Source organism: Hydra vulgaris, chromosome 02, assembly GCF_038396675.1.
Source record: "Hydra vulgaris chromosome 02, alternate assembly HydraT2T_AEP".
Taxonomy (NCBI): domain Eukaryota; kingdom Metazoa; phylum Cnidaria; class Hydrozoa; order Anthoathecata; family Hydridae; genus Hydra; species Hydra vulgaris.
Window position 1 is genome coordinate 32,635,001 of NC_088921.1, and position 115,000 is coordinate 32,750,000.

Sequence of the window (115,000 nt, forward strand, 5' to 3'; positions counted from 1 at the left end):
CAAACTCTATCTTTTTCAGACACTCGAGTATGCTCATTTTTTATATTCCTGCCAAATTCAGAGGCGGTGATATTCTATTTGGGCGCACAATTTTGGTACCTAATTTCCTTTTTTCTATAATCTTGTGCAGACTTATGTTGATTTATTTTTCGGAATTTCATACCAACATAGATATTTTTAAAAACTTGAATGAATAAACTTTAATAATATGTGTTTTCTGAATAAAATAATGAACTTTATAAGTAGCTATATTGATATTCAAAAGTTTTGGCAAAACGGTTTTTTACTTTCTGCATCAAGGAATTATTGAAGATAAAGCCTGACAAACTCTCAATTTTTCTGACACTTGAGTTAGCACATTTTTTATGATCCTGCTAAATTTCGTTGCCAGATTCAGAGGCGGTGATACCCTATTTAGGTGCACAATTTTGGTACCTAATTTCCTTTTTATTTAATCATTTGCGGGGGGGGGGGGGGGGGCGGGGGGTAAGGGGGCGTACGAGATAAAATTCTTTGCAGGTTAAATTTTATTATTATTGATAATCACATTGTTATATTTTAAAAACAATAACAATAAATTAATATTAAATAACAATAATATAAACCTTTTTAACTTAAAAAGGTTTATATTTTTGTTTGTTTATATTATTACTGTCATAATAATTTTATAATGTTGCTTTATTTAGATAAAATGAGTGAAAAGTTAAATTGTAAGAATTTTAATAATTTCATTTTGAAATTTATTTGTTGATTTTTGAATGGAAACAGTAAAACTAATAGTAATACTATTACTATTAGTAATAATATTACTATTAGTGTAAAATTATAAAGGTGTAAGACCCCTCAAAAAATTGTTTATTGAAAAAATCTCTCTAATAAAAAACCAAGTATTTTCTGAGAAACAACTATATAACAAGATTTTAAATAATCTAAAATAAATTTATTAGTTGCCATGGTTACGAAGTAAAATGGCAACTAATAAAATTAGTTTAAAACACCCAAAAATGTTGAGACCACCCCAGCCATTCTATCTCAGTAACCGAAAGCATATAGAATATGACTTTTCGGTAATGATTAACAACATAGTAATCTACAAACTGAACTAAAATTGTTCTAAAAACCAAAGTATTTAAGCTATGCTGAGTTTTTCAAAATGGCGTATTTAAAAAAATGCATTCTTGTAAACTAAATCTTTTATAAATCAAAAACTCCTAACAGTATTGTAAAATTTTTAGTTCCAATTGTAAAACTAGATGCAATAAACATTTGGTGAAAATTTCATGCAAATCTGACATACGGTTAATGAGATAAGATGGCCAGGAGGTTAGAAATTGATAATTTGAGAAAAAAGCATTTTAATATTACATTAACAACTTTACCAAATAAAAATGTCAAATACTCAATTTAAAATCTGTTGTTCATAAGAACAAGAACCAGAATCATATAGATAACCATCTTGGTCATTCTCTGAGTCATCTTCTTTTTTTTTTGCATCCACGAATAACTTGTTTTCGCTTTTTAAATGTTGGTCGATTTTAATACTCTATGAAAATTAAACGCTTTTTGTTTATGGTTGAACAGCCTTGAAGAGTATATATACCAGGAATAAAGAGTAGGCTTTTACAATCGCCATCACCATAATAGTTAACATACCTTAGTTTACTTTGTGAAATAGAACGACCAAATATTCTTTGTGCACCAATTACTTCCATGCCAGAAGCAGAGCCACGATAATTTTATTTACAAACATGTGATAACTTTCAAGCCTCAAATCCAAAAGTATTATTTTCTTTAAATTTTAATTTTAGACTACGTGCTTTGCATGACCGACTCATTGGCTCGTAATCAAGAATTTTACCTGTGGCCATTGATATTGCTGTAATAACTCCATTTAATGAAGAAAACCCACTATGTTGCCAGCTACCATCAGCTGATAATGCAGTGTCAACAATATTTGAAGAAGATTGACAAATTTCTTTAACAGCGTCAATTATTGTTTCTTTTGCAAAAATTTTAGCACAATCAGAGACAGATTTATTTATTTTGTTGTAATCATTTTTCATCATAGGTTTAGGAATGTTCATTTAAGATGTAAGCTTTTCTAATCCTGAAATAACTTGACCACATGACGCATTGAATAAACTATTATATTATTTACATTCAAAATTTTTTCCCAGAATATTTCTTTGAAGTACAAAATTCAGTTTTTTCATCGCAGTTAGAGCAGCAAATATTAAACATTGAGTCCTTTTTTTGAGGAAACATTCTGAAAGATTGAATTCTGATTGTCTACAACATAGTTGATTAATTACACCAGACAAAATTTTAGACAAAAAAATAAATAGCTTGCAATTCTGATTAAAAACCTGTTGCTATGTGTGTTGCTAGGCAGATCAAATTTACCCAGTCGAAGGAATAGATTTATATCTCAAGAACTAAATCTTACTTGAAGAAATGGTTTTCAAATTCGAGTTCAGCGATAAATTTCGTGTCAGAATTACACAAAAGATTTTTTTTGATTCTTTAATGATTTTTGAGGGGTCTTACACCTTAATAGGGTGTTTTCAATAATACGCTGCTTCCCCCAACCCCACATACACCCTGACTTAAAAATCAACCTCTCGTATTTGTTCTAGAAAGAAATAAAAACAACTACTTGCATATAAAAACTAGCAGTAAAAAAAAAAAAATACTTTTAAAGATGAATTATTGATATTATGACAGTGAAGGTGGAGGTTGGGTGGCCCCTCTAGCCTACCAGATACACCCTAAGGGTGTATGACAGTGTTAATGTGTAGGCTATTCTTATATCTATCTATTGAAACTAAGTTTTAGGCATATATATATGAGTTGACAAAGTTATAACAATTTTAGTTAAAAAAAACTTTATTTTGACCACAGTTTTATCAACAAATCCATATATCTAAAAATCGGTACTTAAAACGTCATAACTTTTTGTGGAATCGTTTAATTTTAATAATTTTTTCACTTTTAAAATATTCAATAGAAGCTCTTTCTAATGATATATAACAACCTAGAATTTATTCAATAAAAAAATTTCATGTAGCATACCTATTTTTATACATAATATTAAGGCTTGTCAAAAATAAACAGTTATAAAGTAACTTTATTCAACGCTCACTAAATATTTATATATTATATATTTTGATATATATAATACTAAATATATTTTAAAAAAATTTTAAAATAGAATACTTACAAAATTTTGTAGATATAATTATAAGTTTAAAAATTATTTAAAACGCGTATTATAGGGGGTTAATTTATTTCAGTGGGGGTTAGAAATACTTAAGCCCCCGGTTAACCATTTCGCTGTATTTTAAAATAATTTAACTCCCGGGGTTAATTTATTTCGAAATAGATTAACCGGGGAGTTAAAATGTTTTAACCGGGAGTTAACTTTTTGGGGAGTTAATCTATTTCGCGTCACCGGCAACCACTATTAGAGTTCGAAGTTGTTACAAGAAACAGGATAAAGTTTATAGAAAAAGATAATGAATAACATAATTTAAAAGATTGAAAATTATATAAATCAGGAAACCAAGATAAAGGGAGTGAATTCCAAAGAACTGATGTTCGAGGAAAAAAACTAGACTAATAAGAATTTTAAGGGCGCTTAGGAACAGTTACAGTAAAAGGATGAGACTTAAATGACGGTTAATATGAGAATGAATTTTAGTAGATGGTACAAGAGACGCTAGCTCTTTAGAGCAGTGCCAATTATAGTATCTATAGAAAGAAGAAAGGAAGCAGCATTACAACTACGTGATAATAGTTAGAGGTTGGCTGCAAGAGCAGGTCCATATATGTTTACAATACGTTTTTGCACCTTGTCTAAAGAGAAAAGACATCATTCAAAGGTTCGCTCCAGATATGGCATCAGTATTCCATACAAGTACGGATTTGAGATTTATAGAGTTAAAGAATAGAATCCTGATTAAGAAAGTGGCAAGCACAATAAAGAGATGCAACCTTAGCAGATGCTAATTTTGCAACGGATTTGATATATGGTTTCTACGAAAGATTGGAAGTGAGAGTTAATTCTAGAAGATGAAGAGTAGACTACTCATCTAGTACATTACCGTTCATAAATATGTGAAGATTAGTTAAAATGCAGATATTTAAGCAATTAAGCTGATCATTATTATTTTGGTGTATTGAAATAGCTTTTTCTTGAGAATTTAAAGTTGATTCAAAAGTTGGAAAAGTGTGGGTGGCTGTTATCATCATATCGTTTAAAGGTTATAGGTACAACATTAAAGGTTAATGCTTGTTAATTTCATTATTTTTAATATGTTGTAAGTAAGCTTCTGAAATTACTATCAAATATGAATAATCCAATCGGAGCAGAGGTTTTAGATATAAAGTTTATTTTCCAATATAAAAAAGTATTTAGCATCAGAAGAATACTGTTGTACATTTTTTTTTTGTCAATTTATTAATTTATGAAGTGTTTCGTTAAATAAGACAAAGAAGCTATTTCGTATGAACTTTTGAAACTAGGAAACTTTGGTAGCGTCTTTATTCTGTCATAATAATTCAGCTGTTTCCATGTTAATTTTTACTCTAAATTAAAAGAACATTCTTCTATTGACGTTACTAGGGTTTGGGAAAACCCGGCATTTTTAGACCCGACGAGTCCGAGTCGAGTCTAAGAATGTTTATCGGGTCCGGGTCCATAACGCCTTTTTAATTAGCAATTTTAACAATAGCATGAAATGATTTTTTCTTCTCACGCCGATTTTTAAAAATGGATTTGGTATGCGTTAAGGTAAATAAAACAACTTTTAGCCAGTTCAACGTCTAACGTAAATATATTATTCTATAGATTTATTATAATCTTAAACTACCAAATAAACTTAACATTACCTTTTTAAAAATATCGCATTTTATAAAATGCATGTAAATATACTAGCAAAAATAAACTTAACTTAATTAAAATACTTGCAAGTGTTTAATACAAAACAGAGCAATTAGTTTTACTTAAAAAATAAAACTTTAAAAAAAACTTATGCGCTAAATGAATTGTCCGATAATCTAGAATGAATTCTTGTACAGAAGTTGGATGCTACAGAAAATGATTGTTCGGAATATGTTGATCTTGGTTTTATCTTTTTTTAGTTTTTGAAAATAATAAAAATTATTTTTTAATATTAGCTAATTTATCTCTGCAACTTGGCATAATTGGACATTTCGCACTTTCTAATATTTTATGTCGTTCTTCCTCCAGTGTTAATGGTACTGTGTTTCCTGAAGTACTTTCTTTATTTTCAGCTGAATGCTTCTGTTCATGTTTGTTTTGCTGTTCTTCATCCACACCAAATAATCTCTTCAGTAAATCTGTCGTAAATAATTGTATTTTCTTTGAAGGCATAGTACCATTTACAAGAGAATCTAATAGCTCTTCTATTTCTTGGTTTTTACGGCTATTTATTCGAGTTTTCATCGTCATTAATAGCTCTCTACTTAAATTACCATTGGATTCTTTTAATTTTCTTAATATAAAATTAATTGCCAATCAGGCTGTTGCAAGATTAGCATCGTCTCTGCTAAGAGCTTTAACAGTTAATTTAAAAGGCTTTAGAGTATACTCCAATTCATTTAATAATTCAATATTAATATCTTTTATTAAATGTACACTTCCAATATGTTGCAGAACTTCTTTAATGATATAAAATAGTTTTAAAAATCTAGATATCATTTCGATCATTGAGTTCCTACGAGTTTTTACGTCTAACACCAGCTGAAGTTCATTTCCTAAAACTATTTTTAATCTTTTCTTGCAAAATATTTATTTCTCACAGAAGAACTTTTAAAAAATTTGACAATTATACGAACACTTTTTATATTTTCTTCTACATTGCCTAAATTTGTTAATTCAACTTGTCCATACTCTTCGACGTCACCGTCGCCCTCGTCAGAATAATAATTTTCATCTTGATCATCATTAATATCATCTTGACCATGGTCATTTCTATCTCCATCAACGTCATCTTCATTTTGCAAGACGGTAATACTTTTCTTTTTTTATAAAGTACATCACAAACAGCTAAGTGTATAGTGTGATTCAAACACAAATTATAGAGACTAGTAGGTTCTCTTCCAAATATTATCATTACACTTGCACCGTCGCTGGTTGAACCAGCTATATGTTTTTTAAAATTAATTATATGTGTTAAATGTTGTTCTACTTTTTCAACTAACTGTACAGCTGTACACGAGTTAAAAATTCTCACTAAACCCAGATTATAAACTTTAGATTCAATTCCATGCAAATTGATATTGAGATATTTCCGAATTTTCATACTCGTCCATACATCAAGTGTAATCGTCGGTCTTCTTTAATTTTTTCTTGTAACAATTCTAATATTTCCAACTTCTTTTTTTCATAAAACTTATGATTTAAATTCATAACATCTCTTTCGACTTTTACAAGATTACAACTTGATTTTACTAAACTTTCACAATAAAACTAGACTTTGTAATTGCCCTAACTGATATACCATCAAGAGCGGCCATTATAGACACAACTTCTTCTAAAGGCTTTCTTGTCGATAGTTTTAAATTGTTTGGTGCAAGAATTTTCTCCTATTTCTTCGCGTGTTGGTAAAGAAATTCCATGTTTAACTTTTAAACGTTTAATCATTGATGAAGTATTTCCGTCTTTGTTTGATATTATCGTTGAACACTTATTGCATTTTCCACTTTTCAAATCAGCACATTGAGTGAAATACTCCCACACTTTGGAGTGCTTCGGCATAATGGGGCTGTAAAAAATGTTCTAGTAAAATTATGATATTTCACTTTTTTCCTAAAATAGAGAAATAATTAATAAATAAAAAGTGTTTTTTTTTAAGTTTTTTAAATACGCGCTAAAAGAATTCAGTTAATAACTTATATCTTTCTAATCAAAAGTTTTTATATTAGCGAATGCTTTTAAAACATTTGCTAATATAGAAACATATTATATTAGCAAACCCTTTAAATCATTCGCTTATATATAAAAACATTCGATAAGAAAAAATTTAAGTTATGAAGTTAATTATTTTAGTATGTATTCGGACATACATGGAAACATACATAAACTTGAATGTTCTCAAAACATCTAAAATGCCGTGGCCAAGTTCAACTTTAAGTTAGATTCACAAACCCTACTACAATATTTTTCTAGTAAAGGTAAGGATCCAGTTCGACGACGCACCGCTGCCTACGAAACAAGGCAAAACATTCAAACCATGAGACTCGCCGAGCCTTAAACCGGGTATCGGATCCGGGTATTTACCCACAGACTCGCCGAGTCCGAGTCCGGGAACCCGGAACCGAAAAACCCTGGACGTTACAATACAATTGTTTAAGTTTTACTTTTTGCGTCAGAATAAATTTTGGGTCTAGATTTAATAATTTTTTTGTGCCTAACTGTGATTGATTTCGTTGATAAGTTTTGATATTACATTTCATTTTTCAGATCTCACGGGCGGATCCAGCATTTTTAGTGTTTTAGATAGCTAACTTCCAGACATGGAGCAAACTCCAAACATTTAAACGACATACAAGTTTTTCACAAAGTATCCTTATTTGAGATAAGTATAAACATAATGTTTATACTTATTAATGTATATACCCTAAAATTTGCAATGCCTCCGCCCCAAACGGGACAGCAGCAAGTTGATAAATTATCTTTTTTAATACTATTAACTAATTTAAAATTCATCTTTACATTTTGAATTTCATAGAATAATCTCTTAAAGTTCAAAAATTATGACTACAAAAAACTTTAACCTTCTCAAATTGAGGGGGGCTCAAACTTTGGTCATAAAAAGAAATTTCATTCAATAATCTAAAAGATTGTTGTATGCAGGGCCGTAGGAACAATATCTATATTAGGGAGGGGGAGGAGGAGGGGAGCAGTGCTACCTTTTTTTTTTAGTCATTTTTTGAGTCAACTTCTTCAAAATCATTTATTTGAAAAATTATTGAGTGGGCAAATGCCCCTGCTGCCCACCTGGTTGCTACGGGCCTGGTATGAAATTAAAAATGTATCGATGAATATTAATTTATTAATAATATTTTATCAATTTGTTGCTAATTTAACATAAGTATAAACATATAAATGTTTGGAGTTTGATCCAAGTCTGAAAGTTGGATTCGACCTTGGATCTCAAAAAAATAGACGTAAAATTGCTGAAATAAAACTGTTACAAAATAAATTATAATACTGTTAAAAAAGCAATTATTTTAAAGTTTTAATAAATTCCTTAATAAAAGACCGCAAGCTGTTAGACGCAATTTTATTACCAAATAATTGTCATTTTGTTGCTAAATTTGTAATGTTATCTTTTTAGAGTGCACTTGAATACCATACGTAACCTTATTTGCTAAAACATTTTTCACGCATTTATTAGTATAGTAGTGAAAATTTAATGTTTGTACTTTAGATTTAAATAAAGAAAAATTACCTTCCCTCGAACTAATATAAAATCAGCCAAAGTTCGACTTTTTTCAAAAAAACGAATATAGACATGCCAATATTTAAAGTGTCGCAATAAACTTTAAAACTTTATAAAAACTATTTTTTTTTTAGATTTTCTTGTCAGTGGCGGATCCAGCATTTTATAATCTTTAAGATAGCTAACTTCCAGACATGGAGCTAACTCCAAACATTTATATGTTTATACTTATGTCAAATAATGAGAGTTTGCAAAAAATTGCGATGATTGGAGGCTAGGAACAAAAAAGCCCCAACATTTTTGCAACACCTGCCCCAAACGTGAGAGCAACAAGTTGATGAAATATTTCTTGTACTATTCTCAACTAGACTTATATTCATCAATAATTTTTAAGTTTCATAGCATTACCTTTCAGCGTTCAAAAATTATGACCATATAAAAATTACAACCCCCTCAAATTGAGGGGGGTTTAAACTTTATGTGATCATATTTTTTGAACGCTTAGAGATAATACTATGAAACTTAAAAATTATCGATGAATATAAGTCTAGTTGAGAATAGCACAAAAAAAATTTCATCAACTTGTTGCTCTCACGTTGCAAAAATTTGGGGGCTTTTTTGTTCCCAGCCTCCAATCATCGCATTTTTTTGCAAACCCTCATTATTTGACATAAGTATAAACATATAAATGTTTGGAATTAGCTCCATGTCTGGAAGTTAGCTATCACAAAGATCAAAAAATGCTGGATCCGCCACTGCTTGTTGCTAACTTATAAAATTTTTTTATCTTGCTGCTTTCAATTGCTGATATAGAAAAAATATTCAACTGCGATTGCCCTCCCATTCTATTACTTTTACCGTCTATAATTAAATTAAACTCGATAAAAATCTTTTTATATAAGCAAGTGTTTTATTTTTGCAGCCATTAGAGAGATCAGTATTCGATACTAAAAATTTGCTTAATGAAAATCTCAAATTGAATTTATTTATGACTTCGGTGATGCGAGTTTACTTTCTATCTTTTTTCGAGGCGTTACTTTCCTAAAGCATTCGGCGTTTAAAAACATTTGTAGCCGAAATAAACAATAAAATGAAGTAAAAATTAATTGTTTAAATTCTATCGGAAACAAAGGTTCTATTGAATAAATTTATATTCAAGCATCAAATTGTTAAATCCTGCTTATAAAAAATCTTGTTCTTGATTTTTGTATCTTTATCAATAGTATTAATAATCGTTATTATTCACAATTCTGACCGGATAAAAAAGTACATACTTAAAAAATTAATTATAGTTATAACTTTACATAATTATGAAAGTTGTTTTTTACAACCAATTTTGTTAGCATTCAAATTACTTGTTTGTTTTAAGAGTTTTAAATCAGAAATTATGCCGATGGCTTGTTAAGGTGAATGTTTCTTCTGCTAAGAAATCAACAAAAAGAATTACTTTAAACAACCAATATATGGAATTATATTTATCAGTTTTATGGCTTTCTTACATCAGCTTAAACTTCTATTATGGAAAAACTATACATTAAAAAAAAGAACTCCAGTAAGTAAATTTTATATTGCATCAATAACAACAAAAAGATTGCAAACACATTTTTTTTTTAATCTTAAACATACATTTTTTTTAATTTTAAAAAGTGAAAGATTAATCTTAATGAATATTTATGTTGTATGTTTAGTATTAAAACTGGTCATAATTTAACTTATAAATTAACTTATTGTTAAGTATATATAGTATTTAAAAATAAAAATTAAGTATTTATTGTTAAGAATTATATATACTTATGTATTTAATTTAATTTATTTTTTTAATAAAATAACAGATGGATTCTATGCCATCATGTGCTGACTCTGGTTAAGCTGCAGTTAAATGATCTAAAATAATTTTATTTTTTTAATAAAATAACAGATGGATTCTATGCCATCATGTGCTGACTCTGGTTAAGCTGCAGTTAAACAACCTAAAGTAATTTTATTTTTTCACTTGTTGTGCTCTCGTCAGTGTAGACTTTTTAAACATAAGGAATATCTATTGGAATAGTAAAAGAAAAAAGGTTGCTGCTCCGTGCCAAACCCTGAAGCCAATAAATATTTCTTTTGTCTAAAAAGTCTCCACTGACAAGAGCGCAACAAGTAAAAAAAAAAAAAAAAAATTTTAGGCCACTTAACTATAGCTTTACCCTAATTCTTTCTTTGAAAACTTTTTTTTTCAATTTTACTTTGGGATATGTATTAACTTTTAAAATGTAATGATGACATTACAAATCACATATCGCAAATGAGTCATTTGTGTTGTGATTTGTAATGTCATCAGCAAATCAAAACATCTTATATGTAAGTTATTTTTATTTGATAACTAAAAATTCTCATATAATTTATGAAAAGTTTTGACTTCATTCAGAGCCCTGAGGAACTCCTCTTTGTAACAGATTTTCTTTTAATTCTATTTTGTGGTCTTTATATCTTTGTTTCCTATAAGTATTTTAAAAACTATGCTAATATTTTTGCACTGCAGTCTATATTGTTGTAGTTCAATGAGTAGTAACTGTTAAGGCTCTAGATTAAATACTTCAATAAGTCAATAAGTGGCACTCCTCGGTACTTGCTGCTATCCATTGATTCTAACCAAAATTCATTGTACTCGCCAGAGCCAACTGTCATGTTGAGTTTTATTGTTATTGATTAGACTTTTTTGTTGTTTTTGTTACTTAGAAATGATTCCTAATTTATACAATTTGATAAATTTTGTTTTTGAAAAATTTGAATAAAAGTATTTTATCAAAAACTTCACTTTTCAAAATTATTTTGAGAGCATAGTTTTGACTAATGAAGTTTTTGAATAAAATAATTTAGATGATTGAAAAAGAAAATTTATTAAATTATATAATGTAGGAGTTATTTTCGAATAAACAATTTACAAAAAAGCCCTCAAATATATTTTACACTTTTATATAAAAACATGCTCTACAAAAGGTTTAAACAAATGAATTTTATCCAGTACATAGGGAATGAGGTTTAAGGACATAACTCTTTTGACTTGTACAAATGCTATTTCTACCGGTAGTTTCATGTGACTTTCCATAATTATATAATATACCATAGACATAATGGTAACATTTTTTATTTTACTGTATAAAAAGTAATTATTATTAAAAAAATTTTAATTTAAAAAATATCAATATACAGGTTATTTTGAATTTAAATCACAATTATCATCATCTTTGTTATTGTCATTATCATCATCATCATTATCTTTGTCATCTTCATCATCATCATCATCATCATCATCATCATCATCATCATCATCATCATCATCATCATCATCATCATCATCATCATCATCATCATCTTTTTCATCTTCATTATCATCATCATCATCTTTGTCATCTTCATCATCTTTGTCATTGTCATCATTATTACTGTCATTATTATAATCATCATCATTATAATCATCATCATTATCATTATTATCATCATCATCATCATCATCATCATCATCATCATCATCATCATCATCATCATCATCATCATCATCATCATCATCATCATAATCATCATTTTTGTCATCTTCATCATCTTTGTTGTTGTCATCATTTTTATTGTTGTCATTATTATCATCATTATTATTATAAGCTTTACTTTATAATTATTATAAGCTTTACTCTAATCATAATCACTTTTTTTCATCAGTTCTCAAGAGAGAAAACTTTCTTGACAACAAAATGTTTTTTTTCTTTTAACTCATCTCTTGAATATAGCAAGTGCTTAACTAAATCTTGTTTTTTTTCCTGGAGAATGGCATCTATGGTTCTAATTTTAAAAACTTAAACTCTATTATCCAACCAGTCTTCTCTCTATTATTAGCTAGGTATTTGTATCTTTAATTAACAATCTTATAATATCTCAATTGCATCCGATGTCTCATTGACAATTTTGATTCTCTTGTTCTGCAACTGACTTGTTTACTGTTATAAATAAAAGGTCCTGAATTTTCATTACTAATACTCTTAACAAAATAATATTTTTTTAGTAATATTTTTTAAATATTTTTTGATGCCCCCTACGAAAAAATGTTTATCTTAAGATGCCTAAAAGATATGATTTTGAAATTTTTCCCTAATGTTTTATTTGTAGCAAATGCCATAATACAAAAAAATGCAAGGGTTTCTTTTTTAAAACAGATTTATTTGCATTTAAAGTTTTATAATATTAAACCCAAACCTAAAGTATCGAAATTAAAAAAAAACAACCATGGAATAAGTAAATAATTGTAAGAAAATTTATGAATTAACATTTTTTAACAGTTTCATTAAATACTAGTTCTCTGGTTTAAAGCTTGACCAGCTTTCTTTAATGCTTTGGTGATCAATTTAATTGATTTTGTCTTGTCTTCCTGTGACAGTTGTTGAAATATTAATCATTAAAAATAAGTTTGTTGATGGAACCCAGCGCACATCATCTCTAGAAGGCCAACAATATGATCTTAAAGCGTAAAATGGATGCATGAATCTAACTTGAAAGTCTTTGTTTTCAATATCAATATTCTCAACTAGTCTGATCCATGAATTGTTATCATATATTGAACATACAAACGCTCCAATGCTTATATTAAACAAGCATTCTTTAATAATCTCATCAATTTGAAAGTTGAAAACAAATGAATACTCTAATTGTTCAGAAAAAACTTTAGCTCCAGTTTTTGTGTTACTTATGGTAATGAAATATGAGTGCCTGGTAACGTTTTTTCAGTTGCATATCTTTGCTTTATTTTACTTTGGATTATCTTGTTTGACTCCTTAGATATATAATCAAAACTAATTCCTATGATTTTATTTTGGCAAAAATAAAACATTGCAGATGCTGTAAGTAATGATTTATTGTTGTTTGATGAAGGCTAGCATTTGATGTTAGTCTTTTTACAGTACCTTCAATACCATCACAGGGTGATTTACAGTGACTTGTTGCAAAGAAAGATTGTGTACATTTTATAGCAAAACCTTGTTTATGGTGGGATATATATATATGAAGTGTTTAAGGTTTTTGTACTAGCCAACACACCCATCTGAAAAGTAATGATTGGTTTCTATTTGATAAGAAATATTGTTTTTAATATATTTAAGTGTTAACTTCATCACATGATATACCATATCTACATCATGCAGCAAATCATCTGAGATAAAACATAATGAATCACATTTAAGGACATTATTGACTTTAAAATAAACTACTGTTGGATGTAATGTTGCTTGAATTTTGTTCCAGTGAAAAGTTTGTACTTCGTCTTGTAAACAAACTCATAATTTTCTAAGAAATCACAAAGGACAATGACCTCAGTACTACTAAACTTATTTTTAAATTTCCTTAAAAAAGCAGCTTGACTTTTTGCAATGTAAGAATGAACAGTAAGTTTTTGTAACTTATTTATTAGAGTGTTAATGAAGTTACTTGTGATTTCTGTAAGACTAACAAGCTCAGATCGGTCTATTGTCTTTCATTGTTTGTAATTTATACAATAATCATCTTCATCAATATCTTCTTGATAATGTCTTTATATAGAATCTTCTGGACACAAAGGGCAATGATGTATCATGCAATTCTTACTACAAACAAGCATATTGATAGGTTCATGATAATCTTTTGATAATTCAACTGCACTAATCATTTAACTTCACATTTTGATGGTATGTGCACACACATACTGTATGCGTACCAGATGCTTTTACTGTAAAGCACCATTTTAGACGATGTGAGTAAAAGTTAGAAAAACAAGTCTTTATATCAGGATAACCGGTTTTAAACTTAGCATACAGTTCTTTTAGATTTGAGAGAATCAAACACTTTTACATATGAGATCGTCGAGCTATACTCACAAAATCTTTTTTACCAGACATTTGCCTGCTATTTTCATTATTACATCAAAATTCAATAATTTTATCAACAGTCTCTTGAGATGTTTCCTTTCATTTTTTTTTCTAGGGAAAGATAAAATACCATTTTTCTGCAGCAGTTTGTGTGATATCTGCACCATATTGTTACCAGTGTTACAACCAGTGCTAGTGATTGAATTTTTTTATTTCATTTGGAAATTAACATCTTTAATTATATTTTTCCTATTAGTATATCCATCTCATTTTTTTACGTTTAACTTCCTAAGATATTTTTTTGAAGAAATTTTCTTAGCTTAACTGCTCAGGATTTATATTTAAAGTCCTTGCAATACCTAACTTGACTGATTTTTTTTGACTGTATTAATTTCTTTTTACCGAGAGCAACTCTTGAGTTACTATTCACAGCATGCGTTTTGAAAGGACTTATATTCATAGCTGTCAAAGAAGAATTGAGATTTTCTTTTAACAATTCATTTATAGTAACTTCATTATCTTTTTCTTCGTAAATCTGGCTGCATGTCGGTTCTCCTGGTCCATCATCCTTAAATGACATCAATTTAATTTTACATGATGGAGATATTTTTTCTCCAGGAATAACATTAAAACCAATGTTTTTCAATTTCCCAGCAAGTTGTAAACTAATTTGTTTACATCCTCCTAAAAACATAAGTGATAATTATTGCTTTAGTGAGTATTTTGCAAAAAAAAAATCAAGTATATATAACTACAATAAAAACTTAATAAAAGTTTCATGGTTAATTAATAATACCTTTTCTTCTTTTTCCATTGTGTAAATTAAATATATCACAGAAAAGTATGTGGATTGTGGAGTAACGTTTTAAGTAAACATATTCATGGTGTAAGCAAACTGTTGTATTTTCATCAATTTTAATGCCATAGCGACTAACTATTAAGTCTTTTTCTACATTATTAAGGCTTGAAACTTTCTTGATATTATTATGACAAATTTCTTTATTTATTATTTCAATTAAACATCTTCCTTTATCATTCATATTTTTTATATTATTTTTTAGTTCTTTAAATAAAAAATCCTTTATTAAATGATTTAAATTAAAGATTGTATAAAGTAAAAATCTTTAATGTGAAATGCAAACAAGTTCATATACTAGAACTGTACCTGAGATTCTAAAACCTTTAAAAAAAATGCAAAGAATAAATGTCAATAATTTTTTTTCATTATAAAATAACAATTTTTTCTTAGTTTTTTTTATAAAACTTCCAATGCAAATATATCAGATTCAAAAAAAAAATCCTCAGTTTTTTTTCTTATAAGGAGTTTGTTGTATATTGAAAAATAGGAAAAAATTTCAAAATCATATCTTTTAGGCATCTCAAGATATACTTCTTTTTGTACGGAACATCAAAAAACTTTTAAAAAGAGTTACACCATTTTAAAATTGAATTTTCATATTGCAGCTTTGATTTTTTCGTGTTTTAGAAATCTTTTTTGAGTTTCTCACCCTAAAAAAATAGTTAGGTACAAAATTTTAACACTATTGAGCAAGTATTTTATAAGTTAAAGTTAATTGTGTTATGCAGTTAGCTTTAAAAAAAAATTCCGCTGAAAAAAACAGTAAATAAAGAGATTGGGACTTAGTATCCATATCTCTGAGACCGTAAGGAGTTAGACACTAAATTTTGGAGTAAAATTTTCTTTCATTTATTTAAGCTTGTATACCAAAAATCATCTAAATCTGAGGTGGCATGGTGCCAGGCATAAATTGAATTGAGCTGGAATGACCCTTAAATCTTATTCAATATTTTCTTATAAATTAAATACTCATAACTCTTTTGAAGAGATGTACAAAATATATACAAAATTAAAAACAGAAGAGTTTGAAAGTTTATAAAAACTGATTTGAACTTTTTATGGTTATTTTAAAACAAAACAAAAAACTCTAATATTTTATTTTAAAGCATATCTTTATTATTATTATTATCAATTAATTAATTTCTAATTTAAAACATTTAAATTTTAAGATAAATAATTCCTTAAACTTTTCCCCTAAACAAAAATCAATATTAATATTTCATACAATGCGCAAATAGCTTAAGCATAATTTTTTATTGGTTGATTTTTAAATTACAGCGCAAGTTATTCAGACCTTTAATAATAATTTATTTTATTTTATTTATAATCCTTAAATTACCTTGTTTAAAAAACACCAGGTAATTTGAAATGTTGTTTAAAAAGACAATAATTAAAAATACATAAGTTTTGACTGTTATTGTTTTTGCATTAATAAATTTATTGTTTTGTTTTTTCATTAATTTTTGCAATTTGATAAATTGACCATTTCATTAAAATAGTGTTGATGGTTTTAATTGACTAAGAATTTGATGACCAGAAATGTTTACAGATATCACAATTCCGGATCACTTAATTTGAGCCTTATATATACAAGTATATACTTAATATATATATTTGTGTTTACAAATATAAAAAAAGGGAGCGAATAACCGCAAGCTTCTCCTTCCCAGGAAATATTTGCGGTTTTTCGTCCCCTGGGTCCACGCATAAGTTTTTTATTTAAAACATCTTGGCCACGGCTGTTTACAAGTTTTATATATTAAGTGTTTCAGTACTTTGCAATAGAAAAAAAAAGTTTCAAAAGCAAAGAAAGCAAAACTAACAAAATAGAAAAATTAAAATAAATTTAAATAGAAAAAAATAATAAAAAATTAATAATTTAAATAATTTTCGTACTGTTTTTATTTTCGTTTTTTTAGGGTGGTTGTTATTAAATTTAGTATTTCAAAAGATTTTTTTTTGCAAAACATATACTTGTTACATTAACATTTATTATTTGTAACTGGACTGGAAAACCATTTACTTTAGTGGAACACATACAGCCATAGGAGCCTCAGGGAAGAAGTAGATATATTGTATTAGAATAAAATATTATATTAGAATATTATATTAGAATAAAATATTATATTAGAGTAAGAGTTAGCAAAAGGTGTTGTCTAGTATAAAAAAACAAAATTAAAGCAAAGATTTATTATTAATAGTTGTTTATGTATATTTCATCAATAACATAGTAGACCAAAAGGGAGGGGGCTGGAAGAACTTAGTGTGCTTAGCCGAATGCTAAAAAGCAACAGGTATCCAAAATTACAATGCACTAAGAAATAGAAAGGTAATATGAAACATATATTGGCATTATTAGAGCTTAAAAACTATGTATATATGTGTGCGCTTTTTTTAGAAAATACTCTGAGAAAAATCTGAATGTGAAGAGATGTGTATCATTCAAAAACATTTAACAAAAAGATATTTTTTATATATAAAAAATAAAAAATAAATGGTTACAAAGCAAATATATGAGCAGCAGTATTTAAAATAAAAACAATAAAAGATTGGGTTGAGTGTGATATGTTTTCTATGACTGCTTGAGGCTTAAAGTGGAACGAATTTAAATCCAAGCAAAATAAATCAGTTATTTACTGTTAAAAGTTATCTTAATGTTGTTGATATTTTTATGTTGATGGCAACACTTTTATTTAGTCTCCTACTCAGGCCTTCCCAGATTAGCTTTCACTACTGACCTTATTTATTATGAAAAAGTTTCATAAAAATAAAGTTTCAATGAGAAACTTTATTTATTATGAAAAAATTTCATAAAAATATAGTTTCAATTAGAAACTTTATTTATTATGAAAATTTCTTAAAAATAAAGTTTCAATTAGAAACTTATGTAAAAATTTTTAATGGTTTAATATTCAATCATATTCACAATATTTAATATAAATTTTAATCATTAATTTCTTAGTTTATTCTGTGCATTGAGTTAATTGTCCCACTTATACTTTTCCTGATTCTTGTAACCATTCGCATTCACAGGCAACCTATACAGAGTAAAGGAGGTATATCTTTTTAAATTTAAATTTAGAAATAAAAAAGTAAAAAAAGTTAATTTAAATTAATTTTTATTTGTTTAAAGTTAAAATTAGAAAAAAAAAATTGTTTTATTTAAATTTTAGATTCATGGTATCCTAATGCTCTTCCTTCTGCTGGCATTGTTGCTTTGTTACAATCATTATGCAAAGGTGGCGACATAATAGGAAGTAATGGATACAAATACTATCCTAATGCCAGGTAGAATTTTTTTAAAGTTTTTTTTTTAAATTTTTCAATTCAATTTTTAATAAACTTCTAATTTTTATTTTTCATTAGGTTATAAATAAATTTATAAGTTTTCTGTTGTAGCATCAATCAGATACTTTCTGACATAGTTGATGTTTCAAAAACACCAGTTCTCAAAGCATTGATTGATTTTAAAGAACTGGAAGAGGATTTTACTCAACTCAATTTAGTAAATTTTAGTAACAAGATCGATGGTAAATCATTTTTATTTTATTTTATTAAACTTGCGTTGTTAGCAATTCAGAGTTTTAAAAGAAAATCAAGAGAAATTAAAAACTATCAGGATAATTAAGAATTTTACTAATTTCTTAATTTAATCTTTAAATAATTGGAGAGTCTAATGTCCATGGGGTGTCAAATTATCCTTGTGGTGTTTAATATCCATGGGTTTTCAAAAAAAGTATGATAATTTTGAAAAAATAAGAAAAATTGCCAAAATCAGAAAACATTTTTTCAAATATCTTGGTGGGCTTGAAATATGATTTCAAAATATATATTTAGTTTATAGAAAATCAGTTTATTCGTTAACTGTTCAATATACATGTTATTTTTGTTTAGATGTTCGATTCCAAAATATGTTTAGCAGTAAAGACTCTCTACAATCCTTTTTTTTAAAAAATTTGTCAATGCCAAGTAATATATTTGATGCCTTAATGGATACTAAATTAAACAGTTCAAAGGTGTTTCTTTTTATTCAATTTTTATTTTTCATTTTATAAACATCTATAACTTTTTTTTTTTGTTTTTTCAATAAGCTTTATATAATACCAGAGTATATTTTCCTCTTGAAATTGTCTGTTAAAAATGCTTTCAACAATTTTTTTAGCATGGCTGAAATTAATTCAATTTAGCAAGTAGTTTTGTAAATATATATATTTTTTATGTAGTATTAAAATAAAATTAAAACCTTGAAAACATGAAAATAGCAAACATTGTAAAATACTATTTTTTATTTGTTTTCAATTTTTAGATATTTAAATTTCTTAAAGACAATTCTATGTTAGTTCATCTTTTTGTCAACAATCATACAACAGTTAGTGACATTCAAAACGAATTTCAAAATCAAGATACTTTTGCTAAGATGGGCGAAATAAATAGTTTTTATGAATCAACTTTTTTATCTGATGAAATAAAATCATCTGTTTGTTCAACTGAATTTTTGGATTGGTTTAGCGATGAAAAAGTCAGACAAGATGTAAGGAACTCTCTTAAGTGTTTTGATATTAATGCCAAAAATATTTTACAATTCTTATATTTGTATAACATAGTTTAATGTAAGATTTTAAAATATGATTTTTTTTTAAGTATTAATGATTTTGAACCAGCCTACTATTTTTATAACACCACTATTTCTGTGTTTAATAGTTAAATAATAATATATTCTTCAAATAGAATTCATTACAAAAATTTTTATGCAACATGACCAAAGAACAAGTATTTGAATTATCAAAACAAATGAAGTTATCATTCAATTATAGCAAGCTTTTTGAAATGGTGAGTTATTTTTAATATTTCTATTATATATTTAATTTTTCTATTAATACATATTCATTATTTCTGTTAATATATATTTAGTATTTCTATTAATAAATATTTATTTTTTCTATTATTATGCATTTAATATTTCTATTAATATATATTTAATATTTCTATTAATATATATTTATTGTTTCTATTAATATATATTTAATATATCTATTAATACGGTAGTGGTTTAGTGGTAGAGTGCTCACCTCATAAGGGAGAAGTTCAGAGTTTGATCCCCTCTGCATCCCTGGTAGTGCCACGCTCAACTTGTTTCTCCTCGCAGCGGCCTTATTTTTCAAGGTTCGTGTTTCGGAGTTACAGAGTTGAGAGAGGGTTGTAACCACACAAAAAAGTAGCCTCCTTGACTGTAGTGGCCTTCTCAGTCTTGGTGAATAATTAAAAAAAAAAAATACATATTTATTACTTTTATTAATATATATTTGATATTTTTATTAAAATGTATTTAATATTTCTACTAATATATATTTATTATTTCTATTAATATATATATTTAATAATTCTGTTAATATATATTTAATATTTCTATTATTATATATTTATTTACGTAAGACTTTATGCTTTTGAGATTATAATACAAAAAAATAAATTTTTATCTGTTTTGTAATAGCTGAATATCAGTCGACTTTTACAGTCAGAATATACAGAGAAAGCTGAAAAAATTAGAACTGGTGTAAGAATATATATTATATGTTAATATTTTTATTTGTTTACATTTAAAAACTTAAATTATAAGTTATTAAAGTTAGTGGAAATTCTTCTACTTCTCATATATAATTTTTGTTATTATTATTAACATTTTCAAATTTATTTTAATTTTATTTAACTATCGTTTTATGTTTAATAGCTATTTAAAATGAGCAAACTTGAGGATGCTTTCAAAACACTCTCCAAGCTTGCAAAAGATATGAAATTAAACTTAACAAATATTGAGAGGAGAGTCAACAGTTCTCGCTCTCACAAAGCTAAACAAAATATGAATGATCTATGGGCAGTTCTGTCACCATTAATTTGTGGAACTCCTCCTGAGCTTAGTTCTGATGAACATCATAATCATAGAAGTCATGATTCATTTTCAGACTTGCTGAGTGGATCAGGTGAATCTACTCGTGCTTTGAAAGTAATGTTGTATATGATGACAAATGATCCAATGATACTTTATTCACCAAATGGTACCGATGCTGATAAAGTAATTTCCAAGGTATGATAAGATTATCAAGGGATAAATAAGCATTTTGTAATATATATGGGTATTTAAATGACAAAAAAACATGTTTTTGTTGTTGTTAGAATTGCCTGATCCAACCTCAGTTTATATTATTACTAAATCTCATTTTAAGAGTAAATAATAATAATAATAAAAGTTGCTTTTATTTTATTTTTATATCACTTGCTGTTTTTTTTATAAAAATTTTCGCATTAAGGGGATTTCTTGCATATTTTAGTCATTTTTCATTATAGGATTAAGTGTAGGCTAGAAGTAATTTGTGTAAATAAAAGTAGTATTGTAAACAAGTATTGATAACATTCACTTTTCTACTTTCAGATAAGGCACATGTCGATATATATGCTATTAAATTTTTCACTTTATTTGGGCGCTTATTTTATAAAAAAGTATGTGCTCTTTTTTACAACAATAAAATATAGACAAATGTAAAAAAACAATTTACAAATACTTTAAAACTCTTTGCTTTTAATGTGTTGTAATTAGTTAGCAGGCGATTAGAAAAAAACTTCTTTGATAAAAATTGTGAATCTATATACATTCATTTAAAACTAAATTTTACATTTAATGTTTTATTATTTTACATTCCTTCAAAACTTAATTTAAATTTTTAAAATCATTGAATTTAAAGTCTTTTAATGTTAAGCATTTTTTTAAAAAAACAATTTGCTTTTTTAAAAAATTCTCTGTTGCGGTTAAATGCTTTTTTTTACAACCTAATATTTTCTGAATAAATGTCACATAAAATTAAGTTAGAAGATAATTTAAGTATTCCAAAAATAAAGTTTATGATTGTCTGAAAGGCTTTCAGTGTTTACATTTTACAAAGACGTTTTCGCTTAGCTGAACACTTTCGACATTTATGAAAAAAGAGAGCTGCTTAGTGCTTTTCTTAACAAGGCCTGTCAAAGTATTTTTTTTGGTAAATTTAGTTCTATTTATCTCTAAATCCTTAAATAAAATTTGTATAAAAATAAAAACAAAATAGTATTTTTGTTTAAACAATAAAAGTTTTTAGTTTTTATATTTAGTAAGTATTTTATTAATTGCGTTTAAATGCTCATACAAATTTTTAATGTTCTTGTTAGTAATAGAATTAGTAATAGAAAATGCGGTAAGCAAACTTGTGACACTGTGACTTTAAAAACACATTTATTATTATTTTAAAGTTTTCTTTTTACAGAATTATTAAATAAAATAAAAAAAAACTAGAACTGCTAATAAAAATCGATAGTTGCCCTTTCGGGCATCAAATGAATATTTTTGGTCACTCTTCACAAAATTCTGTGGTCTGGTATCCTCGGTTGACCACCAGTGTACACCTCTGATATATATATTTTTGAATGTAGATATCATGTATGAGAGTATGTAAATTATTATTTTATGAACATCAATAAACACAAGTTTCTCTCAATACTAAATTTATTTTTTTAAAGAAATTTTTGCTGGATTGTTGTGACCAGCATCTTGAGCTTAAATTTTTTAAAAATATTTTAATATATATATATATATATATATATATATTTATATATATATATATATATATATATATATATATATATATATATATATATATATATATATGATGTAATACTATTGTTTTTATTTACTTTTACTATTTGTTTTTATTTAGTCTGCATACATTCTTAATACTATGAAATCAAGTAAAGATTTAGCAAATAAATGGCTTTCAATGTCATCTGGATTTCAGTCTTTTTTATATAAAAATCAGACTCAAATGTTTTTAAAAGATTTACTAAAATTAGTTGATAATTTTTCAAATTTGAATAGGAGCATTTTTCAAGACTATGATGATATTTTTAACATATCTTCAGAGCTGCAAAATTATTTGGTATCCAACAATGAATACAGCCAATTTAATTTTTCCAAGGAAGCATTGAAACAAGTTATAAATTCTTTCATTGTCTCAAATCATCAGACCAATTTAGTGTTGAAACAAATGAGATTAATTGATTATATGGCTAAAGGATGGGTTGCCATTTTTGATCCGATGAAATTGGATCTGTTTAGTGGTTTTCCTAATGAAACCCTGATGATGGAATACATTAGTAATATTACATCAAACAATAAGGCTAGGAAGCCTATACTTTCAGCTATTGTTTTTGACAATATTAATCCTGATGGAAGTTTACCAAAGCATGTTGTTTACAGAATAAGAATGAATAGTCTTACATTGCCTTCCACTCAAAAAATTCGCACTCCATATTGGGTTCCTGGTCCTCAATCAAGTCAATCAAGTTATTTTCATTATGGTTTTGCATGGCTTCAAGATCAACTTGAAAGAGCAATCATTGAAGTACAAACAAATCAAAGTGTTGTAGCTCCAGGATTATACGTTGAAGAGATACCTTATCCTTGCTACCTTGATGATAAGTGAGTAATTTTTATAATTTTAAGTTATGATACTGTTGTACTTCAATCTATAGTTAAGGTAGAAAGTTATACTTAGATAATTTTATTATAAATTTTGTCTTTTTTTTTGATGATAACTTTATTTGATGCTTGAACTTTAGTTCCTAACCTTTAGTTTGTCCTTTTTTTTTACATTTACTTTTGCGAATTTAACCCGGTATAAATCTATATATTGTCGTCCGTTCGGTAATACCTCTAATGTTTAAAAAATTTTTTTTTTCAAAGTTTAAACTGATTACCTTATTAACCTTAACAACTCAAAAAATACAACCAACAGAAAAAGATGAATCTTGTTATATTTTATTATTCTATATGTTGCGCTTTTCTCTAATGATTTAATTTATTCTATTTTCTTATAAATTTGATGACTCTTGATATATTTATATTTTTCTGAATCTTGTATAAATATAAATAATAAATCTATCATGTTTCTTAAAAAATTTATAAAATATTTTAAAAATTATTATTTTAATTAAGATAGTTTTTTGGTTTGTATTTATTCATTTTAATAGAGTAGAATAGAATCTGCATAAGAGATATTAATGGATTTTTGCAATACCTCTTAATTGAAACACACTGCTAATACTATTACTTACAGTGTGTTAGCAAGTTTAATATTTTATCAAAAGATGTGCATACATGAACACTAAAAAAAAAAGAAAAACATAGAATTTTTAATGTATGAATTTAAAAATACTTTGTGTTTGTAGCTTTATGTTTGTGCTGCAATACATTATGCCTTTATGTGTGGTGGTTTCTTTTATCTACACTGTGGCTATCCTCACACAAAGTATTGTTTATGAGAAAGAGCATCGTTTAAAGGAAGTTATGAAAATGATGGGATTAAGTAATACAGTGCATTGGACTGCTTGGTTCATAACAAGTGTTACAATTATGATGTGCATTGTTATTTTGATGACAGTTGTATTAAAGGTAATATATACTAATACCTTAAGGTTAATATATAGTACTGTAAACATTTTTCCCAATATATCAAATGTGTTTATACCTTTTATTAACATTATATAAAGCTTTCATATTTTGCTATATAATAAGAAATTTATAAATTTTTTTTTGTTAATTTTTCTGTGGTGAGTTTCAAGTCTGTTGCTTTTATGTTAATTTTACATTTCATTGTTTCTGTTTAATGAACTGATTCAATCTAAATTGTTTGTGTTTTATCTTTTCTGTATCGATAGTCAAAACAAAATAGCATTATTTCTAAATTTGAGATTATAGGTTAGATATTGAGTTTACTCTATAATATAAGATTTATCGCAAAAGATATCATGATTTTGACCCTGAATTTAAATTTTTTTTTAAGAAAGTATGTGGATTTTGCAATTCATATAAATTCTTCAAAATCTTCAAATGTTTTGAAAATACTTTCTTATTTATAGTTTGGTGGTATTTTGAAATATAGTAACACTGCAATTGTCTTTTTATTTCTAACACTTGCTGCACTTGCTACAACTAACTTTTGTTTCCTGATGAGCATTTTCTTCTCAAAAGCAAAAATTGCTGCTGCATGTGGTGGAATAATTTATTTTGTGACATATATGCCCTATGTTTTTATTTCTGTTCAAGAGGGTGGAAGTCATCCTCAAAAAATTGACGCTGGATACAAATCGCTGGCTAGTCTGTTCTCTACTACTGCTTTAGGATTAGGGTCTAGATATTTTGCTTTATTTGAACAAAATGGTGTAGGAGTTCAATGGGATAATATTGGTTCCAGTCCAGTAAGTTGTTATTTTTGATAATTTTTTTTTTTTATTGATTTATTTTTAACTTATTAGGTTTATTTGTTTTTAAACATAGGCTGAAGATGACACTTTTAATCTGTTTCAAGTTATTTCAATGTTTGTAGTTGATATATTTCTGTATGCCATATTAGCTTGGTATATTGAGGCAGTTCATCCAGGTACCTATGGAATTCCACGCCCATGGTACTTTCCATTTCAACTATCCTATTGGTTGGGGCCAAATTTTAAAACGGATTGTAGCCTGTTAAAATGTTTTGATACTTACAAACGGGTTCACTCAACACTTAATGTATACCCAAATACTCCAGCTTTACTAGCAATGGAGCAAGAGCCGTCTCATTTAAAGCTTGGTGTTGTCATTGACAGTTTGTTTAAGGTTTGTATTTTCTTATGTATACCTACATACATCAAGTTTGCTTTCAAAAAATAAGTTATTTACTAAATTAGTTAATCAACATTACATTTGAGTTACTTATAACAGTACAGTTCTTAGTTATTATTTATATATTTTTTGATAATTTAGTGAATTTTTTTGTTTTTCTAATCTAGTTTAGTTTTTAAAAGAATATGTTTTTTTTCTGTTTATGTATCAATAACTTTAATCATTAATATCAGTGTTTCAAGGAAGACGTGCGTTTGCACGGAATTATATGACCACGCAAAAAATACTTTGTTTTAACGATTTGACCACATCTTTTGACATATTTTCAAAATTTAAAAAAGTGCTACAAAAACTTACCTAAACTTATCTAAAAAAACTTTAAAAATGAAAAAAAATCTTGAAAGAGAAACAACTACTCAGCTAAAGCAAAAATACATTTGCGTGTTGTCAGAAAGTAAAAACCATTAATTTAATTACAAGTTAATCGTTTTTTAAAAAAACCACAAAAAACACAAATTTAATTCACCAGAATGTTTTTAAAAACATTCAGAATGTTTTAAACATTCGGAATGTTTTAAACATTCTGAATGTTTTTAGTAATATAAACTATGTTTTTATTTTTATTTTTTTTAATAAAATGTTTTTATTTTTATTTTTTTTACTGTAAATCCTGCATGGAGTGTTGCTACATCGACTATCTTATAGCCTGACTAGCAAGGGAGTGCTGCTACATTGGCTGAGGGTTTGGTTGGGGCCGGCAGTCTATCAAGTAACAAAAAAATCTCTCTCTCTCTATATATATATATAACCCAACTAAAGCAAAACTCTCTCTCTCTCTCTCTCTCTCTCTCTCTCTCTCTCTCTCTCTCTCTCTCTCTCTATATATATATATATATATATATATATATATATATATATATATATATATATATATATATATATATATATATATATATATATATATATATATATATATATATATATATATATATATATATATATATATATAACCCAACTAAAGCAAAACTCATCAAACTAAAATGCTTAGTTTACTTAATTTACGCATTAAAAAACCATTTCATTCTGTTTTAACATTTGTACTTTTTTTTTTAATATGTTTTAAAAGGTTAACATTTATTATAAAAAATACATATTTATATAAATAAAAAAAACAACAGTTTTATATATATATATATATATATATATATATATATATATATATATATATATATATATATATATATATATATATATATATATATATATATATATATATATATATATAACCCAACTAAAGCAAAACTCATCAAACTAAAATGCTTAGTTTACTTAATTTACGCATTAAAAAACAATTTCATTCTGTTTTAACATTTGTACATTTTTTTTTTTTAATATGTTTTAAAAGGTTAACATTTATTATAAAAAATACATATTTATATAAATAAAAAAAACAACAGTTTAGTAATGGCTTTCTAAAACATTTTTTTTTTTTTTTCAACGAAATTTTGTTTATCTTTTTAAATGTATTAACTTTCATTATTCTTATATTAAAGTTCATTAAAGAGACTTTCATTGTTGCAGAATGTCATCGTTTATAAAACAAAAAATTTTTTTATTTTTTAATAATGTTTATTATAAAAAATACATACTTAAACAATTTATATAATATAAATTTAAAAAATTATATACAACTGTCAATTATACTTTAAAAAAATATTATCAGTAAATTGTTACTTTATTTAGCGTTTCGCTAATATAAAAATGTTTGTTAAGAAATTTTGATGTTATTTATTTCACTTAAGGTATAATTCAGAATATTTTCATTCAACACGTTTTTAAAATGTTTTTTAAAATAGCAGCGGTCAAATCGTCAAAGCAAAATGCGATTTGCTTGGTCATATAATGACGTGCGATTGCACGTCTTCCTGTGAAAGACTGATATAATAATTATCTTTTTACTTATTTTTTGGACAAATAGAATAAGTTTTTTATTTATTATGGGTATTGATTTGATATTTCTATTAATATTGTTCAATAAGTATTTTTTTAAGCTCAAAGTTAGTTCAATAAATGTTTTTTCACATTTAGTTCATTATAGATATTCATTATGAATAATATAAATAAAAATAAAACTATTCAATTTAAGGTTTAAGAGTGTGCTCAATATCTTTTATTTATGTATTAGCATATTGAAAAAAACGTATATAATTTTTTTTCTCTTAAAAATTTTCTCTTGTGGGAGCGCAAGATGAAAATTTAAATATCCAAAAGTGGAAAATCAAGACTAACATAGACATGCATAAATTTTATTTTTGCAAGTAAATAGAATATAGTATTATTTTTCTGTTTTTTAAAAAATAATTCTGTTAACTATCTAAAGGCAAAGAAAGAAAGAACTCTTAAAGTTAATCTTAAAGTTAAGAGTCTTTAAAATTAATTTTGTCATCAAATGGATTAACAACTATTGCTATTAAGTTTAACTATGATTATAAAGAATATCCTTTTAACAACTAAAAACATGCCAGTAAAGATGCACATCAGAACTATAGAGTTCTGATGTGTTCATTCAGATTCAGTTTTAGATCTAGTTAATTAGATAATTAGATCTAAAACTGAATCTGGGATTTCATTTTGTATATGATGTTTTCTAATTCTTTCATTAGTGCCTCAATTAGTGTATTTTGGCTCTCCTCTTAGTTTTAAATAAATCAAATCTGTAAATTATTTTGTCCAAGTTATCTGGTATTGTTTGACATTTTTCCGCTAAAGCAGATGGTCATAACACACAATTATTCATTAATTTTAATACAACATTTTTTACTTTAATCTTCAAAATGAAAGTTAAAACAAAACTTTTAAAGTATTTCAACATTTTAGCATCTACCTATATCCTCACTATTTGTTCTGTTTATTTGATTCTTTCCTATGCAAACTGATTTGTCTTTGATGCATTAACTAATCCTATTTGTAAAAGTATCTTTCCTATTTGCACCAACCTTTGTTTTTTTACTTTATTTCCTTGAGCTTGTAGAAAATGTAGCTTTTGTATAGATATCTTTGATCAGTAACCTTTGAATTAAGAAAAGTTAATTAATCCTAAAACATGTTAATATAAAATATGTTACTGAAATAATGTGTGAATGGTTAATGTCTTTTTATAAATTTAAAATATGATAGATTTATGCTTCATATAGTTGTCGTATCTTAAAAAAATATGCAGCTACCACTTAAACCTAAATATGTAAAATGAGCTCAAGAAATCTTTATTATTAGGAATAATAAGGTAATAATAAAAATTAATTAGGTAGTAATAAAAAATATGTATATGTTTATTTTAGACATATGGTAAAGGTTTACCTCCAGCTGTAGATCATCTCTCATTAAACCTTTATGAGGGGCAAATTACATCTTTTCTTGGTCATAATGGTGCTGGGAAAACAACTACAATGTCTTTGCTTACAGGATTGTTCCCTCCAACTTCTGGAACAGCTTTGATATATGGAAATGATATTCACACTGATATGGACAAAATTAGAACAAGCTTAGGAATGTGTCCTCAACACAATGTGCTTTATGACAAGTTTGTTGCATCTGATTTTTTCTTTGTAAATTTAAAAAAATTTGATTCCTTTTTAGTTTGAAAATTAAAGAAAGTATTTAATACATTTATAAAAAGTATAAATAAAGTATGTGAAAAAAATATTTATAAATGTTTTTTAATAATTTTTTAAATGTTGTTTTTTTCTCCAGGCTGACAGTTGAAGAACATTTATGGTTTTATGCTCGTTTGAAGGGTATGCGAGAGGAAGATGTTCAAGAAGAAACAAATCAGTTAGCTTTATTTTTGTGAAGGGATAAATGTTACACATTACAGTTTTATAAATCAGTTTTAAAAGAAATTAGTTTAAATCAAGTTTACATAGAGTTTTAAAAGAAATTGGTTTGAATGTGTTTACATACAGTTTTAAAATAATTACAGGCTTCAAATAAAAAAATTCAAAAATAATAACTATTTTTGATAAAAAATTCTTAAAATGCATGTTAAAAAATGTCTTCCTTAATTTCACTTACCAGGCTGTAGCCAGCATCAAACCTTTTGGTTTAGGTTGGATCTTTCAATCGCATCTTACCACCCTGCCACAGCTGGTTTAGTTTAAAAATTTTATAAAAATAGAATAAAAATTTATAAAAATAATGAGTGGTAAATAAAACTGGATTTTTTTCAAATTCAATTTAAACACATTTTCACATATAAAAATTACAATATAAATTGTTATATTTTTTGCATTTTTTTATATAGAAAGCAATGTAAAGAGAAAAAAAAGTTTGATTGATTCCATGAGAACATGATCAAAATAATTAATTCAAGTCAAGAGCTTTTAATTGAATGTTTATCTTCTATCTTATGTGACCATTTTATAGCTAAAATTATTATTAAAATCTACATTATATAGATTGATAGATTGCACAGAAAGAAAAAAAAGGGGTCAATTATTAAGGTAAAAGTGTTCTATCGTGGTGATGGCATTGCTTAAAGATAATAAATATTGGCATATATCAACCCTTTTTGTCAAAAATGTTGAAAAAGCATACAATAATAAGATAGAAAAAAACAATTCCAAAAAAACTAAGCAAAATAAAAAACATTAAAAATAAAATATAAATAAGAACATTGTGTGTGGTATATGTGTCTATATTGTAAATTCAAAAATTTTCAACTACCTATTATTTATAAATCTTATTTCGTTCTCAAGCATAATACAATTAGTAAAAATGATCAATTCGAATCCTGCAATCCTTCTTTAACTACTAGAAATGTTAAATGTAGCCCAACTGCTAAGTTCAAAAATATATTGCTTGTTTAAATGTGCTTTTCTTATCAAAGATTTTCAAAGATTTTGCTTAATGTGGAGTTGCTATTAATCAACATATGTATAAAAGTGTTTTATACATATATTACCTTATCTCTTAATAACTGTTTTAACTAATCTTTTAGCTTAGCAGAGAGATTAGTAGAAACATTTCATCTTGACAGTCAATACATAATCTGATTCAATTTAGCTTTAAGCCATTACGCCAAGTTTGTGAGATACAATTGGTTTTTATCATAGTATTCAGATAATAATTATTACCAAATTCAAAAATGAATTGACGGTTTGCATCAAATAACTGAATTTGCATGTCATTATTAATTTGGTTATAAAGTGACCAATTAAGTTTAAAGTGAAATTCATTTTTAAAGTCAACAATTTAAGCTAATAATAAAATAGATGTTCAAGTTTCAAACTCAAATCAGTATTTTATATTAACTTTATTGTAATAAAAAAAAAATGAATTTGGAAATTTTTAGTTTAACTTAGTAATAAAAATTAACTGAATAATAATGGTATAAATAAAAATCAAATACTTGATAAATATTATTAATACAAATAATAATAGGCTAAACAACATTAAAACTTTGTTTGAAAGCTGCTGCTGGTTACTCTGGACTACCTTAAATATAGATACATAAGTTTATAGGGCATAAAAAATAATAAAGCTTATGGCACCTTTTTTACTTCAGTGTTACTCGGTGGTGTGTTGGAATAAAATTCAATAATCTAATCAGACATCTTATAGTACTCAAGCTTAGCTTGAATAGCAATGTATCGGTCACTTTCATTTGAGCTTCCAATTTATATGATGCCTAAGGAAGAAGTCTAGTGGAGACCAGACTCTTGTGAAGACTTTTTTTTATCCTCATATTTAGATATTCTTTTTTCCCAATTAAAAATCTTTAAAAATCTTTGCATTAAAGTGCGGCCGTGGCCCAGTGGTTAGAGCGCTTGCTTTATAAGCAAGAGATCCAGGTTCAAAACGAGCCTTGGGCATATTTTGGCATCACGGTAAGGAAGGAGGCGTGAACTTTCTGGTTAAATGCACATCCGCGGTGCTCTGTGACAAGACCGTTAGGTCTTCTTGGGGCACCTAAATAACAGTATAAAAAAAAAAAAAAGTGCACCGGAATTTTAAAATCTTTTATTTTATCCAAGTTTTCCACCCTGATCATCTGAGTTTTCCCCCTGATCATCAGTGCCTCAGACTCTACAATAGTATGTGTCTTTCTGTTTAGATATCGAGACATTATCAATGTCAACTCCACTAGCATTGTAAAGAGAAGTCAAAAGACATATATCTGGTTTGACTTAAGTCCAAATCTGGTCATAGTTAGTAAGTTGTGAAGAATGTCCTCCAGACTTAACTGAACGCAAACTTTTAATTCATTTTGTCATTTTTTTTTTCCTGGACTTTAATGGAGGTAAATAAAGTTTGCTGCGCTCACTTCAATTATCACTATCTGTGCTTGAAAAATCTCCATCGCAATATACAGGGTGGGGCAGCGATTTGCAAACTAATTTTTGGCTAGGTTTTGTGATGTAAATAAAATACTTCCGCAATTTGTTTTTGTTGAATAATGTTCAATGACTGTCTTAGATTTTAATAAAATAGTAAATAAAACACATTTTAGTTGAAAGTTTTAAAATGAAAGCCAAAAGAACCAAAGTTTTAAATTTGATTCATGCGGGTTTGTCTGCATGTGAAGTGATTCGTGTTTCTGAAGTATCTAAAACTACATTTTACAAAGTGGTTAAACATGGCAGTGCTGAAAGAGCCAAAATACCTCCTCCAGTGAATAAAAAAAGTTGATAAAAAGTTCACAGAAAAGCTTAAAAAGCACGTTGAAAAGAATCCTACTGTATCCATCAGAAAGACAGCAAAATTGTTCAATGTTAATGAAAGGACAGTCAGAAAAACTCTAAAAACGCTTGGAAAAGTCAGTGTGGCCCGACCTTCATTTCAACTTTTAACAGAAAGACTAAAAACTTTACGATTGAAACGATCTGTGTGTCACACCAAGCACCCTCATTCTATCATGATGCTTGGAATCATCGCTTCTAATGGAGAGAAATGTCCACCAATCTACATCAAAGAGAAAGAAAAAATTACCTCTAATGTGTATATTAGCTTACTAAAACACAATTTGGTGCCATGGCTGAAGAAGACATTCTCAGAAAGCAATTACATTTTTCAACAGGACAATACACCTTGTCATGGGTCCAGAAAAACTCAACAATATCTTCAGGACAATATGGCTACTTTCTGGTCCAAACACTTTTGGCCACCATCCAGCCCTGACCTGAATCCCCTTGACTATAGTGTGTGGAACGTAGTTGAGAGTAAGCGTTGCAAAAAGGCCCACTCAAGTGTCAAGCCACTGAAATCATTAATTACCCGTGCTTGGAACTCAATGTCAAGGGACTATATAATAAGCACCTGCCAGTTCTTCCGTCTTAGGCTTGAGGCAGTGATCAAATAAAAAGGAGAAAGGTGGAAAAAGTATTTATCTTAAACTTCTCTTTTATTATTACTCCATGAATATTATTTTTTAGTGCTTTAAAAATTCATTTTAAAAAATGTCATAAAAAGTTCGCGAATTGCTGCTGCACCCTGTGTACTTTTTTTGTAGTTGTTTTGTTTATGCTTTGCATAAGTGTTCGCAACTAGAGCAAAAAGTCTAGTTGCTATTTGGTACACATCGTTTGTATGCCTCGCCTTGTTTTCGCCAAACTTTTTGTTGTCCATCTGATGCGACCAGGTTAAATTTGATTAAAAAGTTAATTTGGATTTATCACTCCAAATTACTTTCTTCCAGTACTCAATCGTCTTTTTAACATACTTTTTTCCAAATAATAATCTTTGTTTTATGTCTAGAGTCACATAGGGTTTTTTGCAACATACTCTACCATGAAATCCTTGCTGAGAGCAAGGATTTCATGGTAGTTTGAGTTCTGTTTCGGATAGTTTGAGCTGAAATCATCTACAATCCTTTGAGCAGCTTCAAATCTGTTTTGCTTGACTTGTAAGATGATGTTTCTATCAATGGCAGCAGATATTTTTCTTTTACGGCCTCTTCCTGCTATATCAGTTATAGTCCCATTCAAGTTATACTTTTTTATAATGTTGCTAACAGTTCGAAAAAGGGATTCCAGTCTGCTTATTAACTTCTCTGTAGGTCTTACCATTATTTACCAAATCCACAACTAAGTTTCTTTGAGAAATTGTTGCACATTGTAAAACAACATCATAAAATGCACAATGTAAAACAACATCGTAAAATGTTGTTTTACAATATGCATGTTGCTATAAATTAATCAATTTTATTCAATTAATCAAAACTCATGGGTTACATGTATTTTATGTATTTCATATGTAAATATAATTTAAGACTTAAACTTACCAAAATTTTATTTTTTTGTGCCAATAATTATTTTGCTTCCAATCTAACACCTGTGTGCTTTTAATGTTTTTAAAATGAATAATCCTTTGGTAAAATCATGCACAAGTACATATAAAAATCTTCATAATAGTAGAACTCTTTGATATACATTTGAACTTTTTACAGTTTTTAAAAACATGAGTAAATGGATAAGTTAAAAAGAAAAAACTATATATATATATATATATATATATATATATATATATATATATATATATATATATATATATATATATATATATATATATATATATATATATATATATATATATATATATATATATATATATATATATATATATATATATATATATATATATATATATATACTATAATATATATGCGCAAAAATATGTCTAATTGTCATTTAGCATCTTTTTCAGTAAATTAAAAAATTTTGAATAAAAATCTAACAATCCTAAAATACAAGTTAATGATGATAACATAAGACGTAAAAATATTTTGTGTTGTATAATTAAGTAGATGACCATTATTAACAAAAACTTTAAGTAATCTAGTAACTAGTGTGAATAATATTATTACAACTGTAAATGTGATACTTGATGTGTTTTTTTTAATTAACCTGATCAAATGCAAAAAACTGTGATGCATAAAAAAGTTCAAAAAGCTAAGTGATTATGAATGTTTTTTTTAGTTAAACTCTATGGCATTAACAAAAGTTCAAAAAATTGATCACAATAATTTTTAAAAGATCATTCATTTATTCTTATAGTAAAAAGATGTTGTTTTTTTTTAAGGAAAAAAACCTTTAACATAATAATTTGGAAATTATTTAACCCTTTGAGCACGGGGAGCCACGATCGTTGCTATACCATCAGAGCACATAAAGCCACGATCTTTGCTTTGAAAGTGTTCTTCAAAACTATGACTTTTTCTGCAAAAATACCGCTGTTCATAAACTAAAAATAGTACCATTAAATAGAGCAAGTTTTTTCTATCTTTTGGTATATTGTTTGTGTATATTTTGTATTAAAGATGAGTGACAGCGAAGAAAGTTTTACAGAAGAAGAAAGTTGTACAAGCGAAGAATATTTAAGTAGCAGTGAAGCTTATTTGATGAAGGCACAATATTTTTTATTGAAAAATTGTGTACAATATTATTTAATTTAAATATATCACCAAATCTAAGCATTTAAAGTTTTTATTTTTTATGTAGACTCCGGTTCTGATGATGATGCTGATGTTGATGATGTGACTTCCTGTTGTAGGAGATAATAATGGCCCAAATGTTTTTCTTTTTACTGGTGTACCAGGACCAAAACATACTATTTCACCATAGTCAAAGCCCATTGACTATGTTGACTTATTTTTCACAACAGAATTTTCGGAAAATTTAGTAACTTATACAAACCAGTATGCTGATGCATGGATACAAAGTAGCCAACAACATTTGAGATCCCATCCATTGTTGATTGGTCATGTATGGATAAAGCAAGGAAAAACAAATCTTTTAGACATAAAGGCATTCCTTGGTGTTGTTGTTAATATGGGCCTTATCAAGAAAGCTAGTATTAATTATATTGGGATATTAGTCATCCTTGTGCTTCCACTCCCTGGTTTGTTACTCACTTCAATCGTGACCGTTTTCAATTTTTGCTTAAGTTTATTCACTTTACTGATATCTCTATCCCTAATCAACAACAACTAAATAAGAATTATAAAGTTCAGTATTTAGTTTGACATTTTAACAAAAAATTTCTGTATTTTTATATTCCTCAAAAAGATATTTCTATAGATGAGAGCATGATTGGTTACAAGGGAAAGACACCACATCTCTGCCAATATATGCCAAACAAGCGTCATTCTTGGTTTGGAATAAAATTATGGTGTGTTTCAGACAGCACCAATGGTTATATGTCTCTGTATAAAATTTACAAGGGAGGTAAAGATTCAGATGAAGCAGCTGTTGCCCATGGTATGACTTACAACTTGGTTTTTCATCTTTTGCGTCAAACCAACCTCCTCCATCAAGGTTATCACTTAGGTAAAGATAACTATTATACTTCTCCACAACTGCTATTGGATCTATATCTACATCAAACCACAGCAACAGGCACAGTGAGAGTAAACAGAAAAGGTCTGCCAGAAATCTGCTCTTAAAACAAAATAAAAAAATGAAGAAGTTTGCGAATATAGAAAACGTTCTTTGTTATGTGTTGCATACCAAGATGGTAAAAAAAAACCTGTATTACTGTCTACTGTTGCCAAAGCAGGTTTTACTAAATTGCGTAACAGAAGAGGTAATTTAGTTATGAAGCCAAATGTTGTTGCCTTTTATAATCGAACTATGGGAGGAGTAGATTTGGGAGATGCACAGCTCTACGTGTACCTGTCAGAGCGTAAGATAATAAAGTGGGCTACAAAAGTTGCCTTTTCTTTATTTGGCAGGGCTATTCTAAACAGCTACCTATTGTATAAGCTTAACATTAATGAACATAAGCCCATGTCTAGAATAAGTTTTATGATGGCAATTGTGGAAAGTTTAGCTGGAGGGTATCAACCAGTGAAAATAGTAACTAAACGTCGAACATCTAGGGAGATTGAAGTGGCTAGAAGTACAATTGTACCATATCCACTTCCTCAACACACAGCGATTAACAATCCTTTATATGGTCATAACCTTGTCAAAATTAGTTCAGGAAAAAAGATAAAATGTGTTGCTGGGTACCAAACTCGTCTGCACCAGTTAGAAGTGTCAGTCATGTTGTGTTGGACTGTGCCCTGGATGCTTTTCTAATTATCATACAACAGTTTTGAATTAAATACATTGCATTTCTTAAATTCTTTTAAAAACTACAAAAAATAAACTAAAATTCAAAATAGTTGTTTTTTTAATTTTTTTTTTTTTTTTAAGTTTCATTTCTCCGTACGGCGTTTAAACTTAATCACGCACTGAAAGGGTTAAGGGAAGTGTTCCTGACAGTCTTATTGACACTGAATTGTTAATTTTTAATAATTGAAGTTCTTAATTGTGGAAATAATAACTTTTTTTTTTAGAAATAACTTTAAACAGTTGCTAAAATAATTCATATAATATTTTAGAATTCTGAAAGACATAAGCATGCCTGAAAAGCGGAACAGTAAAGTTAATACTTTATCAGGTGGAATGAAGCGAAAACTTTCAGTTGCAATAGCTTTTGTTGGTGGTTCAAGAACAGTGATTTTAGATGAACCAACTGCAGGAGTTGATCCTTATGCTCGCAGAGCTATTTGGGAGTTACTTGAAAAATATAAAAGCGGTATAAATGTAATATTTAAAGTATAATATTTTTAAAATTATAATCACTTAAAACTAATGCTCAAACATAATAAATTTAAAAACACAAATAAGTATTTTCAGTTTTTGTTTGGTCTACATATATATATATATATATATATATATATATATATATATATATATATATATATATATATATATATATATATATATATATATATATATATATATATATATATATATATACATATATATATATATATATATATATATATATATATATATATATATATATATATATATATATATATATATATATATATATATATATATGTATATGTATATATGTCTATATGTATATATGTATATATATATAAATATATATGTATATATATATATGTATATATATAAATATATATGTATATATATATATATATATGTATATATATATATATATGTATATATATAAATATATATGTATATATATATATATATATATATATATATATATATATATATATATATATATATATATATATATATATATATATATATATATATATATTTAACATCTTTACTTCCAACAAGGCTGCAGGCAACCACTATTAGAGTTAAAAGTTGCTAGAAGAAACAGGATAAAGTTTATAGAAAAAGATAATGACTAACATAATTTAAAAGATTGAAAATTATATAAATCAGGAAACCAAGATAAAGGAAGTGAATTCCAAAGAACTGATGTTTGAGGAAAAAAACTAGACTAATAAGAATTTTTAGAGTGCTTAGGAACAGTTACAGTAAAAGGATGAGACTTAAATGATGGTTAATATGAGAATGAATTTTAGTAGATGGTACAAGAGACACTAGCTCTTTAGAGCAGTGCCAATTATAGCATCTATAGAAAGAAGAAAGGAAGCAACATTACAACTATGTGATAATAGTTAGAGGTTGGCTGCAAGAGCTGGTCCAACTATGTTTACAATACGTTTTTGCACCTTGTCTAAGAGAAAAGGCTTCATTCAAAGGTTCGCTCCAGATATGGCAACAGTATTCCATTTAAGTACGGATTTGAGATTTATAGAGTTAAAGAATAGAATCCTGATTAAGAAAGTGGCAAGCGCAATAAAGAGATGCAGCCTTAGCAGATGCTAATTTTGCAACAGATTTGATATATGGTTTCCGAAAAAGATCGGAAGAAGGAGTTAATCCTAGGAGATGAAGGGTAGTTGATGGATGGAGTACTGTTCATAGATACAGGAAGATCTAGACTATTGCGATAATCATTGGCTGCAAATTTTTTTTATCTGAATTAAAGTTCACCAGCCACTGAGAGCCCCATGCTGTAGCAGTAGTGAGATCCTTTTCAAGCTCAAATTTGCCCTTTAAGCAATCAGAGAGTGTTGGCTTCTTTTCAAGACAAGAATAAATGGTAGTATCATCAGCAAACAATGCCACCTTAGATGTAAGAATTTCTGGGAGATCGTTAATGTAAATTAAAATAGGGCCAAGGATAGAACCTTGAGGAACCTCTGAAGTTACAAGATATGAAGAAGAGTACTGTCCATTGAGGACAACTTTTATACTATGATTGGTAAGAAAGGATTTAATAATCATAAAGATGTTACCTGATACACCATCAGAAGAAAGCTTTTGGAGAAGACCAGCATGCCAAACTTTATCAAAGACTTTAGAAATATTGAGAGCAATAGCCTTGATAGCGACAGCCTCTCCACATCTATCTAATGCATGATAAAACCTCTATCTAATCTATCTATCTAATGCACGATATCCAAATCTATCTAATGCACGATAAAACCTATTAGTTATTACCGTTAACGAATCAGCAGTAGAACGAGAAGATCAAAATCCATATTGATAATCAGATAGTAAGTTATTAGATTCAAGATGAGAGATTAGGCAATTTTTTATTAAAGACTCAAAAATTTTGCTTATGATAGTAAGAAGACTGATAGGATGGTAGTTAGACAAGTCAGATCGCTCTCCAGAATTTTGAAAACAGGGATTACAGATGCTGCTTTCCAGCAGGCTGGAAAACAAGACTCTGATTAGCACTTGTTAAATAGTTTTGAAAGGAAAAACGACGGTTCTGACAAACATTTCTGCAAGACTATAACAGACTAGTGGAACCAAGAGACCATATTGATGAGAAGTTCTTAGCAAACAATTCAGCTTTGTTTTTAGGTGAAGTAACAAATTCTGAACCATATAAAAGAGGTGGAATAATTTGCCCAGATTTTAGTATAGATACTGTTAAAGATTCTCCAGAAGTCAGGAGAGCCTAATTTTTGAAATGAAATAGGAGATTTTGTGACTTGGGAATAGCGGGCTTTGGCGTTAGATAAAACCTTTTTACAATGGTTTGTAGCAGTAATAAACAAATGTCTGTTTCTGAAGAATTGCTGATAGATATGGAAGTAATGGTTTTCATTGGCAATTGCAGCAGCACAATAAGAGGAAAACGTTGGAGAAGAGTGAGGCTTGAGTTGGAATTGTCGAGAGGGAATAAAAGATTTCATGCCAGCCTAATTCCAAGAAGTTACATAAGAACACATTTGTAAGCACGAAGATGAAAGATTTCTACCCAAGGGCCATCATGAAGAAAACCACAGAAAGAGTCCCAGTCAGTTTTAAGGTAATTGTAAGAGGTATGATGATAGGGGGATTCAGATAACCAAGAGAAATGAGATGATAGTTTTAAAGAGATCAAACCGTTGGGGCAGCAATCTAGTTTTTCATTATTTTTGCTTTTTCCAAAAAAATGTACAAAGAAAAAATCAGCGAAAAAATCTGCAAATGTATATCTGATGTGTGTGTGTGTGTGTGTATATATATATATATATATATATATATATATATATATATATATATATATATATATATATATACATGTATATATATATATATATGTGTTTGTGTGTGTGTGTGTGTGTGTGTGTGTGTGTGTGTGTGTGTGTGTGTGTGTGTGTGTGTGTGTGTGTCTATATATATATATATATATATATATATATATATATATATATATATATATATATATATATATATATATATATATATATATATATATATATATACATGTATATATATATATATATGTGTGTGTGTGTGTGTGTGTGTGTGTGTGTGTGTGTGTGTGTGTGTGTGTGTGTGTGTGTGTGTGTGTGTGTGTGTACACGCACACACACAAAATATAATATATAAATTTTTATAGAAAATGTTTTACTTTTTAGATAGGACAATCTTATTATCAACTCATTTTATGGATGAAGCTGACATTCTTGGTGATCGTATTGCGATTATTTCTCATGGAAAATTACGCTGTTGTGGTTCTTCATTATTTTTAAAAACCAAGTTTGGTGACGGCTATCACTTGACTCTTGTAAAGGAAGAAAAAAAATCATCAATACTTTCAGATGGTAATTTATCAATATATTTTTGTGTGTTTTATTTTTATTAAAATACTAAAATTACTTAATTGCTGAATTAATTTTTTAATGAAAAAGTAAGTTACGGGGAATTTTCTCCAAGACCAAATGGTCACAATAGACTTTTCTTTTTACTTAACAACTACATGAAAGTATGAAAGTATTCACCTTGCATAAAAATGTTCACCCAACATCGAAATATGCATTATATTCATCTTGCATTAATATATGCACCTTCAATGAAAATATTCACCTTACATTAAACTATATACTTTATACCAAAGTGCTCAAAAATTGCGGAGAAAAAATTTGTTGCCAATGCAGGCCTTGTTTTAAAGTGTTAAGCTGCTGGCAATTTACGTATGGATTAAGTAATTTTATGTACGCTTAGAGTGATTTTTATTAAGCGACTTTTTATAATATTAATAATTTTTTAACTTTTAAATTATTTTATAAGCGGTAAGATAAAAGAAGTAATTAATTTTGTAAAAAACCGCATCATCTTTTGAATGACGATTATGTAAAAAAGTTTGACAATTATGTTAGATTTTAACGTTAATTACTAATGAAAAAAACTCAAATAATATTAAAAATTGCGAAAACTTAATCTCTATCGGCCTAATTATTTTATTGAAATATTTAGTAACGCAAAATAAAATTGTTTATAGTTAACGACTTTTTTTTTTTGTATACGAAGTCATTAAACAAAACGCAAAAAATAAAATAAACCATAAAAGAAATTTTTATAATTAAAACTCTTATTTATCTTCTGAATCAGCAGAAGAATATTTATACAACTTTTGATTGCAATTAAGAAAAAATTTACTTAGATTTCTATTTAATAATTAAAAGAAAGTTAATAATAAAAGAAGTTAAATTTTATATAATGATAGATTTTTTTACTTGAAAAACAGTAATACTTTAGGCTTGAAGCAAACATCAAATAATATAATTTAATTCTGATAAAAAATTTTATTTAATATTTTATTTTATTTAATTTAAAACTAATTTAATAAAAGTATATAATTTTATTCTGGTAAAAAAAAAATTTAATTTTGATTTAAATATATAATTTAATTCTGATTAAAAAAATATATTTAAGTTTATTAAAATTAAAGTTAATGCTTGAGTTTAACTTAACTGTCAAATTTATTTAAAGATATTACTTAATATTGTTTTTTTTAACTTAACAGTCAAATTTATTTAAAAATATTACTTAATATAGTTCAATATTTATAATTTTTTAATTCTAAAAAAATAAAAAAAGCTCATTTTTATCGCAATTATTTTTTCCGTTTTCCTTCCTAAACATTTTTTTTACTCAAAATTAAATTTTAAATAAACATGTTCCAAGGCTGCATCAAAAATTTACACAAAATATAAGTTAAACTTTTTTTTATAACGCAATTTAAAGCGCAGCGATTATTTTTTAATAAATGATATATACAGCGGTATAATTTTAATAAATGGTGTTGGATAAAATCCTTTCACAACAAAATCGCTAGTAAAATAATATTCATTTGATAAATTTAACATATTTTAATTCATTTATACAAACATTGAGAAAAGAAAGTAATTTGTTTATATCAAACATTTTTAAAAACGTAATATTAAATTTTATTAATATAAAAAAAAATTGAAAGAAAGTAAACATTCCCTAATATTAATAATAGTAATTCCCATTCCCTAATATTAATAATAGTAATAATTTCCCTAATATTAATAATAGTAATTCCCATTCCCTAATATTAATAATAGTAATAATTTCCCTAATATTAATAATAGTAATTCCCATTCCCTAATATTAATAATAGTAATAAAAAATGAGTTGAATAATATTTAATTTGTTTTGCCGTATTATTGCAGTAATTTAAAATTAATGTCTTTAAAAAATAAAAAAATAAAGATAACTTCGTGACTTCAAGTTAACATTAGGCTAATGCGTTATGCATTTTTTATTTAAAACAAAGCCTGCAATGTCAATCAATGTCAAAATTCACATTAGGCTAATGTGTTAAGTATTTTTTATTTAAAACTGCAATGTCAATCAATGTCAATATAGTAACTTTTTCTGTAAAAAAAATTTATTTGTGAAGAAACCTGGGTTTTAAGAAAAAATTTTGGTTTGACAAAAATTGTTTGTAGATAAATTTAGATTTAAAACATAGTTTGTCCTTTTTGATGAATTTTAGATCTAATTTAAAAATTGTCACATTTTATTTTCCTTCTTTGAAATTTTTTCTTTCTTCATTATTTACAGCTTCTTTTTTTCACCAGTGTGGTTTTTTTTTTCACCTGTGTGGATTTTTTTTCACCTATGTGATTTCTGCAACTTGACTTGTCAATAGTGTGAATTAAAATTATCTAACTAAATTCAATATTTAGTTAATTAAATATTCTTAATGTGCATGCGCAAACTAATGTGTTTTATGCTTATGTAATTTTTACACTTAATTATATTCTAGAATAGAAATACAGAATCCAAAAAAACTTTTTACTAGAAAACAAAAGAGTTGAGCTTGCTAGACACAATTGCGGTTGGCGTAAATTGTTTTTGTAAGAAAAACATAAATAAAAAAACATAATTTTTACTAATAAAAATACTTGATGAATAAAAGATAAAAAATATTGATTTTTTTTTATACTTGTCAAAAAAAGCATGCTTTAAAGGGTTAAGGCCTGTGAATAATTTTTTTTTATTATAGTTAATCCGAATGAAATGGAAGTCTAACATTAGTTAAACTTCTCTTTTTAAACAGATTAATAACCAGATTTTTGCCATTAGATACTCATTCTGACAAAAAACTTTTTTGCATATTATAAAACTGAGTATTTAGTGTGTGACAAAATTAGAAAAAGATTACCATCTAAAGTTTAAGAGCCTTTTAAGCAACTTGTGCTTTAAAGAAGTTTTTTTTTCCTAAGAAAAGTTGTCTTCACCATGGCTAAGGAGTTTTATTTTATGCAATACTAGTGTAGTAGTAGAGCACTCCCTTTGTAAATGAGAAATTTGGAGTTGGATCTTCACCACATACCTAATAGTGTAGCGCTTGTTTCTCTGACTAGTAGTCTTGTTTGTCTGTTCTTTTTTTTGTCTGGTCTGGTTTTTGTTTGGAAGATGTAGGGTTGAGAGAGGGTTGTAACAATGAAAAAAATCAATAACAGTTATGAAAAAATAAATAAAAATAATATGAAAAGATTAATCACTTCCTTGACTGCCCTCATGACCTCGGGGAGGTAAATGAAAAAACTTTAACTTCTTTAACCATGATACCAGAATTGGATCATGTGACTTTTCATATGAAAGTAAATGAAAGACAAATGCAATAAAATATTATGTATTATTATTATTTATTCCAGTATAAATATAAAATGTTAACAAATTTAAAGGAAAAATAGCAGTAATTATGTTCAATAGAGTAAAGTAGGGTAAGAATAAACGAAAAAAAAAAGTTAATGGTTTTGTCAATTTTGTTTCTTTTGCATTTATTGAAAGCTAAAACAAAAAATCTTTAAAAATGCGAGGCACCGTTTTGTAGAGAATTTTGTGTTCTATCTAAAGGTGTAAAAATTATTTTAAAAAATTTAATTTTGCCTAAGCAAACCTCAAAATTCTCACCCTCGTAAAAAAAAAAAAGTTTTTTCTCTCTAAAAAATCAACTTTAAAACTCCCAAAACTAAAATTAAATTTTACTAAACAAATAAGGGTGTCTTGTATTATATAAAGATTTTCTTTTCAAAATTGAATTTGCTAGTTTCGGAAAAAAGTTATGAGCAAAAAACCAATTTAAATGTTTTTTTGGGGGAGGAGTAAGCATGCTAATTGCTCACACTTATGCTTTAAGATGAGCGTGGTTAAACTAATTAATAGTTATTAATTATTTAAAACGTAAATAAATATGGCAGCCTTTGCAATTTATCTAAAAAATAATAAGTTGCTCAAACATTTCAAGTACCGTCTCAGCATGCTTCATCATCTTCATCCGAGCCTGCTTCATTCTCAATAGTGACTCATTCTCAAACGTATCAAATGTTGCAACACTTAACTTAAAGACTCGAAGGCAATTTGAAATATGTTTTACAGTGCCACCATATTGACTTGCAAAAAAACCCAAGAGTCAGCATTCCGAGAGTTGAAGGCCTGTGTCTAAGTACATCTGAGGTTCTCAAGAAACTAAAGCAAGACAATGAGGCCAATAAGTCAAAGCAATTAAATAAATGCAAAATTCACTTTAGTGAAGCTTCAGATGAAACTTAGCAAGTGCAAGGTTCAAAAAAACCAAGACAAGACAAAGACATTAAGAGGTGCAAAAAGTGCTGTAGAGTTTGGTAAGAACCATTGTTAACTCAAAACAAAATGTGGTACCAATGTGAAGCTTTTAGTTGCAAATCTTGGGTTTGTCGATCGTGTTTACCCAAAAAATACAAAATTGGTGAAGAGTTTTTTTGCATGAAAAAATGCCGCAAACCTGCTTCTGCCGATAAAGCAACTCTTTTTTTAATTAATAAATAGTTTTTTTTTGTATATTTGATTAAAATAGTTTTTTGTAAACTTAACTTCTAATAAGATTAGTTTTCATTTTATTTTTAATTAATTTTGATTTTCTTAAAAAATTGTTATTAAAAATTAACTAGTTTACTTTTCGCCAATTATAAGGAGAAAAGTAAACGTTTTTTTTCTTCATAAAAATCGATTTTTTTTAAAGATTTTAAAAATATTTTTTCTTAATTTTTATATATTTATATAATTTAAAAAGTCCTTTAAAACAAAACAAAAAATAAACATAAAGTATTTTTTCTTTAAAAAAATGTTTGAATTTGAAGCTAAACCATTTACTCTTACCCCAGTTTACTCTATATATTATAAAGATTAAATAAGAAAATAAACATTCCTTATATTTTAGAGTGTGATGTGCTAGTTAACAACAATGTCACTGAGTTAACATCATTCATCAAAAAAAGTATTCCAACTGCTCAGCTTCTTTGTGAGACACCATATGAAATATCCTACATATTACCTGACAAAGGGAAAGACAAAAAAGGAAAACTTAGAAATCTTATTGAACGTTTAGAAGATAACAAGGAATTGTTAGGATGTTCTAGTTTTGGTCTACACGACACTACTCTTGAAGAAGTATATTTTTTATATATTTTTTTTATGAAATTCAGTTTTATTAATTTAATTTATAAAACTTTTAAAATTGTTAAATGGGTCATTCCATATAAAGACTTCAGTGGAAAAACCAGCATTGTCACATTTTCTTTATTTTGCAATAGTAAATTAATAAAGTATAATGTATAAGAAAATATATCAAAAAAGTAATAAATGTTCCTTAGAATTACGTTTGTTTTTTTAACAATAATTATATTTATCATAAATTATCAAAAATAAAATAAGAAAAAAAATTTAAGATGTTTTTAGAGAAAATTAAGTCTAATATAATTAAATAGACATCTTTTTTCTTTGGAACCTATTCAGTGGCATGAATACTATTTTTAACCGTCTCCTTTTAATAAAAAAAGCAACAATTGGGATCCCAAAACTTATTTAGGTTATTAGGAATTCTTTTATGTCTAAAAAAAGAATTCCTAATAACCTTAGGGGCTTCAAAAGACAATAGACCTTGACTTAGAACTAAGGTTAGCATTCAGCGATGTCGATCTGTTGATCTAAAGTCTTTTAGTTATTGTTTTTCTTTTTTTGTTTGTTTTCTTTTTTTTTTTTTTTTTTTTTTTATCAACTGAATTAGGTATTCACATCAATGAAAATCTTTTTTTACTTATCTACTATCATTTCTTGACTTACTTTTTTAAGTAACCACCTCTAAATTATGAGTTAAATACAAAAAATGATTTATGATTTTAACAAACTGGTACTAGAAATTTATTTAATGAGGAAAATAGATTTCTTCACTTTACTGTTTTTATTAAAAATGTAAATTGAATACTTATATTAATACAAAAATTAAATTTGTTTAATAACAAGAATGTTTTTTTTTATTACAACAAAATGGTGCTAGAAATTTAAAAAACAAGAAAACTAGATTCACTGCTTGCTTGAATTTAAAACCTAAAAGCAAATATAAATGTTTAAATGAACCGTAGTCTTAGTAACATTTTATGACTCTGAATGAAAAAATAATTATTAGTATTCTTTGTTGCCATGTTAGCATGCAATTGCTTGCTATCAATATTCTTTTATAATTAAGGTGGCATCCTGGCATTTTATATTTTGGTAAAAAAAGGAGGAAAAAAAGAAGAATTTGAAAAAATGTTAATTAGATAATTGAACCTTGTAGAATTCAATAGAAAATATCTTTTTTTAAAAATAACACTGCAAAAGATTTTTGTGTTAGTGATTTTTGATGATTTATCTAAGTAGTGTACATGATTTTTAATTTTATAATTGATTTTTCTCAATTTTTTTTTTCAGTAATTGTAGGAAAACTATGATATCTCAATAAAAAATCATTATTGTGTTTTATATAATAAAATAAAACTAGAATTAAAAATTTTTTCGAAAAAATATTTTTAGGGGTACTTTAAGACCCTTAAACATCAGATGGGACCCTATAATTATCAAAATAATGGTTCTCTAAAAGTATATCATGTTGGGTCTCAAAAGAAACGAAATTTTATAAAAACTTCATAAATAATCATCATTTTATAAACACATGGAACACATTTAAATCTCAACAAAGGGGGGCGAATGATTGGGAAAGATTTTGACAAATTCCCAATTTCTTCAAAATGCTGTATCAAATTTATTCCTGGTTAATACCCTATATATATATACATACATACATATATATATATATATATATATATATATATATATATATATATATATATATATATATATATATATATATATATATATATATATGTATATATGTATATATATACTTATATATTATATATATATACATATATATATATATATTATATATATATACTTATATATATATATACTTTTATATATATATATATATATATATATATATATATATATATATATTATATATATATTTATATATATATATATATATATATATATTATATACACTACCGTCCCGCTGTTAGAAAATTTTAGTATCATTGATGAAAACACCCGAAAAAATCCTTTTGAGGTGTGATTTGCATTTCAATGTTTTCCTATAATAGTCATAATTAAAACCCATATTCTTGATTAAAAAACTTTATAGAACATTGTTTTTTTCTGTATTTCATTCAAAAATTATATATTTTGCAAAAATAGCAAAGCAACACATGAATAAAAGAGGCTTCTAAAGACTAGTTTCAGAAAATAAATTAAAAATAAGCTTCTATTCTACTCTACCAAATTTTTTCTTCTTTCTGTTTGGAATGTCATTACACTAACTAAACATGCTTACTGTTAAAGTCAACAACACAGTTAAGCAAATGCTTTCCATATTCTGGGTGAGTTGTCTGCCTCTTGAACCGTTGCCAGTGAGGCTTAAAATTTGAATGAAGTGCTTCTGTGGCTTGTTCACTATAATGGCCAAGACCTTTATGATTCTGAGAGATAAACTGAGACACATGGAAGAATACAGCATGAACCTTTAGTGTGATGGTTGCAGGAAGATCATGGTATGAACTTCTGAAGTTTTCAATGTGTTCTTGGTAATTTTTATCAAGCTGCATTCCAAAACAAGCCACGACCACCTTTTCAAACTTTCTGAATGTATCAATGAATGGAAATGCTGCAAATGCAGCTGCAGCTTTAGCCTTTTCCTGAAGAATGTCTACATTTTTTAACAGCTTTTGGCAGTGGTTTTCTTGAAAATGTCCACCATGGAAGGGCTGCAGAGGGATGTTTAATGCCTCAGGCCAAGTCTTGCATTCTGGCCAAATGTTGGCCAAGTTTTTGTAGAGATAGTTGACAACACCAAGAAGCAAGTGAAGTTCCATGGGTGGGATTGCATCCAGAATGAGGGACTCATCTGGGAAGTTTAACAAAAGTAAGTGGATGACATTTCCAAATTGTTTAGCTTTTTTCACATCATTTCCATGAGCAATGAATTCTTGGTGTGCTTTTTTAATGCCTCCAAATGTTCTCAAAGAACCACATAGTCCAAGTTTTGAAGAATCAGCATCACACTAACAACATGGATGTTTACTGGCATGGGATTGAATTCCACAGATGATATTTGCAACTTTCATGTCACAAGACAAAACAAAGTGAAATGAGTTTGACTGTGTCAGTTTCAAAAGGTTTTGTATGTTTTCATATGTTTCTGGCATTCCTTCAGAGATGGCAATTAAAAGCTGTTTTTTTACTCCAGAGTCTTTAAAGGAAGAGCTGCAAAGCTTTGGTGATTTTAAGACTGGACTTGTTGGACTGGAGTTGTCTCTAGAACACCCAGATTCATCTTAAGAAAGTCTCCACCCCCATCAATTCCAATCTTAACAAGAGGCTGATCAGGAACATTTCGTGCAGATAACCCAAACTGCAGTAAGCTGGCAACATCCTTGCAATGTACAACTTCTCTGATTGTATCACAATTGGAAAATTTCACTTTTGAAACAGTGAAGTAGTCATTGAGCAACTTTCCTTGTTCTGAAAATTTTTTAGCAAAGTAAGGCTCAACAACTCTTTGAGGGCTGATGAAGTTTAGTGTTGAAGCAAGTTGTTTCATGCAATTGTTGGATAACCCTGTATTAAGCTGAACTTTCACCAAGCTTTCAGCAGGAAGTGGTTCCTTGTTGAAAGTTGAGTTGGTGCTGCTTTTCCTAAAACAAGATTAAATATTTTTTAAAAATTGAATGGTGGATTTATGAATATTGGTTTTCTAAGGCATAAACAAGAAAATAATAATTTCTAAATTAATTAAATGGACATACCAAGTTTGAGTGGTAATTTAGGACCTCCACTTGCTTGGTCACACAGTACCATTGGGTGATGAATCATGTGTTTTCAACTCAGAAGAAGCCACAACCTCTGCACCTTTGGTGTCTTCTTTTGCTAGCCTTAGTAGGTTGACCCATCTTTTTGCAGGGGTACATTGATGTGGTAATCCTGGTCCAACTATTGTCAGACAATGTAAACATCTCTTATGAACTGTGGGAGGGCTTCTCTCTGGGACAACATTGCTGGTCATTGGTAATGGTGTTTTTCCATTGGTTTTTGCAATTTTGCAAATGATGCAGTTGCAATCAGGTGAATTTCGTGTGGGTTGTTTTACAAGGATGGGAGAAAAGTCATAGAGGTTAGGAAAAGGCTTTGTAGCCTTTCCTTCATCAATTTTCTGAAGATGGAAACAACAGTTTATGCACATCCCATGTGGAAGTCTATCATCATTTAAAGGTTCTGGTTAATGTTTTGTCAGTCTGCTTATCAAAAATTGTGTCAGTGATCTGTCACTTTTTGACATGCAAAGAATGCAAACATAGTTTCGGCACTCAGTGTGAGATTTTGCTTTGTTTGGCATTTCAAAACTTTAATTTCTTCACTTAAATTTTTTTCAAAATAACTAAAAACACAAAAAATTCAAGTTTAACCGTAACAAAAAACAATAACAATTTTGACAAATTTTAAGCAGTAGGGCTGTGGCAAATAACAAAAAAACACTCAATTTTTAAAAAGTGCAATTTTAATGCTTATCTGTTTCAAAATAAATGTTAAGAAATGCAGTATTTGGTTGTTTAATTCATTTTTTTTCAAGCAATGATGATTTCATTTTTTTCTGTTATAAGCAAATATTTTAATGCAAATTTCTCTCATGGACGCCAATCCTGGATTTTAAAAATACTTGGAATGATATCACATTGGTATGTACTATCACCCCTCAAAAGGATTTTTTCAGGTATTTTCATCAATGATGCACCCTAAAATTTTCTAACAGTGGTTCGTAAGTTTGGACGCACCTTACAAAAATAAACAAAACGCGTTTTAACTCATAAATAAAATTAAGAGTGTCTACATTGGTCTCATCATAAAGTACTGTGAGAACATAGTTAAGAGAGATATTTTTAAAAGAAATATATTCTTACATTATTAAATTTGTTATTATTTACAAAATAAGATAAACAGAAACATTTTTAAGCGATATTCACTTGTATTGTAAAATAAATAAGTTTTTAAATAAGATTACTTTTTATTTTGTCTATTCTCATTATTAGTTAAACTTTTAAGCTGAGTGTGTTATAAGATTTTTTTTCTGTTTTAAAAAATTAATAAATCTATAATTTTTGAAAATTAATGATTTGATTGATTTTGAACTATCAATTTTCGGTAGAAAAAATTTTTTTAACTTTATTTCTCATTTTTTCAAATTAATTATTTTATTTTAGTATTCTTATAAGATTTGTTCTTTAAAATGGCAAAAAAAAGGCAGATAAATTTAGAAAAATGTATAGAAATTTGGACCCTTCATACATTCGGCTTTTCTAATTGAGAAATTGGTTGACACCTCAGCAGAGAGTTGTGTTCGTAAAACGATTAAAAGAAAAGTAGAAACGGTCTTTCTGCAATCAGAGTAGGGAGACTTTGTTCTACTACGAAAAAAGAGGATAAGTACATAGTAATTAATTCTTTACAAAATCGTAGATGCACAGCATCAGATTTAGCCGCTGATTTTAATGAACATCATACCATAAAAATAAGTACAACGACAGTAAAAATACGTCTTCTTGAAGTAGGGCTTAGAGGTTGTGTGGCTGTTAAAAAACCACGTCTTACAACCGCCCACAAACAAAAAAGATTAGTCTGGGCCAAGGAACACAAGAATTGGACAGTAGAAGAGTGGAATAGAGTGCTTTGGTCAGACAAATCAAAGTTTGAGATTTTTGGGAATAAACACCAGTCATTTGTTTGTCGTCAGGTAGGAGAAAGAATGCTGGAGCAATGTACTATGCAAACAATTAAGCATGGAGGTGGGAATATAATGGTTTTGGGTTGTTTTGGTGGTGGCCAAGTGGGATCAATCGCTAAAATTGACAGGAAAATGACAAAAGAAGTCTATTTAAAGATTTTGCAAGAACATGTTTTAGTCTGTAGAACTGAATTAATTGGCGAACGATTTGTGTTCCAACAAGATAACGATCCTAAACACACTGCTAAAGTGGTTAAGCAATATTTAAATGAAAAACAAGAGGAAGGATTGTTGAAGGTCATGACTTGGCCACCGCAGAGTCCTGATTGTAACCCAACTGAGTTATTGTGGGATCATTTAGATCGAGAAGTCCGAAAAACCCCACCATGGGGTATAAATGATCTTTGGGAGGCAATCCAAAACATATGGAAAAATATTGATGAGGAATATTTAAAAAAGTTGATTGATCTCATGCCATGTATCTGCCAAGCGATAGTCAAAGCTAAAGGTGGCCATTTTGACGAAAAGATGATTTAAATAAAAACATTTTATTTTAGTTATAATTTTTGATACTATTTTTTTTTTCTCTTTAAAACTAATAAAGAACATAAAATTATCGATTTGTTTTATTAAAGTCACAAATCAAAATTATTCTCTTAATATCTATAGTTGCAATAGGTGCGTCCACACTTATGGATGGGAGTGTGTATATATATATATATATATATATATATATATATATATATATATATATATATATATATATATATTATATATATATATATATTATATATATTATATATATATCAACCCTCAGAATTAGGGTCGGCATTTGGCAATGCCAATCTAACTACTGACCTAGAAGTGTTTTAGGTTGGCAAAAAATTGCCGACCTTGTTTCTATGTTTTACAGTGAAATCATTGTTCCAAGTTTTTTTTGCCGACCTGATGCTGACCTGTAACAGATTAACGTCAGCAAAATATTGCCAACACACACATATATAGTTTTTTAATGTAAAATACTATTTTATAATGCTATTTTAAATTACAATTTTACAAATGAGCTAGAATTAAAACAATTCTAAGACCAAAGGGTCTTAATGGTGACATTATCTGGATGTTTTGGAATGACACAGAAAAAATAAGCCATATGTTTTATTCCTTATAATATCTTGTAATTTCTTATAATATCTCTTGACTTATGAAAAATTATTTTCACAAATCCACCAATTAAATATACCAAAAATGACTTTGATTAATTACATTTTTTTTCTTATATATACATAAGTTAAAAAAATATGTTGTTTTTTAAAATAGCTTTATTCACAGGTATTTTTAAAAGTTACAGAAGCAAATATTCAAGGAGAACAAGATAATGGTATGTATTTTTTAAATTTTTATTTTGAAATCTTTTTTATTATATAATTTATAATTATTATATTATTATTTTATAAAAATCATTTTTACTACATTTAGGTGTTTTTCATTGACAAAAAACACTCTCAAACCATTAAAGTAATAAATTTCCTTGATTTATCTTTAATGTAACAGAAAACTTATATAAGCCTAAACTAATTACAATTTCCTAATTTTAATTGAAGAATTTTAATTAAGATTTTAAAAATTTACTATAAAATAATGTTTTTAACTTTTTTTGTTACAATGTAATCTGGCTTTAAATGGGTTAATTTAAAGTTACTTCTCCTTAACATTTGGTTTTAAAATTTCTCTATTTAAATTTTCTTTTTGTAGGAATTTTTATAGAAAGTTGTGTCATTTAATAATTTAATGAAATAATTAATAATTAATTAAAATAATTATTAATAATTGTTAATATTATTATAGTCTTTATTAATTATTTGGTATAATATAAATTAGCTTGTATTTCTTATTTTTTAGAGCTTACAACAAATGTTAATTCTTACCATCCAAGCTCTCCAACATCTACATCTTCAAGAGATTTTATGCTAATAGAAAAACTAGGATCAGAAGTTGATGAATTGCCTTTACTTCAAAATCATGCACAAGGTGTAATTCAAAGATCTAAACATATTCGATCGCTTTCTTCAGATTCAAGTAGCATTAGGTTTTGTGATTTTTTTTATTACTTGTTTAATTTTTGTGATTTGCAAATACTGTTCAAATATTGTTAAAAATGATTGCAATAAAAAATAAAATTTAAAGGTTTTATTTAGTTCACCAAAACTTGTTTCAAATTGTGCTCATCGGCGTACACCTTCAGGCAATTATTGTGGACATCGAAGAGCTGTTTCAAATGATCTTTCTTTTGCTTTGCATTCTGGCAACATTCAAGATCCTAGAGCTGTACTACAGAAAATTAGACAAAAAGAATGTAATCGTTCAACAAAAAAGACTGAATTATGGAAACACCATGCATCTGGTTCGAGGGTTGTTAGCAAAAGTTTTCACCTGTGGCAACAGTTTTATGCATTGTTATTAAAACGACTTCACCATACACGAAGAAACATTCAAGGGTTACTAACACATATTCTTTTACCCGGATTATTTGTTTCAATAGCAATGTCTGTTGCATTGGCTCAACCTAAAGGAGATTCTTACCCTCCTCTTGTGCTTTCATCTGCTATGTTTCACCCACCTCCATTTTATATTCCATTTACAAACAATAGAAACGGTGATTTAGCATTGTCCTTCAGGTTAGAAAATACACTCAAACTTCCTTCTGGCTTTGGTGCTGATTGTGTTCTGAATGGGCAAGTAGTCCCTCATTCTATGAGCATAAAGTATTTGCAAAGAAATGTAAAAAAATATTTTGATAAATATTGTTCGGATAAAATTTCACCAAATTTTCAAAATATTAAAAAACCATATTTCCCAACATACGGAAAGCCTGCATGTCATTGTAAAATACCAGAATGGATTTTTGAATGTGACAAAGGAATTGAAGGAAAACCTGAAGCATTTACAAGTGTTGCCCAAGATACATTTTTAAATATTACTAATGAAGATTTTAAAACTTACTTGCTCAATACAAATTATTTGTTCAAGCGAAGAAGGTTTTTTATTACTTCTTTAAATTAATCATAGATTTTTTTTATATGTTTTTATGTTGTTTGTTTTTATTTTATTATTTATTGGCTTAATGAAGGGGGAAAAAAAAATTTTTTTGTTATATAAAAAATTTACCTCGACACTGCACCATGACATCCAACTCTAAAATATAGACAGAAAAGACGTTGCACTGTGACTACAGAATCATTGTTTCTAAAAAACTGCTCGAAAACAAACACATGATGTATGCTCCAATGCGACTGAAACGGCATTGTTTGGGCCATCTGCCAACATTCGTTAAAGGTCAAAACCCCCTCCCGTCGCCGCGTGCTAGCGGTTCAAAAAATATGCGTTTACTCTGCACCACTCTGTACAAAAAAACTGCCTTTATTATCTAACAGTTCTTATTGTATATATTTACAAATTTCCAAAGAATACTGAAAACCAGGACTATTATGTTAATTCTTTTGCAACACATGCATATATGCGTGTGTGTGTATATATATATATATATATATATATATATATATATATATATATATATATATATATATATATATATATATATATATATATATATATATATATATATATATATTAGAGCAATTGTATATCTAACTAACCTTTAGTAGATATACATCTGCTGATATATATATCTACTATAGCCTATCTAGATCAGCAATTACTTACCCACTTTGCTTATCTTTATAGCTTTTTCAGAAAAAGCAGAAAAAGCAAAGATTAATGAAAGAAAAGATTACTGCCCTGCGCCAAACCCTCAGTCAATGCATCAGTACTCCTTTTGTGGCAGCAGGCTATAAGATTGTCAATGTATGAACTGAATCCCCCAGCAGCAGGCCATTTCAGTATGACATCACACTGCTTATTTAAACATGCATTTAGATTTTAAGTCTGGAAATAACTGTGATATTATAGCTGACATATGACAAAAAGCAACATTGCTTTTTAAGTACTTATAATTTTAAAACAATATTTCTGATAGCTGTGGGGGTTGTGTTTGGTTTTATAATTTTAGTTTTATATTTGCTTCTTATGAAGTTTTTATTTTACTTTATTCAAGATATGGAGCATTAGGGTTTGGCGATTTACAAAACACCATCACAAAAAAGTTAGAAGAGTCTGAATACACGGATATTCAAAAGTTGTATGTTAGGCAGACTGCACGTGTAAGAATGTTTATAAGATATATTTTTTTTAAATGTTTTTATTAATAAAAGATATTCTGGCATAAAACTTTTATATAAATTGTAATCATTTTATTGTTATTAAGCATGAGATTGAAAAAAATTAGAAAGGAAAATCTTTTCAAAAATATTCAGGTTTTTTACAAATTTCTTTAATTTTTTTTTAAAGTTAAGAAATTAAAAAATATAAAAATACTTTTAGTTTCAAAATTTGTGTTGTGCAGAAAAAATGGTGCCCATTAATTTCTGCTTTTGTTTTACTCAAATACCTTTTTTCAATACCCCAATATTATTTGATGGGCCAGAATTGTAGGCAATTTAGTGTATAAAGTTTTTTTGGTACAAAATTACCCTTTCTCAATTTATACCACTCCAAAGTTTTTTTGCGTAGTGGCACTAAGCTAAGTCAGGCCAAAACAAACAAGGTCTAGTGTGCAATCGAATGAGTGGCAAAAGTTGCTTTTGAAGGCACTCTTGAATATAAATTTCTGATGTCAAAGTTGATGTCGCAAAAACTTTTTCACAACTACAAATTGCATGCCATAAAAGCAATATTCTGCCATATTTGTCCACATGTTTGTATATATACTTGTTTACCACTGCCACGAGCAATTGAAGTATAATATTTGTCACTATATCAGTCATTTGTCACAAATCTTGTCGTCTATTAAATGTAGCCATTCAATTTTATCAAAAGTTGGGTGTAAAGTTTTGACAAAGATGTGTTTTGGCAGTGGAATTTTCTTGCACTGCCAAAACACATTTTGAAAAATTGCTCATTTGATGGTTAAAGTCTTCCTATATTGTTTTATAACCCTTCCATTTTTTTTTTTTTTTTATTTCTCTTTTTTTATGGTCTCATGCTTTATTATTAATAATAATATTATTGTTATTATTATTTGGTATATATTTTTGTATGTTATGCAAACTGCACATGTAAGAATGTTTATAAATCGTATTTTTTAAAAGGATTTTGTTAATAAAAGATATTCTGGCATAAACTTTTACATAAATACAAGTATTGTTACTATTATTATTATTATTTGGTATATATTTTTTTACCTTTTACATTAATATTTAAACGCCCATAGTGCAGTGGTTAGTGCACTTGCCTCAGAAACTAGAGACCTGTGGTTCAACAAGTTTTATAACATCGGTAAGGAAGGAGGCGTGAACTTCCTTTCAAATGCTCTTCCACGGTGCTCTGTGATAAGACCGTAAGGACTTCTTGGGGCACCTAAAAATAAAAAATAGTAATAAAAAATAATTTTTACCTAGAGAACTATAATATATAAAAGTTTATAATTAAAGTAAATAGATAATATTATAATAATAGTGAAATAATGTTAGTAAAACACAAAGTACTTAATTTTTTCCATTTTTTTGATTTCCATTTTATATTATTTTTAATTTTTCTAAGCAAAGTGTTTCTCTGAACTTTTGTTATCTTAACATATTTTATTTAGTTATTTATATTCATTGCATCATATTTTTTCATTTGTATTATACTTTGTTGTATCATTTCTTTTATTTTTTTAAGTTAAATCTTATGAGCATTAGTAGATTGTGTTTAAAATTGAATAACTTGTTTGTTTTTTAAATTATTTTTTAATTTTAAAATAAATTTTTGTTTAATACAAATTGCTATGAAAAAATGTTTTACTTTTAAAATGATATTACTTTTGAGAAAATTTTTTAAAAATGAACTTTTAAAGTAATCCAGTTGAAAAAAAAGTGTTTTGTTATAATCTTTCCCATACGAACAGTCACATATGTAGATACCTGTCATATATAAGTAGATATGTATTTAATTCATTATGTTGATCATTCATTATTTAGGTTGATTATTGACTATTGTTTTTAGGTTTGGTTTAGCAATAAAGGCTTTCATGCTATGCCAGCTTTTATTAATGCCATGAATAATGCTATACTTCGTGCATATGTCACACCAAAAATGGGCGACCCAGCTGCTTACGGTTGTTAATTTAACTTGTTATCAAATATAAATTTATTTTTTTATATGACAAAAACAATAATGGTTAAGCAAATATATAGGTATTTCAGACATTCCATTTTTATAAAGAAAAAAAACAACCCTAATATTAATTTTAACTTTTGTGTTTTTGTGTTATTGTAAAATGGAAGATAGTAATGTGGCCTTCCACATCCCTGGTAGTATCATAACTAAATTGGAATGTTTTAAACTAGGATGTGAGGTCCTATAAAACATTTTTGGCTTTAAAAGTAACAAAGTTATTATTTATTCTTAGTCAATATTTGTTCCAGGTATCCCGGAGCTCTAAAAAATGTCCAGAGGCTTATGAATTACAGTGGGGAATAAAATACAGGGAGTTCGATGTTTGAAACAGGGGGTTTGGCGTTTGAAATTTTTTTTAGATTTAAAGATTTAAAAAAAAAAAGGGAGTTAAATAAAATCTATATAAATCTAGCATTTTATTTAAAAATGATTTTTTGACAAAAAAAATGTTTCTAGACTTTACATTCCCTGCTCAGTGGGCCAGAATTTTTTTTCCATGGCCAAAAGTCCCACAAAAGCCAAATCTTTTAAACTTTTTTTTTTAATTTTGTTATTGAAACATGGTGCTCCACTCTACTCAAAATGTATCCGTTTAATTACTAGAGATGAAGGCAAGTTTGCTAGAACCATTCATAAAAATTCTTTAAAATTGTTAAATTTTTGCAAATTTTTTTTTTTTTAAATAATTATCCTCAAAATCTACATAACGTTTTTCAATTAAAAAAGCTTTGGACTATTTTTGTTTTAAATAAACATATTAATTTAGTGCTTATAAAATTATATGTTTTAGTTATGTATTTGTATTTAATTTGTTCATAATGTCTTGGAATTGTTGGTATTTTAAAGGTGTTTTTCTAAATTTCCTCATCTTCCTTTTTCTAAATGCCACTCGAAGATTGTTTAATTTTCTGATATTTGCATTTACTAAATGGCAGTTATTTTATATACACTTAATTGATTTATTCCGCATAACTTGATATTGCATCTTCGATAAATTCATAGCTGTATTAATGCTAATCCCTCTAGTGGCCTATTAGGTACAGTTTGCTTGTTTTTGTCCTGAATAAAATATTTTATTTCATTTGCCGAATCTGTATTTGATAAACATTCTTTTAATACGTACAGCAAACTATATCGCTTTTTCTTTTTTAACCCCATTTTTGCTGCTTGTAAAATTTTATCATGATCATGATTTACTAACAATATGGATACGTAACGACGTTTACTTCAGTAGGACATATCTTCATATTTCTGACATGGTCTCCCAAATGACTACTCATTTAAACAAGAAACATTTAAATTGACGGTTTGTGATGATTGTTTGCTAGGTTGCTGAATAATTAAAGACAAAATTTTGTTGTTAAGCCAAAATGACTCGCCACTTTAAAATTTGCTCTTTATTCGAAAATATTTTTTGCTAAGTTTTGATCGGCATTTGCATACAAATTCGAGAAGAGCTTTTCCAAAACGAGTTATGTTATTAAGCATTTTTATCAGGCCTGTAGCAACTGGGGGGTCACCAGGTGCATAGTTAGTTTTTAGAAAAAAGCAAACGGTTACAAATTGCCCCCCTCCCCTCCACAGTGGCAGATCAGGGCTTAGGGCTATTTTTTTTGTGGCAAAAAAATGACTAATAAAAAATGAAGGTCCCCAGCACTGCCCCCCCCTCCCCCAATATAATTTTTGTTCCTATGGGCCTGAGGATAACTTGATCGTTTATATGATAAGAGTTTTAATAATGCTACTTCAAGAGAAAATTTAAATATCTATAATTTAGTGTAATTTTATTGAAATAATTTTATTACTTTCGAAACATATTTGCAATCAAATCGGTGCAATTATTAACTATTATGTCTTCAATATCATATAAACTTTAAATTTCCAAACAAATAAATTTTTTCACGTCACAATGCATTGTAAAGTAAGAATTAAATTAGTCTAAAATCTTAAAATTTCAAAATCGATTTTAAGTCTAAATTATAGCTAGTCGCAGCTGATTTTATTTAATAGTATTAAACAACCTTTATACTTCCTCAATATCAATTCAAGAGAGAGGCATTTGATTGGAATTGAATACTTAAATATTTGATTTTTATGTATTTGTAGTGAAATGATTTTTCTTTTTTTTTCCTTTTTTTAAAACATTAAAATAATTTATAAAAAAAGTTATTTTAAACAATAAAATTTAAAAAAATACTATATTTCTTAAACAAATATCTTAACTTTAAATCAGTCTTTTTATAAAAGCAAAAAAAGTCGTCGATCTTGAACTAAAAAATATATCATAAAGAATACATGGTCGCAGTTGTTATTTTTTTGTTTTTTTTTAACAATAACTGCCGTTTAGTAAATGCAAAAATCACAAAATTAAACAATCTTCGAGTGGCATTTAGAAAAAGGAAGATGAGGAAATTTAGAAAAACACCATTAAAATACCAACAATTCTAAGACATATTATGAATAAATTAAATACAAATATATAACTATAACATATACTTTTTATAAACACTAAGTTAATATGTTTATTTAAAATAAAAATAGTCCAAAGCTTTTTTAATTGAAAAAAGTTATGTGAATTTTGAGGATAAGTATTTTTGAAAAAAAAAATTTGCAAAAATTTAACAATTTTAAAGCCATTATGAATGGTTCTAGCAAGCTTGCCTTCATCTCTAGTAATTAAATGGATACATTTTTGAGTAAAGTACCTATGTTTCGATAGTAAAATTAAAAAAAAGTTTAAAAGATTTGACTTTTTTGAGACTTTTGCCATGGAAAAAAAATTCTGGCCCACTGTGCCCTGGTCTAAAATAATTTAAAATACTAAAATGAAATAATTTAAAGTATATTACCTTATCTTATCTTATTACCTTATCTTATTATCTTATCTATATCTTATTACCTTAAGATTAATTTTTGGTATTAACTTACTAAATGTCATAACAATTTTTATTAACTACATTAATACATAACTATAATACATACATAACTACATTACTACATTAATACATAACTAATATATTAATACATAACTAATACATAACTAGTTAATACATAAGTTTTTTGTTATTATTTTAGTTTTAGTTATTAACATTATTTTTTATTTATTTAAAACTACAAACTATTAAAACATTTACAACCACAATTATTTTTGATTTATTAACTTACTATTAATACCCTTACAATCATTATATTTAAAAGTAATTTTAAAATTTTTCAATATAAAATTTTAATTTAATGTGCAGGTATAACAGCAATTACTCATCCACTAAATACAACTCAAAATGTGCTTAACTTGGATTCCATGTAAGATGTTTTTATTTTTATTGTGTACAATAGTATTATTATTTTCTTTTTTAATCTTACCTTTTGACCAACAAGGTTTTTTTTTTAGTACACAAGTTGTTATTGTTTTTGTGTGTGTGTGTGTGTTGAAAGCAAGTTGTTTTTTTTTATTGTTTTTTTTAGTAAGCAAGTTGTTATTGTATGTTTTTTTGTTTTTGTTTGTTTGTAGTAAGCAAATTGTTATTGCATGTATTTATTATTATTTTTTGTTTGTAGTAAGGAAGTTATTGTATTTTTTAATATATTTAAAAAATTTTTTGTAGTAAGCAAGTTATTGTTCATTTTTGTTTGTAGTAAACAAGGCACTGATGCTATTATTGCTCTTTTTGTAATAATTGCAATGTCTTTTGTACCTGCAAGTTTTGTTGTGTTTCTTGTCATGGAGCGAACAACTCAGAGTAAACATATTCAGTATGTCAGTGGGCTCCACCCATTACTCTATTGGTTGTCAAACTATTTGTGGGATATAGTAAGTTTATTACTTGGTTTAATAATTTGGCCTAAAAAATATATATTACATTGTGAAAATATTTATTGTTTGTTTATATTATTAATTGAATTTGTTATATCCACTAAAATATTTCAAAATAGTTTTAACTAATAAATTGTTAATAATTTAATGTTATTTTTGAGGTCTAAAATCACATTACCTCTAAATTCAGTATTTTAGATTTGTACCCGGTTTAGAAAAAAATAAAATCTCTGAAGAAAAATTGATTATAAATATTTAAATTAAAGTAGAGATATACATAATAAATAGATTGAGAAATAAATTAGAGGTTGTAATTCTGTATTTGAAGTTGCACTTTTTTTAAATTATGTAATAGGATTAATATGCAGTGAAATTTTTTTTTAGCTAACATTTTTAATACCTGCCGGTGCCTGCATGATAATTTTTTATATATTCAATGTACCAGCTTATGCCTCAAGAACAAATTTTCCAGCTGTTTGTGCGCTGTTCATGTGTTATGGGTATGTTGATAATAACCTGTTTATTTACTAAATTTAAATTTTTTCATCAAAAAATTAAAATTTATACAAAGAATTTCTAATGTTTTGAAACAATTAATTTGTTCTTATATACTCCATTTCCTCTTTAGCTGGTCTATTACACCAATGATGTATCCTGCATCATTTCTCTTTCGTGAAGCAAGTACTGCATATGTGGTATTGATTGTTGTAAATTTGTTTCTTGGTATTACATGCTTAGTAACAACATCAATATTACAATTGTTTCCTAATGACCATGTGAGCTATTATTTTGTATATGTTATATATATATATATATATATATATATATATATATATATATATATATATATATATATATATGTTTCATTTTTATATGTTCTTTATATAAAAAGTTATAAAATTGCATTTAGCAACTGGCATTTGTTCTTGAGGTTGTCAAAGTGATCTTCTTGGTATTTCCAAATTATTGCTTGGGACGTGGTTTAATGGATCTTGCCTACAATGAACTTATGAATATGGTGAATGCACAAATAGGTTGTTTTTTTTTATTATCAATTTTTGTGGTAATTACATAGATTAATGTGGTTTGTTTTATTTATCTTATTATCAGTGTAGCTTTTAAAGTGTACTAGATGAAGCGTTTACTAATTTAAAGTGTAATGACTGCTATTGCAGATACAAACTGTTGAATTTTTTATTTTTGGTCTAGATGATTTATAAAGAAATATCAGATTTATTTTAATAAATTACTGCAAGTTACATTTTATTTAACAGTTATCTTGGTTTTTTTAAGTTGCTTCACCAATAATTGCATACTCAATTTTCATACTAAAATAAAGATAATTTGCTAATGCGTTTAATGTATAAAATATTTATATAGGTTCAAATATTTATATAATTGTATAAGTAGAGCAAGTTATAATTAATAGTAATTTATATAATTAATTTTTGAATTTCTGGCACTTTCTTTTGTAGACTAAGCCTAGAAGAAAAGGTTTTCAATGACTTTATCTTAGGACAGTTGGTAAAGCTATTTTTCTTATGAACATAGTTAATACTTTTACTGTCCAGCAAAACATTGATATTTTTGGAATAATGTGTTGTAATGTGCCAAAGAATGAATTTGTCATTAGGGTGTTCTTGATATTGTTGTTATTGCAAAATGGAATCAAAAAATTGCAGTGCAATCTTTTATTTTACATATTTTTGTTAATTGAATAGTCGGGTTGCTTAATTCTTGGTCTTGTCATACCCATTGGGATTAATTGTAAACCATACCAATACATCACTTTCAAATTTTTTAATTATTTTTATTATCTTTTCAACAAAACAACTTTCTGGAGAACAAAAGTATTTTTATCACTGCAAAAAGTTTGTTCAAAAAGGTATTGTCTAATGCTAAAGTCTATTGTTCTCGGTTTCTAAATTATATATTTTATCTCAAAGATTTCTTAGGACTTTTGGAAAATCTTTAAAAGTACCATTACTTAAATCAAATTTAATATTTCATCTCTCATATGTCTGATTTTTTTACTTTTTCCAATAACAAGTCAGAATTATAATTTACATTATAGACATACAGGTCAATTAAATTACATCACTGACACACAGGTCAATTCTTTGTTAGGCATTTTAAACACTCAAGCTTTTGTTGCCAAAGTCTTTTTACTTAATCTTTTCAGGTCCAGAAAAAATTCTTGTATTTGTCCTGAAAATGTGTTCTCCAGAACTTTAATATTCTTCAAGCTTTTTAAATGCTAACTGAATCTTGTTTTTCTTTAAAACAGCATCTGTCTTCTTGTTTTTAAACTTTCAAGCTAAAAATTGAATAATTTGAATATTTCTACAAAATGACTTTAGTGTCCGCTTAAGAGGGACATAAATAGTGACCAACCCAAAGTATATTTGAGCATACCAATTTTTTTTTCCAGCAATGTTTTTTGTTTTTTTTTTTCTTTTTAGGGGGGGGGGGTAATGTTCTTGTGCTAGCCTCCCCTCCCAGTTGAAACCAATGCTGTGACAAAGATTTCATGTACCACTTTGTGATACTTGATCAGCTAAAATAAACAGAAAATTAGTTATTCAGAACTGCATTTAAAACCCAAATTGTTTCTCCTATTTTTAATAAAAAAGCAAAACAAAAATAACAAATAATAAATACTTTTTGGATGCCTATACCACTCTAGCAGTATTAAAACAGGTCTGGGTTCATCCCTGGACATAAAACTTATTTTATTTTTGAATAAGTTTTAACATACCTACTCTAACTAAAGCTGGGTATGTACATAAAACTCCTATAATTTTATCCCCCTAATACGCATACAAGCACACACACAAATTATTTACAGTAATAACTTTTTTTTATACATAAGTATTACTTGCCCTAACTCAAACCCATCACTTAATGCATATATTCTTGCTTCTTATCCCTGTTTTACTATTGCATGTTTAAGTTAGCATCTTAAATAATGTTTAGGTTATCATCTAATATCATGTTTAAGTTAGCATCTAATAGCCTTTTTGAGTTTTTTTGGACAAGTTTTGTTTAAGTGTTAAGTTTTATTAAACACATTTTATTTTTAAAGAAAAAAATACATTCAATTATTTAACTAGTATCAGTAGAATAAGATTTATAATATATATATATATATATATTTTTATTGTTTATTTACAGGACAGTTCGAAAAGATTCATTCTCCATTTGAATGGCAAATAGTGACTCGAAGTTTAGTGTATATGTTTTCAGAAGGCGTTATTTTTTTTATTTTTACTCTCTTTATAGAGTATAAATGCATGAAAAGAAGGTTTATACTTTGTTAATATATGTTTTATATATATTATTTTTATATGTTTTATATACATACTTTTTATATACATAATTATTTTTTATACTTATTTACATGAAATTATTTTTTATTTTTCTTATATCAAATTAATTTTATGTTTATCTTTTGAATACATAGTATTTTATTAAATTTAATAACAATACTATTAGAATACATTTTATTGCTTATATCACATAATTATTACACTTAGTTTTGTTTTGTATAGACCTTCAAATTCAAAAGATGGTTCATCACAAAAACTAGATCAAGATGTTGCTTCTGAAAAGTATCGTGTTTTAAGTGGAGGAGCTGATAATGATCTTCTACGAGTTGAAAATTTAGCTAAGGTTTTTTTTAAACTTATTATATGTTTAAAAAATTTTATATAACAAAATTTGTTTTCTACTGCCTTGTTATTTATACATGAAATGTCACTGATGATATGATATTATTTTTGTGCATTGTAAATTAAGTCTTTATAGCTTCTAACTGATGATTTTTTGTTTGTTTGCAATGCGCAGTGATCTGGAACAACATAAAATTTAGCCTTATTATTATTATTTAAATGTAAAAATGTAAGTTTCATTTATTGCATAAGTGAAACTGACATTTTTTCAAACATTTTTTATTTCGATTATTAGATTTACAATTCAAATCAAGGCAAACTTTTGGCAGTAAATAATCTATATTTTGGTGTTGCTAAAGGAGAGGTGAGATCGCAAATCAAAAATCAAAAAGGAATTAAGTTACTAGTACAAAGTTGATTTTTTTATTATTTTTTTAATTTTAGTGTTTTGGTTTACTTGGTGTAAATGGAGCTGGTAAAAGCACTACTTTTAAAATGCTTACTGGAGATACAAGTATAACTTCTGGTGATGCCTTTGTTGAAAATTACAGGTGTTTTTGTAATTTAGTTTTTAATATAATTTTCTTACATAAAAAAGTTTTTTAGGAAAGAAAATTATGTTTTTTTCGCAACTTGCTTTTTTATGAGTTTTTTGTTGTCTACTACAATTTTTTAAAGAATTTTTGATTTTATTTGTTTTAGTGTTGTTCGCAACTTACTCAATGTTCATTCAAAAATTGGTTATTGTCCGCAGTTTGATGCACTGTTTGATCATCTAACTGCAGAAGAACATTTGTATTTTTATGCAAGACTAAAAGGAATACCAGAGCTTGAAATAAAAAATGTTAATTTTTTTTTCTGTTTTAAGATTTGAATTCTTTTAATAATTTTGAGCAAAAAATATTGATTATTGATTTAAGGTGGATGTAAAAAAGATGTTAATTTAAGGTGGATGTAAAAAAATATTAATTTAAGGTGGATGTAAAAAAGATGTTGTAGAACTGTTTATTATTTTAAGGTTTGTGATTGGCTTATAAAAAAAATGGCTTTGTCTCGTTTTGCAAATCAACGCTCAAAAATATACAGCGGTGGAAATAAAAGAAAATTATCAACTGCTATCGCACTCATAGGCAATCCATCATTAGTTTTTATGGTAGTTACAACCATTTTTTAGAATTATTTGCTTTCTTTTGCTCTTTTTTTTTAATGTTGATTCTGTTATAAAACTTATATATATATATATATATATATATATATATATATATATATATATATATATATATATATATAAATATATATATATATATATATATATATATATATATATATATATATATATATATATATATATATATATATATATATATATATATATATATATATATATATATATATATATATATGTTAACATTTATTATAGGCATTTTTTGTTTTATTAGGATGAGCCAACAACTGGAATGGATCCTGGTGCAAGGCGATTTTTATGGAACATTATTCTAAGCATTATAGAAGAAGGGACTCGGTCGGTTGTTCTCACTTCACACAGGTTTGAGAAAAGTTACTTTTTTATTATTATTATTTTTAATAAAGTTTTTGTAAAAATTTTTAGTCCATTGTTTTCTTACTTTTTTAATTTTTTGTTTTAAAGTTGAGTTTCATTTTATTTTAGCATGGAAGAATGTGAAGCATTGTGCACCCGACTTGCTATAATGGTTAATGGGCAATTTCAATGCATCGGCAGTACTCAGCATATAAAAAATAGGTAAATATATGCTAATAAAATAAATAATAAAGATGGAAATTCATTAGTGAAATTATCATTAGACTGATAAATATTAGGAAATAAATTATGGTTTTTTTTGGTAATAATTTATATAAATATTAAAATAAGCTATAAAGTTGTTTTTTGTTTTTCTTTTAAAAAAAATATTTATATATTAAAATGCAAAAAAAAAAAACAATGCGTGATGACTTGTAAAAATACAAAAAGAACATTGTGTGATGAAAAAGATTCATCTTTAAAAAATTCATCATATAACATGTGTGAAGGAGATATCACATAACATGTTTTGTGATTTTTTTTAAAGATTGTATTTTAATGGTGATGTTTTTTGATGTTTTTTTTTAAACCAGAATTTTGATGTAAACAGTTTTAATTATAATTAATAATGAATATAAGATGTATAAATTAAGCATAAAAGTATTTTTAATTTACTATCCTAAATTTGAAAACATAAACAAGTGAAAGTAAAAAATGAAAATTTTTCATTAATTAAAAGAAGGAAAAACCACCTTTTCATCAATTTTTTTTTAATCAGTTTTTCACTTCTTTGCTGATTTTTTCTTTAAAACCCTGATTTATCTTCATCGGTTTTTTAACTCACAAAAAACTTTAATCTTGGTATTTCAATTCATAATCAAAGTTATGTATTTTATTTTTAATTTTTACAATAAACACTTATTGTAAAATGCATTACTATACAATATTTACAGCAAATAATTGTTTACATTAAAAAATGTAATGATGACAAATAACTTTTATTTTCACTCGTTTATAACCATCAAACAGAAAAAATCTTTTGTTCCCTTTTTATACAACATTTTATGTTTACATTATTATACATGCATATTTAAATTTTACCTTTTTTAAAATTAATTCTATAAAATATACTTTTTAAAATTAAATATAAAAAATAAATTTCATATTTGTTACAACAATAGCTACCACAAAATTAATAGTTATCTAAACATATTGATTGGTTAAATACTGAAACAAATTGATATTACTGGTTGGATATCTAAACAAATTAATGTTATTGTTTGGATATCTAAACAAATTGTTGCTTTTGGTTACATATCTAAACAAGTTGATATTATTTGTAGAATATCGAAACAAATTGATAAAAGGCTGAGCAACATTTATAGTAAACAAATAGAAAATTACTCACATAGTAAACAAAAGAAAAGCCTGTTTATTCATAACATAAATGACATGAATTTTTGATGTTGCAATTTTGGTATTTGAATAAGTATATTTGATTGGGTTCTTTTTGGATATCTTTACAAAGAATTAAAATGAAGGCTAAAAAGTCTTTTGTTAAAGATATGGACTAAATCATTTTTCACTAATTAACAATGTTCAAAAAATGAAGAAAGGAAATGAATCATTAAAGAGTTGAATTACAGTAAAATCAAATAAAACTTCAATCTGACAGACATACCAAAATAGTCTTAAAATAAATTATCTTCAGATTTACAATGGCAAATAAAAGGCAAACAAAAAGTGACTTTTTTAGATTTGATTTTGATCCCCTGATAGCTTGCATATCAAAGTAAATAAAAAATTTAATAAATATTTATGAAGAGTACAAGTTATTAAATTATAAAAGTTCAAGCTTTAACCTGCTTTTCAAAAAATCAGTTCTTTATTGTTTTTAATATTAATACTAGCTGTCAAGATCCATATGATACGGGTCTTAGTAAGTCTATTCCACACCCGACTGTTTTTAAACTTATTCTTAATTTGGTCTCTATACTTCAATAACTTTTAGTAAATGGCAAAAAATTAATCGATTTAAAATCATATTTTTCTTGAGTTAAAATATAAGTATAAACTTTAAAAAAAAAAAAAAATCACAAAAAGATATATGTAACATAAAAAAATATCAAAAACACTTATAAAAGAAATTTAAATTATAACATTGTTTCATTATTATATAGCTTTTAGTAATTGGTATGAAGATTATCAAACTTCGCTTTGGCTTTTAGAAAACAGTCATCATTTGAACTGTGAAGGAACTTTCAAAAATCAGTTATAAGAGAAGGAATTCGACCTAAAACAAAATTATTATTGAAAACACTTGTTACACATATGTCTCTATCTATTTGAAAACTAAAAAATGTGAATAAAACTTACTTTTTCAGGTTGTTTTTTTATTGTGAAGGATTCAAGATTTATAGTTGCAAGTTTGGATTGACAACTCTTTTTAAAAAAGCAAGGCTTAAAATAATCACAATAAGATTAACTTTTATATTTTTATTTGAAAACTGAATCCTTGACTTTTAGTGAATGATTAAATATAGTCAGGTTTAGTATTGAAACTACCCAACAATTATTTTTAACTGACACCGGCGTGAAGGTAAGCTAAGTTGTCTATCAACAAAAAACAACACAACAATATCATTACAAAATTAGCAAATAACAAAGTTAGTGGGAGTATAGTCCATAAATAAAAGCTCAACTGGAATTTTAAAGTTGGTTCAAGTTATTAAGGGTTATTGTTATAAGGGTCATTCAAGTTATTGAGTTATTCAGAGTTTATTATACATATTTTAACAATTAATAGCACACACATTGGAACACTTAAAAAGTATAAACTCATATAACCTTATATAACACATGATAAAAGTACACATTACAACACTACATTTGTGTAATATTCATTTAATGACATACCTTGCAATGCATGTTTATCAAATTAAAAAAAAAAATTATCAAATGACTTGGTTCTGGAATATGCTACATAGAATAGTTGTGTGAAAACCAAAGCTTTTTGAGATTAATAGCAACTTTATCAAATGTTTCACCCTGACTTTTATTTATTGTTATTGATTATCGTTAAAAAAGAGTGTCTTATTTAAATGATTTAACTTGATAGCAATAAAATTAATAGGAAAAATTGAAAAACGATGCAAAGAAAAAAAAAAAAAAAAAAAAAAAGAGCAACTTAAAAGTTAGAAATGTAAAAAATTTAAAATTTTCCATTTAAAAGTCGAAGACATTTATGACTTTTGAGCCACATCTACTTGTTCTCTTACAAATACAACCTTATTTGTGCAAAATTTGTTTAATGACATACCTCGCAATGCATGTTACCAACTTTAAAAAACAAATGATCAAATGAACTGGTTTGCTATATTATAAAAGCAAACAGATTTTCTGTTATTTTTATTAGTGATTGATGTTTTCAAAGTTATTTAGAATCTAACAGCAAATCCATAACAACTGGGTTTTTAGTAACATCAAGCATGGTCTTTAAGTTCTTAAAAATAAAAAACACAGATTAATATATCTTTGAAATTGGTAATTTTCTTCACCTTTTTAAAATAAAAAACATAGATTAATATACTTTAAATACAATTGACAAAGGACTTAAATTGTGTTATTATTAAAATGCATGAATTAAATAAATTACCTGACATTAAAAGTTACTATACTAATTTAAAAATAACATTAACAAAGTTTATCTATAACTACAGAATTTTAGTTCAATAAATTATATCTAATATAAAGGTTTTAGATTTTACAACTGATTAAGCAGATATTAACAGATTATAATAAAGATTTAAGCATACCTTATTGTGTATAAAAATATAAAAAAGAAATATAAAGGCCAAGCATGCTAAATCTTCTTTAAAAAACTGTAAACACGCATGAATGGGTTACAGCATCAATGTTAAATTGATCAATAATTATAAGCGATAAACGATTTTATAATTTCATGAAGGTCTGGAATTTCTGCTTATATCAAACTATCAATATCTTCTGCTGTTTCTAGCTAATTAGCATTTACAAAGTGCAATAAAATATGTACATGCAGCAAACCACATTTTTGAAACTTAATAGCCTCTACATGATTTATAACTTTGCCTTAGACTCCATGCTTTAAAATATCCTCCAAGAAAGATTTAAGTTTCATTAAATACCCAACAAACTAAATCAGGTCTGTCATTAGCAGGTTTGGGTTAAAATTTTTTACTATTTCTCTCCATTTTGGATTACAGATAAAAGTAATGAAAACTGATTTATCATATTTCTTTAAGATTGCCATCGCATCTTCAAAGTTTTCTTTAATGCACTTGGACTGCCAACATATGAAGAAGGCCATATAATAACACGCCCTGGTCTTACATTAAAATAATTAGCATGGTTAGTTACATGTTCTTGCAATGCATGGTATTGTTCACTTCTAAGATTGTTTTGGTTATTTCTAATAAAAGCAAAGTGTTGTCCCTCGGTTTTGACATATGCATCAACAGTATATTGCTGAAAGGGTTTCTTACCATAGAATATAGGACTAAAAGTTTGTTTAACGACAAGTCTATAGTTATAATACTGAGACAAAGTAACATGGTTTCCAACATGAGTTGTATGGTTAGAGTTGTACCCCAGTTGATTGTGCCATCCAGCACCACCTCTTTGTAAAAATATTGGATGTGTCATAGGATCTAAATTTGCAAACATGATGAAATTGTTCTCAAAGGTTGACCTCAAGCGTATATAACAATTTCCCTGGATGCAGGTGAAGCACCATCATCTCCCTCAAACACAATAGCAACATTCTCATGAGAAGTAATATTGTATTGGAGTCTATCATGACTTTCAAGCAAAGATATTTTGAAAACAGAAGTTAGTCTACCTTCTAAAGCTGCTTGGCAGATTTTCTCATCCTCGACTTCTGCCATGTTTTTAAATGCAAGAGCAAATAAATTTTCTTGATTAATTAAAGTTTGTAAGAGTTGCAATAATTCATGTATACAATCAACATCACCATGCTCCATTTTAAATGACACTGCTGCATTAGAATCATAGATATGTAACTGACAATATGTGGGCAGAACACCTTCAGGCCTTAAATATCCAACACGATGCAAAATTTGCCCACAGACCCTAAAACTGAAAAGGCCATTTGAGGGAGGAGCTGTGAAGGAAGCTAAAGATAAAGAGGAATTATAACTCTATATGTGTTTAAAAAAATTTCGATTGACAGCATGATCAACATGGTTTCCTGTCATTAAATCAGTCAACAATGGTGAATAATAATACAATTTTTCCTGAATGGCAGCAAAAAAAATGAGTTTCCTTTTAAAACTTCTTGGCACCACAACACTGACAAATATGGTTTCATTCTCCAAAGTAGTTACTTTCTATAGCAATATTATTTCTTGCTATGCGATGCATATTGAGTTTATGCCTAGCCTGATTTCTTTTTTTTTGTTGACAATTTATTTCAGCTCACCTAGGCTTATCTCTTTCAATGCGGCGACCATTTATCTCAGCTTGCCTGGCCTCATCAATTTCATTTCGACGATGATTTATCTCAGCTTGCCTGAGCTCATCTTTTTCATTTCAATGACAGTTCATTTCATTTTGTCTAGCCTAATTTCTTTTATTTCAACGAAGTCTATTAATTTCACTTCTTAAATTATCAGACATATTTAAGCATCAAAGGAGTGTGTAAAAATGATAATTAATATAATAAAAATTGAACTTTTATTTTTAGATTGAGCTTTGAGTTTTCTTTCTTAAACTTATATAAAATACAGTGTAAACAAATAAAACAGAGCATAATATAATAATCTAATTTTATTCTACTCTACTATTAGTCATATTTAAATTAGATGTTTTAAAATAATTGAGCAATGTGCAAAAATAACATATTTCTATCAAAAGCTTAAGCTAAAGTTATAAATAAATTGATTTGCAATAAGTAAGTAAATACAAAACTAATAATAGAAAACCATCAATAACTGTAAAAATTGACCATCAATAACTGTAAACGCGGACCGGCGTGTCGAAATTTTAAATCTTTGGTTTCAAGATAAGATTGATTGTCCAGAGGAAAAAGTCGTTGAATTTATGATAAAGTAGTGTGTATTATTGACTGTAAAACATGATGGATGTAGTGTTAAGGTGTGGGGCTGATTTGGTTAGAATGCCATGGGTGACTTTGTGAAAATAAAGGGAGTAATGACAAAAGTAGTACACTTTAAAAATTATGCTACATCTGTGGAAAGATGGGTTAATGAGAAGCTATTAATTTTTTCAAAAGAAAATGACTTACAGCTTAAATATAAAACACATTTTTCAAAAACTTATTTAAGTTATTTGACTGAGTTCGAGAATGATCAAGTATTAAATAAAATGATTTAGCCTCCCCAATCACAAGATCTCTCTCCTATTGGATTTTTATGGGAGGAGTTAAAAGTAGTACCAAAAACTAATGCCAAATAATGCATAAGATGTGGACAAAACTTATTAGTTAGTAGCATAAAATTGACTTTGACAAAATGGATAAGTCGTTAAGCAGAATGCCAAGAATATGTATGGCAGTTATTGTTGCTAAGGGTGATTAAAAGGCAAGTAAATTATAAATTAATCTAATCGGACTTATAATAATTTTTTTGTAAACCTAATAAAAAGGAAGATAACATATAATTCAGGTAGACTTTGCTTACAGTTTTTTTCCCAATAGTAAAACTATGATCTTATTTCGAAAAGTACAGCCATTCAAATAATTATCGACGGTAGTGTATATATATATAAAACATTATAATATTATTATGGAGAAAACGTTCTCTATACAAAAAATCCTAAAAATTTAATGAAAGTTACTGAGACTTATGCTATAACACTTTGTATACTTACTTTTATAAAAAAAATAATAAATCTAAGTTAACATATTTAATAAAGGAAAATAGAAACATTAAAATGTTTAAATGGGGAGGAGCTATTAATAAAAAGGAAGTTTAAACAAAATATATTTATCATCGGAAGCATAAATTGTTAACAAAAAAGAACCGAGTATATATCTTATTAACAAAACTTACTTAAAAAGTAAAGCTATATAAATATTTAATGAAGTATATATCTTTTCAACAAGATTTACTTAAAATTATAAATACTAGCAGAAAGCAACCCATAATACGGGTTACGGTTGGTCTGTTTCTTAATTTATAGTGGCTGTTTTCCACAATTTAAAGTTGCAAAACCTTAACTAATACCCTTTTTGAAAAACGTCTTCAAATTAAAAAATTAAACTATCTGTAAAATTAAAATAAATTAACTTACCAATTATTTAACGTTATTTGAGTAATTTACAACTGACATAGGTCATATCAGTGTATGGCAGAACCATTTTCCTAGACATTACTAAGTTCAACACAATACGTTTTTAGTTACTGACACAAAATAATAACACTTCATCATGCTTTAAATTGACGAAAAAGTAAAGCTAAATTCTTATATTTTTTATAACATGAACTTTAATTAATAAGATTAATATTATTAAATTATACATGAGTTATTAATTTTTTGGTATCCCCTTTATACATGTTTCTTTAAAAAAGGAAATTGTCTTTAAAACTAAATAAATTTATTAAAAATAACTAAGCAATTGAGTACAAATACGTTTCAAACTAAGAAAAAAGTTAATTTACAATCAAACATGTGTATAACAAATTGTAAAAAATATGGAAACTTTGATCTTTTATATTGCATTAATGTGTCATATGACAAACCTAAAATAATAATTGTAACAGATAAGTAGACATAGAAGAAAAAAAACAAAAAAACAAACAAACTGGAAAACAATATACCTGCTTTTCAGTAGCCTGCTGTCATACTGAAACTGCTGTCATGGTGAAGCTTGTCTGTGTTGTTTTATGACGTTATTTCACATTATATAGCTTAACAAAATGTCTTGGCTTTTAGTAAATTTTAAAAGCAGTGAGTTCAATAAATTAAACTACCAATTAATTATTTTTAACACTAGAATGTAGCATCGTATTATGGTGATTGGGTAATGAATCAATTTAACTATATTTAAGTTTAATTGGTAAAAAACAAATAAAATTTTAATTAAAAAAGACAAAAACAAACCAAATATACAACAATATATTAAAAAAAAAATTTCAAATTAAAAAAAAAAAAATCACAGAAGAAAAAGCAGCAACAAAAAAGTTATAAATATATTCACTGATAGAAGACATTTTCAACCTTTTGGTTGCTGTTTTTTCTTCAGTGTCTTCCAACACCCCAGTATGGATGAGCCCTCCATTTAAAGGATGGCTCATCCATACCGCCATTACTTTGCCATTTATTGAAGGACCTCTCCGAGAGAGGCCCTGGGTGTTGGGAGCGATATCTTTGATATTGCTCAAATGTTAACAACTCTAAAATTACAAATAGAAGGATATAATAAAAATTAAAAATGTTTACAATTTTTTTTAATCAAAATATAAAGCATAACCTCACCATTTTCACAGGACAAAGAGGATGCAAAAAATAGTTAAAAAAAAAGGAAATTAAAAAGGGTTAAACTTATGAAAATTTAATTTTTGTAAAAATATAAAAATGCGAACAGTTTAAAAGTATCATATTTATATTAAATAATTCTTTCACCTATTGCACATATTGCTCCATAAAAAATATATAAAATTTAAAACACAGCTCTACCAGTTATGCTTCTACCAGACACTAAAGACAAAAAATATACCTCAGAATAATTGATAGAATAATATTTACATATAAATAAATATATAATTATAATTTTTTTTACCTATTCCCCTCATTTCTTCCATGAAGTTGTCTAAAGTAAGAAAAAAGATAACTGAAGCTAAAACTAACAAAAACTAAACTAAAATTAACTATAAACTAAACCAAAACTATAAACTAAAATAAACTTTAAATCTTAATATCTGAACCTCAGAAGACAAAGGTTGGTTATCCAGTTTTTTGTAAAAATGAGTTACGTATGAGACCTTTTAAGTTTTTCAGTATCTACATAGGTATAAAGACTGTTGTCCTACGACAATGTGAAACAAAGTTTGGTCAATATAAAGGGTCTGGCGTCCCCACAATGTTCAAAGGAAAAATGTCTGTAGTCCAGAAATGACTTTTCATATTTTTTATTTAACTTTTTTATTTTTGTCAAAATTATATTTTATGTGCCTCAAGACAAATTAAGTAAAATTATATTTCATGTGCCTCAAGACAAATTAAATAAAATTATATTTCATGTGCCTCAAGACAAATTAAATAAAACACGAAAAAAATAACATAAATTTAACCATCAAGAATAAGCCAATAAAGACTAATTATTTTACTATTGACTCTCTCCTGGACAATTTCTAAAATGTGACAACAGACCTTTGACTTTTGAGGTACAGATACAAATGCTTCATTTATTTAACTATACTAATCATATAATTTATACTTAGTTTTTTGTCCAACTCTCCTAAAAGAAACAATAAAATAAAGCTTAAGTACTTGAAGTTTTAAAATTCCAGTTACAGTACAAATAAACAAATTTCTATTAACAAAAATCTAATAGCAAAAACACTGACTTATTTCAGTCTTTAATTCTGTGTCTAAACAATAAAAGCACTTAAATGTATAGACGTTAAAATATCTACCTAACTTTTTAAAAATAAATTCACTTAACTAATGTAACTAATACCTTTATTAGCTCTCTCTTGATCAACTAAAGAAAATAAATCTTAATTAAACTAACTTGATGTAAAATAATAAAAAGCTGTCTTACTGAGAATTTTAAATTTCTTTTCTTTATTATTGACCATATAATTTTAAGTAGGAACTAAGTTCTTGGGTTTATTGTATATAATTATAAAAGCCTAATGTTTTTTATTTTTATTTTTTTGTTATTCACCTCCTCAAGGCCGATAAAGCCACTACAGATGAGGAGGCTACTTAATAGTGGTTATAACCCTCTCTCAACTCTATAACTCCGAAACACAAACCTTGACGAACAAGGCCGCTGCGCGGAGAAACAAGTTTTACTTTGAAGTCAATAACAACATTTTAAAAAAACATTTTAGTTACTTTATAAAAAAATAAAAATCCTTTTAAACTTACTGCCTCTCTCTCTTAATTGTTGTCAACTAAACAGAAAAACAAACAAACAACTGATAGTAAATTTTCTATCTGCATAGTTCCCTTTAAATAAATCTTTTAAATCTTGTGGAAATGATGAAGGCAAAACTACCTTTCCATTATGGCAACATAAAAAATGTGTTTCATCAGGAAATTTTTAGCACCACAATGCTGACAAATATAATTCCTTTCTCCTAAATAATTATAATCTGGAATAGTATTACTTCTTGCTATACAATGCATTCTTTTGTATCTAGCAGCAATTCTCGCATTTTGTTGATTATTAATTTCATCTCGCCTAAGCTTATCTCTTTCTGTGACGATTATTTTCAACTCGCCTAACCAAGCTCTCTTCATTTGGGCTCAAATTATTTGCTGCTTGCCGAGCCGCATTTCTAGCATTTTGTCAATTATTAATTTCATCTTGCCTAAGTCTATCTCTTTCATTTCTGCAACGATTATTTTCAACTCACCTAACCAAACTCTCCTCGTTTGGGTTCAAATTATTTGCTGCTTGCCGAGCAGCATTTTGTCCATTATTAATTTCATCTCACCTAAGCTCTAATCTCTAATCTCTTTTATTTGTGCCACAAACAACTTGCCTATTACCATTTCTATTTTCTAAACTAATATCTGCTTCTAGCCTAATATCATCCATTTAAACTTCACTTTTAATTGAAAGTAGTAACAAATAATCTTAAATGAATCCTGAAGGTTGCGATCTTTCCTATATAATTTTTTTTCTACTCTAAATAGCACACACAAATAATTTTTATATATAAGACTTTTATATATAAGACAGACTGTCATTTAAAATAAATTATACAATAATCTTATGACTTTAAAATATATATATATATATATATATATATATATATATATATATATATATATATATATATATATATATATATATATATATATCAGCTAGGAGATGTTTGAAAAAAAATTAGCTTAGCAAATAATAAAAAAAAAATTATTAAAAACATGCAATTCTAATAATAAACATACTGCTAACAAAGAAAAATTAAAAAAAACAACGTTGTAAATCCTTTGTTGCAAACTTAAAAATTATTTCTTCAAAAAAAATTATTAGTAAACGTTTTTTTCAAAAATTCACAAAACTTTACAATATTTCGTTCTTCTATACCACATTAATACATCATCTGATAAATCTAAAATAAAAAATTTAATGAATAAGTAAATAAATAAGAAAAACATTACATACAAAAAATGAAAATCAATGCACCTTATAGAGAAAAGCTGTTGTGATTTACCAGAATAGTAGTTGTAAAATATTATTATTTCATGTTAGCTTTTACAAAATAATTTATGCTGGAACATGATTCCAAATTATTTATAGCAAAATCATGTAGTAAACAGCGCTAAAGACAAAAAATCAAATTGAGATAAAACAAGTTGTATATATGGCAAAATAATTTGTTTTGGCTTTTAGTGAATGATTAAAATCAGTGATTTTTAATAAAATTACCTATTTACTATTTTTAACAATAGACACCAACATGAAGATAAGCCTAATGTCTATCAACTCAAAAGATAACAAAAAAACATCACAGCAACGACACACAACAATAGCACACACCATAAGTTAATATAATATGTATATAACATAACTTAAGTAAGATAACATTCATATATAACAGAACATAAGTAACAACATTAAGCAAAATGTAATAATATTACATTAATACTACTGTGATTAAAAAGTAAGGTGAATTTTTTTATAAAATGAAAAATCTTTATTTATTCTTCCAAATCTGTATCGTCCCCTTCAAAATAATCCCCCCCCCCCCGGCCCCAATGCACTTTTGCCAACGTTTTTTCTAGTCTTCGAAGCATGCCGAAAAGTCCTCGGTAGGGATAGTCTTCAATGCGCGTGCCGATTCACGTTGGATCTCTTCAATGGACTCAAAATGATTTCCCCGGAGTGGTCTCTTGAGCTTTGGGAACAGCCAGAAGTCACACGGTGCTAAGTCGGGCGAATACGGTGGTTGTGGAGCAACATGGGTAGAGTTTTTGGCGAAAAACTCACGAAGAACCAGTGCTGTGTGCGAAAGCGCATTATCGTGCTGCAAAATCCAAGAGTTATTGGCCCATAATTCCGGTCTCTTTTTGCGAATAGCTTCACGCAAACGTCGCATAACGCTTAAATAATATTCCTTGTTGACAGTTTGGCCAGTTGGAAGGAATTCGTAGTGCACGACACCACAATAATCAAAGAAAACAGTCAACATGACCTTGATTTTTGAGCGACTTTGACGTGGTTGCTTCGGTCTCGGCTCGCTTTTTTCACGGCATTCACTTGATTGGTCGGTTGTTTCAGGGTCGTATGCGTAGACCCAAGTCTCATCGCCAGTAATAGTTTGTTTGTAGACATCTTGATAGTCAGAAAGCTTTGCTTCACACGTTTTAACGCGACACTCTTTTTCAAAGAAATTGAGAAATTTCGGCACCAAACGTGATTTGAGTCTTCTGAGGCCCAAATGATCCTTCAAAATCGCTTGCACCGACCCAAATGATATTCCAACCATGTCAACAATGTCTCGAATGGTTAACCGATGATTTGCAAGCACCAATTCTTTGATTTTGTTGATGTGGCGATCATCAATCGAAGTCGATGGCCATCCGGAGCGTTCCAAGTCATCAACACGTTCTCGGCCTTCTTTGAAGTCTTTGTACCACTTGTAAACATTTTTTTGAGACATAGTCTCTTCACCGAAGGCCTTTTGCAACATTCGATACGTTTCAGCAGCAGAAATATCATTCCGCAAACAAAATTTAATAGCACTTCTTTGCTCAACAAAATTAGACATCGTGAAAATCGCCAAATGCACTTTTGGTACTTCAGAAACAAGCGTAAACAAAAAAAAATAGTTATGAGTTTGACATGTAATTTGGCGCAAATGTTAATGACATTCCTACCAACTTAAAAATAAAAAAGATTGGACGATTCGAATAAGGCCGGAAGTTTAAATTAAAAATTCACCTTACTTTTTGATCACAGTAGTATGTATTTTTTGACACTAAACACTATCGTGTAACCCTCTGTTATAAGTACATCACTTGGCTGGCAAAGTTGACAAATCTTACTCTACACGTTTACCAAATCACAGCACTTTGAAAACATGGAAACAACATAATATAAACATATGTACCAACTTTAAACACAATAAATGTGTTTAAATATGTATATAAGGTTAAATATATACTTTATATACATATTTAAACAAATTTTTAAAAATAATTATATAACACATATCAACACATACACAAACAATAAAAAAACACTTTACATTATTATAAAAACACATTGATAAAACAACTATAAAGCACTTATTACCATATACACATAAATATCAAAAAAGCATAAATGCAAACAATAAATGTGTGCAAACAAAAATTTTAAAAAAGACGCGAGAAAATTTAAAAAGATTCAAAGTAAACAAAATATATATTTACAAACAATACTTTTTACCTTCTTTTTTTTTTTCATAAGAACTGTAATCTTCATAACAAAATTTAACCTTTACATACTATAACATGTGACATGCCATGTCAGTGTTGGAACAAAATTTTAATTTAATTTTTCTAAATTTTCTAAGAAAGAACAAAAATAGTTAATAGTATCACAGAAATTTCAAAGTAGTAATAACTATTTTATGGAAATAGCATTTTGAGAACGTGCTCTTTCAAAGCCTAGTAACTAATGAAACAACGTTAAACATTGAACGTTTCTGTAGCATTTATATTTAGATTAAAAATATTAAAGAACTATATATCTTTTCAACACTTCTTTTAAACACATTCTTTCAACAATATTTTTTCAACACATTCTATGATTACGCTAACTTCAAACAGATTTAGTTTATGTGTTTCATCATGACAGTACACCACTTGACTGGCAAGGACAACATTCTTACTCTCAACAAAGCCAAGTCACATTATAGTAAATTACACCACTTGGCTAGCAAGGTCAACACTCTTGCTGTAAACTAAGCCAAGTCACAACAATTTGAAACTATGTAAACAACATAATAACCACTTACAAACTATAAAACACATAACATTATAACACATCACAAACATACTATGTCAAATAGAAACACTTCATATATAAAAGATATCAACACACTTACAAAATATAAACCAATATAACCTTTACACATATAAACATAATTAATAACACATAAAAATAATTAAATATATAAATTAAAAAATATATATATAAATTAGAAACATTTACAAATACAACTTTATTTTTGTAATATTTGTTCAATGTAATGAATTGTAATAAATGTTTATCAACTTTAAAAAACAAATGATCAAAATGACCTGGTTTTTAATATTATAAATGCAAACAAATTTTCTGTAATTTCTTTAAAATAAGGTATTAAATGATCTTGTTCTTGAACATGCAACATAGCATTGACCATGTGAGATGCAATGGTTTTGGAGATAAACACCAACTTTATCAAGAGTTTGAACTTTATCAAAAGTTTGGCCTTTGAAAAGAGACTTTTGATAAAGTTTTAAATCATCATCTTCTTAGTCTTAGTCATCTTAAAAGTAAAAATTACAGATTACTTTAAATACAATTTAAATACAATTTAAATACAATTAAATATACTTTAAATACAATTGACAAAGGACTTGAATTGTGCTATTAAAATGCACAAATTAAATAAATTACCTGACTTTAAAAGTTACTATACTAATTTAAAAAATAACATAAGATTTATCTATAACTACAGAAGTCATCAAGTTATCTCATATAAAAGTTTTAGATCTTATTACCGATTAAGCAGATATTACCATATTATAAAGATTTAGGAATACCTTATATAAGTTATTCTATCGTGTTTAATTTTGGTAGATTTGGAGATGGTTACATCATCGTTATCAGAGTAAAAGGCTCTCCATCAAACATGCTACCTGTCAAAAAGTTTATGGAAGAAAATTTTTTCAATTGTGTAATGAAGGTAAGTTATTGATTGATTATTGTTGTTATATTATATAAGTTATTAGTTAATTATTATGGATAGTGTAGTAGTGGTGTGGTGGTAGAGCGTTCACCTCATAAGCAAGGTTTTCTGAGTTCAATCCCAACTACGTCCCTGGTAGTATCACACTCAAGTTTGTCAAAAATCACATGCACATGGCATCAGTGAAGACAGGTTTTGTATTTTCAGTAAAAATGATCTTATCGAAATGATTCTGGATGTAACAGATGCTGCTGATAGGCATGAAAAACCCAATTTAATAACAGCAGATATTTTGTGTGCAGGACTCAATCCACTGACTACATGGTAAACAAAAAAAAATCAACTCTAAACATGTGCAAGGTTTTATATTTTCAGACACTATCTTCGAGTACTATCTTCGAGTGATTTTAAATGTTCATGAATGTCTTTTCTAAATCAGATTCCAAGTAGCTGCCAGGCATCGTATCTTGATTTTTTTTAAAAAAGCAATTCATAGCTATTTTTTATGTGACACTTTTTATGTTGTCCCTATTTACCATACAAAAACAATTTTTTTTTTTGTGCTGCGAAAACTATTTCTTATAGCTATTCGTGAAGTTTTGTGTTTTTAAATGTGTTTTATTTTTCAAATTCACATCGTTTCTGTTTTATTTGTAAATGTGAATCTGCTTCGACTCCATTTTGTAAAATAACAAATGAAGGGATAATCAATGTTTTCATTAAAACAAACATATTTATACCTATTGATAGTCGGTATTGTAAGTTTCATTTGACAGACAGTAAGTGGCTTAAAGATGAATATTTAGATGTTTTAATTTTTAAAAACTCTGTAAACTTAAATAAAACAATGATACAAGATTTATTTTCAGTCTAGAGATTCAAAAATTTTCAGTCTAGAGATTCAAAAACAACATCTATATTTGCAAAATTTAGCAATATAAATAATGTAACAACAGAGTTTTGTTTCCAAAATACAGGTTTTACCAAAAATGAATTTCTATATTTGGTAAGTGAATTAAAAACAATTAAAAACTCTTTTCAACGTTCGAAAGAACAAGCAGTTTATCTCTTTTGCAGTTTATCTCTTTTGGTTAAAGACTGGTCTTGATCAAAATACAATTGCTTGTTATTTTGCTTTGTCATGTCGGTCAAAAGTTCAGAAATATTGCCATCAAATAAGAGCCTCACTTAGTGTTAATTTTGTTGGAAAGAATTTAGGAGCAAAATCACGATTGGCTATTATATAACACACATATGATCAAAGATTTGTTTGACTTAAAAGACAAACAGCTAACCGATGGTACTTATTTGTTCTGTGAAAAAGTTCTAGTTATACTTTACAACGAAAACTGTACAGCGGGAAAAAAGCAGACATTTAGTTAAGCCTTTTTGTAGTATGCACTGCAAATGGTTTTATTATTGATGTTTGTAGACCTTTTGCTGCAACTATTAATGACGCAACTATATGAAGTGGGTATTTTAAAAACCAAAAGCGATATAAGAGAACTAGTTTAGCCCAATGATTTATTTATTTTTGATAAAGGTTTTAGATAGAGGTTTTAAAGATATCATTGATGAATTGAAAACTACATATAAAGTGTTTAACAAGTTGGCATTTGTTCTAAGTCAGTTAACTAGTTTACAAGCCATACAAAATGCTTTCTTACAAAATGCAGATGGGTTGTTGAGGCTGTTAATGGCACATTTAAACAATCTTTTAAGTCTTTGGAAAAAATAAGGAATACAATGCTTCCTCGTATAATGACTGATGTTAGAATAGCTGCTTCTTTGATTAATTGTTTTCATGTAAAATATATATCCGATAAAAAAGACGGTAAAGATATTGCAGTTCTGATGAAAAATAAACTTGATTTAAAAAATTGGAATCATATTTTGAATACAATAAATAAAAGTAAAAAGCAATTTGAACCAATCGATGCATTAGATTTGAACCAATCGATGCGTTAGATTTGAACCAATCGATGCGTTAGATTTGAACGATTTCCCAAAGTTTTCTATAGATGATATGCATAAATACATCGCATTTGGTAGCGATCAAATAAATCAAAGCTACAGTTATTTAGCAGAACAATTAAATAAAAATGGAAAATATATTATTTTGATTGATAAAAATATTAAACAAATTCAAAATTATAAATTGATTTCCGCTGAAATTTAGTCAAGGCATTCCAACGCTACTAAGTATAGGTTATTTATTAAATACTTACCAAATATCAATAGTCCAGAATCAGTATTGTCTTGGGCTTGTGGGTGTTTTTCTGGTTTAAGAGCATGTGGTTGTTGTAGTCACATTGCTAGCATCGTATTTTATTTGTGTTGTGGAAAGTATTTGGAAAAACTTTTAAATCCAGGCTGAAGGCTTATGCTTTTTTTACTAAATAAAAACGAATCAGAATGCTAATGTGAAAATAAAATATTGAACGGAATGAAACTATAAGTCGAGATATGTTAATTAGTTAATCAGTTTTAAGCAACAGAAAACAAAATCTAATGAAGAATTTAATATAATTGATTCTGAATTGAGTATTTCACTATTGAATAAAAAATCCGCAAAAACAATTAATGAAATGAACTTTAGATAGTTTTCAAAGCATTTACCAAAATGGGGTGGTTGTATTTTTTTAAATAAAAATGATTTTAAAATGGATACAGATTATTTTTCGCTGTGTCAATTATACCGAAGTATTATCATTCAAAACACTTGCACAATTGATTTTTTGTTGGCTATTTGGTCCTCATTTTTATTGTCACAAAATATCATACTACAAGAGAAATAAATAAAATATAAAAATATATAATCACATAATCGATATACTTTCTCTCATTGAAATTTGTGAATGGGATAGAGTTAAAACTATATGGATTCTTCTTGTTATGAGATTAAAACTAAATGATTACTTAACTTTCAGTACTCTTGATACAGAACGCAATGCGTTTTTCTGTTTTTTAATAGATTTTCAGACAATTCAATTTAATTGTTTAAGTTATAACAAAACTCTTTGTCCAAATATCAATGAGTATATCTTGATTAAAAACGCAGATAAAGTAACATATTTGAATATTAAGTTAAATGAATTGTGTAAAATCTGCTTTAATGATTCTACTGCAAAGTTTTTATTTCATCCATTTTGTTTAGAGGTATTTAAAGAAGATGAAGATGAACTGAATATAAATGATACCACATCATTTATAATTGATAAACGTTTCAATTTTAAATGTTGCACAATATTTAATAATGATACAAGACACTATAGATCAATATTTTTATTAGATAGTGAATTTTATTTGGTAGATGATTTAAGCAATTTTATCATCAAAAAATTACCAAAAATTTATAATATAAAAACTATTTTTTATTATTTGGTTTAAATAGATAAATTACAACAATTTATCTTGTTTTTAAATTTTTAAAGTCATTTCAATAAACTAACGTAAAAAAAAAAAATCGTTTATACTAATTTTTTAACAATATATCAGATTTACCTGATAATTATGACGCCAAGCTGATCGGGCTTAGATTTTTTGACAGGTAATACGTAAGACAATTACTATACGTTGGTGTAAAAATCTAAACACGATCGGCTTGGCGTGAAAATGGGCCAAAAAACATTAAAGTAGGACAGACTCCTTTATTGCTTGTTAAATTTTAATAGGAAACTCATCATAATGTTGCACAATACCAAGTTCCTTCAACAAGTAATGTCTCTCTTTCCAATATATTCAAAAATCTGGAAGATGTATGCGAGCAACTTCTTATAGAAGATTATTCAGTCAGTCAAACATCGCTAGACAATGTAAAGTTTTTTATATATTTATATTTAATGTATAATATTTATATATTCCGTTTTTTTATTTGATTCCGCCTCCTTTTTTTTTTAAATAAGACTATATAAATGTTTTTAGGTTTTTGTCAGCTTCGCTAAGTATCAAAAAGATGCAGTTACTCAAGTAAATGGATCACCTTTAAAAGCGCCTAAATCTGCTTTAAAAACAATAAAATCTAACTGGCGTAAAGCAAAAGTTGCACTCGGAAGAAGTCGCTCCGCAAAATTTGAAAGATTTGTTCAGTTGCCGATGGAAGAAGAACTTGGAAATATTGGAGAAAATGAAGATGAAATAATATTATCCACAGCTGATGATGTAGCACTTCTTTCAAATTCTGTAAGTAAAATTTTCTTACGTAATTAAGTTAATTTTTTTTTTCTACATTTAATTTCTTTCTTAATGAACCTGTAGCTTTAATAAAAAGATTTTAACTAATTTAAATTAATTTTTCATTAGGGCCGTCTATCATTTGAGGTGGCATGATTTTTCTAAGGACCGTCAATCTTTAATATGACATGATTTTTGTAGATAAAGACGTGTAACGTCAACGATATGGATTTAGAATTCAATCGTCATATCTGTTATTTAATTTTTGAGAAAAAAAAAATTTTCTAATTTAGTTTTATAAAGTTCTAATATGTAAATTTTTTCTGGATTTTAATGTTTCTTAATTTTTTATGTAAAAAAGAAGAGGGGGGCATTGTTTTCATAAAATAACTTGATGTATGTATGCAGTTTGATATAACAAGTCATAGAATTATAAATCGTATATTTAACTTGTGTAATTTATGAAAATTATTTAAAGAAAAACCAAAAGAATTTTATGTCAATTTGTTATTATTGTCTTATTATTATATTTTGCTTCTTATATATACATTGTTGTATATACTCCAAAACTAAGAAAACTCTAAAAGAAAATACTTTTATAGAAAATAAAATAATTATAAATCAATTTTAACTTCAAAACCTTTATTGGGTATAATAATGTGAAATATATTCTTGTTTTGTTCTCATTTGTATAACTCTGTTTTAAATGTTTTTTAATTTATTATTTGAATAGAAAGCTGTATAAAAATTGTAACATTTCAAAATAAAGAGAACATTTATCTTAATACCGACAAAAAATACTGCCCCAGAAGTTCTTTTTAAAACTCTAGCGTGATGTTTTACCCGTAATTACCCGTTTTTAATAAATGTATGTTGGTATATATTATGTGTACCAGACTTGCTTTTTCATTGCGAGACTTATTTGAATTTGGCTGTTTCTTCTTCATTTTTCAGTATTATTGGCTACTATCTTTTGACTCACAAAGACTCCAATGGTTACATGCTTGACTTGTGTGTATACTTACGCATCATCTCATCTATTTGTCGAGGAACCAGGTTTGAATCTCTTGACCATTCATTTATGTGGTTCTGCTTGGACTTTCTCAATCATCTTCCTTTTCATTCTTTATCATTCTCCTTCTTTTGAAGACTGCACTCTTTTAGATTTGATTTGTGATCAAATTGACCGAGCCCTTTCTCTTTATTCTTCTGTCAACATTGTTGTAAATGACTTTAATGCTGCTCATCAACCTGAATGGCTCGGCTCTAACACCACTGACCCTACTGGCACTAAAGCTCATAAATTCTGTACTTTTCAATCTCTTACTCAAATAGTTAACATTATAACTTGTTTTCCTGACAACCCAAATCACTCATCTTCGCTTCTTGATTAGATCTTGTCTCTGACACTAGATCATTATCCTTGTTCTCTTTTATGTGGTTCTGACTAGGCAATAATCTCTATAAATCTATACTATTACCCCAAAACAAACTGATTTTCTTCGTGACATTCCGTAAGCTAATATCTTTTCTCTCATCGCTGATAAATGTACATCCTCCATAACCTCCTGGATCCATACTGGTATGGAAGCTTTTATTCTTTATGATGCTAAGTTGCTTTATTCCCACTTTATTAAATTTTAGAAGTTAAACTCTAGATACTTTTGGAAAATCTTCAATGGTGCCATTAACAAAAGTAAGTTGAACATTCCATCTCTAACTAATGGATCTGATCTTATTATCTCTCCCAAGAAGATAGAATATCTCTCCCAAGAAGATAGAATATTTGCAAAGACCTTTTCTTATAATTCAACTTAAGAATCTCTTGGCCATACTCTTCCTGCCACTCCAGTTAAATAGGTTAACCTAATGTTAGACATCCAAATCACTTAGGCTTCCGATGCTAAAGTCGTTTCTCAATTAAACACTTCTATGGCTTGAGCTTCTAACTACATTCATAGTCTTACAAAAGTTGTTTCTCTATTATTAGCAGGGTCTTTGGATCTTTAATCAACAAATTTCTAACATCCTATCTTGAGTCTAATAACTTACTCTCTGACAATCAATATGAATTTTGATCTTCTCGTTCTACAGCTGACTTGCTAACTGGTCTAACTGAAAGATTCCATTGTACATTAGATAGGGATTGCGCAATAGCGGGTTTTAGGAGGGAGGGGGGCACAAGGTCGTCGCTTCTCCCCACCCCCCCCCCCCCCCCACCCCCACCCACCCACCTCCTCATTGAGACTTTTTTCCAGAAATATTCTTTTGTAAATTGACTATTATACAGAATTATACTATTATACTGACGAATAAAATTGACTGTTATATGTAATTATACGTATATGAACTTGATTATTACACTAAAGTACTAAAAATTAAAAAAGAAAGTTACTGATAAATGAAAATTTGGGAAAATTTTTTTTCTTTTTTTTGGCCTTTTTCTCCAATCATATCTAAAACTTTCGATAAATTTTGTCATGCTGTTCTCCTCCATAGATTTGCTTCATAATTTATGTCTGGGAAATTTTTCTAGATTTCTCTCTAACCGCTTTATTAATGTCAGCCTTTTTTTTATTTCCAGTAAGTTCTGGGATACAGCAAGGTTCTATCCTTGGCGTTGTATTGTTTCTTATCTATATTATCTTCTTATCTGATAATCTCACGCATAACTGACTCTATTTGCTGGTAACTCAAGCTTTTATTTTTGTCTAGACAACAAGTCTTCTCTTTTCGATTGCTTAGTAAAGGCTGCCGATCTTGAATTGGATCTTTCTTCAATAACAGCTTGGGGCTTGCAGTGGCTTGTGCATTTTAACTCCAACAAAACTCAGTTATTTACAACCCTGAGGACTCAGTAAGAGGGTTGTCATTAATGAATGACAACCTTCTTACTGAGTCCTTTTCTCCACGTCTTATTGGAGTATCATTCACTACTGATCTCTCATGGAAACTATATATACATTTATGCATCTTTGCAAAAATGCAATAGCTGAAATCTGCTAAGGTTGCTTCTCTTTATCGTGCTCGCTTTTAACTTAATCTTGATTCTATTCTCTATTTCTACAAAAGTTTTATTCGTCTTTTTATGGAATACTGTTGTCATATTTGGGCTTGTTCTTCTAATGATACTCTTTCTCTTTTAGACAAGTTCTAGAAACGCATTGTAAACGTAATTGAAGCTGCTTTATCTGCCAAGCTCGAACCTCTCACCTTTTGTATTAAGGTTGCGTCTCTTTCTTTTTTCTACATATGCTATAATGGACGCTGCTCAATGAAGCTTTTATCTCTAGTTTTATCAACCAAACTCATACTTGCTCGACTCGTCTTTCAGAAAAATTGCATCCTTTTACTAAAACTGTGCCTTTATGCTCAAAACACATTTATTCGCCAAATATTTTTCAAGGATTTTGATGCTTTGGAACTCTCCCATCTTCATATTTTTCTTAATTCATATTTTTCTGACGCATACTTACATTATCTTATATTATCTTACATTATTTTCATTACTATATTACATTATCTTCATTCATATTTACATACATTATCTTCACTCATACTTTTCTTACCCATACAACTTTCAATTTTTTTTCTGTCAACCGTTTCCTTGCCCTTTAACAATATTCTTTGTTTTCTAGTAGCCCCAAGCTTAATAGTAGTTGCATGCAGCCTTATTGGAAGTGAATTAGAATTAAAAAAAAATTTCTTGATAATAAGTTACTTGCCTCAATACTAGATAATAAAAATTTGTTTGTCAATAATAAAGTTCAATGTTTCTCCTTTACATCAGAAGAAGGAAAACTAATAAATACTCAAGAGCTCTAATTGAATACTACCCATGGAAAAGCCAATTCCAAAATAACTTTTTACCTAATGTCAATTATTTGACCATCTAATGTTGTTGTGCGTTTAATACAGATGTTTTACAGATACCTTAGAATACAGATTGCCTTAGGATGTTTGACTAATATCAAGGAGGATGTGTAGGTGTGGTTAGAGGTTGGTTTATATATAGTGTTTACTTTAAGGTATAATAATGTTAATCAAATATACACCTAACTGAGAGAAAAGTTATACAAGTCTCTTCCAGCAAACCATATCTTCTTAGGATTGACTATACAGGTTAATTAAATCGTTAAAGGAAATTCCAATTAATAAAATATTTGAGAAAGATTTTTATGTCGCAAGAAACCTTTGGTAAAATGTGTATTATTAGGCTGGGTGAATAAAAAAAAAACAATTGGTTTTACTCAGTAATTGGTCAGCTTTACGTGAATAACAATTTGAGCAATTTTTCTTAAATTTTTATAGACGTAAAACTGACCAATTAATTGATTTTTTTTTGAAGTAAATTGCTTACCTTTGCATGAATAAAAATTTGAGCAATTTTGCTCAAATTTTTATTCACGTAAAGCTGAACAATTACTCCAAAAACGCTGAGTAAAAGGAATCGCTTTTTTTATTCACCCGGCCTATTAAGTATGTTTCTGATACAAATTTTGAGATAACAACGAGATATTTTTGTAGCATTTATGGAAAAAAGCAACTTCTGTTGACGAGGTACGTTTAGAGCTGATTATAAATAAATATAAACCAAAATGCAATGCTTTTCTGCAATTTTATTTATCAAGATAATGGGTTGGAGTAACCTACAACCTTGTCTCGCATATTAGCTTGAATATGGATGAGCTCTACAAATTACTCTTTTTCTCTTCACTTGCCAGAAAATTCAACAAAGATCCTCTCAGACATAAAGGAAAATACCATATAAAATGGTTTGCTGGTGAAATGGTTCCTAATTGAGTTGATGTTGTTGACTGTTTATATTATATTTATATTATATATTATATTTGCTATGCCTCTTTGGTTTTAGAAACTTTATTGATAATATTAATTAAATGACACACTTGTAAGTGGACCTCATTTGATTTTCATGATTTGATGTTGACTTTATTGTTAACATTATTTTAAAAACAACTAATTAAGTATTTTATATTTAATATTGATTTTTGAAGAAATACATGAGGATGAAGAGAATTCGAAATCATATTTGGTCTAGAAGAATAATCGGATATATGAAAATTGGTAAATAAGTTTATATTTAAAATGAACAATAAAAGTAACTATTTGTAAATAACTATTACATTGTATTAAAACATAAAGTTACTGCTTCTTAATTTTCAATGTTTATTAACTATTCGTGTAATATATTAATTTTTTTTTAAGTGAACAGCTTTTTTGAATTAAAATAATGACAAAAACACTTTTTTTTTTGCAGCGCAATCTATGTTAGATTAAAACAACTTTAACAAGTTAAGATTTCTTGCTACCATGTTTTAACTAAATGTTTTTTGTATTAGTCAATTATCGAGCGAATCTGAAATTAATTGCGCCGGAAATTTATGTTATATTTGGGTTATTTGAGTACCAATATGGTACAAGAATCTTTTGTGAAATTTTGGGGTAAATTTACAGCCCAATATACTGCTTTAAAGGGTCTGACCCTGACTTTGCCCCAACTTTTGATGTTTTACATTTTCTTAATCATATAAAATTCTATTTTAGTTTATGAAGATTATTTTAGTTTATGAAGATTGGCTCTGATACTTTTGGGGTAAAATAATGGGCTTTTAGGACCAAATTCTTAGGTTCCTGAGCACCAAACTCCCCCAAATATTGACCAGCTAAAATAAACTATTTCTTAGTGAGTGCAACTTCAAGGTACGCATGCGTGTTAATATGTCAAATATTGGTCAATTTAGGTTATTTCCAAAAAATCACGTACGAAAATCATAAATCTTTTTTATATTATTTTCATAATAAGACTTGCAACATTCATTTTACTCTCATTTAATTCTAATTTATATAAATTTTTTGTAAACGAAGAATAGTATATATTAGCAATATTATCGAAGAATAAATTAAGTTTGAAATGGAATCACGCATGGAACAAAACATGCAAATTTTAATTACTAGATAAATAAACTTTATTTTCTTGGAAAATATAAGTTTGAGCAGTAACCTATTTGTTTTTTTTTTAAATAAAATTGCATGCCTTCAGAACGTCTAAACATAAAAGTAAACTTAAATATATAAGACAAAATTAAAGTCTATAAATCTGATATAATATTATATTATGCAGAAATGGTTATCACTTTAAAATAATATTGAATTTAATTATGCCTTTGAGTTGAAATCTTAAAATTCGAATTGTTCTTTAAATGGGAAAATTCAAAAGTGCGATTGACGTTATGAGATATTTGAAGCAAGAAAATGCCGAAATACAAAATCCAAGGACAATAACTTTAACGTATAACCATTTTCTTGATTGGATTGTGAAAACACACAAATTCAAAAAAGCTATTTTTTTGTAGACAAGCAGTAATCGAGCTTTCTGCCAAAGTAAATTTATCCAGAAAGACCATTCATAATATTTACATTCACACATTTTCTTAAGTCATTTAAAATCCAAATACATCAGTAAATAATGAGGAAGACTTAGATTGTAGAACCCAGACTGCCAAAGACGTGCTGCCACTCATGGTGGACCATACTTTGAAAAGGTTGATTTTTTCTCTGAAGAAGCTACTTCTCAGGTAACCGGAGTTTATAAGCAGAACTGTTGAATTTGGAGTCACGAAAAACCAAAAATTGTGGAAGAATACAAACAGGAAAGTCCAAAAAATAATGTTTGGTGCGCTATGTTTTCAAACTGCGTCAAAGGACCATACTTTTTTGACGAACCAACTATCACCAGCCTAAACTACCTCGAGATGTTTAAAGAATGTTTTTATCCAATATTGGTTCAAAAGCGCATTGTCAGACGAGTTCAATTGAATGGGTTGCTAGATCCCCAGATGTTATGAGGATATGTTAAACAGAAAGTATTTCAACAAAAAAAAAACAATATCGACGATTTGAAGCAAGCAATTACAAATTCTATCTATCATACAGTTCACGTATGGTCACGCACGAAAGCCACGAGCGAAAGTTGCAAAGTTGTCAAGTTCATATAATTAGTTTTATAAAAATAAACTACTTGTTAGATTTTAAGTGAAGTATTCCCTACAATTCATATTTAATATGTTTTTATTTTAATATGTTTTTGATGAAAAATAGGAGTCATCAAATATTTCTAGCTTGAGTATAGCGTTAATAAAATCATTTTATATTTATCAAACTATTGCGACATTAACAGCTCCTCAGCTAATGTTGATTACATGAGACTAACAGCATTTCCTCACCGAAGATATGATACAAATTCACATTTGTCTTGACACGGTACCTTTTCCTTACGAGTCCCACACTGCAGATAATCTTGTTAAATTTATGAATTAACCACTTGAGCGTTGAGGACTACTTGAAAAACTCAATGTAGTAGTAAAAGATAATGCCAGATATATTGTCTCTGCTATGGGAAGCTTTCAAACATTCCTTGTCTCGCCCATACCATTCAATTGGTTGTAAAAGATGACTGTCTTGACAATGAACAAATTTCTTTACTAACTGCTATACGTATAAGAATAGTAGGACACTTTAAACATTCGGTTGAGTTGTACAAACTTTTGAGACAATCTCAGAAGATTTTGAGACTTCCTAAACACAGCATCAAACAAAGAATGAAACAGTTTGGTACCTCTCGTTGCTGCTTTTAAAATTTTTGAAGACGCTTGCTGCAAGTTCATCGAAAGTGACCACATCAGAAGTTATCCCAATAATAAATGCAGTTAACATGTCACTTGATTACATCAAAGACTACGGAAATTTCAAAGAATGTCTGTGTGAATCTTTGCATCTTTGTTACGGAGACTGCAAGAACAAACCTATATGCTTTTGCAACAATACGAGATCCCAGATTTAAAAACAAAATTTTTAGGAGCAGGACGATGGCTAAGAAAGCTGTTACTTTATTGATTGGCGAATTGAATGCACTTGACATAGACAAAGGTCTTGAAATTAAAGTTGCTGAAAATCAAGAACGAACCACACCTTTTCCAGGTGCTGTCTGATCATTATATATCCAATTAATCAACGCAAATTCAGTGGTAAATATTGTATGCGTTTCAAATATTATTGTTGTACTTTAAATACCGCAAAATATTTTACTAAGTTTCTCCGCGAAGCGGCTTTGTTCGTCAAGGTCCGTGTTTCGGATTTAAAGAATTGAGAAAAGGCTGTAACCACAATTATGAACACAAAATAATTTTAAAAAAATCAGTAGCCTCTTTGACTAAATTTGCCTCCTCGGCCTTTTTTTTTTCATCTGCGACCGGAAAAGAATCTGGTTAACTCCGGAACAAGTGCAAATGCTTGTGTTTTTGAACAAAAACTTGCCGTTTCTTAACAATCAGTATTATTGGTCGTTACATATGTAAATGCTGAAAATGCATCATTCTGTGTATTTGATCACTTACCATAACTTATGACTATTATTTGTTTCTTATTAATAAAAAGTTCTATACAAACATTCTATACAAACATTTCCCGTACAAAAATATAAAAAGCAAAACAAAAATATAAACAAATTACACTTTAGTTTAAAACAAAATGATACTAAAAAAATACTAAAAGAATACGAAGGAATACAAAAGAATACTAAAAACACACTGTATATTGAAAATAAACACCATACAGATGATTTTTTTAAATTATACTTTTGTACGGGAACTTTTTCCGCACCCTGTCTGTGTAAGTATTAAATTAACGATGCGTTAAATTATTATATTAAACGCACTATCAGTTAAATTAAAACAATAAATATCACAAAAGAATTGGAATCGGTAAAGAATCGGAATCACAATTGAGAATCGGAAATGGTACTTTTTGGAATCGGTCTTATAGGCTTTTTGTTTACGGAGATCCTAGATATCTTTGAACTAGAACATTTCCTTCTTCAAATATTAATCTTGATGCTAATGACCTATTTGAAGAAAAATCTTAAAATGTTAAAAGAATATATTGTTTCAAGACTGTAACTCCATCTGTTGGCAAAGTTTTTGGAGAAAGTTAAAAGTTCCGAGAAATTTAAAAAGTTCCGAAAACAATTATTTTTAAGAGTTATGCCAAAAATTTATAAAACAAATTAATATAATAATTCAACAAAGATAAAGCTTGAAATAAGGTAAGAAAGTTTAAAATTTTGTAAACATAATTGGAAATGTTTATAAAACACCATTGAATTACAAAACTAAAGATAGTAACGCAAAATTGTTGTCTATTACAAAATTGTTGTTCAAAAGTTCCGAGAAATTTTAAAAGTTCCGAAAACAATTATTTTTAAGAGTTATGCCAAAAATTTATGAAACAAATTAATATAATAGTATTATGAAACAATGCAGACAAGAAAACATCTGACATAAAACATAAATTAAAAGACTCCTATTCTTTATGCTTATAAAAGGCCATTGAGTTTTAAAATCTAAAGATAGTAATGCCATCTGTTACAAAATTGTTGTTCAAAAGTTCCGAGAAATTTAAAAAGTTCCGAGAAATTACAAGATATTTCAAGAATTATTCTTTTATTTAACAAAGTAATAATATAAGTAAAGATGATTTCAACAATGAAAACTCAGAGTGCTAAAAATTATTTTATTCCCTTACTTTAATTAGCTTTACAACGCCATCGAGTATTATAAATTTAAAAATAGTATATAATATAAAATAAAATAATTTATAATTAATAATTTAAAAATAATAATTTATTAAACAAAATTATATAATAAGTAGTCTTGATGTACAAAACTTCCAAAACCAAAAATTAGAATAAATTTTACACTTTTACTTGAAGTTATTATAAAACGCCATTGATTTTTAGTTTCTATTTCTAAAGACAGTAACGCCATCTGTTGGTTAACTTAAGAAGTCAAAATGTTCCGAGAAATAATTACGTATTTCTGGATTTCAAAATTTTTAATACAAAGTTATAACATATTAGAGTTAGAGCGTTGTCAACCAATCATACTATGCAAAGAAAGAAATTGACAATTGAAATTGTTTGTTAATAAAATGCTATTGAGTAATGATATTTAAAGATATTAACACCATCTGTTGGCAAAGTTTTTGTTCATAGTTAAAAAGTTCCGAGAAATTTATAAAGTTCCGAGAAATAAGAAGACATTTCAAGTATAATAATATAAGAAATTTATCAAACAAATTTATAAAATAGAATTACAAAGCGTCAAGAAAAAGAATCTTCAAATAAATAAGCAATGTCAAGCCTCTTACTCTCTATACTTATAAAACGCTATTGAGTTATAAATTCAACAGATTGTTACTCCATCTGTTGTCAAAGTTTTTGTTCATAGTTTAAAAGTTCCAAAAAGTTTCAAATTTGAAATGTTCCGAAAAATAATGCAGCATTTCAATACTTACAAATTTACAATACAAATTTATAATATAATAAGTTTAAGCAACTGATCAATTAATGGATGGTAAAAATATTTAAAAAAGTCAATAACCTGACTAAAAAATTCTTAAAATGACATTGAGTTTATAATCTAAAGATAGTAACACCCTCTGTTGACAAAGTTTTTGCTTAAAGTTGTAAAGCTCCGAAACAAGCTAGTTCTAAAGAATAAAGTAAAAACTCTTAAAATTTATATTATTTCGATACATTTCAATACATATCTAGAAATGCCCAGTAGTTCTGATAATTTTACTTAAAACCTTTGAAATAAAAGAAACCAAAAAGAAAACTAACTGTGTGCTTTAAACAAAAGTTATTTTATTAATCTCTGTTATCAAATTCATAATGATATTTTATTAATTAAGAAAACTTGTCAAAATTGTCAACAAAAAATTTAAATGTCAGATGATGAACGTCCTGGAGTTGGTGGATGAGAAGGGCCAGCAGTTGGTGTGCGAGAAGGACCAGCAAATGTTGTGGCAGTAGACTGAGTAGAGTGTGAGCTGTCTAGTGGAACATCACCACCATCATCATCATCATCACCAATGTTGATGACATCTCGAGAAGACAATCGGTCCAATGCAGATCGAGATATTTGATTGCTAGTTTCTGGCTCAAAAATGGCCCGAGATGGCAACCTTTTTGCAGCTTCTTCAGCCATAGCAGCAAGTTCTGCTTTGGTTGTCAAATAGTAGGAATGAAAAGTGATCCTGTCAATGTTTTGCTGAATGTAAATCAATTTTTCCACATTCTCTAGCTGGAGCTTTGTTCTTTTTGCGCTGACTATATTACCACCTGCACTAAAAATTCGCTCACATGGAGCAGATGAAGCGGGAATACACAGCCATTTGCGTGCTGCTTCAGACAGCAGAGGAAATTTGTCTTTATTGTCCCGCCAAAATTCAAGTACTGGCTGTTTGGTAGCTGGCATTGCTGAAAACATCTCCCACTCAGTTTGAATCTTGGACTTGGCTGGAACAGTAGAAGGTACTTCTGATTCTGGTTTTTCTATAATTTCAAAAAAAGGATCATCCATGTCTTGCAATTCTGGATTGTCAACAGGTGGATTATTACGTGACGATTCCAAAGAAGCCAACCATTCTCTATGACTGAAGTTTTTGGTAATTAAAGCATCATAGGCTGCTTCATAGCCACCAATTTTTTTCAATGGGTTGCCTTGATAAAGAGGGTTCAACATGCAGCCAACAGCATAAAAAATGTTTTTGGTGCCACTGTCCGGAAATAAGATCATCAGGTTTTTGATGAACTTTCTGAAGAAGTATTCAGCTACTGATGACAAAGTTCCTGACTGTACTGCTTGCTGAGCTCTGTGTTTGAGACTATAAATGTGAGCAATCACTTTGTGAATGGTCACACTTTTTCAGCTGAAAGGCTTTCAGAAACATCATTGATTCTCTCAAGCATAGGTAAAATTTTGTCAAACAAGTCAAACTCGTCTTCAGTTGGGATGAGATGTGCCATTTTTTTTGGATCATTGCCACTGTACTTGATGGACAGCAAAACTCGACGCATTCTATAAATGCTTTGCAACATGAAGAAGTGAGAATTCCATCGTGTTTTGACTGGAGCTATCAATTTGACATAGACAAGGTCATCAGTGTTTTCCAATTCATCATCTTCTTTCATAACTTTGACCTCTTTTTCAATCCTTGCTTCACACAGGTATGACTTGTGGCATTTTGAAACCAATGCTATAGCTCTTTCCAAGGCATCACTAAGGTTAAGGCACTCAGCTTCCTGGAGTCAACTGTCAATGGAGTCTGTGACTGCAAGATTCAAAAGATGGTCTGCACACCTAAGTGAGTGATTCACATTTTTGCACTTGGGAATTGCAGCATAATCATTGTTGCATTGTCATGAGTGCAAGCTACGTTGCCAGCTCCGGAATTTCCAGGCAAAGTACTGACCAAGCTGTAAAAAACAAATTTAAACTTTTACTAATTATAAAAACAAACAACAAAAAAACAAAATTTGTTTTACAACACAAGATATCAAAATTTCTCGATTTATTTCAGTATACCTTTAATTAATTGAATTAAAAAGTTTCTTGGTTAATAATATTAGTCCATGTATTTGTATTATAAGTTTTTTAAACTACAAAATAGAGATTAGCTTGTTTTTTAGCTTCAAGCTGTCTCTGTACTTTTTCACTCATCTTAAAGTTTAGTCTTATATCTAAAAATCTAAAAAAATCTCAAAATATTTAAAAAGTTTGTACACTTTACTGTACCAATTAAAAAAAATCTTTTTTATATTGTTAACTTACGAGTCAAGCTTGTTGGCAATGGTTTCTCCAGTATGGCGCTCTGAAAATGGAAATGCTCCAATGACAAACATCTTCAGCTGAAACTCCAAGTTGATGTAGTGGACAGTCACAGCCATATAAGGATCATTGTTTCTACTTTGCCAGAGATTAGTAGACAATCCAAACTGTGGTGCATGAACCAATTCATCAGCACAGGTTAACATCTCTTTTCACGTTTTTGTACAGCAGAGGCAATCTGAAAAATTAAAAATATTTTTAAATAAACAAGAAATAATAACCAAAAAAAATTTGAGCGGGTAGGTGGTAGAAAATGATATTAATAAGAAATAATAAAGTAGTAAGTATTGAAATTTTTTATTATATATTGCAAAATCTTGACTTAATAAGTTAAGAAGAAAATATAAAAGAAAATGTCTGAGGTATTTTCTTGATTTAAGTAAAAACCAATTACCAAAAAAAAATTTGGGCGGGTAGGTGATAGAAAATTATATTTTAAAGGAATAATAAAGTAGTAAGTCTTGAAATTTCTCTTTATACATCAAAAAATCTCGACTTAATCGAGTTAGGAGATAATATACAAAAATTATTTGCAATATTTGCTTAATCCAAGTAAAAACTACTAAAAAACAAAATATTTTTTACTTCAAATATCACAATTTTACTTTATAACTTACTTAGATCGTGAATAAATTGTGGCTGATTTGATGGTGTACTTTGGAGTGGTAAAAGCAGCGTATTCCCTAAAGCCATTTGTTTCCACAAAAGAAAAAGAAAGATTGGTTCGGGCAATCATTTTGGTAATTTCCAGGTCTTGTCTCAACTGCTCTGGATCCTGTGGCTTCCACTTCTTGTACTTGTCCATGGGTCTCTCTTACTCTGCCTTGCAGGGAGATGTGAGCTTTCTTTTTCTTACACTACTGTTCAAGACTTCCGGATCTCTAGCACCTGAGGCCTCTCTTTGAGCTTCATTCTGGTCATCTTGACTGCAGACTTGCCCCAGTTTGTCATAGGCCGCATAACTGGTTACTTGTCCTGAAACTTGGTTTTTTCAAGCTCACGAAATAGGACTGGATGATGTCTACACATGTGCTGCCGCATTCCAGATGTATTGCCTTGTTTTGTCTGGATTTTAACAGTACAATGTTTACACTTTGCATAAACTATCCTTTTTCCAACAACACCATTTGTATCCTGGTTGAAGTACTTCCAAATGGGCCCTTTTGGTCGAACCATCTTGATAGAAGCTTTGTTGACAATTTCAAACTGAAATATTAAAAAAAAAACTTTAAAATAACTAAAAAATTAATTTTTTTCTCAGAGCTTAGACGTTCACATATATTAAAATTTAAAAAGTTAATGAGTACCAAGTTACCAACCCTTTCCCAAAAAATTGAAATCTTTTAAAAGATTCGTATTAAAGTACAAATATCGTAGGAAATACAAAAATATTCGTAAATTACTTTTTGCAATTCCAATTTTATAAATATCAAATACAACCCCTAAAACATTATTTTATAATTTTAACTTACTTTTCATTGTATTATCCTAAACATTTTTATTCACTTACAAGATGCAATCTGTCATTGGCTTCTACAAACATGTCCTGAAATTCATTGGGGATTATTTTTAAACGGTCCATCGACAATGTTAATTGAAGAAACTCATTATCATTCCACAAATAATCTGTTAGATTACTGATAATAAGTTCTATTAACACAGCTTCACTAGGATAAAGTGTCAACAAATGCAATCGATATTCTTAAAAATTAATACAGCCTCTCCACGCAATTGTCCCCTATTTTGTGGAGTTATTATAATATCACTAAAACGACTGTTTGACATTTTACTCTTTTAATTTTTAAATTGTTAAAAAAAAACACTTTTTTCAAAGATCTTAACACAACAAAATTCAAAAAAAAACTGAGACCCTTGCAAGTTGCATCTTACTGCACATTTACCCCCCAATCAATTCATATACTTAAGTCTACCAAATAATTTCCATTAAGGTGGTACACCACCAAATATTTTCTCAAAATTAAAAAAAAAATGAAATTTTTGATATTTAGCTCATTCGATAGGCAATTTATTTTAAATGAATAATATATAAAGTTATTAGCCAAATTTTTTTTTTGATATTGAGAAAAAGTAACTTTTTAAAAAAAATTCCGTAGCAACGGCCTTAGCAACGCAAGACATCCATAAACACAACTGCGTAATTTCTAGTTTGTTCTGTAATTAATAAGTCATAAGCTTAAATAAGCTTTAATAGTAGTTTTACATTATTACTTTCTCAAAATAAATTAAAAACAAATTCGCCAAATGGGTAAGCAATATATAATAGAAGTCAAAAGTACGCCTCGATTTCAAATTATATACGGTTGCCGTAATTATAGTTTGTGTACTTTTGACTTCTAAAACAGATTTTTTTTCCGGAGATAAAATAAATGATTAGAGATATAAAATAGATGACAGGGATATAACTCGTGTTGTAATCTAGATTTCTATCACATGATTTTTATTGTTGATATCTGTTAGATATCGCTATATATAAAACAGCGACAAGTCGTATAGAAAAGTTGCACTCTTTTCCATATGACTTGTCTTTCCATATGACTTCCACTTTTGATTTCTATTGCACGATTAGTTCTTTTGATATGTTAGATACCGCAACATAAAAAATAGCGACAAGTTATTTCTTTTAATAGCGATATAACAGATATCAGATATACAATTCGCGTTGTATTTTTGGCTTCTATTGTATGATTTGCTCTTTTGATATCTCTACTTTAATAGCTGTACTTTTGACTTCTATTATATTATTTGTATTTTTAATAGTTGTACTTTTGACTTCTATTACTATTTGTATTTTTGACAGCTGTACTTTTGACTTCTATTACAATATTTGTACTTTTGATGGCTGTACTTTTGGCTTTTATTATATTACTTGTATTTTTAATAGTTGTACTTTTGACTTCTATTACAATATTTGTGGTTTTGATGGCTGTACTTTTGACTTCTATTATATTATTTATATTTTTAATAGCTGTACTTTTGACTTCTATTATATTATTTGTATTTTTAATAGTTGTACTTTTGACTTCTATTACTATTTGTATTTTTGACAGCTGTACTTTTGACTTCTATTACAATATTTGTACTTTTGATGGCTGTACTTTTGACTTCTATTATATTATTTATATTTTTAATAGCTGTACTTTTGACTTCTATTATACTATTTGTATTTTTAATAGTTGTACTTTTGACTTCTATTACAACTTGTATTTTTGATAGCTGTACTTTTGACTTCTATTATACTTTTTTTATTTTTACTAGTTGTACTTTTGACTTCTATTACAACTTGTATTTTTGATAGCTGTACTTTTGACTTCTATTATACTATTTGTATTTTTAATAGTTGTACTTTTGACTTCTATTACGATTTGTATTTTTGATAGCTGTACTTTTGACTTCTATTATACTATTTGTATTTTTAATAGTTGTACTTTTGACTTCTATTACGATTTGTATTTTTGATAGCTGTACTTTTGACTTCTATTATATTATTTGTATTTTTAATAGTTGTACTTTTGACTTCTATTACGATTTGTATTTTTGACAGCTGTACTTTTGACTTCTATTACAATATTTGTACTTTTAATGGCTGTACTTTTGACTTCTATTATATTATTTATATTTTTAATAGCTGTACTTTTGACTTCTATTATACTATATGTATTTTTACTAGTTGTACTTTTGACTTCTATTACAATATTTGTACTTTTGATGGCTGTACTTTTGACTTCTATTATATTATTTATATTTTTAATAGCTGTACTTTTGACTTCGTTTACATGATTTGTACTTTTGATGGTGTATTTTTAGCTTTTATCTCATAGTTTGCTCTTTTGATAGCTGTACTTTAAAAGATGTACTTTTGACACATGATTTGTACTTTAGATATCTGCTTTATATTCAATATATAAAATAGCGAAAAGCTATGTCTTTCATTAGCAAAATAGAACACGTCAGAGATTTAACTCACACTATGCGTTTGATTGTACTGTTGATATACGAGAGAATTTTTTTTTAATCTTTGTTAAAAAAAAACTAGTAACCTTACTCTGCAAATTAGGCCATAAAAACCAAATCACTTACTATGAGTATAACAATAATTATTATTTTCAATAAGCTGGGTGAATAAAAATGAGCAATTGTTTTTACTCAGTAATTGCTCAGCTTTACGTGAATAAAAACTAAAGCAAAATTGTTGAAAATTAAAGAAAAAATTCTCTTGCATATCGACAGTACAATCAAACGTATAGTGTGAGTTAAATCTATGGCTTCTATCATATAATAGAAGCCATAAGTACAGTCATCAAAAGTACAAACTGTATAATAGAAGACAAAAGTACAGCTATTAAAAATACAAATCATAATAGAAGTCAAAAGTACAGCTATTAAAGTAAATTGCTTAGCTTTATGTGAATAAAAATATGAAGAAAACTGCTGAAGTTTTTATTAGTAAAGCTGACCAACTACTTAGTAAAAAGATCAATTGCTCATTTTATTCACCCAGCCTAATATGAATCAGCTATTCGTATTATGTGTTTTTTAATGTTTCAAAACTAAAAATTAACTAGTTTTTTAATGTTTCAAAAAAAAAAAAGTATTACCTTGTGTTGAATTTAAGTTCTTTTGATAAACAGTTGGCTTATGATTAATAAAGTAAGTTTGAAATCATCAAAATTTACTAAATTAAAATCATGTTTCCACAGTAAAGAAACTTTAATAAATTAGTCGAATGGCAGAACTAAATAAATTAACAAAAAAATTATAAAAAACAAACAATAAAAACAATAAACATCTCTAAATCTTTAAAGGTTTTTAACCAAAGTTTCTAACTATAATAGTGATAAATATTTAATTAGGTTAATAAATATTTAAAAGGTTTTTAATCAAAGTTTCTAACTATAATAGTAATAAATAGTGATTTTTTTTGTTTTTAACAAGATTGAAGATGAAGGCTAAAGAGCATAATAACAATTAACATTCAAAAGATTGAGAGCACTTAGGAACAGACACTGTATAAAGACGAGATTTAAATGAATGACGAGGAACACAAGAATAATTTTTAGTAGATGGCACCAGAGATGCTAGCTCTGATGCCATCTATTAAACTTATTCTCTACTTGCTTTAGAGCAACTACTATTGTAATATTTGTAGGCATCATTAAAGGACACCATTGGAAGATCCTCAGCAGATATGACAACAGTATTACATGCAAAGACAGATTAGAGATTTATAGAGATAAAGAATAGAATCCAGAGGAAGATATCTGAAGCGTGATAAAGAGATGCCACCTTAGCTAATTTTCTAATGGATTTGATATGTGGTTCCTTAGAAAGATCAGAAGTAAGAGATAATCCTAGAAAACGCAATCTAGATGACTGATCATTACCATTCATAGATAAAAAATAATCCAGATAATTGCAAAAACGATTAGCTGAAAATAATTAAGTTTTATCTGGGTTAAAGATCGTCAACCAATGACAGCGCCATTCCATACCAGGAGTGAAATCAAAAGCTCAAATGCCCCATCCAAGCAATCAGAGTTTTGACTTCAAATGAAGACAAGTACTAATAGTGGTATCATCAGAAAATAATGTCATCTTATCTGTCAAAATTTCTGAGAGATCGTTATAGAAAACTATAAGAAAATTAGAGGGCCAAGGATAGAACCTCGAGTCAACCTTGACGTTACAGTAAAGGAAGTCAAAAGTAAAAATTATTCAAACTACCAAGAAATCAAACTTACATGTTTTATTGCTAACCAATATCTTGATGTATAATTTCTTAGAGCTTCATGGTGTGTCCAATATGAAGAAATCTTTAAATTTTGTACTGCAGACTCACATATCTTATGTGTCTGCATGTGCTATTACTCTGAGTAAGCTCATAATTTTTAGCCTATCTTCCATTAAGTCATTACATTTAGTTTTTAGCCATCGATCCCACGCCTGCTCACCATGAAAATCGCATATAAATACTACAGAGCCTAAAATGGATATAGGTAAAAAATAAATAATTTCTTGCTTACTTCTTGTTCCTTTTTACACAAACACAATATATTAAATAAGAATGAATTTTTATTTATATTTTTTTCTTATTATTTTGAAAAATATATATGTAAATTTCAACCTTCAAAAACCTTTTCCAAACTGTTAATTTCTTCAACACAGTAGTCAGACATTCCATATTTAGGATTAAGATCATTATTATAAGACTTTAAAAATGATAGAGCCTCACCTATTGATTCCTCAGTTTCATTCTCACATACAAATAAGCCAACCACTTGATAATCTATATTTGTTTTTACCACAAAAAAGAAAAGTGGCAATGCATAACGAGTGGTACGACATGTTACATCCAACAACACAAGTTCATTCCCATATTTGGCTCACAACTTTTTTTGCCATGCATTTTAATAAACAAACAGTAATGAAGTTTCTTTTGTTCCAATTAGTCTAACAGTGTTGTCATCGTAGTCACTGTCTATATTAATGTCCGTGGAATGCCCTGAAATTCAAAAATTTTGGTTAAAGCAATAGAGAAAGTGATTTGTTGAAAGACTTTTCATGAAACATTAATTATAAACCTTTAGGTCTAAAGTATATATATATATAGCAGGATCTGCTTCTCTCCATTCATTAATCTTCAACTGGAGACTTTCTTGATCAATAAGGGATTGACATAACTTTCTTCTAGAAATTGCAATGTGATTGTGAATGGTTGAATAACGAGGGAAAAATCTTTCATTTGAGATTTCTGGGTGAACGGAACCAGTTTTATTGAAATTGTTTTTCACTTGAATATTCAATAGACGCTTCATTTCTTTTGTGCTTAATACACCTTCTTTGACATACAAGTCAATAGCAGTTAGTAGTTCAGGGTCAATGCTCTGTGAAATGCCAGAATCCTTCTAGATAGACATTTGCAGGTATAAATGTAGTATCAATTAATTCAAAAAAAGATTTACACATAAGTAGAAGATGTAATGTAAAAGTGAAAAACAGAATAAAAAAATAATAAATTACAAATACATTGGCAATTATGTGACCGTTGTGTGACAAAATGTTTGGTAAAACAATACAAAACTTTCTTATTTGATTGATTTCCTTGTTAGCTAATAATTTTAATGCATGCTGAAGTTCCTTTGATTTTACTTTCCTATTTCTGACAGTATCCACTTTGAGCTGAATATTACAGGTTAACACATAAATTTATGTATCACATATATATATATATATATATATATATATATATATATATATATATATATATATATATATATATATATATATATATAAACCAATTTTGTACTTCTTTAATCGCATTTGACTTAACATTTGATAAGAGCCAAAATATATAAGAAGGACGTTTTTATTATGGTTTACAATAAACACTCATACACATAAAAATATCCTACTTTATATACTTGAAATTCTAAGTATACTGTATTACTAATTTGTGCTGGACAATCAAACTTCTTGCAATCTTGTATGCGAGTGTATTTTCTTTTGTAGTCATGATCAATGTTCTATTTTATCAATAATTATTTGGCAACATTATAAAAAAATAATATTGGTAAAAAAATCATAAAATATTGTTTTAAATACATATATATATATATATATATATATATATATATATATATATATATATATATATATATATATATATATATATATATATATATATATATATTTGTCAGATATATATTGTAAATCTCACTATTGCTTTTTTCTCTTGCTTGTTAAATTCTTTCAGATTTAAGTTTTTGTCATTTCCATGATGATAATCAAGAATTTTGGTGCCAATCAACATAAACGGTAAACCAGAAAATGCAATGGAATCGGTTGACCAATATACTTTGTGGTTTTTTTCCTTTAGATCTTAAGAAATAAACAATATGTTTTTAAATCTTTTAAATAATAGTTGATTTTACAATCATTTTCTAATACTTTATTCAAGTCTTTATAATTATAATTGATTTGGTAATTAATTTAATTTAATTATATATATATATATATATATATATATATATATATATATATATATATATATATATATATATATATATATATATGTTACATATTATGTATATATAAATATATATATATGTATATATATAAATATATATATATGTATATATATATATATATATATATATATGTATATATATATATATATATATATGTATATATATATATATATATATTTATATATATATATATATATATATATATATATATATATATATATATATGTATATGTATATATATATGTATAAACATATGTAATATACAAGTATTTCCGAAGCCTTTCGTAGAGAAAGATGTACTAAACCGAACTGTACACATGTTCATGGTCTTTAATAAAACTGTGTGCTTTTTCTAAACTCAATGCAGTTTTAAAAAGCGGCATAATCAAAAAATGCATAATAATGGTACGATAATAACATAAATATTACAGCAATATTGTAACATTTACAAAAAACGTTCTTTTCCCACTACGATTTCATATAGCATTCCGCTTCTACGTTGACTATAATTACGGCAACCGTATAAAATTTGAAAACGAGGGGTACTTTTGACTTCTATTATATATTGTTTACCCGCCAAATGCTGCTTAATTTGTTGAAAAGTTTAAAGTTTGACTGATTAATAAAATATTTGTTCTGAATAAAAGACTTGGGTTCTCTTAACTTATTAGTCTTAAAATGACCAGATCATATGCTAGAAGGAAAAAAAGACATTACCAAGGCATTAATCGTTACAACAAAGCACAAAAAGTTAAATGCCAGAGCACAGTTATACCACCAGAGCCAAATTCTTTTACAACAATAGCAAGTGCAAAAAAAATTATTTCAAGGAAAAATCCAGAACTTGTTTATAATGATTTCAACTTTATAATGAACTTTGAGTTACTTTGTTTAATGATTCTCGAAGTTATGAAATGTCCGAGTTGCTTTTCTTCAATTTTCATACAAAATTGTCCTAATAAAAGAATGGGACTTTGTTTGACCCTAGAACTTTGCTGTACTTCCTGTAATTGGTGTCATTCATTTCAAACTTCCGGACCTATTTCAAATCTTTTCAATAATTCTGTAGGAAAAGATAGCTATGAAATAAATATTCTTTCTGTATTAGCATTTAGAGAAATAGGTGAAGGTTATGAACCAATGAAACTATACCACCAGCTAATGAACATTCCTTCAATTACCTCCAATACATATGATAAAATTAACAAAAAATTATACAATGCTTATGAAACTGTTGCTCAACAGGTTACTAACAAAGCAGCATTAGAAACTAGAAACTTGATTAATAATAATGCTTCACATGATGATATAATTCAATGTCAGGTTTCAGTTGATGGAACGTGGCAAAAAAAAGGTCACTCATCATTTAATGGTGTTGTCACAGCCATATCAACTTTAACAGGCAAATGTATAGATGCTGTTGTGTTGTCAAAACATTGTAAAGGATGTATTCTTTGGAAAAACAAAAAAGGAACTCTAGAACATGAGGATTGGAAAGCCAACCATAAATGTCTTACTAATCATCAAAGATCATCTGGTGCTATGGAAGGTGCAGGTGCAATTACTATTTTCCATCGGTCTGTTGAAAAATATAACTTACAATATACTAGTTATTTGGGTGATGGTGATACCTCATCATATTCTGCAGTATTAGCTTCATGTCCATACAAAGATATAGAGATCAAAAAAGCAGAATGTATTGGGCACATCCAAAAAAAGATAGGATGTTGTGGTCGCGCACTGCGTCAACGTCTATGTAGAAAAAAATTGTGTGATGGAAAGCCAGTAGCAGGAAAAGGAAGGTTAACCTTTTACAAAATCATTTTGGAATGGCTATTAGACAAAATTTAGGTAATATATATCAAATGAAAAAGGCTGTATGGGCAGTGCTTTTTTACAACTCTGATATTAAAGACATAAATATACGTCATCAATTTTGCCCACGAACTATTGCCAGCTGTTATTAAAACATGGTGTTATTGAAACATTTCAATAACATGGTGTTATTGAAAACATGATATCTTGTGAAGTAGTAAAGCAAATCATTTAAATTTTTCAGGAAATGTTTATTATATTATTTTGTAGGGAATGACATTTCAAAGTTTAAAAATTATTCTCCAATCTCTTTATTTATTAATTTTTAGGCCTAAAAAAATTTTTTTTTTTACTGTTTTATAGAAGAAATTCAATAGTTATTGATGTAATGAAATAATCTTAAAATCCCTATGTCATTACCTTAGTTTACATGTCTAAAACATGTGCAAAAAATTTTATAGGTTATGCATTAAAATATTTCAAGATATTGTGTTTTGAATAGACCCATCAAAAAGATGGGTTTTTTGATATAAGCGAGGCAAAATAAGCGAGACAAAACAAAGTTAAGTATAAAAAAGTATTCTCATTTTATAAATTTGTATTAATATCAAATTGATTATTTTTTTCAAGTTTTAAAGAATTTAGAATATTTGGTGGTGTACCACCTTAAATTAATTTTTTTTTGACAAATAAGCAACAAATTTTTTTGAAAACTTAAGTACAGTTCATAAAACAAACACATGAAATTCATAAATCATTGTTTTCCCCACTGCACACAAATGCAAGTTCAAAGAAAAGTTCAAATCTCTCCCATGGGATAAGTCAAAAATGGAAAAATATGTCACAACATTTTTAGTATTTTTTACTATAGTTGGCTCTTATCAACATTAGCTATCATGATTCAATAATATGTACTCTAACACATAATATTTCTTTCTTAAAATACAAAAATTTTCGTATATAATCATTTGCAGTACAAAATATATGAATATAAAGTAAAAAATTCAATTTCTTACCTTTTAAGATGAAAAATCCTCTTTTCACTTTTAAAATCATTTCGAGACAAATAAATGGTAGCAACGTACAAACATAAGTCTCGAAATGATTTTATCGAAACTGTTTCGATTATCTCGATTCAATCGAGTATTTAATCGAATCGAAAGATTCGATTTATGGCGAGTTATGTTCTCAGTATCGAAAAGCAGTTTCGAGACATTCTCGAAATCAATACAGTAATCGATTGATTTCGATACGTTTCGAGACAAATCGAGAGAAAACGATAATATAACCTTTACTACAAGCAATATTAGCCGATTTTTAAAATTAAAAGATTTTTCAATAAAGCAAACCCGCAAGCAATTGAGTAGCATATTTTTAAATAAAACGTTAGTTTTATAGCGCTTTAAGGACTATAAAGAAAGTTGAGGAAGAGTTAATATCAAGTGAACTCTCATCAAGTCTTTAAAAGGCGTGCATTAATTAGGTGACCTAACTAACAGTACGTATTGCACCCTCTAACATCGTGTGCAATCCTGTCCGCTTTCTCTATGCTATCTATCTGACACGCTTCTTCTGTCTTTCACTCTAACATTGCTTCGTTCTTCCCAAATTTACCTTACTCTCGCTCCGTAGAGCGGGTTATGACCACTTATTTATTAGTAATTTTGAGTTTTGTCATAAAGATATTTTTTTTATAAAATGTCATCATTTAAAAAAACATGCTTTATTTCTTCAAGGACAGCAATTGGTATTCCTCCCTTATGTTTGTACGTTGCTACCATTTATTTGTCAGTCTGATATTTACACCAACTATCAGGAGTACGTGGGCACATTTGATGCCTTCTATATTCTTATAATATCTTTTGCTTAAGAGCAATGGAAAAGCACTATTCCAATTGTTTATTTCATCCATAGAGTTTTTCTAAACTGGTATAACCTTTTCCAATTTCCCTCATGGCAATAACAGAACGTACATTAGCCTCAAATAGAGGTCTACCACGACTGCTTTTGCATTTACATTCTTTACTTGAATGAAAGGTTGTACACCAACAACAACTTGAACATTGTAACAATAATAGTATAAACAAGCCTTGCTTTCTCAAGACGTCAAATGTTAGACTCAGAGCCTTTTTGTCACAATCAGGGCATGTTGCAAGTAAGTTAATAATTTCCATAAAAGTATCAGTAAAAAAAAGTAGAAAAAATAGAAAATATACAGTTGGGTTTGGAGGTTTTCACAGGGTAATAAACTGGTGTTATTAGTGAATGAAGATGATGTGAAGTTTATTGGTCTGGCTTCATAAGTGATTTTAGAAGATAGTGATGTACCTGATGATAAATATGATAGGTTTATTTTCTTTCCAGAAGAAGAAATAGGTGGGTTAGAAGGAGGATTCTCAGCTGGTTATTCTTGTTTTTTGTTGTGTGTTGGTTACTTTTGAATGTCCGTTTAGAAATTGCTTTTGAGTAGCAAGACTTTCTTTATAACATTGCTCCACTCTTTTTTTTATTCATTATTATTACAACTACAAAGATTAAAAAAATAATAACAAAAAAGTGTAACTAAGCTAAAATGTTTTTTCATTGTTGTTGTTCACAAACAATGAACATTAAAGTTAAATAACTTGAACAAGACAATAATAATAACAAATAAAAACCAATTAAGTTAATTATAACAAAGCTCAACTACAATAAAAAAAGATAAAAAAACCATGTAACTAAATCAAATAAACAATGATTAAAAATATAAACAAATATTATTTCACTTGCAGCTTTTCAACTTTTAAACAATTAAAATCTCATGTAACACATCTAATAAATTGGTGACTTTTTGCATGAAGTTTATATTTCTGTAAAACATTTTAATGACTTTAAAGCAAACCAACCGTCGGTTTCTACATATATTTTTAGTCTTTCAGTCGATCAAAATTTTTTGCTCTTGGCGTTGCTACGAAAGTTGAGTTTGGAGTTTAAGAGTGCCTTTTTTAAAATGGAGAGTTAGGTATTATCTGAACTATTTTAAATTCAGATGATACCTAACTTTCCATTCTAAAAAAGGCACTCTTAAAATGGAAAGTTAGGTATCATCTGAATTTTAAAAAATTCAGATGTACCTAACTTTCCAACTCTTTTTAAAACAAATTACGTTTTCTACATAGCTCAATTGACTTAAAAACATTCACTTTGAAATTTTCACTTTTTACTTTTTTTTCACCCAAGTACCACCTTAAAAAGATCAAACGCAGTGATAAATTAAAAACTTTAAATGCCTTTTTCTCAGAACTGCAAAAATGGACTTATAGTAGTCTTGTTTTGCAGCGACAATTTTTAAAAGTTTGATAAAATAAGAAATTCTAAAAAAATCCAAATTAAACTTCAGACTAATTGTATAAACTGTTAGTTTAATATATTTTGTTTTTTTCATCTGTAATTTGGGTAATGAAAAGAATAAATAAATAATATGTTGATACCCAATATCACACCATTATTGCACTAATATTTGCTATTTTGGATATAGCCTTTGTGCTGACTAGTGTAATTAAGTACATATCTGGTGCTGGTATATGGCTAAAAATCAATTTTTGATTGAAAACTGCAGCCAAAAATTTTAAAATTACAATTTTACAAAGATAATTTTTGACTAAAATAAAAACCAACTTTCATTTTTTAGTCGAAAATTGAATTCAATATGATGTAATTATAATATAGTTAGTTTCAAATGGTTCGTTTTCAGGTAATGATCTCATTATGATCTCGTGGCAATGTCATAATTACAATTAAATTTAATTAACTATGGTTATGACATGAGATTAAAAATAAGATTATTACTTGATATCAAACCATGAGAAACTATTGATATCACAATTACATCATTTTGATCTCAATTTTTGACTAAAAAATGCAATTCAAGTTTTTAGTCCAATTTTAATTTTGTAAAAATGTATTTATGATGTCGATAGTTTCAAATTTTTCGTTATCAAAAGATGATCTCTCAATGATCTCAAGATGATTTCACAACTACAGTTGAATGTATTTAACTATGGTTGCGATACCAACATGAGTTCATTATGAGATAATTATTTGATATCGAAGCATGATAAGTTTTTGATACCACAATAATGTCACCTCTTATGTGTTGACTCGGTAGTGACCAACCAAAACTGAAAATAAGCCGAAACCAAAATCAACCGAAATTTACGCAAAGAAATAAATTTACACTATAATAACGAATAAAACTTATTATCCAATTTATAATTGAGTTTTAAAAACATTATTTCTGTATTTCTTTTAATTAAAAAAAGTTATAGTTTACTTGTTGAATACAAAAAGTATGCTTTTTCCGTATTTTTTAGCATTCAACAAGTTAGTTTCGAGGTAAAGATGAAATTTCAGATGGTAATATTACATGGGATTTATTTCATGAAAAATATAAAGAGAATTTGAAAAATACAAGAAAAATTACTTATCAGGTTTTGCAATCTGGAAGCAACAAATAAGATGTAAATATTAGGTTATTGTCCTGAAACTATAATAGTCTCTGAAATGGTGCAACAATTTTTTTATCATGGTTTCAAAAGTTATTTACTAAACTAAGTTTAACTAAAGTACTTAAGTTTATCAGACTAAGTTTAACTAAAGACTTAAGTTTAATAGACTAGAGATATTTAATATGTTCAATCAGCTTAGCAATGCTGCTACAAAAGGATATGACAAACTTACATTTTATAGAGAAACGAGAAATGATATAGAAGTTTGGTCTACATTTTAATATTTAACATCAACTAAACAAACTTCTTGTGTTTTTCTCAAAACATTGTTGCATGCATGTTTTCCTTGAAGAAGGTTCTAACATGTTCTTACTCTACAGATTACAAAGTGATCTTTTGGATTGTTTGGTTGTTTTTATGAGGCTTTTTCAAAAAAGAATATTTGAAAAACTTTTTTTAAAAGTAAGCTAAACTTTACAAAGTATCCAAGTTAGACTTAAATACTTGAACTATCTTTTGTTGATACTTTTTTTCTTTAAGTAAAGTTTTAAGTTGTTTTTTTTTTATTACGGTGACTGTTTTAACAAAACTTGGTATTAAGGTTGGTTTTTAAATTACTTTTTTTTATAGAAATTAATGTAGCTATAAACGATTCTGCAGCCTTTGACATATCTTAGGTATATTTTAAGTTATTCCCCTTTATTTAGACCAATTCAGAAAATGACTTTAAAGCTTCCAAATTTAATTTTAAAATACTGCACATTAACATCTGATGATGTTAAAAAAGCTGTTATACCTATGATACCTGTTTAACCTAAACTGTTGGTGTTCAGAGAGTTTTGAATCACCTCAACCTTGACCTTGGTACAAAAACAGCTACGTCCTTTTTTAAGGATCAAAAAAGCATAACCAATATGAACCAAGATAAAGAACAACAACTTGAAATTATTAAATTCAAATGAGCTGGAAGTTGTTTGTGTTTTATCCTTATATTTAAGCAACTTTATTGTCATTTATTATCTTTTGCTTTTTGAGGGATTTGTCATTTTAGAAGTATCATAATTAGGATGATAATAATTATAAAGGAGCTTAAAACTCATATTTGTAGTTAAAAAATTCATTTCTTGAGAGAGGTAAGTGTACCGGTTAGTCTACCGATTACGGTAATTTAGCAGGAGTGTTATTTTTCTAGTTAGTTTTTTCATTCCTACCCAGCAAACATGACAACGTTGAATCAACGTTGAAAACCGGTCGCAAAAGATGTTGCGGAAACGTTGACAAAGTAATCGATTTTGCAAAGATATGTAACGTTGTTTAATAGACGTTGATTAAACGTTATTGCGTAACGTTGAAAAAACGTTACTAAATGACGTTACAAAAGCGTCGCAACTAAACGTTGAAAAAGCGTTACATAAAAAGCGTTGAATAAACGTCGCAACTTAGCGTTGAAAAAACGTTACCTAAAAAGCGTTGCATAAACGCTGTTAAAGTAGTCTATTTTGCAAGGATTTGTAACGTTGTTAGTAAAACGTCGATTTAACGTGACTCAAAGACGTCGAGTAAAGGTTGAAATATAACGTTGAAT

General features: G+C 27.6%; 1 protein-coding gene across 2 annotated transcripts; it reads left to right on the forward strand.

The window, feature by feature from the left end:
• Positions 1-9,363: 9,363 nt before the first annotated feature.
• Positions 9,364-86,816, forward strand: LOC100207220 (phospholipid-transporting ATPase ABCA1). Of its 2 annotated transcripts, XM_065790635.1 has the most exons (42): positions 9,573-9,734; positions 9,838-9,874; positions 9,951-10,020; positions 18,160-18,253; positions 18,371-18,485; positions 18,597-18,727; positions 19,092-19,213; positions 19,504-19,728; positions 19,926-20,027; positions 20,689-20,751; positions 20,926-21,279; positions 22,937-23,697; positions 24,447-24,669; positions 25,137-25,475; positions 25,555-25,875; positions 29,220-29,461; positions 29,632-29,712; positions 37,262-37,458; positions 40,682-40,867; positions 45,781-46,010; positions 53,041-53,089; positions 53,611-53,797; positions 53,907-54,746; positions 55,823-55,928; positions 57,811-57,922; positions 61,227-61,287; positions 61,621-61,795; positions 62,183-62,298; positions 62,427-62,574; positions 62,709-62,832; positions 64,973-65,102; positions 65,350-65,470; positions 65,765-65,833; positions 65,914-66,020; positions 66,172-66,313; positions 66,488-66,622; positions 66,909-67,015; positions 67,139-67,231; positions 82,038-82,143; positions 85,821-85,961; positions 86,071-86,328; positions 86,449-86,816. In XM_065790635.1, exons 3-42 carry the CDS (start codon positions 9,955-9,957, stop codon positions 86,473-86,475), a joined length of 7,206 nt encoding a protein of 2,401 aa, XP_065646707.1. In that variant the 5' UTR covers positions 9,573-9,734; positions 9,838-9,874; positions 9,951-9,954; the 3' UTR covers positions 86,476-86,816. The 2 variants fall into 2 exon arrangements, with proteins under 2 accessions (XP_065646706.1, XP_065646707.1); XM_065790634.1 differs by having other exon boundaries at positions 9,364-9,734; positions 9,838-10,020.
• The last annotated feature ends 28,184 nt before the right edge of the window (positions 86,817-115,000 follow it).

Bases quoted from the DNA above. Each gene is read 5' to 3' on its own strand.
- LOC100207220 (XM_065790634.1), top strand. From the start codon at position 9,955: ATGGCTTTCTTACATCAGCTTAAACTTCTATTATGGAAAAACTATACA. The intron at 66,623-66,908 runs GTAGTTACAACC...TTGTTTTATTAG, and splicing joins ATCCATCATTAGTTTTTATG to GATGAGCCAACAACTGGAAT. The intron at 67,232-82,037 runs GTAAATATATGC...TAATTTTGGTAG, and splicing joins ACTCAGCATATAAAAAATAG to ATTTGGAGATGGTTACATCA.